We start from the raw sequence: 112,880 nt of genomic DNA on the forward strand, positions 1-112,880 counted from the left end.
CTAAAAATCAATTGAATAAAAATTATAAAAGTCCCAATCCCCAACAAATTACTAAGAACAAAATTGAAAGAAACTCCATGGAATAATATATAATTTTGTAGTTAAAAAGACCCGAACACACTAAATTAGAAAATGAATAAATTTTTTTAAAAAATGGCTTTACAATCACCTACAATCAAGGATCAAAGCATTGTAGTTCATCAAACAATAATTGTCGAATATTTTTAAAAACTATCTACTTGTTTTCATATCCAAATGTTCTATATAATTAACTTACCCGGCACAAAGCAAATGACCACAATACACCCCCAAAAAAAAACGTCAATCTGTGGATAAATACGTAAGCCGTTTTCAAGAATAGTTTCACCAAACAACAAAGAGTATAGAATCTGAGGGAAGATGGCTATTTTCAATGATAAAAATTGCACAGTAAACATTAACACTACTTGACGGAAACTAATCAAAATAAGCAGGAACTAACCTTAGCATAAATATTGTGTTTTCTCCTAAAATAAATAGATAGAAAATAATGCAAAGTAGAAAAAATATATATTTAAGGAATTGATTTAATTCAAAAAATAAACCAAGTGATTATAAACAATCACAATTCTATGTCAAAGGCTTAAAATTTTGCTAATCTAAATAAATTAGGAATTTTAAATTAAAGAAGTATATTAGAGAGAGAGATTTACCTATAAATCATTGTTTTTTGTTTATTAGATTATCACCAAAACCAAAACCATAAGAGAACACAATAACAGCCGATTGTAGTACGTCGAGATTGAGAACGGGGAAATAAAACCCTAGGGTTTTCGGTTTATAAGATTGAAGATAGATCAAGCAAAAGCAGAAGACGAAGAAGGAGAACTTGCATACACACGGAGAAAAGAATATTCGAGAATATAGAGATAATACTAAAAAGGCCAAAATACCCCCACAATAGAAAGAGAAAAATGAAATTGCCCCTGTGACATACGTGAAAAATATTGTTCATCAAACCCAGATTTTTCTAATATAGTAAGATATATATATATATATATATATATATATATATATATATATATATATATATATATATATATATATATATATATGGAAGTGTGAGTTGTTATGGTCTCCATTATTTACCACATGCAATCTATAGGGAGATGATCAACTTTACTGTATGTGCCACCATATCTGTACCCCCATAAACAATCAGCGTGGGTTGGGATCGTTATAGCAAAGACCCACTACTACTATGTTGCCCAAAATCATGGCGTGCAGCGCCACCACCCAAAATCGGGGCGTGCGGTAATATTATTATGGCATGCCTGCCTGCCCAATTTTATGGCGTGCCAGCCTGCCCAATTTTATGGCGTGCATGCCTGCCCAATTTTATGGCGTGCCTGTCTGCCCAAAATTATGGCATCATAAGCTAGATATAGCAGTTTCAGATTTATAAAATATATTTGGCAAGATAGCGCTTCCATATTAAGACTTTACATAATTACAGAAGATTATGTAGCAATAATGAAAATAATATTTATCATTATTATCCTATAAATACCCCATTCTTCTGAAACAAAGAACTACGTTCATTTGAGAGACTTGATTCCAGAGAACGATTTGGATACGTAGGCAGCCATTGAAGGTATAGTCTCAACAATTCATAGCAACAACCTCCCTTACGAAACTATTGGTGTGTTTGGACGAGTTTCTACCCAAACATAATTGGCGCCGTCTGTGGTTCTTACCAACGAACATTCGTCCACGTTCTTTCTTTCAAGATCCGGTAATGGCAAAAACAACAAGATCTCAAGTGAGCAAGAACGCAAGATTACAACAACAAGAAGAAAACAACTTACCCAATCCCGAAGTTCTGACTAATTAGACCTTGATGAATCAATCAGTCGCTCCAGATCAGCAAGCTCAGCCTTCAAACCTCCAGGTGCCACGACAACGCAGATCTAGACGTACACGACTTCAGGCTCCAATAACTCATTCTCAATATCTAGAGGCAAGCAAAGCGGATTCAGAGAATAATATGGGGATAGGAGATGAAGATGTGCCTTTAGAAGTGTTGCGTCAGAGGTTCAGAAGAGAGAAAGAACATAGCAACTACTTGCAGAAGCAACTGGACAAAGGGAAGCAAGTACAAAGGGATGACGCCGATGCTGCATCTTCCACACCGACAAAAGCCCCCAGATCTGGTGAACAACGGAATGTATTCAACCGACTACAATTTAAGTACGGTACATCCCATCCATTGGAGCCTGTCCCTGAGCATCATCAGAATCACTCAAGGTCAAGCAGACATTCATCCCATTCAAGAAGGCGATCTAGATCTCAAAATACCAACAACATTAGGCGTAGCAGTGGTCATAACATGACAAGATCATTGCGATGGTCATAACGCATCGAAAGGTGGACAACATCCACCATAAGACGCAATGTTGGATGCCAAGATCAGGACCTTAGAGACGAATTGCAACATGACCTTAGACATGGTTTGAATGCAGCAAACCAATACAGACATGTTAACAAAGGTCAGCCTAGAGTACGACCACACAAAAGAAGCGGCTCCCCAGTTCGACAGCTTAGCCCTTTTTATCGACATAGGTCTTGCAGGCTGCAGCCCAAGGAGCCAGCCAAATATAGAAGTAAGAAATAGTTGGGGGCGACAACACCGTGAGATGCAACGTGGTGAAATTATTCCTCAAATCGGAAATCTAGAAGTCACAGGCGCACCATTCACGGAACAACAAATCAAAGACATTGTCAAGAAAACCATAACCAATGTGGGTGTTGTTGATGCACGATGGAAAGACCTTGCAGTGAACAAAGATGTCGTCGGGAGATTTTCCCTAAAGATACAAAATGCAGAGCATCGGGAAGGATTCAAACAACCAGAACTTCCTACGTTCAAAAAAGCAGGAGGTGACCCGAACGATCATATTATGGAGTTTAAAAGTAGGCTAATTCTTTGGCGCAGAGATGACCCCTCTTATGAAAACTTTTTCCGTCTACGTTAAAAGGAGAAGCTCTACGTTGGCTTTCCAGCTTGCCAGCTCAATCTATCGCGTCATTCCAGAAATTAGCAAACCAGTTCACAGATCGGTTTAAGCATAATTGGACACGTCCTAAGGATGTTGACATCTTGCTTAACACCAAACAGCAAAAGGATGAAGCACTGGCAACGTTCGTAATTCATTTCTGCCAAGTACAAGCAGAGGTCATCGATGTCCCTGACGTAATGATCATTCATGCATTCAAGGAAGGAGTTCATTTTGATAAAAATGGAATCTAGAACTCTCTTGTACGGGACCCCCCACAATCAAAGTCCAATTTGTTTGCACGAACGCAACAGTTCATTAATGTGGAGGAAGATGTTAGATCAAAAGCTTCCAGAGATAAAGACTTTTGGAGTAAAGACTCAAACGAAGGTAAATGAAAACATAAGCAAAACATATCAGAAGGGCAACAACAGAAATCTGAAAAGGTTAACACAGTTCGTGAGGAAATGAAGTTCACTCAATTAAATGCCAAGTATGACGCGATAAATGAGAAGATCAAGGGACGCAACTTACTATTTTCTCCGATGCCCTTACCTGAACACACTAAGTCTAAACGTGACAAAAATCTTTGGTGTCACTTCCATAATGATTTCGGCCATGAAACAGAAGAGTGCAGATCCCTCAAGGGAAAAATATAGAGACTAGTCGACAAGGGACAATTAGACGAGTTTTTGCTTTCAAAAACTGTGAAGCAAAATTTAGCAATGACTAGCCACAATGTCATACTAGCCGGTCATGCCAAAATCAATGACATTTCACGAGCTAGGCAAAAGTGTGAACAACGAGCCAAGTTCGGTTTCTTACGTGAATTTTATCACGTCAATAACATTGATTTTGTTGAAGGAATTCGTTCAGAAACTACAGAGCCTGGTCCCCTATGTTTTAGTGATAGAGATCTAATTGGCGTCCATCATCCTCATTATGATGCTATCATTATCTCAAAATTTCATTGGATTATGGCGAAGTTCAACAAGATCATGATAGATACCGGAAGTTCTCGATTAATCGTTTTTGCAGGTTGCTACAAGAACATGTAGCTGTCAGAAAATTTAATTATTACAGAAAATAATCCAATCATTGGGTTTGGCGGAACAGCAACCCCAGTAGAAAGAGTCTCTTTACCAGTCACGCTAATGGACAAGTCAATTGACATTGAATTCCTTCTTATGAATTGCAAATCCCCTTACAATGCAATCCTAGGAAGGGACTGGCTCCACAGTATGGGCGCAGTAGTCTCTACATTTCACCAGGCAGTAAAGTTTCCATCTCTTGACAAAATTTGTAAGGTGCGCGGCGACCAGATGGCTTCCCACAGCTGTCACGAAAAGGTTTTGGAGGAATATCGTCAGTCGGATATGCGGAAAAATACAATTCTCAGTAATTCGCAAGAAGTATCTAAATCAGAATTAGACCCACACAGTATTTGCACTGCTAGTTCAAGAAAGGAAGGACCGCCGACCATAGACCGCCTCTTAGAAGTTCAGATTAGGAATTTAGGCGGAGAAACAACTTTCATATCGACAGAACTGATGGAAAATGAACAAAAGGAAATGGTAGCACTCCTCAGAAAGAACAAAAAGATCTTTGCTTGGTCAGTTGAGCAGATGCCAGGAATTAACTCAGAAGTTGCATGCCACACACTTGACATTGATCCTACCATCAAACAAGTTCGACAGAAGCCTAGGCGCATAGCCCCAGAAAGAAAACTCAAAATCAAAGAGGAAATTGATCGTTTAATCTCAACTAAGTTTACACGGCCAGTTTCATATCCGCAGTGGTTGTCTAATGTGGTTGCAGTACCCAAAAAAGAAGGTAAAATGAGAGTGTGCATTGATTTCACGTACCTTAACAAAGCTTGCCTGATTCATCCCTACCCTCTCCCATGAATATCGGAATTGGTGGATGCCACATCTGGCTACCCACGATTATCATTTATGGATGCGTATTCGGGTTACCACCAGATCCCACTAGCTGTGAAGGACTAAGAAGCAACTGCATTCATAACTGATTGTTTTATGTCTTTCGGTTTAAAAAACGCAGGGGCTACGTACCAGAGGATGATCGACACCATATTTGGAAATATGTTTGGTAAGACAATGGAGGCTTATATTTATGACATGGTTGTAAAATCCAAACACAGTGGAGATCACATCTCTGACTTACAATCAGTTTTTAACAGAATTGATGAATTCAACATGCGGCTAAATCCTTTGAAATATGCTTTCGGAGTTCGGATATTAGGAAAATTTCTAGGGTATTTGATGACTCTTCGAGGCATCGAAGCTAACCCAGAACAAATCCGATCCATTCAAGCCATGCCCTCTCCAAAAACAAAAAAGGAGGTTAAACATCTCACAGGGCGCTTAGCAGCACTAAATTGTTTCATCTCTAAGTACTCGGACCGGTGTCGTCCTTTCTTTCAGACGTTAAAAGACTCAGCAAGGTGGAATGATGATTGTGAAAATACCTTTCAATCAATCAAGGCCTACCTGGTCTCGCCACCAATCTTGGCCAGCCCAACTACAGGGCAACCTATTGGAGCTTACTTGGCTTCGCCATCTTGCGATAGTAAGTGCAAATCCGTTCATCGATGGAGAAGGCGGTCGTCCGATCTTCTTCATTAGTAAAACACTAATGGGGGCGGAAAGCAAATATTCGAGAATTGAAAAAATTGCTCTAGCGTTGGTTCATGCTGCCAGACGCTCAAGCCGTATTTCCAAGGAAGATTGGTCAAAGTATACACGGAATATCCTCTACGCAAAGTTTTCCGAAGTGCCCAAGAATCAAGTAGACTCGCAGAATGGGACATCTACTTAAGTGCTTATAGCATCAATTTTGAACCTCGCGTTTCAGAAAAGGGTCATGCACTTGCATCCCAAATGGCATATTTCCCTATCGACGATTTCGTCCCTGAAGTCAACCAAGACGAAGGCATCTCTAGTGAAGCGCCAGCAGTTGGGGGCAAGGAAGGCCTAACAAATCTTACGGCCCCATCACCCGATTCATGGATGGTTTACACGGACGGCTCACACAACAAATCCGGCTTTGGATTAGGATGTGTTTTTATCAAGCCAAACACTTAGTAGTTTGGGTCGACAGTTCCTTAGAACTGGTCCTTGAAGTAATCTTTTTTTGTTTTTCAGATTATCAATCATCAATAAAATGCATTATTTCATAGTTCTTTATTTTCATTTAGTTAGTTAGTCAAAAATAATATATATCAATTACTCAGTTACCATTCTTAAAGACAAACAGTTGATATGAAGGCTCAACTATACAAAACATATACAAATTCAAAAGTCATGGAGTTTGCGTTTGTAACACCTCTCTCCATGCACCAAAGAGTCATGGAGTTTGTGTTTTCAAGACCTCTCTCCATGCACCAAAAAGTCATGGAGTTTGCGTTTTCAACACCTCTCTCCATGCACCAAAAAGTTATGGAGTTTGCGTTTTCAACACCTCTCTCCGTACACCAAAAAGTCGTGGAGTTTGCATTTTCAACACCTTTCTCCATGCACCAAAAAGTCATGGAATTTGTGTTTTCAACACCTCTCTCCATGCACCAAAAAGTCATGGAGTTTGCGTTTGTAACACCTTACTCCGTGCATCACCAAACCATGGAGTTTGCATTTTCAACATCTCTCTCCATGCACCAAAAGGTTCATGCATCACAAAGTCGTGGAGTTTGCATTTGCAATCCATGCACCACAAAGCTCAAGTTTTACAACGAAGCTCAAGTTTCACCAATATTTTATACACAACTTAAAACTGGGGGTAAACATTGGTTGACATTGAATAGTTGGAATATCTATCCAACTGCCGTAGAACATGGTTGTTTCTCCAGTGAAATGCCAACAATTGGGGGCGACTGCAATACGTTTAATGCCCAAAAGTTTCTCCATCTCATTAGTATTGAGTGTTTTCATACCACTGGTGTTGCCTAAACTAAGCAGTGAACAAAAACAATGATCAATTTCATGGCCGTACAAACAGCCTTAGGCATTCATGCCAAGCAAAGAGCAAACAACCTTTGGTTGCTTTCTTTTCACAATATTCACCTCTGTCTATAACTTCCACTATCGTATCCTTTTCGAACTAGTGTTTTTATTATTTTTCACTACAAGGAACTAGTTCCATCCGGCAAAGAGGGGGCGGTGTATGTGCCACCATATTTGTACCTTCATAAACAATCAGTGTGGGTTGGGTACTGTTATAGCAACACCCACTACTATGTGCGCTGTCCAAAATCATGGCGTGCCAACGCTGCCCAATATTATGGTGTGCCTGCCTGCCCAATTTCATGGCGTGCCAGCCCGCCCAATTTTATGGGAGGCGTGCCTGCCTGCCCAATTTTATGGCGTGCCAGCCTGCCCAATTTTATGGCGTGCCAGCCTGCCCAAAATTATGGCATCATAAGCTAGATATAGCAGTTTCAGATTTAGAAAATATATTTGGCAAGATACGCTTCCATATTAAGACTTTACATAATTACAGAAGATTATGTACCAATAAATGAAATAATATTTATCATTATTATCCTATAAATACCCCATTCCTCTTAAACAAAAAACTACGTTCATTTGAGAGACTTGATTCCAGTGAACGATTTGGATATGTAGGCAGCCATTAAAGGTACAATCTCAACAATTTATAGCAACAACCTCCCTTACGAAACCGTTGGTGTGTTTGGACGAGTTTCTACCCAAACATAATTTACCCTGCTTCTTGAATTTATTCTAGAATGTATGTTTTTTGTTATGAGGGTTGTCTTTTGTTTAATTTTATTATGTGCACTTACTTTTTGAATTTCTATGCACCTTGTTATGAGGCCAAGTACTTTCATTTATCTCCTTTTGACGTCATAGAGGCATGACTATTTTCAATTTTATAAATGGGTAGTGCATTTTGGTTGTAGACATAAGTTTCATTAGGTTCCATGTTAGCAAGTGGCCGGTCTAAATTGTTCAAAGTTTGTGTATCCTATAGGACAAAGAACTGCAAACATTTTTCTTCATTTTTTCCCCAATTAAATTGGTGCAACATGGTGGGCCTTGCCACTTGACCTATATTTGAGAACAAGAATGACTTTGTTTCCTAGCAGTTAGAGGTTGGTCATTTAGGTACAACATGTATGGTTGCCAATAACTTGGGATTTGATTTTTATTTTTGATTTTTCAATTTTTCAATTTTTTTTGTGTGCATGATAGACTAATTTTATTTATTTACTTTCGAATTTGATTTTTGTTCGATAATTGAAAGTCAAACCATGTAAATTGTTCTTGTTGAGACATATTTTGTAGATATTTTTTGTAAATGTATGTAAATTTTTTAGATGATTAAATGTAATGGATTATCTTTTGTGAATAGATCACGAACTGACTAGTATGTTAGATTCACAAGTTTTTTTTGCAGTGCAGTTTGATTGTATACATTCTAAATGATTTATGCAATTTTTAGGGTATAAAATATATTTTTTTTCCAGAAAATGTATTTTTCTATGACGGCTTTGCTAAAAGCATCACAAACTAAATAGGTTTCTTGACAGTTTTTACTGAGCTTTATGACGGTTGTACTAATATTAATGATGGTTATCATGTAACAATCAATATTTTTCTGCCTATTATGACGGTTTTAGTCTTATTTTTGACATAAAATCTTTCAAGTATATAATGGTTTTACAAAAAATGTCATAAGTTTAATGATGGTTTTTGTTAACTTTTATGATGGACTCTATAATAACGGTTATTTCTTCAACGAAAAAAATGTCATTAACGCTGTTTTATGACGCCTTTTAGCTTTCATTCTAAGCCTTTTTTAGTAGTGTGGGCAAATTTCATTGTTTGCATACCCTTCCTTAGACAAATATTTACTAAGACGATTTTACCACAATCTTCCGGATTGTTTCAAACCATACAATGAACGTCTTAGTTTGATTGAATACGTATGTACTCTTTGATTTTGCCTCAGGCAAACCAAATCCTTATGGGATTTTTATGTAAATATCTATGTCTATGTCCCCATACAAGTAGGCAGTCACTACATCCATGAGTCTCATATCTACGTTTTCGAAAACTGCTAAACTTATTAGATATCTGAAAGTTGTAGCGTCCATAACAGGAGAGTATATTTCTTCATAATCAATCCCAAGTTTATGCAGAAAACCTTGTGCCACAAGATGTGCCTTATATTGAGAAATTTTATTTTTCTCATTTCGTTTCCAAACAAACACCCATTTGTAACCTACATGGTTAACACCTTCTGGGGTTTGTACTATATGTCCAAATACACCACGTTTATTGAGAGACTCTAATTCTGCCTTGATGGCAGCTTCCCATTTTAGCCAATCAGATCTTTGTCGACATTCTTTTATACTACGTGCTAGGTTCAGTTTCGTCGTTGCCCTTGGATATTTCAGTAGCTATCGTATATGCAAATTCGTCATCGATGGTCATATCAATTCTGTCCCACACTTCTCCCGAATACGCATGGAATATTGAGACATCATCATTTTCTGGTACTAGTTCCTCTTCAGGGGTTTCCATAGTTAATTCGTTCATAACCTCTACTGGGGTTTTAAAGGAAGTGGGTGTTTCGTGCATAACCTCTTCTGGAGTGTTTTGCACAACTTCTTCTAGAGTTTATTAGGGCATAATTTTTCAATGGACCTCCTCTTCGGGGAACCGAGTCTTTGGCCTGGAGCCAATAGGTTTGCCACGCTTCTAGCTTGCAACATATTCATTGCAGCTATATTCAAATTTTGTCTAACGTGGACATTAATCTTAGCAGGTGTGTATTTATACCTGGAACATGTGACCTAGTCACTTTTTCGGCATCATTGAATGCATCGGGTAATTTATTTGCAATTTCTTGTAGATGCAATATTCTCCTAACCTCATATTCACACTGAGGAGTTCTGGGATCTAGATGAGACAGAGTGGGAGTATTCCACTTCAATTCTCGTCGTTCTTCTAGAATGGGTTGTCCTGCTAGGACAAGGCATTCTTCAAGAACTTTCTTATCTCCCCCTAACGGCAGGAATATTGTCTCATCAAAATGGCAATCTGCAAAGCATGCAATAAACACATCTCCGGTCATTGGTTCTAGATACCGAATAATAGAGGGTGAGTCAAAACCAACATAAATCCCCAACCTTCGTTGGGGGCCCATCTTAGTGTGCAGAGGTGGTGAGATGGGGACTTAAACCGCACATCCAAACTTGCGCAAGTATGAGATATTCGGTGGATTACCTGTGACAAGTTGTGTAGGAGAAAATTTGTGATAGGTTGTAGGTCTAATCCTTACTAACATTGATGCATGCAAGATAACATGTCCCCAAGCACTAACTGGTAATATAGATTGCATAAGTAGGGGCCTTGCTATAAGTTGAATACACTTAATGAGAGATTAAGCCAGACCATTCTGTGTCTGCACATGTGGAATGGGATGCTCAACATTTATCCCTATGGATGAACAATAGTTATCAAAAACTTGAGATGTAAACTCAACAACATTATCAAGCTTTATATACTTAATAGATTGGTCAGGAAAATGAGCTCTAAGTTTAATGATTTGGGCCAATAGACGAGCAAAAACCATAAGAAAGTAGGCTAACATATGTCCAATGTGTGGAAGCATCAGTGAGGACCATGAAATACCGAAAAGGTTCACTGGGAGAATTTATAGGGTAACAAATGTCACCTTGTATCATTTAAAGGAAAGTTGGTGATTCTAAAATTATCTTAGTGAAAGAAGGTCTCGTAATGAGTTTCTTTGTGAACACGGGGTACATAAATATCTACTTGAAAAAATTAACTAATAGTTTGGTAAAGAATGCCCATTAGAGTTATCTATTATTTTCTTTAACATATTCATCCCAGGGTGCCCTAACCTATCATGCCAAAGAGTTAACGCTTTAGCATCACTAAGGTTCAGACTTAGCTTGAGTTTCTGACCAGATTTGAGCTTCTGGCTTATGACGGAGTTTGATTCCACATATAATATTTTGGTATAGTATAATCCCGAGGAGAAAGCACTTAGTTTTTCAAGTGTAAGTTTCTGGCTTCCCACACTAGTGATGATGTATAAATATTCATTGTTTTCTTCATTTATGGTTTCCATATGGTACCCATTCATTTTGATGTCTTTAAATCTAAGTAAGCTTCTTCTGGAACTACTTGAAAACAATAATGCTTCTTTGATGAATATATGAGTACCATTTGGTAACATGATATGGGCTCTTCCGGAGCCTTCAATGATTTGTACCGGTCCCGCTATGGTGGATACATTTCGTGGATTAAAAACCAACTTTAAGAAAAAAATTTGGTTTTTCAGTATAGTATGTGTTGTGGCACTATCAACTAGACATAAGTTATCATCGTAATCATGCATTCCACGATCCATACCTTTATAGAGAAAACCATAGGAAAATAATAATAATAATAATGTAATTAGACAATCACATAATAATGACTAATTCCTTCTAATTCCAAACTCAAAATAATATAGAAAAAAAAAAAAAAAATAGTTACTATCACCTAATGAGGAAAAATCAAATTTAAAAACAAAAAATAACTAAATTGCATTGTCTACCAATTAGACAAGTAATAGTAAAATTTAGATATTCTGGATCTAGTTTGGTAATGGTCCAAACTTAGCATCAAATGCTTCATTACTGAGAGTTTGGCCATCAGCATCCTTGAAGAAATCATTACAATTCAAGGGTGTAATGTCAAATGGTATTCCTGTATCAAATCCTTCCACCACATTTTTTGCCATCTCCATGGCATTAACAGAGGCCCTGTATTATTCTACCAGATGTGCTGGTGTATGACAAGTACGTGACCAATGCTAAGGTTCTCCACATCTGTAGCAATTGCTTTCTGAATTTTGATTTAGAACTTCAAATCCCTATTTATGTTAGAACTTCATGTTCTTAAAATTTAAATCTTGGAACTTCAGGTTCCTAAAAAAAATAGATCTTAGAACTTCATGTTCCTAAAAATTGAATCTTGAAACTTCAGGTTCCTAAAAAAATAGATTTTGGAACTCCAAGTTCCTAAAAATTCGACCTTAGAACTTCTGGTTCCTAAAAAAAATTAGATCTTGGAACTTCAGGTTCCTAAAAATAGTAGATCTTAGAACTTCAGGTTTTAAAAAATAGATTGTGGAACTTCGGGTTCCTAAAATTTGAATCCTGGAACTTCAGGTTCTTAAAAAAAATAGATCTTGGAACTTCATGTTCCTAAAAAGAAATATAGATCTTGGAACTCCAAGTTCCTAAAATTTGAATCTTGGAACTTCAGGTTCCAAAAAAAAATTGAAATAAGAAAGAAAGGAACAAAATAAAAGTATAGATTAAGTATGAACAGTAACGTTATATATTTTATAGCTGATGATCTAACCGTTGGTTTTTCCTACAATTTTGATATATGTTTATGTCATGTGTCGTGCATCTACAGTAAAAATTTCAGGTCAATCCAACAATGAAAAGACCTTCATCTAAGCGGAAAACGAAAAACTACTCTGGTGAAACAAATCAGTTAGTGTTCTCGTACCTTTGTTTTTTGTGTAGTAGATGATGAGTAGAAGAATATGGTACTGAGAAGTTGATAGCTCCTAGAGTCTTCGTGTTGATAACGTGTTAGAATTAAATAGCCTTAGAGAGAACAACACACTAAGTAGATTGAATAATGGAAAGAATGAGAGAGAGAAATCTTAATGATTGAAGTCCCCATGAATGGGAGGAGGTTACCTTTATATATAACTAGGTAACCTCCTTTCCTAGATACAAAGATTACCAGGATAAACACATATGTAGTGCCCCGATTTTTTTTTTCAGACAATTGAATATTTAGGTAAAAGAGCTCAATCTAAATATTCAACAATCTAATAAACCAAGACGTGAGTAGGTTTTACTCACACGAGTCCAAACTAGAACTAAAATATAAAACTCCCTCTGAACATCGCGTTCTAAAAAAAATCCGGCAGAATTTCCTCTGTATTTCTAACATTTCATAAATTTAAAACCTGTCCTAACCTAAAAATCAATTAATATACTTCCATTTATTATATTAAAACCTCAGCCGTAAACCCAACTACTAAAATATATTGATTCGTGACACCGGCTACTTAACCATTTCGACAAATGCCAGTTAAATCAAGTAGCTGCAGCGCCCGGAAACCAATCTCTTACTCTAGATCGATCTTCCACACTTGGAACGCTCCTCAACGTCATAATTTCTACCTAATGGATGCATTCTAATATGGATTCATTCTTAAAGACAAAAAAGAAATAATAATTTATTACAACACGCTTTTAGACGGAACAACTTTGGAATTTAAAATAAATAGGGAAAGAAACCGTTATATCACTCAGAGTGTGCTTCATTCACGTTAAATTGGTTTCGAAGTTGGGGTTTCGTCATGGCAGCTGTTGATGTATTTATATATGCTCACAACCCTGTGCATAGAGCAGTTAGTTATGGTTATCATGTACTATTAGTTCCTAATTCCGCTACTTCAGACTCATCACACTCCTCACTTAAGGAAGGTTGGTATCTAGCACACTTTCTTTTTTTCTCTAATGTCTCTCTCTATATATCTCTCTAACTATTTTTTTTAAAGAAGATTGTGTTTTAAGTTGTGCTTTTATTGGACTACAGGTTGTTTACCATATGCCAACAATAGTGAACAGTTAGTGATATGCAATCAAGAAGCCCCATTCTAGCTTTGCAGACTTTGTTCTATGAGCTCCAATACAGCGAGAAGCCGAGAATAGTGTTGCGACAGAAGAGCTGACCAAATCTTTTGGATGGGATACAGATGATTCTTCCATGCAGCATGACGTGCAAGAACTCAATAGGGTTCTTTGCGAAAAGCTTGAAGACAAAATAAAGGTATTGTATTGTGGTTTTATGCTGAGGGCATGTTTGAGCTTGTCCAAGTTGCTTTTAGGTGTTATTGTGGCCTTGTGTGTGTGTGTGTGTGTGTGTGTGTGTGTGTGTGTTGGGTTTGGGTTATTTGTTTATTGATACAGGGAACTATTGCAGAGGGTACCATATAACGGTTATTTGAAGGGGATCTCATAAGTTTTATTCAATTAATCATGAACGTGGATCACAGTTCTATGACGAAGGAGTCATTTATGGTATTTTTTCTAGGCTAAAGTCAAAACTTTATAAGTTTAGAAAATAAGGGTTTTGTTCTTACATAAATCTGAAAAATGTGTGTGGCAGACCTAAAAATGTGTGTGGCAGACCTTCAGCTAGGTGTTAAAGGTGCAATGGTCTGGATGTTTATGCTTCTCTTGACAAGTTTGTTGGCGTTGAAAATCTTGAAGGTGATAACAAGTACCATGCTGGACAACATGGTTTACAGGTTGGTTGCTATCCACATGTCATATATACTCTTTAGCATTTATATATTATGTGAAATATAGCAATGTTGGCCAGTTTCCTACTCTATACGTGGGGCGTAGATATGCATAACAACAAAATTTTGATGTTTACTACCATGGCTTCTATAACACCCCGTGTTTTTATACGTATTTTTCTATTTAATTAATTAATTTAATTGTTTATTTTAAAAATTGTTTGATTGGACTCGGGATACATGGGCCCGGTTTTGGACCCGAAGTTCAGTTTGAAAATGGGTTTCGACCCAAGTATATAAACATTTTTTCTAGAAAATAGGGTTCAAGATAATATAATATATTAAAAAAATGGAGGCAGAGAGAAGTCGGTTTTGTTTGGAGCATTGAGCCACAATCGGGCTAGAGGATTCGTCGAAATATCATTCAATACTGGTGAGTAGATTAGTTTCTATCTCACCGAAATAGGTTAATTATTCTGGTATTAATATTCGTTCGTCATTGGTAAACTGTCGTTAGTAACACCGATTAAAATCTGTTGAAACTCGAAAAATTTAGATTGAACCGCCCATGCTCTATGGGCTTAAAAGGGCGATTTAAGCCCAAATGAGAATTCGCCATTTTTTTCCTTGTTTCCTCTGTTGGCACTCTTATTGATTAACCGTGGATTTGGTTGTTAATGGGGATCAAAACCCAACGATTTGTGGATTGATGTCGGGGGTTCTGAGTTGATGTTGTACTATTGTTGTTTGGGTGAGGTTGTCAACACCGGAAGAGACGTTAATGGCGTCGGCAGTTGTGAGTTTGGAGGTTGTCATGGGTGCGGTCGGTTAGTATAAATTGGTTGTTGATGTATGATGGACGGTGGCTTGAGGGAGAGGGTCGTTCTAGTAGAATTTGAAGCCCTAAGAAAATCGTTAATGGCGATTTGCCATTATTTTGGAACTTATTTATCGCGCTTTTAAAAAATCGTTTGAACTGCTTTTGTTTGGATTTGATGTTTGTTTGATGTTGGAATGTTGTATGGGGGCTGTTGGAAGCTCCCAAAACTCATTAATGGCGGTAGCGAAAAATTTTAGATCTAGGTTGAGAAGAGTTTGGATTTACTAACATTGGGGATTTCGTTTTCATTAAAGTGGTAGGGTTTCTATGAGGAGCAAAACCGATGGGTTGAATTAAAAGTGGCCGATTGGAGGTTGTGGTGGCGAATTTTGGTGGTGGAGGAGAACCGCTGGGGAAGAAGGTGAACTGTTCACCGATTTGGGCTTGGGCCAAAGCCAATGGGTTTGGTTTTGGTTGGGCCCGATTTGTTTTAAGTTGTTGGGTCGGACCAGTTCCACTAAGTTTTGGACCGCTTTAGATTAGTTCTTTGGGCGAAATTTCATGGTGGTTGGCAAATTTCGATTTAGTTTTATGTGGGCGAAATCTAACTTAAGTGGTTGGGCCCTTTTCTATTTGTTTTGTAATCTTTGGACCAAAGTAATTAAGTTTAGTTTGGGCCCCGTTTAAGTAAGTTTTGGGACCGGTTCTAATATTAGTCCGTGGGCCCGCTTTCATTTGTATTTTTGACCGAACCACTTAAACTGCTTTTTGGCCCGCTTAATATTGCTGGGCCACCCATATAATTTAATATAGATCCAATTGGGTCGGGTAGAATAAATAAGTGGGCTTTTTAGACTCCGTTCTAAGGTTTGGGCTTGGCATTAGGTCCTAACCATTTCCTTAGTCACGAGCCCGTGAACCATGCACTTTTGACCTTAGCCATGAACCATGGCTATGACTTCAACCCGCCAAACACCTTTCAAACGCTTAGTTTGACTTTGACTAGGACAGGTTTTGACTTTGACCATCGACGACGGTTTTGACTTTGACCTTTGACATGGACGGTTGACTTTCACCTTTGACTTTGACTAGGGACTTTGACTTTGACCATCGACCGCCGACTTTGACCTTTGACCATGGACGGTTGACTTTCACCTTTGACTTTGACTTGGATTTTATGGTTTGTTGTCAATTTGACTTTGACTAGGACAATTTGACTTTGACCGTGACATGTTGAGTTTGACCTTGACCATGAGGTGTTGATATTTGACCGACTTTGATTTGACCGTTGACTGCGAATGTTGACTTTTCCAGCTTTTTCATATGTTTGCTTTATATGGATATATATATAGTAATAAAATATTGCCGGATATTGTATAACTTGGTTGGTAAATTATCTAATTTAGATTTGATGTTAAACAAGAGAAAGTAAGTTCTTCCGTCGCATCTTTGCAACACAAAAAGCTTCACGCGTTTGGATACACTTGGAAAGAGTTGTTCCATTCGAAGATATCCCGTCGAAATCCCATTTGCTAAAAATAGGATTTTGACCGCTTTCAACCTAAATTTTCTTTTAGATGGGCTAAGGTTGGGACTTCGAAGTTCTACATGAAAAAGTATATCTAAATACCTTAGTTTCTAAATAATTAAGTTACATGTCATTTGGATGAATGTAGGAAAACCCTTAGCATTGATTATGTGGGTGATAAGAACCACGGCGCTTGATTCCAATCTTGAAAGATTTGGATACGTGGTGACTTTGAGCAAAAGTGCGTGTACTACACTATATCTATAATATATATATTAGTTTGTGTGATAACTATGTGATTATGTTAGAAATTATCGTTGTTTTTGAGACTACATAAATATATATGTGGGAGATAGAAGTTGTATATGAATATAGACTTTAGTATATGTGGATATGTTTTAGACATTAGTGTGTGTGGACTTGAATTTGGGCTAATGAACTATTTGTTTACGATATTGTATATATGAGTATGGTTATAAAAATTGTATTTGTTTGATTATAAGTCCGTTTACATTTAATGATATTTAAGTGCTTGATTTGCCTTGGACGCCGAAAGTGACTCTTTGCATGTGTGGTCTATTTTGACATGAGTAATGCTAGTATAATTATAAGTGATAATAATGTTTTAATGTGTCGCCCACATCTTTAGAACTCTCCATGCTCAGATTTGGTAATGAGATATTATGACTTGTGATGTCATGTGATAGATGGGTATTCATTGAATGTGTCATGAATGACCCGCATTCATTGAATGTGCCATGAATGACCCAATCGCTTGGACTGCCCTAGAGAGGAACTAAGGTATTCGCCAATAAGGTCGATTCCTGAATGTACTTTATGTAGGTTTGGGTTTGACTCGGGGCATTCATTGAATGTGCCATGAATGGCCCGTTAGTGTTATGATGGGTATTCCTTGAATGTGGTGCGGGAATGACCCAAGGTATTCATTGAATGTGCCATGAATGACCGATATTTGTTATGCCCAAAGAGGCTTTGTGATTATGTGTATGGAAAGCCCGTGATGGTTCGGACTCACAAGTTACGAAGTTTACAAGATGAAAGTATGTTTCCGATATCCCGCTTTCGGGGCGATGTCTTGTAGTGGTACTCGGTGTGGAGTGAAGACGGATATGTGTGATTTGGCAAATGTGTGTAGTGCAAATCGCGGAGTAGGAACTAAAGGTTGGCTGTGTCTTTGAATAAATGAGTCAACGAGATAAGTAATAAGCAAAGTAAAATATTGATTTTACGCGTGATGGAGTTATTGCATATGATGTATATGATTTCTTATGATAAATGTTTACGTGGTTTGTATGAGTTGATACTCACAAGGGATGAATGTACTCTTGGTTGTGACTTTTCCTCGTTCTCATAAGTAGACGAAAGGATACTAAAGTAAAAGTATATGAATTGTGTGATGTTATGGATGTGAAGTGTGACTGTGAATAGTATTAGTAAATGGTTGTGATTTCTATGTGACTATGAATTGACTATAACTTGATATGTTATTACGAAAATATTAATGACTTGTGATAGTCTGAGATCTATGGTTATGTACGCAGAAACTTTATGACGTAATGATGTCATATGAATGACTACCCTTGATGAAGGTATTATGATAAGTGGTATTCCCTAATATGGATCGAACCAAAGTTATATCAATTAGACTTAAATGTCTTAAATGAGGTTGGGTCATGAATAGAATTTTGACTGGCTGAGATAAATCAATTTATTGTGATGACTAACTCGCTTTTCTATGGAGGGTAGGATCTATTAATCTTTTCTCAAGAGGGACGAAATATCCTACCCTAAGACGACGCGGTCGGCTTAAAGGTAAGGTATACCAAACTCATATTTAATTAGGTTATCATATGTGCAGTTAATAAATGAAATGTAAGTGGTATTGTATTGTGAGTTATTTTGGAAAGTGGGAATGACGAAAGTAATATTATATGAGATTCTTGGAATTTGTATGTTGGGGTGAAATCTTACTTGGGAAGAAACTACACCGCTTTTGGAAAACGGAACTATATTGTCTTCCAAGTTGAAATTGTTTGTAATGTTATATTATTCATTTGATAGATTATTATATATATATTTTGTTGTTAGTCTACTCATACCAAAGAAATTCAATTTGTCACCCATGTTTGCTTTGTTTTGCAACGTGGGTGTGTTTTGGGAACATAGATGGTGGAGTGCATCATGGATGAAGACACGGACTTGGATTTGCTCTTGAGTCTTCTGTTTAAGTTTTTCGAAAGTGTATGGTTTTGAATTGAAACAAAGGTAATAGAGTTGGTTAGTAAAATTTTATTTGTAAATGAAGCGTTGTTCTTTCAGTTATAATTTGATCTCAGTTTTTAAATAGTGTAGTTGATAATATGTTAGTGGGTTTTGTTTCACCCTGGGTTTCCAGATGATTGAATATCAGTTTTAATTTTTCTGGAAATTTGGGGTGTGACAGCTTCGATTAGTCCCAAGATTTAGTTTAAGTAGTTATTGGGGTTCGGTAGCATCTGTGACGGTGGGAGTAATTGAATGTATTACTGATTGAAGAAAAATGCGAATATAGACTATATATTCTATGTATTCAGAGGTATTACATAATCCTTGAGCATCTCTTGATACTTCTTCACCTAGATTAGTCAGTACATATTTTCTTTTCCGGAGTATTGGACATTGGAATGATTGCATGGGCTTTTCAGGATGCTAGGAAGTGTGCCCCGTTTCTTGATTTTCCACTCATACTTTAATAAAAATGAGGTGCCAATTTCAAAATCTGCAAAAATCGGATTTGAGTGTTTACAAAAAATTTACTAAAAGCAAAGAGAATGGGATGGGTCATTTTTTAATGACTGAGGTTGAATCGTAGGTTCATTGATTGAATCCAAGTTGAGAAGATATAGCTTGAAGCTATCATTTGGGTACAAACATTAATATTTCTGTATCTTTGTAACTTTTTTCTTTTACTCAATACAATTACCATTAAGGAAGAAGCTAAAAGGTGGGCTGAATTGTATGTTGTTATAAACTTTGACCTATTTTTTCAGATTTCTACTTGCTCTGGTGAGTTGATAATTGTCCGTCTTATTACACATGTGCATGCTATTGTTAGTTATGCCTGTTATATCCTTCAAAAATCCAAATAGATATCAATGATTTGCTTTAGGTATATATTTGTTGCATTTTCTATGGTATTTCATGGGCTTTAACATCAATTGTTCATCCCCTTGAAGCTGTAGTTTACAAAGATTTATCAAAAACGGAGAGAAAGGGAAATGTTTGCTTTTAATATATGAATGGGGTTGAATATAATTGTATGTAGTTATATGCTTTAGCCATTTATAAAGTTTTCTAGCTACTTGCATATGGGGAGTTGATAATTGTCTTTGATATGCATCATTGATGAGAAAGTTTTCATATTTTATTGAGTTTGGTATTGTTAGTTATGCATGATATATCTTCAGTAATCTGCTCTGATAATATTTATTCCATCAGCTATGGTATTTCATGGGTTTGAACTTGAAAAGTTCAACTCCCCACACCCCATCTCTTAACTGTACATACTTGAAAAGTTCAATTCCCCACACCCTATCTATTACCTGTACATATTTTGGTTGCTTCATTTTACTTAATTTTATCAAGGAATATTGGCGGGTTTGAACTTAAAAAGTTCAACTCCCCACCCCCTTTCTCTTAACTGCACATATTTTGGTTGCTTCATTTTACTTAATTTTGTTAAGAATTGGTAGGTTTCTTTATATTATCTCCTAGAGTTACAAGTGCTAAGGATGTATAAAGGTAAAGTACTCCTCTCATTTTCAAAGAGAGAAAGCCGTTTATCTCATCAATGATTCTCACATACCTTTTTTGCTTCCATTTTATGATTTCAACGCTTTAGACTACTCATATTTCCAACGTGGTTTATTATAATGGTTTTTACCTTTTTGCTTCCTTGATACCTCACACTTGCATATTTATTTGAGGCGTGATTTTAATCAAATAGTGGGTATCTATGATTTTTGAAGTTTTTGTGATATAGGTTTTTGGTTATCCCTTCTTATTATGAATTTTATGGTTTCAAATGAGAACGATTATACTAAGCTTCTACCCCATGAAGCAAATAAACTATAGCGCACTAAACCTCAAGTTTCAACATTCTAAGATTAAAAAAAATTATATGGGTTAGAATTTCTTGGTTTATTTTAGAATTGACAATCATCTCTGTGTGTCTATATTCGTTTTTACTATCTTGCGCTACTTTTGTTTCTCCATTCACTTAGTCCCTAAATCATATATTTACACATATTCATAATAATAATAATAATAAATGGTTGAATTCTTTGCAGGTTCCACACGCAACAAAACTTATACAAACATGATGTGCATCGGGTTCTTTGGTGCAAACCACATATAGCTTCAAAAGACAGTGCCCTGCCCCCACAATTTAGAGATTATTGAAGGGATGAAGTTGAACTTTGTATTGGATCGGATGGTGTGAAGTATAGAGATGTTTCTTGGAATTAATACTTTTGCCACCACGGATGAGGGTAGTAGGTATAGTTGTTAATTTAACAAAAAAAATAATGTGTAAGTAGGTAGGGCAGTTTTGGTTTAGTCCTCAGGTAGGTCTGTTGTGGTTTACTCCTCTTAGAGATTATGCATGTACCAAAAATTTCATACAATTTTTGTGGAATGTATTTGATGTCTAAACACTGAATCTAGCTTATGGTAACTGATACTCATGCTATTGCAATGTGGAAACAAATTTGACATTTTTTTAAAGGTTTGTGTCTATGACAAGTTTTTACTGAACGATTGTAGGAATTTTGTTTTTTTGCTCATGAATCTATATGAATAAGAAGTTTGCTTGGTGAAGGCAGGGGCAACTTAACTATGGGGATATTGAGCAACTCTGAGTTTCTGTGTTCAACTTTGTATCGACCTTTCAAATTTGTTCACTCAATAGTCTTATAACACATAATTGTGCTCCACTTTCCACCTCTAAAACCACGTGACATTTTCTAAGATTATCTCATATTGTCACTCTATGAACAACATAACAAGTGATCATATCCTAAAAAAATTGTATGCCAGTTTCAAAGGAAAATTTTGAAACCAAAATTATGTTCAGATACATCATACATGCATAGATACTCTACAATATGAACTCTTTGTCGTCAATGTGCAGAGCACGTGTATTTTTGCTAGTTGCAATAGATATCAATAGCCAATAGAATATCAAATTCCATGTATAACTTTATTAATTTTTAATATACACCATAAACCAATCATATCTTACATTGCTTTACAGATGTAAATAAATTGACCAACTGAGACGAATAGGCCCAGTGTGATCCCAAAGAATGAATAATAAAACTTAAGCAAACACAAATAATTAGCAGATACATATTTGAGCATTTGAGCTCATATTGCCTAAAAAAATACAACGATTGTTCGGACAAAGAATTTCAAAGCTCTAAAACGCATCTCAGGGATTTCCCTTCAATGAGGAGTTGAAATGCTTCGTTTATCTTTGAGAATGGAAGCTCATGAGTGATGAACTCATCTAAATTCACAACCTGAAACCACCAAATTAAATATTAAGAAAATTGTTAGATATCACTATATCAATATGAAAATTCCTATATTAGAGCTTGTAATTAATAAATTATTAGAATGGAGGGAATATAGGAGTAATTCACTCACTCCACCCATGCATTCTTCAGCAAACTGAGGCAACTGGGTCTTCCCTTTGAAGTCCCCAAAGACAGTTCCTGTGATCCTCCTACCATCGAAAAACTCCATTGGATGTAATGGCATCATTCTTGGCGTTGGATGAATTCCCAAAATAATTGTCATTCCCCATCCCTGTTACAGTACAAAGAATTCAGTTATATAACAGTACGCTAAATACTAATACTTGGGTCCGACATGTTCAAAATCAATTGAAATAAAATAATAAAAACATTATATTTGTCACTTAAGAAATGAAATACTGAAAACTGTGAATTATATAATATGTCGGCAATACATACATATAAATTGTCTGTCATTCAATATTGTTTTTCACGTTTGATTTTTCTAAAGTGGTCCTAGAAAACCATACTCAAACTATAATCACAATGATCCAAATGGTGATAAGGATGGACATAGCACCAAGTATTCTTACATCATGAGTTGACAAGAAAGCCTCACGAAGAACGTCCAAGTTCCCAGCACACTCAAAACTGTAGTCTACTCCCCCATCAGTCAATTCCCTTATTTCCTGCACAAAATACATCAGTACGTAAGACCAAGTATTGACGAAAGTTTGGAAATATTTAAGCATTAAGGGTATCAACAATGGAATCTGGCATGTCTCTCAACGAATTTTGGATTATAGAGAACATTTCAAGAGTGCTAAAGCAATTTGATATATCAAAATCTCCTTACCTCATGTACAGGTCTCTTCAGATCTTTTGGGTTGATAAAGTGTGTCATGCCCATGGTTTGACCTATTTTTAAAGTTCATTTGTTAAAACGATGTGTGATAAATGAGAAATGATAGTTAACTAAACAAAATGAGCAACAAGTAATGACTGAACATCACATAGCTGATAAATACCTTTGATGAATTTGTCTTTGTTGATGTCAATGCCTATGATGCGAGAAGCTCCTCTCGCTCGTGCACCTGAAGCAACCTGCATTATATGGATAAATCAAATTAATGTTCGTTAACAGAACCAAAAAAATAAAAATAAAATAGAGTAATGTTGAGACTGAAATCCTTGATTTATAACAAATAAAATTTTGCTTTGCTCAGTGCCAATTGGTTTTGACTTTAGATTCCATAAAGCAATAGAAATGAAAGAGAAAACTATTAGGTTGTACGTGCTTTACCGCAAGTCCTAGAGCACCAAGACCAAATATTGCCACAGTTGACCCAGATTGAACGTTTGCAGTGTTCCACGCGGCTCCAACTCCTACAGCGACAGCCATTAAAATTAAGTATTGGAATATTAGGGGAATGTAACACATAGATCAGGGTACTTGATCAATTATTATATATCTTTAGCGATTGAAGTGCGCTCCTAATAATAACAGTAGTAGGGATAGTTAGTATCATTTGTTATACCTGTAGAAATGCCACAGCTAAGAAGGCTCATCTTCTTTAGGGAAGCTTTTGGGTCTATCTTCACAACACATGCAGAGTCTAGAACAGTGAATTCACTGAACGTAGATGTGTTGAGGAAATGGTAGATAGGTTGCCCATCTCGAGTTGAAAATCTTGTTTTGCCATCCACAACCATGACGCTTTTCATCGGGTTAACTCGAAACTTGGCACAGAGATTAGTCTTCTCTGACTTGCAATACCCACAATCCCCACACTCCCCATTGAATATTGGAATCACATGGTCACCTTCTTTTATGTCTAAGACTCCTTCCCCAACACTTTCAACAATCCTACACAAGTACATTTACATGGTAACGATCAACAACACATGTTTTCGATGATTATGATTAGAAGCTAATTATTAAGAGGCAAGCAATCAAACTAGTATTCGAGGCATACCCAGCAGCTTCGTGGCCTAGAATTCGAGGAAATGCACGTTGACTTTCATTCTTTATGTCGTTGCAGAAGATGGACAATTATAAATTAGAACATTATCGTGGTATATGTTGAATGAGAGTGGAAATTTGTGTTCATATGTCAAAGGGAATTGAAATTCTTTCTTACCTCTCCTTTCCAAGCACCAAGATCAGTGTGACAAATTGAAGTGTAAAGAATCTTGATTCTAACCTCCATTTTTTGTGGAGGATCAACATTCACTTCTTCTATGACCAATGGTTCTTTAGGGGCCCATACAACAGCAGCTACATGTACGTACACCATAGACAAAAAACGTGAACAAGTTTATATTTCATAAAATGTAGGTGACGATGAATTGTTGATCTTGAAAATGAACATGCATGATATGAATTAGCATGCTTATGCTCATTGTTGTGCCAGAGAATTCAAATAAGATTAAGTTTGGATTACTCTAAAAATATAATTACCTTTACAGGTGATGACCTTTCCTCTTGTTTCATTATTGGATTGATCAATGTTACTCAAGCTACCCATCTTTTTTTATCTAGCTCCTTGTCTATGGTGATTGGTAATGAAATTGTAGTGTTTTAGGTTGCTAGACGTTCTGCAATATTTATACTGAAGCGTCAAGTGGATTAAAGGATATGCATGGTCAACTCCAATTTGTTATGAGCCAATCAACTATGATCAACACGTACTTTGAACTGAAAATACAGTTGGCACGCCGCACGTCCGCACACATGAAACTAATTACTTAAAAGTAGAAGTTAATTATAAGTTTTGCATCAATTAAGAGTAGTAATAATTTATCCAAGATTTCAAAGATAAACTAATGCTCCTATGTTCAGTAGTTGGATAGGGTGTCATGACTCATGAAACTGCGTGAAGAGGGTGGAAGTTACAATACATTTTCAACTTTTTACCAGATGCATTCTTAATATAAAAACCGACTAATTGATATTCTGTCTTTTTTTTGGTATCCCAATCAGCAAAAGTTGAACAAACTCATTGACATACGGTTGGTAGTTGTATGTATTAAATAAATAGTCTTCCCTTATGTTGACCAGTACTGTTAACCAATTATGACTAGCAAACTTTAGAAGACTTGTGATGGGCCTTAACTTTATTACGACTCAAGAATGCATTTTCTGCCTCCAAGCCCGTTGAAACCAGGCCCAGCCCAATTCTTAAACTTGGGTTAAAAAATGGCCCATATAAAGCCCAAAATTTTTAAGAAGAAGAAGAAGTTCAAACAGAAGACCCACGAGCCACGAGCGTTCTTGTACTCGTTGCCTGTGCAACTTTTTTCTCCTTACTCCATTTGCATGATAGATTGATTTAACTTTATATCTTTAATCTTTAATCTTTAATATATAGAAAAACTAGTTTTTGAGCCCGTGCATATTCATTGGGTTTTTTTTTAAAACGAATGTAAAATTTAATGGTCACTTAATAGTTTATTGAAATAAGCCCAACACAATGGAACTATAAATATATTTGACTTAATTGTTTGTCAAAACAATGTAATTAATAAATGAATTATTAAACAAACAAACAAACAAATAAAACTATGCTAATCTTCAAGAATCATCGCTAATATCGATGAATAATTTGTTTTCGTCGTTTATGCATATTGGATTTGCCGCACCACCCCTTGTCATTGGTAATTTAGCTTCTAAATCATTGTTTTCTTCAATAATACTGCATATTATTTTCTGGAGATCTTTATTTATCCCAATGTAGTGTTGGAGAATATCATAATTGGTGTCATATATCTGTAAGTTCTTGTAGACTTCTTGTAAGTGTTTTATTGCATTCTTTGCTGCTGATTGCTCTGAATCAATTCTTGTGGCTTTTCTATCTCCGAGAATCCTTTGTGTATATGTTTTGTATGTAGTGATCTCACTTTCTACCCATGCTTCAAATTGATGGTTTTCGTTTAGCTTGCTTCCATATACCGCTTGAGGCGTATTGATTTTCTTGAGTGTCCTTTTGAGTGCACTTTTGAATGAAACCGGTACAATTGTCATTGTCTGCATATAAAACAATATTATATAGTATATTAAAAAGATAAAAGAAATATTGAGTGTTTATATACTTGGGTCATAATGTCCATGCGTAAGGCTTTAATTTTATCATTGGCTTGACTGTTAGTTGATAAACCAATAAGCCATAATAATGGATCCATGGTAAAAATTAATGCATATAAAGTTGAACAAATTATCACTAAACATAGTTGTTAATCATATATGAAATTTAAACCAAAAATTAAAGACAGATTCAATAATGACAAACTTTCATAAATGAGAAGCATTGAATCTCGGTATTCAGATGCTTTCTTTTTCTTTATTCTTAAATTTTTTTTCTTGTCTTTGCTGCTAATATCTTTCCAACTATTTTTCTCCTTTTCCTACATCTCTTTAATTATTTCCTTGAGCTCAAAGATCTTGTTTTTGTTTTCTTTTTCTTCAATCATACAATCTAGCATAACGTTTTTTATGGTGTCAAGCTGAATTTTTTTTTTTTCAACTTTTTTTCTTTTTTTCAAGAGTTCTTTGAAATTGAAGTCTTCAATTTCTATTTCACATTCATCTTTTATAAATTCTATTGCATTAAAAGCAGCCAAATCTTGTGCTTTTTCTATAGAATATGCGGGGCCTCCAGAGAATTCTTTAACTATGACGTCTTCATTGTCAAAGAATATGTCTTTTGGTACCTGTACTGTTACACTGCCGATGAATCGTCCGTTCTCTATTTTTGTGTTGTACACCGGATCTTGTTGAACATCAAGTTCTGCTTCTAGAATTTCCTTTAGTAATTTTTTTTTACATAATTTGTAATTTTCGTACTCCATGACCCTGCAATATAATTTTGTATATAGGAAAACATAATTAAATATGTAAAACTCATACGAATAGATATTTGGATTAAATTGAATTCTTTACTATATATATATATGTAAACAATATTGACGAAGATACTAAGCAATACATACTTTAACTTACTTAAATATGTTTACTATGCTATGATCTTGATCCAATACACTTTAGTTTATGCAATGAGAAAGGCAGAATGATTGCAAATTTCTACATATATAGGTTTATTTATGTCAATTTATTAGACTTCCCTATGTGATTAGAAATTAAGTTCGTGTATGATTCTAATTTTGTATATATCTAAAATTGGAAATCAAAGTAGATCCCGTATTGTGTTTTGAATTTTCTAGTTGTACTATTGGGCTAATTAAGGTCCCAAATAGTTTGGGTCCTTAAGTTGGGCTTCAAGCCCAAAGTCCTAAAAATTCACATGGAGATAACTTAGGACTAACAGATGCAATTTATGCTGCATCTCGAACCGATAAAACACCAATCAAACTCTTTTCTTCTCTTTGCCACAACTCTTGCTCATCCAATTTCACACTACACCAAACATACATACATAAATAAACAAAATTTCAATTTCAACAACATAATAGACCCATCAATTAATTGAACAAAATTACTTGGTTGGGGGAACTGCAACGAATACGAATAATAGCATCAGGTAACAAAACTTTGTTCCTGAATGGTAAAATCGCTAAATGACTCGGTAACTCAACCGATTCCGCCATCTCTTATTTTATGTTTATTTTTTAAGATTTGATTTAATTATGTATCGTTGATTTGGAGATAATTTAATATTTTCATTCTAACTACACCAAAACATATGGAACTAACAATGATATAAAAGATGGTTGTGGATGCAATATATAGTCTAATTGTGTTGTAGGAAAAATGAGTTTATTAGTAAGTTTAATAACAGAAAAACTTGTATCTCGTTGACTTTTTTTATGATTTTTTTAATCAATATCGTAATAGATTAGAGAATAGTAGAGAGAAAACGTACCTTTTATCAGACAATCAATAATAGATAAGAATATGGCTGCTAGATATTGGAGATGAAATAAGTCGGAGGTCACAAAAGTTATAAGATACTACTTCTCCTTAATCCCTTTTATATAGGCGATTGTGTTTGTTCTCTAGATAAGGTTTTCTAATTTGATTTGTATTCTATTTCTAAATTGGCTTGGATTTATGTCCGGGAGTAATTTTATTATTAGTATGTATCTAATCTAAGTATGACTCTTATAATTCCTAAAAAATAGGAAAGTTCTCAGAGTTGGATCGGACACAACAGACATGTCTTTCTAATATGTGTACTGGTGCTACTTGCTAGTGTACTAATTCTTGTTTGTTTCACTATTGTTGATTATATGTAATGAAATTTGAGATGGTAAATCTGAAAAAGAGATCTACAAAAGACTTGAGAAGGATTATGGAGAGACAGTGCTCTACTGCTATTTGGCTATCCCCGGTAAGTTCATAAGTATTTCTCTCAATGGTCGAAAATAAGAATTCATATTTCATTTTGTACTAATCTCACTCTGGATATTGGATTAGGTTCTAGTTGCGGTGGCGGCAGCTGGGATTTGGGCTTAGTAGAAGCTTTTCTCAGCTGTTTTTGATGATTTTTTGGGGCTCCTAAGCAAGTTCACTATAAGACGGAAGGATTCTCAACCCATGTAAAATATGTATGCCCAAAGAGAACTAAAACTCACAAAGTAATTGCCTAACACCTATCTCATCTATACTCCAAATTATATAATGCCGGATGTTGATATAATTATTTGTATATTTTACCTAGGATTCCAATGGATGTTGTGCATATAGTGCCCACCACACTGCTCCATAATCTGGAAGGAATGGAAGGCTTGGATTGGGAAAAGCTTATAAAATTGCAGGGTGTAGGTAGATCATTCCTGTTTTCACCAGCATCAACGACATTTGCGTTTATGAACACTAAAGATGAAAACTGTTTGGAATATCCAAGAAAACTGTTGGAAGATTCAATGGTGGAGGTAAACACTCTTTTACTCATTCTAGTGTGTGTCTTGTAGGGAATATGTCACGAAATTCATATTTCTTATATACTTCACACCCTGTTTGGCTTAATTAGTGAATGATTTGATTTTTTTTTCAGTCCAAGGTACATGCCCAACGCCTTGGAGTGTCTAGATACTTGATTTATTCGAACATATTTGGGCTGTTGATCGCTTGGAACGTCTTGGAGTGTCTAGATACTTTCAGACATAAATTAAATAAATCATCAATTGCTTACTTATGTAATGTTATTTTATTGTAGATAGAGAGTAATATAATGACAATCTTCTTTCTACGTAACGACCGGATATTCATGAGTACAATTTCATATAAAAATGACCTTTGGATGTAATGCCAGATATTGGACCGAACATGGAATTGCTTGGGCTAGACATTCAAATGTCCGTGACATCGATGACACGGCCATGGGGTTCAAGCTGTTAAGACTATACGGCCACAATGTTTCGCCTAGTAAATTATAAGAAAAATAATGAAATTCTTGTTAATGGATTTTGATGTAGCGAGATATCTATTCTTAATGCTAAAAACATTTGTTGCACAGATGTATGTCAACATTTTTTTCAACTTGTTTCCAAAATAAGAACTGTGAGTTCCGAGCTATTGTGTGCAAACATGTAGGTCATGGGACTAACTTCATAGCTGAATGTCTAGCTATATCGAAAAGTGTGGAGTATACTCTGCATAGAAATTGGAAGAAGTTATGGGTGGGATCGGATTTTACCGTAGCAATTCATGCATTTGGTGGTTCAAATGTGCCAAGGTGAACGAAGCAAAGATGTCATAGATGCACAGAAGGACTAAAGAACTGCAGGTGGCAAAGCATTCATGCAGTCAATCTTCAAGGCAGTGAAGGAGTTTTTTTTTTTTTTTTTTTTTTTTTTTTTTAATGTAAAACCCTACATGGATCACCAAATGTGAGGTTTCCTTGGCATACTTATTTTAGTGCTACTATTGTGCAATGGACTGTAAGTACCTCCTGTACTGTGTAGTTTGTACAACTTTCTTTTTTCTTTAGTACAAATATTTGGTAACTTAAATAATTTTTAGTGATGTAAATGTGTTCTACATTTTTCTATATTGGAAATATAGCCCGAACTATCCAATATTTGGAGAATATTTGTGCTATATATGGAATTTCAAGTATATGATAATGATATTTTTTATATGTATTCACCAATTTTTACTATTTTTCCCTCGACTAAATATGAGACATATATTTTCTAGTGGAAGTTATGTGTTGAAAATTTAGGCTTCCAATATATCAAGTGTAATATTTTGGTCTTAATTTGTCTGCTACTCAGGCAGTTTTGTTTTGTGGAGGAAAATTTGGCAAATATGGCTGGTACTGCGTTAATATGACTTGATTATTTCTTTAAATTAGGGCCCGATCTTCTCAATTATTCTTTCGAAGGGCGCAAGAAGAATATTTGTTATCTCACCTGAACACACAGAGATAATGTATGCAAACTGTGACAACGATTTGGCAAGATAAGATCCTCTAAGTGACGGATCAACCATCCTTGACAAAGCATCAATATCATGAAGTCGAGGGACTTCCATCTCACCAAAATTTGCTCTCCTCGAGGCCGTGATCTTGCATAATTTATTCCACATAAAATAGTTTATTTAGTAAATTCTAAAAAATATTGCATGAACCATCACAACCCCGTCATCAAGTCGAGTCATTACCTATCATAGGACTTTCTCCCCAATGGGAGTTCTAACATGACTACTCCAAAGTTGTATGCATCACTGGTAAGTATATGTACCCATCTCAAATTCGAGCACCATAACCATAGGCGAGAGAAGGTTTCGACAACCTAACAAAAGAATAACATAGTATGAATGTCCAATATCCAATCCAAGAGTAACTAAAACTTCGGTTGAATCCCGACCATCAGATACCATGTTCTCTAGTAACTCACAGACATGAAAATGTCACAGAAGTTCCAGAAAAACAAAGGGGTGGATAGAAAACAATAAATTTGATATCCAATTTGAGCATCCATGGCTGAGATGCCAGACCTCCTATCGAGGACCCATGAGGTGAAGGGACTATTGCATAACTGCAGCAAGGAAAACCTTTTTATGTTATTTAGACCTGATGTAAATATTTCTCAACCTGCCATCTTATCTTCACCTTTCAGGTGTTTGTCAATTAATTCTTTCCAACTAACCATGTCCTAACCTAGAGCTGTCAGGATGAAGCCTCTTAGACTACTGAAACAAATGTCCTGTTGACATAGACGACTCCACCATATTAAACTCTCGTAAAAAGTTCAACTTCAATCCAATGAACTTGTAACAAAAATTTGAACAATGCTGTAACCACATTACACAAAAAAATTAGTACAAAAGCGTTGGATCATCAAACCACATTATCACAAATTTTACAATGAAGGAAAGTTAGAAAATCGGATGGGTGTGGGTGGCGGGTCATTTGCAAAGTTGTCCATCCATAATACACACGATGGGGAGCACTGGCAAGTAGGTCATTTATGCCTATTGAGTCCAACACCACACGGTATTTTGGACATTTATGATCCAGTCTAACAGTTTCTCTGGGATGTGGGGTTATGTGTAGTTGAGCTGATAATCTTCTGAGAAGGAAGGAAAAAGAGTGTGTACCTACCCTCCCAAGTAGAACTGCTCGCCTAAAGCGATGGAAGCCACGATGGCGACAACTAAGGTCTGAACAGGTTGATACACGACCACGAACACTGGGCCACCCCTGTCAATAACAACTAAGGTATGGATCTTGATGAAGTCTAGTTGAATGACTGTCAAGGCAAACCATTTTTTACCCTTGGAAATGTAGTATGCAAGTTTCTTCAAAATGAGTTTGGTACTAACGGTAGGAGCTCATTGTGCACTTTATCTATAGTAAGGATATTGATTAAACGATGAACACAATTTGCCACCAACAAATGATGATGACAATCATCTCATATTATTATAACTTGTTTTCCTCTTCCTATGTGTTCTTGTAAAAATGCCCACTCTATTTGCGTTCACTCTTTGATGTCCAACCACTACAAAAATCTAAACTTAAAAAAGAACACAGAATCACTATTAGAGACTCCTTATTTTCCCACCATACCCACCTCGAATCCACTACAATAACCTTTATGGCTTGGTAGCGGAGGAAACACAATGACCCTTATGGAGTTATGGCCCCAAAGTGGAGGAAACATTAGTATCTCTGGACATCAACTTAGAATAATGGATACTTGAAATAATTTGCATTCATCACGTAGTTCTTTGAAATAATTTGCCATATGGCATAACATCAATTAATTAGTGGTGTGAGGGAATGAAAAATAGCTATCAATATATTATAAGATTCATTGAAATATTTATATTGAAACTACCATAAAAGTTGCAATGCAAGTGAGTATCAATATCGCAAGTAAATCTACCAATTAATTAAATATCCACTAACAATAAAAGCAAATTCTTGTATTTCTAAATTATACTATTTTTAAAATTCCTTTTGATTATTCGTTGTGCAAAGTCTTTTTGTTGCGTGTTCATCTTCATGTTGCTCATTTGTCTCGTTCATTTGGATTGTGGTAACAGACCCATCCTCATGCACAGTAGAGCAGTGTGAAATTTGATGGTTTATATTCATGTTCCTATTCGTAGAACACTGGGCTTCAAAATCTTCCTGTAATTGCGAGAAGGAAAATTTAATATGGATTCAAGTTTCAATGTAATGTGAGTGTAGTTTAATATTTTTTGAGTGAGAGTAATACCTTTTCGGTGTGTTCGATCTTGTTTCTTGCTCCATTGTCTTCATTTTCAGTGGTCTTTGAAATATCAGAGATTGAAAAAGACTGGTACCTCTCTCCCATGCTGAATGGACTTAATTTAACTTTAAAGATGAATGTCTTGTTGAGATTCTTTTCTAGTTTATTTTGAATAGCTTCTTGGAGTATTAATTAATTATATTAGTATAAATATATTAGTTTATAAGATGTAAGTTTACTGAAAACAATTCCTTTGCTTGGCTGCGAAGATATATCTAGCAACTTTTCAATCGGTTGTTCTATAAGGAAATCAGCATGTTTTCCGAAAGCAACGAAAGTGGTTTCCCCAATTTCAATCGGTTGTTCTACTTAGTGCATATATTATTTTCATCTAACAGTCTAAAATGATGCATTTATTGCGTATGTTTATGAGTCGTCCGTTTTAATTTTGGTGGTCGCTAGTTCTGACTTCGGTACTTTGGCATACTATTATCAAATAGATTCACTGGACTGTTACACCTCTCACATTGCCATTGGCGATGGAGATATTGGAATTGGCATTGGAAGTAGTGTTGGTGTTGGGGCTGGTACTGCCGTTACTACCTGAAAATTTGCTTCCTATTTGAAATTGATTTATAAAGTAATCTATACAGATACTGCTAGCACAATCTTAATAGTAAAGCTGTGAGTTAGTAAGTGAGATCAAGTGTAATTTGTGCTCAACGCAATCTGTAATCTTTTTTTTTTTTTTTTTTTTTCCCCCGGTAAGATTTGAATATATATGTAACATAGAGATGTATGTATGTTAGTTGCACTGTATAAGTCATGTATTAGGGTTTCTGGGATGTTTGTATATTTATAGTTCTCTTCTTATTTGAGGATTGGTTACTTGACTTAAGTGGCATTGGTCGAGATGGTTAAGTAGCTAGTTCTATGAATTAGTATATCTTTTAGTAGTTGAATTTACAACTGAGGTATGAGGTTTTATATTTGGTTTGGATGCATTCTTATTAAATTTTCAGGTTATGAAATGTTTATATTTATGAAATGTCGAATATATAAAGGAGACTCTATCGAAATTTTACTAGAAAAGTCACGTATCTTAGGTATGTGATTGCATGAGATTTGGGGCGTTACAAAGTGGTATCATTATACTAATATTGCATATACATTCCTATTGAATTGAAATATTCTCCAACTACCTATGTCGATCACTTTGTTCTTTTTTAGATTTTGATATCTTCTCCTCCTAAAAAAGAAATTCGTAAATCCATGTTGTTCCCTGAACTCTGTAATAAACTTAATTTCTTATTGCATAATCGTGTGTGTTAAGATTTATACCAATTTGGTCAATATTTTTGTTTGGCTTTCAGTTATGTCATTGAGGTAGACATTGATTACACTTGAGGTATTATACCTTTCTGTAATCCCTTTAAAATTTATACGCACTTAACGGATTGTACCCTCATTTTAGGCCACTCAAGTGAATATGATTTCATTGCCAATTGCAGAACTTTGAAGTCACATCTCTTTCGTTTGGGTCAATTGCGCCAAGGTAATATCCTTTTCACACTATTAACGCTCCAGTGCCTTTCTTTTAACTTTCCACTTTGTTTATCTTAACCTTGCACTTTGTTTCTTCATCTCTGTTTTAAGTCTGTAATAGTTTTACATTATAGGTTTATTATCTATTTGTTTATTTTATTTAGTTACATCCGATTGTATAATTTCTTTAGTTATCATTCATTGTACCAGGCATTTACTAAGAGGTTCAAGAGGTTCAAGAGGTTCAGACGTTCAGTTGACATAAACAAAGCAAACATGTTTACAACATTCAGAGTTTTGCATTCAAAGGCTTTCGGAGGTAGGAGAGGGCACATTCAGATTTTAGCATTCAGAAGCTAGAAAAACCAAATTGGTCCCTAACTCTAAATTTCAGACACGTCCACGGATAAATGAGAAACACATTGCATTCAGAGGCTAAAAAACCAAACGGCCTCTAACTCTAATTTTCTGACACGCCTATAGATAAATGAGACGGTATTCACAACAACATACCCTTCCAAGTGACTAGAGAATAATATCACAACTACAATTACATTCAGATGACAAATATTTGTGTGGTGCAAATGTGACTTATCTTAGCCCAACCAGGTCTTGAAAATAACTGCCTCAAGGACAAGCTCTTAAAGTTGCATCTACTTCGAAAGACTATATAATTCAGCTGTCATGTATAACAATTTCATGAAGTAGTCCTAAGTACAAAGAATTGATGGAGCAAATGTCAATCTCCAAAGCAGGTAACCTAAATGATCAAATTGACTTGGGAATCTAAAGAAATTACATTTTTGTTGTGATAACTATTATTTGTCTCAATACTTCAATATTACAAATTGTGCAATATGGTGTACAAACAAACATTCATTGTCACATATATCATGATATTCATCTAGATTTGAAATTGACATCGATTTGTCTTTCTACTACTAATACATTAGCCATAAAAAATGTACACATTACACTTACTAGATCAAGGTTTGAGAGCTTGGAATCTCTTAAAAAAAAATAGAAAAACATAAACTCTTCAAACAAAGTATGCAATGAATCATTAGCTATCAATATACATATATTATTTATTCAAATGGACTTTAGGCTTTTGAGTCATTAGCTATCTATGTAGCAAGTCCGGCCATAGGCCGGGCCAAATGGCTAGTATATATATAGATAGATGAGCATGATGGCCGTCTTATAGAACGTTTGTGCTCAGATCGCTTTGGGCCCAAAAGAAAATAGTGAGTCTGGTGCAACTCTTTAAGAAGGCTGTTTATTTGCAATCCACTTGAACTCGCGCGCTGGGCTTAAACCCTAATTTATCTCTCGTCCCATTTTCGTTTTAAACTCTCTCTCTCGGTCTCCTCAGAAAAATTTCTGTCGTGAAAAAGGTATTATTACAACTTCTTCCACCGGCTCATTTTGTGCCGACCTTTTTAAATACTTCACTATCTCATTGTTCTACTTTATTCCTTGACTGAGCATATGATTATTGTGCATTACCTGCTCATTTTGTATTTTTGTTCACACCTTAATTCTAGTATTACCGAAGATACACACTCAAACTGTTACATGTTTAGAATTTTTAAATCAACTATGTTGGACTTTTGTTTGAGTCTAGTTTCAGTTTTCTCAATGCTACCTTATGTATTCCAATCACTTTGAGTTAATTTTTCGACGTCTGCATTTCTATATCAACTTCTTCAACCGTTTACAATATCATGTTTGTGAATCTTTTTATGTGCATGTTATAATGTTAGTCATAACGTAGGACTTTGTAGTTAACACAAACTTGTTGAATGGAGACCCCATGAACTGCCTATTTTTTTCTCACATGATCCGTTTTTCCCTTTCTTTTGTGGTTGAAGTTGATTAGCATGGTCATTTTAGTTTCCGAGTGATAAGGTATAGTACAAACTGTTGGGTAATTACTTTGCTTTGTTGGTTTGCTTACTATTGGTGAAGGATTTCATCCGTCCATGACTTTGGAAAGGGGGGCAAAATGTCACTTGGTTTTTGTCCATCTGACTCCTCATCCCCCTCCTCTCACAGACCTAAAGGTCCTCACTTCTGATACAGAAGGACCCTCTGATGTCGTGCTGCCACCACTGAGGACATCATCCTCAGTAGGAGGTATCACTGGGTCATTTTTGCCAAGGCAGTCATTAGGAATATAGGTTCAGATCCATGTACTTTAAATTTAGTTTTGCTCCTATCTTATTCTGCATCCCTTAGTGTCGGTAGCTCAGAGCTAATATTTTGTGTGGAGGTCTGCCATAACTCCATAAACTCTGAATGATTCAAAAAGTAAAAAATAAAAAGAATTAAATAAGAATTTTTAAAAAAAAAAAAAAAATGAAAAGGAACCCACAGTTGAGGTCTGCCATATCGGACTGTTTTGCACAAATTTTTCTTCTTCAAAGTTGACTTTGCCTTTTCTTTGCACATACCAAGAAATGTATTTTCGTTTTTTATGGCGAGACATGGTCATATGGGAGATCATATGTGACCAATGTAAATTTGATGTAAACCTGATTGAATTGATCTCTTTAATAGTCTTTCTCATTGTTTTCAGGAACCGAAAAGGAACAGAATAAACTCTCATTCTCATTTTTTTAGGAACAGAAAATCTATTGCTCCAGTGCTGCTCACACACACTGTTATGCAGTTATTCTAGTCTAAAACCTTTTCTGCTATAAAATTGAAACCCTAAACCTGCAATTAGAAGCTTGAATTGAACCGTGTGTTGGAGAGTTTCAATGGAGAATTTGGGAGGAGGGTATGACTTCATGTTCTGTCAAATATGTGGAACAATGCTTTCTTTCAAATCTCACAAGCATGCCGAGTGCTCTTTATGTGGATTCAAACGACCTGCCAAAGGTATTATTACCTTTTGTTCTCAAAAACTCCATTCTTAACTGTTGTTGCGTATATGCAGCTTAATCAACATGTCTTGTATGAGTGTGTATAAGTTAGAAATAGTATAGCGTGAAAATTTTGCATGGGTTATTGCATCAGACTTTATACTTTGATGGAGGAGTAGAGGAGCATTGTTCAATAGAACTAATTCATATTTTATTTATATTCGAATTTGCCCTTAACATATAAGTGTTCGAGGATTTGCCCTTAACCACATACTTATACTAATATAGTAGACTTGTTTTTTACATATCTAATACATCTGAGTGAGACATGTGAAGACAAAGTTTTCTGATAAGTTCACTTATGAATCAATGGCTATTGCAAGTAATTAAGTACCTAAAACATTTCCACCTTTCTTTAAGTCCTTAACCACGCTATGAATAAGAGTGGTGCGACAAGTTGACAACCTTTTATGCCTTCGACACAATAAAAGTGGAAATGTTTTACACTTTTGTATTCTTTCAGAACCTTAAGCAGGTTTTGTTATGTTGGCTGTTTTTTTATTTTCAAAATGGAGTTTGAAAGGTACATGTTATCCCGAGTTAGCATCTGTGCACCACTCTGAATAAGCCCAACTCACCAAGCTCTCTTTCCTTGAAATTTTACTATTTATTTCCGTTAGTCCTTGACGACATATATTCTTATGGCCAGTTTCATTTCATCTCTTCTGAGCTGCTCGTTTCATATAGTGATAACTTTGATACTTCCTAGCGCTAGACCTGACCTCACCAACCAAGTTTTCCTTTTGTGAATATGTTGTATACCAATAGCCAGTCTTTTCATTAATGGAATCATTATGTGTTGTATTTATAGTATAAAAAATACTTCCCCAATAATAAGACACGTCCTAGTATCATGTGAATGTCCCCCTACTGTTTGAACGTTTACATTGGAATTCATGTGTGGTTTATTTATTGCAAGCTGTTTACAATATATTGATTTGTTTGTTACTTTGTTTTCTTTGTTCTGTACATTGCTAAATACATTACTGATTTGCTCAGAATTTGCAAAGTGCGAGATAAGCTACACTGTGACTGAGGAGGTATGCTTTACTTGATTTTGCCATTTCTCCTTTATCCATAGTGGTTGTAAGTACGTTATGACACCTGCTTATGATGCCTCATATATCTTTGTTTTATGTTTAACATTTGTAATGTGTCATAGAGATACTATCCTATGCTGTACAGTAGAGGAGTTTTCTATTTAGTTGAGTTATGAGGTTTCATTTTGATAGTACGGACTGCTCATATCTATATTCCTATTAATTTTACCAGAAGCGTGGATATACCATTAATTGGATTCTCTTATCATCTATCACAATCGTTTAGCGAAGATGATGATATTTTTCCACTTGTTGATAACTCGGATGTGATGTTTGACTATTGCTCTCTGGTTTTACTTGGGCTTCTCACTCTTGCTCTGAACTCGTTATAAGTAATTTATTGTCGACCTTGTCTGCAAGTTTTTAACTTCTTATTACTAGGATTTCAGAAGGGATCTGAACAAATTAGAACCATTTATAAAAGTGAAAGGAAGTATGAATGTCAACTTTGAAGTAACAATGAAACAGGTAATGCAAATTACTTTAGTGCAGCATAATTGAAGTTCAATCTGAATGATTTGCTGATTGCTGCTTCTGTACTTATTTGGTGCAGTCAAATGAAATATGCGGGAAGTGCAATAAGGCTTACATGAATTTCACTGAAAGACAGGTAAGACATGTCAAGTTCTGTTCATATTCATCCCAATTTCTTTACTTACAACCAGGACGTTCTTTGTACATGGCCACCTTGTCCAGTTTTTTTTTTTTACTTCTTTTTCAGACGCGGTCAGCAGATGAAGGCATGACAGTTACCTACCATTGCCCAAACTGTCCACACACTGAAACTCGCAATACATGACTTCTTGCAGCCGTTTGGGTGATCATATGATGAAGCTAGACCAACTCTCTCTCTCTCTCTAGATCCACCTTAATGTGTTGGTTAGTGTTGTCCAACTGGGAGAGGTTATAATTGTTTTTCTGTTGTATTCTAGGACAGAAAGGAAAGTTGAGGGGTAAATTTATAGTGATCCCACTCTGCTGAAAAGAAGTCTGTAGTAGTAGGCCATGATAACAAACGGTATAATGTGTTATCTCAAAAATAAGCTTTTGATCTCTTTTCTTTTTATGCTCTTTGGCAGTATAAGCAAAAACTGCAGGTTGAATTTTTTTTCAAGGTATGGTGTTTCACTACTAGTAAAACTCACAACATTACTAGATATATTGATATGATAATGATCAGTTTATTGTAGTAAGGCGGATTGTAATTAGCATGAACAAACAAAGCTCACAAATTTTTATAAAGTAAAAACTTATTAATTATTAATTGCTTCGACTGTAAGCCCTTAATCAAAAACAAAGGCATCACACTCTTACAAAAACCCCCATCCAAAAAAAGAGAAGAGGAAGCTTCATCTTCACATAACTATTAGCTTCTATCAACCAAGCAAACTCTTACTTCATATCTGATTTATTTACACAATTTATAATTAAAACGACCTCTCCATAATAATATTAAAATCAGCAGAGATGAAGCAATTTCCTGAGATCATCAGTAGCACCAGCATCAATCACACCACTCGCGGTAGCTACTGCTTCAACATTGCAACTCACTTTCGGTTTCAAAGAAAATTTGGGCAAAGGCAAACTACTCGGTGGTGGAGCCAATGAGAAAATCGAACCACCCATCTCCTCAAAACCACCTTCTTCTACCTCAACAGAAGGTGGTATGGTAGATTTCAAAACTTTCGCATTCTCGCTAGATTTTGCCCCCAATTTATCAGACCCCTTTATATAAGAATCTTGTTTCTTTGGAGAAGAAGATTTGGTGTTCTTTTTGTTAGTTGAAAGATTTGTTGTGGTTCTTGGTCTTCCTCTGTTGTTGTTTCGAGGAGGGGATAAGGAAGAATAGGAAGAGAAGAATAAGTTTTAGGATTTGGAAGAGGAAGAAGAGGTGGTTGTTTTGAATAAGGAAGAGGAAGTGAAGAAAACGTTGTTGTTGGTGGGTGTGGGTATAAAACTCCCATACCTCCATGATTCATCATTCTAGAATTTCTATATGAACGATCTGATGGAGAAGATAATAAAAAACTATCCATATATGATCTTGTCTATAAGAAACTTACTAGAAAATTAAAAATAAACGGGCTTTTGATCTCAAAATCACGATCAAGTTGCCAAGCAAAAAAAAACTATACAGATCTAAAAAATTATAATTAGGAAAAGATACAATTGCATAGAACAGGAAGAAGAGTAATTAGAAAACCTATTATTATTATTATTATTATTTTAGAAACCCTTACTGAAGTTAGAAAGAAAATGGTTTTTCCTGCAAAAACTACGGATCTTATGGATCATGTTGGAAGTGTGTATTTATAGATTAAAGGCAACGGCTACTTTATTATTTTGTTAATTTCGCATTTCTACTAATTTACCGACAACCGCTACTTTGAATGTTCACATCACTGTAGGACGGCGAAAGAAACCGCCTATGCGATGTTGACCGTCGGATTGTGGATATTTTAGTAACTGTGTTAGCGTGTTTTTGCCTTTTTTTTTTATTGAGTTCCTCGAAAGTTGTTGTGATGGGTATGGAGACCTTATCAGTTTAATCTTAGCCATACACGTTTTCTGTTGGTGGGACCGTAAGTGAAAAGGAAAAGTCCACAACGGCTAGATAAACACGTGTAAATCAAACTTGAAAGAGGTGCGAAAAAGGTTTATCAAGATAATGGGCCAAAGAGAAATCGACACTTGTACACTTGAGCGATGCTATTAAAAATCATTATTTTTTTGACGTATTTGCATGCTTGCCTTAGTTTTAATTAGCTTGCATAATACAACCAAAAGTTTTGATGTCCATTGATTATTAGAACATCCGAAAACACCAAATTTTTAACCAAACCAAACCAAAAAAACACTAACCAACATAAACATCAAATATTCGACATCAAATCATATAGCCCATATAGCTTTCTCAAAACCACATCACTTAAGCCCATCTTAAAAGCTCTTGCCCACGCGGTTTATAGTAAACCGCGTGGGCAAATCAATTTTCTTCTATAAATCAATCGTCGCAAATCAATTTTTTTTTTTTTTTTACAAATCTCTCGCGCGGGTTTCGCAAAATCGCGTGATTGAGGGCCACATTCTAGCCCAAGCCCATGCGGTGTTAAAAAATTCGCGCGGTTTACTGCGAGAGAGATTTGATACAGTACCAAAACTGAACCAAATTTTGACCGATTTGGTGTTTGGTTAAGTGTTTTTTTTTATGTTTTTATTAACATGTGTCTCTCCTGAAGATGAAAAAAAAACTAAATTATTAGAAATTTAATGTTTGATGCTAGAATAGTATCTCACCTAAAGATGCTCTTAGAGTTGTGTGCCCGTGACATTATGATCATCAGGTCCATATTCATTTATTGATGCCTCTCCAGTCTCCACAAGTTACTAGTAACACACACAAGCATCCACAATTTTTTTGATTTGTGTACATTACTAAAATTTCCTCCACATTCTCACTGTGTATGTAGATTCTTAAGAAGAAAATATAAAATAAATAATCAAAATACTAAGTTTTTTTTTTGTGTTTTTTGTTTAAGTCACCACGACTTGATCAACCAAACTAGCCAATAGTCAACCACACTACCAACAGATCAATGAGGTTTGTACGAATCAAGCAACGATGAATCCTATTCAATCATGTTTGGCTGTAGTATGAAGCAATGATACTCTAATTCTGTACATAGGTTGTTTACTGTATTTGTGTCGTGATTCATGGAGACAAAGAGACTCGGCGGTTGATCCTAGAGTGAAATGCCGGCCAAAACAAACAATATAAAAGACCATTTACCGTAGGTGATAGTAATTGAATACTTAAATTGGAAGGTAAAGTGATTTTACGGTTTTATAATTTAACCTTAATTAATGTAATCAAACTTATTCACCCGTGCCAAAATGAGGATATGGAACAAATAGTTTTCAATTCAGATATAAGATTTTCATTAAAAAACAATATCAGATTTAAGATCGATGATATAACAAAACCATATCATTTCCACATAAATAGAATGCATTTTTTTTTTGCAAAAAAAATACCAAAACGTTGATTGTAGTCCACGATATGTAGTTTGTTCTCTAAAAGCGTTGTTTTCTTAGCAAACTAAGTTAGCATAGTCCAGATTTGAACGGTACCTTTAATAATGAAAATCACGAACACTTTTAGACAACTATCACTCTTAATTCACTTTTTATAATTATAGCCGTGCAATTTGAGCAAATATGAGCTCATGATGGTCTGAGCAAGGATTAATTAATGTCGTAATAATTATAAAATTTATTTTACTAACAAGTAAAAACTCGGGCTGACTGAGTGACGGGTAGGTTAATACCTAAAGTCCTAAACAACTACAGACTTTTTATTATTCCTGAGACTGAGTGACGGATAGATCAATATACCTCTAAACAAATAGAGAATTTATTTTTTTCCTTTTGCAACATTTGATTATTTCCTTTTATTTTCTTTTTCATCACAAGTTGATGTGGTCGAGCCTGGATTCTCTACCAACCTCAAAATATACAATGAAATAAAGAATAAAATAAAACCAAATAAGTTAAGACTGTTTGGAACTTGGGAGCTGAATTCTTAACTTGTTATTTCGTACATACGAGTTATGGAGTATGGCGTCAGATAATGTTGAACACCGACCATTGGATTTTAAAATCCCAAGTTAAGAGATACTATTATTTTATTTACAGGAAATTGATTTATTTAATTAGCTAGTTTATTTTACTCGTAATAGCCAATTAAGATATATTTTATTGGAAACAGTCAACATCTTATAAAGTGGGATTTGTTTTTGACATTAAAAATGAATGTCCTCACCCTAGCTAGCCAGAAAAATGTGCCATATACATGCCTTCGACTTACTTCCTGAGGACCAGTACGGTGTGCCTTCACTGCTTGATCATGTGTATTAGGAATATCTGAGTTTGTTATCATTTTTTTTTAAATCAATGCAAATAGAACTACATAAGTATGAAATTACTGTCAAAAGATACAGTAGGAGTTTATCACCGCCCTACCCCCGGAAATTTTGTATGAATAAAATCACAAGCAGGTCTGAGAGAATAACTTAAAGCAGTAGAGGCTTTATGAAGGAGACAAGGCCACAAGGGACAACGCAACTAATGAATAGGAATAACAAAAGACTTGTGTGTACCTCACTAATATCAAAGATAAAGGCACTGGTCTTTTAATTTCTTGATGGTTCAAAGTTCAAACAAAAACAAGAGGCCCCCTCCAACACTCAGATTTAAAGTGAATGAGATTCCAAAGTTTCTTTAACAAGGGCACTCAATCTTTAATCTCAATTAAAGCACCACTATGGTTCCACCAGACAAAAGCCAAGTTTTCAGAATGACCAAAGGAAGAAATTTACTGTTAGTGGTGCATAACATATTTTTGAACTTCATTGTTGAGATTATATCGAAAATAATATTACTGATGGATTGCCAATACGTACATTATAGCATTGGGTGATTTGGAGATAAACCGTAAGTTAGATTCTTATTATCTAGAGTTAATAAGTTGTTGAAAAGATGGTGGGTATGTGGTAGAGATGTGCACAGGAGACTTTTGGATCCTAAGCGCGTAGGAACAAACTTTTTATCCAGTTCTATACTTAACCTGACATTTCAAAATTCCCTTCAGCTTATTCATGGAGCACCTTAAAGAGCATAACCATGGTGCAAACTCAATTTTTGCTACATAAAAACGATAGAACTACTGCAAAAAGATTATTAATACATGAAAGACCTACTTCAAATTAATACCAGATTTTTTGAGGTGTCATTTTATCTTGATATGATTATATGTTGATATCTTATTCTCATCTGCAACAAAAAAATTTTTGGTAAAATCAGCTTAAAATGGTTTCGGCTCTAATCTGAGGCTATTCTACTTTGTTGTGCAAACGCATTTAAACCCAAAGTGATCGTCAAGTTCAACAGCCCAAGCTTGATAAAACCCAAATTGATTAACTGACCGCGCCTTCGAGTTCCCAAGCCTTGGCTGTTCAAAATCTGTTAGGAACCTGGGCCAACTGGCCAAAGTCGGCAAACTATTGGAATTGCAAAACACCGTGACACACTGACACCTTCGTATATTTGTGCCAGACTCCTAGGTTTCAAATTCCAGTTGCTCAGTTTCTAGAGTTACATTTTTGTGGAGCAAAATGCCACTATTGGGTCCTCCAAAAAAGAAAAACAATTTTTTTTAGAAATCAATTACGTATTGAATTTTCAAAACATATTTTTAAATTTGTGGTCTCCATAATTAACTTATTCGAAAATCGAAGACTAGAAGAGCCTCTTGTTAGAGTTGTCTCTTTTTGCTTCTCTATTTTCATCAACTTTAATTTGTGATCGAGTTGTCGCTTTGGGCTGGGCGTGGAGGGTAGCCAGATGGCAGCTGAGGAACAGTTCCCTTATAATACTGCTAGCCTGCTACTCGCGACAGTTATAACAGCCATCATTATAATGTTTGCGCTTGGGCCTCAGAAGGCACCTAATGATGTACACACTACTTGCACTCTCAGACACAAGTTTTTTTTTTTTTTTTTTTTTTTTCGATAATCCAGTCAGTCACAAGGTATCTGTGTTGCATTCGTGATTTTTCATTATGAAAAGTCCCGATAATGAAGTGTGGATCAAGTTGAAACTGCAGAGGATCAAAGGAACATGTAGATTAATTGAAAGGTCCTACAATCCATCAGTCACCTTTGTATTCAGGGCACTCTATATATATATGTTATGTTCGGCTTGGTGTTTTGTGTCACCCGCACCCCACCGTGCTTTCTATATCACCAACATATGAAAATGCCATTTTGTCACGGTAGGGTCTTTGTTTTCATCAAACATTCCAAATCCAAGCATAACTATTAACTACCAACACTACTAATACCATTTTATGAACTGGCCATAGAACCATATGAAAAAAAGAAAAAAAAAATCTAGATAGCATTTTTGATCAATGACTAGGTGACGCGACCACATGAATCAAGTCCAACTTCAAAGGGTCTCATCAATAAATGAAAAGAACACGAAAACACTGAAAGAATAAGACAAAAGAAAAGGGTGGAATTGTAATAAACAAACACTAGTCAAATATTATTCGTTACGGTAAAATCTGGCTGTTTCCATCGGTTGATTAAATTCAATACAAATCTTGTGATTGATAACGAGAACCCCACCACCATATCACACAAGCGTTACCGACACTTGAAATTCACACTCCATATATTTTTTATTATTACAAAATAGACAGGCATTTAAGTGAACACTTGATATGCAAAAGATTTGGATTGGGTAAATAATAATAATAAGACAGACAGATCCAGCAAGTAAGAGAAAGAGTCTCAGTATTTTTAATGCTCTTGTTAATAAGTGGAGATATTTTGATGTGTTTTGATTAATTATTTACTGTTTTGGCTTTGGTAGATGAGATCAGAGGTTGTTATATAGAAGAAGAAGAAAAACACAATTTGAAGAGATGGGTTTTTTTAGTACTGTATTTGGTTTATGTGGATTTGGAATGGGGATCTCAATTGGTCTTGTGATTGGCTATTTTTTCTTTGTATACTTTCAACCCAGTGATGTTAAGGTCAGTTTCTCTCTCTCTCTTTTCAACATAAACATGTTTTGTTGTTTATAACTTTATATTATATGAATGGGATTATGTTTTGGATTTGTTTACAAGTGCTGTTTCACTTTTAGGAGTTGAGAAGGCAGTCTCTAACTGTAAATAACTTGAAGTAAGATGTTAGTGATGTAAATGCACTTCTTTTACATAGTTGGAGATAATACACAGGTATTTCTCAGGGGAAAGGATATACTAACATAAACTTATCTGTACAGTAATTATTGCCGGTCTATATTTGCGTCAAAACTTTCTTCTACGGATACCTCTTGAGGGAAGCATCATCTAGTTATTCATTTTATAAAAGTTATTATAAGTGTGGTTTGTGTCGTAACTATTTTGTTTAAGCTGCATAGTATCAATGACAATGATGGTTGAATTGATCAGGATCCTGCAATTCGTCCACTGGTTGAGCAAGATTCTAAAACTTTGCAGCGGATTCTTCCAGAGATTCCTCTCTGGGTGAAGAATCCAGATTATGATCGTGTATGTCTCTAGTACTTGTTTCTACTTTCTATATTGAAACTTAGATTGATCCCTGATAATTATCTGCATATTGTTTTTTTTTTCATTAAAGGTTGATTGGCTCAACAGATTTATTGAACTCATGTGGCCTTATCTGGACAAGGTGTGTGCTAAAGCTTATATGTCTGAATTATTAATCATGCAAGTGTCTTCTAATACTCTTTTTGATGGGTTAATTGTTGACGTTCGTTGTTTAGGCTATCTGCAAGACTGCAAAGAATATTGCAAAGCCCATTATAGCTGAGCAAATTCCAAAATATAAAATTGATTCAGTGGAGTTTGAAGAACTTACTTTGGGCACCCTGCCTCCAACTTTTCAAGGTTAGTGATGCTACTCTTTAATTGGTAGTTTCTGCTGATAAATCATCTTATTTGTATTGGGTTTACAGTAGGTCATCGTGAATGCTAGTTTGGGCTCTCAAATTAGAGTGTGGGTTGAATTAGGAGTAAATACCATAAGAGCGTGCACTACCTTAAGATATGGGCTTGAGTAGGGTGTTTAGCAAAATTTGTGTAGGTGGTGAGTGGTGACAGGTACATAGGATAGAGCATGTAAAAAATGTGTGTACACATATGATGGTGTCTGACATGGACATTTATTGTAACTCTGGATTGCCACGTTTGCAATACTGCGGGTTGCAATACTGCATTACTGCCTGTCAAATTCAACTGCAAAAAAGTTCTGGACAAACCTGGGGCCTTGGATGCATACTGATAGCTTAAGTTGTTTTAAAGATGACATTTTCTTTTAAATCCCAAACTTCAACTTAAGTTTATTAAGTTTTTTTTTTTATTGTTGTTATTGTCAATGAGACTTGTAAGGGTGTACCACATATTTCTCATTTTATGGACATTCTTGCAACCATACATGTCCTGTTCACTATTATTACTATATTATTTATACAATTTATGTACTGAAGCGAGCCCTTGTGTTTGATTTGTGAGGCATGACATGTGCGCCCAACATTGTAATTTGTTTTCTTAGTTGGAAGAAATGTTTCGACATTTTAACCAAGTTGGCATATATCACCAGCCTGCATTCATGAAAGAAGTCACTTTGTCAACTGTGAGGCACATAATTTTAGAGTAACACTGTTACATAACTCTTGAATTTGATGGCAGTAGATGTATCTAGAGGCCATACTCCTCAGATGTGTTCATTAAAAGTGTCATACTAAACCCCCTGAACATTGTTTTCATCTTCCCGATCTGATTTTCGCAGGAATGAAAGTTTACGTTACAGATGAGAAGGAGCTGATTATGGAACCTTCTATAAAATGGGCAGGAAATCCTAATGTTATTATTGCTGTGAAAGCATTTGGGTTAAAAGCTAGCGTGCAGGTTATTGATTTTCTTGTTTGGATATACTGAAATAAGTCAAAAATTGTTGTCGAAACTAATACTGAAGTTCCCTAAATTGAAAGGTCAAATTAATAGTCATTTGTTTAAAAGGGAAGCGAGTGTTGTGTCTTAATTATGTCATTGCTTTTGTTGGAATTTGTCAGGTGGTGGACTTGCAAGTATTTGCCTCGCCTCGTATCACCCTGAAGCCACTGGTTCCAAGTTTTCCTTGTTTCGCTAAGATTCTTGTCTCCCTCATGGACAAGGTTTGAGATACGGCCTAATACTTTTTTAGTGGATTACTTCCTAGTTGAATACAAGTCTTCCTAGTCTTTGCTGTTGCATGTGTGTGCAATTGTATTTTGTGCTTGGGTGGTTGGTACACACCATGTGATTGTTTATCATGTGGGCTAATTACTCTTGTTTTGCTTGCAGCCTCACGTTGACTTTGGGTTAAAGCTTTTAGGAGCAGATGTTATGTCGATACCTGGTTTGTACAGATTCGTCCAGGTACACTGAACACTGAATGATGATTTTCCACTTTCTTTTAGAAACGGGATGAGATATATATATTATTTGTGTGTGTGTGGGTGGGTGGGTGGGGGATGGGGTATCCATTCGATGTTGGGGATCTCGGAAGATTCTTAAGGATCTTATCATTAAATGTTTAGGGAGTGGTTGAAGTAGTTTGTAACTCTGGCATTCTCTTCTGATGAAAGACAGTAATTGTTAGGACCCTTTTTTTTCCAATTTTATTATCATCTTTTAGTTCTTTAAAATATGGCAAAATGGAGGTTTGAGACCCAGGATCTAATAGTGAAGTGAATAGGAAGGATAACTCAATGTAATTTCTTGCTGTCATTCTATTTCTTTTGTGAACGTGTACCATAAGCTATGGTTTTTGTCAGCTGAAGATCCCCCCCAAAAAAAAAAAAAAAAAAAAAAAAAAAAAAACACTTTTCTGTCTTTAAACATTATTTTATACTTCCGTCCAGATGTATATGGTCATTTCTCCCTAGCGAAATTGGGGAGGTGTCAGTTACTTCTATCACATAGTCTCTATTGTGTATTTGAAGAACTTTATGAACAGTTTGGACTTCTCTCATTACGTCAACTTATGGACACCAATGCAGACTTTTTGGTGAAATTATATCTGTTGCTTTGGCCGCTTAGTAGGTTTTCTGTTATTTTTTTGTTAGAACATATGCACGTCTAATGGTTTATTTAATTTTATACTGCAGGAGTTTATCAAAGATCAAGTCGCAAATATGTACTTGTGGCCCAAAACCCTAGAAGTAGAAATCATGGACCCTGCAAAGTAATATCTGCATTCTTTGTAGATATCTTATTCTGTTCCTTTTTTTTTGTTTGAGTAGTCTTTTGACCAAGTGATCTCTTTTTTATGTTATTATAGAGCACAGAAGAGGCCCGTTGGAATTCTTCATGTTAAGGTTGTGCGAGCCATAAAGCTAAAAAAGAAAGATCTTATGGGGGCATCGGACCCTTATGTAAAGTTAAAGCTTACCGAGGATAAGCTTCCATCTAAGAAGACAACTGTCAAGCATAAAAACCTGAATCCTGAATGGAATGAGGAGTTCAACCTGGTTGTTAAAGACCCGTCATCTCAAGCTCTTGAATTTGTTGTTTACGATTGGGAACAGGTATGTCTCATAAGTGTCAACCTGGAAGTTATATTTTATTATTTATTGGTTTTCTTTAGGCTAAGTATTTCCATGTGCTTAGGTTGGCAAACATGACAAGATGGGTATGAATGTCATTCCTTTGAAAGATCTAACCCCAGATGAGACAAAAGTTCTTACTCATGATCTTTTAAAAAACATGGATCCCAATGACATCCAGAATGAGAAGTCTAGGGGACAGATTGTGTTGGAAGTGACATACAAGCCATTTAAGGAGGAGGACATCCCTAAAGATTTTGAAGATTCAAATGAGGTAGATAAGGCTCCTGAGGGGACACCTTCTGGTGGGGGTCTGCTTGTTGTTATAATTCACGAAGCTGAAGATGTTGAAGGCAAGCACCATACAAATCCATATGTACGGATTCTTTTTAAAGGGGAGGAGAAGAAAACTAAGGTATATTTCTATATTGTGAGCTATCTTTTCTTTTTAAATAAAAAATAAAATTCTATTATGAGATTATCTTCGGTTTTTCATGTGAGCACCGTAGCCATAACAAGGAAGTTCTCTTTTTGGTATTCTGAAGGTCCCTTAATTGCAAAGTTTCCCTGTTATAGTTTCCGTTTCTGGACAAAGTTGTTTGTACTGTAAAACCCCTGTTGAAAGGCCTTGATCAATACCTAACATCCAGGGTATGAAATATTTAGCGATTTGTTTCCACTTTGTACAGCTAAATAAATGTTTTTGTTTAAAATGATTGCCATCTTCAACCATTAATTCTGTCTTTTTGCTAGTTCTGAATGCACGTTCGTTTACCCATATCTTTGTTTTATGAATTTGAGTTACTGATACTTTTGTAACAGTATAATCTGCTAAAGAAACTTCTTCAGCCAGAGATGAATGTCTGTTCTAAAAGATTTTGTCTTCCATTTGTGCAGCACATAAAGAAAAATAGAGATCCAAGATGGGAGGAGGAGTTCACCTTTATGCTAGAGGAACCACCTGTAAATGAAAGGATGCATCTAGAGGTCATCAGTGCTTCATCAAGAATGGGCATACTACATCCTAAGGTATACATTACTTATCACAGTGGCTGTTCTCTCTTATGAAATACGGGATGTGGAATGAATTTTCACATTTTGCTTGCTAGTTTAGATCCTGTATTTTCTTTCTTGGCTGGTAAAGCATCTTTGTGTCAACTTGAATACAGTTTGTGGAAAATCTGATTTTAAGAGGCTGGTGTGGGGATGCAAATTGCTAGGCTTTAATATGTACCCCTGAATTTGTACTGTTCATGGGATCATGCTCACAGTCTCACACCTCATTGGAATAAGGCTTACTCCTTAGTATGCTGGTTTGTTTGTCACATAGCTACTTTGACATTATTTCCTTGAGATATCTTGAGGTTGTCCACAGCTTGAGCCTATTGTTGAGTCTAGATTGTGGCCGACTCATGTGGGTGTTCCAAAAAAGAATATATTGTTTCTCTATTTTAAATTTTCCTTGTTAATCACCTCCTTTAATGAGATTCATTTCAAATCAATATGATTTTATTTAAAAGAGAGGTACTTCAGAATGAGAGACTTGCAGCAATAGATCAAAACTGATGTTTAATCCAACTAACAATAAGGTCCACTAATCTAGTACTTGAGCTTTGTAGTACGACCCTACAAGTTGAGACGTCATATTTAAAGCTGTTTATGGTTTGTATAATAGTTTAGTAAGAAATCTATGGTTATGAATCTTATCATTGCTCGGTAACATTTTTTATGGTTTGTTGTCGTTTTGTGGTTAATAGTAATTAACTATATTCTGTTCTTGTTCAGGAAACTCTGGGTTATGTTGATATCAATCTGTCAGATGTTGTTAGCAACAAAAGGATCAATGAGAAGTACCATCTGATTGATTCCAAGAATGGAAGAATTCAAATTGAGTTGCAGTGGAGAACAGGGGCATAAGAGCAAAAAGAGATTTGTGGTCTTGGTACAGAGCCGTACATGACAATTTTTTGTTTTTGTTCATTTTTTCCTCCTCTTCTTAGAGAATATAAAATTGGTTGTTGTGCATGGTAACGCTGATAATGTTTTTACAAGAATCTATCCTATTGTATATGAGATTCTACCTCGTGTCCATGCAGTTTTACTTGATTTGGTCGCCCAGCGTTGATGGGAGTCAAGTCTGGGAGTCAAGTCTTCAGTGACTTTCGACGACAGGAAACACTAATCAACTTAGGCGCATGCCTTTGCCTCCGAAACCAAACCAAGTTATTGGTTCTGGATCCTGACTTGTACGGTCCAAATCCTAACGTTCGTGTATATGCAGTCTGTACGGAGAGACCTTATTGAAAAATTTACTGAAATTAGGAAGCTGCAAAATGTAACTGAATTTGCATCCTGTTTTGGCAAGAATTTTGGTGGTGGAAGCACCAGTAGTCCTTCGCTTGTCTAATATTCCACTGGGAAAACTCAGCTATGTTGGAAAACACGCACACCTGAATTGTCTCATAGGAGAGACAGATCCCTGCATTGAATCAGGATACAAGAAGTGGAATTTGTATCTTGACGATCAGGAATCATATTCTATGAGCCATGAATCGGGGTTGTTTTTATATGTATGGCACTATGGTGTCCTCAATTAAAAATGTAAAACCAAAATAATGTGTCCTCTGATATTTCAACTTTGAAATTCTTGCTGCTGAAAAACAACGTTCCATGCCCAGCCAAATAAAAGTCCTCTGACATCTGGGAATCTGGGATTGTAAACGCCAGTACCTCCAAAAAAAACAATCAGTCAATCAGTGAAGAAAAACAGTCGGGCCTCGCGTGAAAGCCCGTATAGGCCCAATCTTCAATGTTATTTTTCTGCAAAGGAAAACCAGTTTTTAAGAATTAGGGCGTTAACGATTATCTATTGGAGTGAAAATTATCATTCCATACGAGTATCAACATTTTGTTCGAGGAATTAAATTATCTACGTTTGGTCACAGGATTGTCGAATTAAGTGACAATTGACATGGAGCACAATATTGATATAGATGATGACTTGGCTAATCAGCTCTCCTTTCCCTCAAGCACAACACAGAAGGTGGGTTCTTTTCTCACTGTGTAAAATCATATCTTTTCATTGTATGTGTTTTAACTATTTTGTCCAGGTTCTATCGAGAATTGCCCAAATCAAACTTGTAAGTGGCCATCCGGAGGTTTATGAACCCTGTGATGATTCTTTTGCACTAGTTGATGCACTCCTAGCTGATAGAATAAACTTGTTGGAGCATCGACCAACGGTGTGTATGGAAGTGGGCTGTGGCAGCGGTTATGTAATTACATCACTAGCCATTATGCTCGGGCAGGAGGGTGACGGGCATCACTATTTTGCTACTGATATAAATCCACATGCTGTAAGAGTTACACATGAAACGTTGAAGGCTCATGGGGTCCATGCAGAGGTGATTTGTGATAATGTTGCATCAGGACTGGAGAGGCGATTAGAGGGGATGGTTGATGTGATGGTTGTAAACCCTCCTTACGTACCAACACCAGAAGATGAAGTGGGTATTCATGGGATTGCTGCTGCTTGGGCAGGAGGGGAGAATGGGCGTACTGTTATTGATAAGATCTTACCCATTGCTGACAAGCTCTTGTCAGAGAGGGGCTGGTTGTATATGGTGACACTAACTGCCAACAATCCTTTCCAGATATGTGGCATTATGAGAGACAAGGGATATGCGTCTCGGATTGTTGTTCAGAGATCTACAGAGGAAGAGAGCCTCCATGTTATCAAGTTCTGGCGGGATGCTGTTGTTCAAGGGGAAGGAAAGGAGCCTACGTCGACAAATAAAGCACCTTCTGCATCAGTCATGAATTCCCTACTTTCCCAACTTCCCTGGTTGCCTTTCTGGAATAGTGGCAGCTGAAAGCACAAGAATGGAACCATTCTTTTTTTCTTCTAATGTTTAGATTTATGGATGAACAACTTTATGTATGTTAGCAATTGTTTGTTCTCACCCATCATTTATGCTGGTCAGAAATAGTACTCTAGAGTTTAGGATATAGCTATTCCTCCTTTAACAGAGAGTGTACTTTGGAGTTTGGACCTCTTGAACGAGTTTATACAACTTTGCCATATCACTTAGCGATTCATGATTTCATTATTTCATTTGCTATTGGGATGCTAATGTGATTCTGCTATATATTTCACTTGCTATGATTGGCCTACCAGTTTACCTCATTTGGGGTGTAATATATTTTAATAGGAATAATTATATCATGATTAAGAAAAGGGGAGTGGGATCATATCTCAGCTTTGTGGAATATGTTGCTTTATGGCATGATCAGAATGAGTTCTTGTTTGTCTTTCTGAAAGTTTTTTATTCGATGTTCTGTTCACTCAATTTGTTTATGCATATTTTCATTTTCAATATGCCTACAACTATAAGAAAATTGTTTGTTTTTCAACTATGTTCTTTTGATTAAAGAATCGAAGTAAGATATGAGTTTCCGTATGTATGCAATTTACTTGTCTCTGAATCTTCTTGTGTACATTGTCAAAACATATGTTGTTGAAATTATCGTGTAAATTATCTTGGAAGTCCCAACTGAGAGGGATGCGCTCTGGCATCTTCTACAATCTGTTAGCTTCCTGAAACTAGATTCTTTTTTCTCTGTATTTCTTGTGATTATTTCAAGGGACCAATTGACCACATTCATTGTTAATAGCTTACCATAAAGAGAGAGTGTGTGTGTGTGTTTGTCCCCAGTTAATCTTGAAGAATGAAGAAGGGAGAGGTTAAATTGAAGAGGAGAATCTTGAGGAACGTGTGGGCTTTCAGAGTTATGATAAATTCTTAAATAGGCAATATTCTGAGGTAAACAAGCAAGGGTTCATCACAGTTTCTTCCAGGTACGTACTGACTGCCTTTACACTATATTCCATCAATATTTAGCTACAATGACAATTTCACTTATTTAAATCAGTCAGCGTCTACTCTGAGCGTATAACATAATCAAATTGATTGAGACTGGAAAACACAAATAAATGGAAAATATATATGCTAGACTTTTCGCTGGTTGTTTGTTGATTTATTCCTAAAGTAGGCTGTGAAGAGGGTTATAATTTTGAGAAATATAAACTAAATGAAGTTGTCCAAGCCTAATATGCTTTGATTTCTGAAAGTTTCCATGTTTCCAAATGTTCATTATTTGCCTAGCCCCTTGGATTTGCTATTTTGAGTCATTTGGAGTTATTCAGCCTGAGAATGTTCGAGCATCCTTGAGGAACCTTAAAATTATAGAGGTCTCGTTTGCACTTCTGTTCATATCATATGACATCAATTGGTCTAGACCATAGAAATCAACAAAGTCGAGTTGCACATAGAAACACTACAAGTGTTGTGCACTTCTACTGCACACCACTCTGTGACCTTTGTTAGGCCTAGTCATCTTCTTGCATACAAAGTCATTTGTGTCATTGTGCGGCCTCGGTGAGTCTTTTTCTTATTTTATTACTATAATGAAATTTTGCCCTAATTTTAATTTTTGATAATTTTTGTTAAGTTGAGAGATGGAGTGAAAAAGGACTTGTGAATTGTGATCCTTTTTTTTTTTCCGATAATTACTTTTTGAACTCACTGTTTTGTTTTCTTTTTGGGTAACCTGTCTATTTTTGCGGATTTGGACTCATTCTGCGGATTTGGGCCTTATTGCTCCGAGTGTGTAGGATAATGGGCTGGGCCTGCGTCGGACTCAAGCAAAGGTATAGGTTAGTATTTGTTCTGCTAATTTCGATATCTGGCCAATTTGTAGGATTTTTTTTTTTTTTTTTTTTGCAGATTTCTAAATTAGGGTTTTCTATGTTGGATTAAATGTACATGTTGGAATCTCAGTGTGATGATTTGTTTCTTCTGGAAGAACACTCAAGCGTCTTGGTGCATTGCCGTATTCTTTTGTAAGTCTTTTTATATTATGTTAATAACATTGCATGTCTTTGTAGGTTGTGTTCCTTTGTGTAGATTATGCTCAGTTTCATGTATGAAATTTCACTTAAACTTAGGTCTCATGTTCATTTTATTATTATTTTCAATAAATATTATTGTGTTTCCAGTTGCATTTTATTATTTTTTTTTTCTATAAGGTTTTTTTTTTTTTTTTTTTTTCATCATTAAATAATGTATGCAAACTTTCCTGTTCTTCTCCTTTTTCTTATTTTATTTACTTTTTTATTTTTATTTTTTTTTAGCTTGTTTTATGCACATCATACATAGATGGATGAAGCCAGAAGGATCATATACAACTGTTTTCCCCAGGAGATCATATGACTTCTTTGCTGATTGTGCATGTTCAAAAACTTTTATAGTTATTTCATTGAACATGTTAGTTGTTGTTTTCTTTGCGCGTTTTCTCATGCAGACTATACTTTGAGTTTGAAGCTTATTATGATGGTGCTGCTTAAGGGATCATCTCAATTCTCCTCAGGTTGTGCTTGAGATCCCATCTGACATCTCTTGAATTGTGCTTGGTGGTATGTTCCTAAAGAACAAAAAATGTCTTCTCTATATTTTGCATTGAATTTTTTAATTTGTGTTTTATTCCCCCTTTTCTGTTATCAAATTTTGTTTACTTTATTAACTCATTTTTACAAAATTTCTATATATATATATTTTTCTTTTGAGCATGTGTCATGGACATTGCACATAGATAAATGAAGCCATTCTTTTGAGTCGGGTCGGGGGTCATATACAACTGTGCTACCTAGGGAATTGTCTCACGTCTTTGTCGGTTTTGCTTGATTTCTTGTTCAAAAAATAAGTCTTGTGTCTCAATGGACATCAGACTTGGATGAATCTAACCTTTACTTTTGAGTCTGGCTTCATTTACAAATGTGCTACATGGGGGATCATCTCTCATCTTTGTCAATTGTGCACAAAGGCATGTAAAAAAAATAGTTTGTCTTTATTTTTAAAACTGAAAATGTGAGCTTTAATCTTGTTTTCATAGTTTGTTATTGCTAGTGTGTTTTCATGCGCTGGATACATTGATGCTGTAGCTCATCTCTGTACATTGTGCTTGATCGCGTGTTTCAAATTCTTTTTGTTCTTATATGTTTTTATTGTAACTTTATGTTGCACTACTCATTTCATTCTTCTACTTTTTCCATGCACAATATGCAATTATGCAAGAAGTCAAAACTATTCTTTTGAGTGTGTGGATCTGCTATTGGTGTGCTGCTTAAAGGATTATCTCACATCACACTAGCTTGTGAATTGTTATTGAGGTCTGACATCTCTGTATATATGGTATATTGGTATGTTCCAAAAAAAAAAAATTGGTATATTAGTTTGACTTTGATTTCTGTTCATACTTTATTTTTTTGATATGTAAAATCTAGTTTTTTTTTTAGCTTATACGATTTTTTTTATTAGATCATTTATGTTTTCTTTTTTATATGTTTGTTTTATTTTGTTCAAGTATGTTGCACATCTCATACATAGGTGAATGATGGGGTCTGTATAAAACTGTGCTACTGGAGGGGATCATCTCACATCATTGCCGTCTGTGCATGATTACACTTTTAAAAACAAGTTTTCAATATAATTAACACGTTCATTTTTTCCCGAGTGTTTTCATTCACATTTTTCCATTTTCTCTTTGTTGATGATGAAGCTTCTTATCATAAGGTAGTCTCAGGTATCATCTCACTCACATCTCACATCTTTGAACTTTGTGTTTGTTAACGTGTTTTATTTATGATTTATATGACTTGTAACATACTAAGACGCCGATAAATTATAATTGTGCATGCGGTGATCTTGTATCTTTGTGTTCGATGATGTAATAGTTGGTCCAAACAGTATGTTCTCTCTGTTTTTAACAATTTTATTTTTTATTTTCTATTCTTTTTATAAATTATTATAAAAGCGTATATACATATTTGGTTGTTTGTTTTGTGTTTTAACTTGCACATCATGCATATATGATAATATAGTGCCCGATGGACCATCTTGGAATGTGCTTAAGTTTTGTCCAAGCTTCATGTGGAGGTCAAAGAAACTTTCTTTTAGTCAACTTTTCCTGGGATTCACGATTTCCTTATTTCATGTGTTTTAGGAACACTAATGTGGTGGTGGTTGATTTGAATTCTGCTATATGTTTGCTTGTGGTAAATCATGCTTTTTTCAAGTTGCTACGATTGGTCTACCAGTCTACCACGTTTGGGGTGTAATCTATTTTAATAGGACCCAATTTATATTTATTGATTAGAAGAATATATATATAGAGAGAGAGAGGGGGGGAGAGGGCATCTCTCATCTTCGTAGATTATGATTCTTTATGGCATGTTCAGACATCCGAATTTCTTGTTGAATTTATTTATGCATGTTTTCATGTTCAATATGCCTACTATACAACCAGCAGAAAATTGTTTTTTTTTTCAATTATGTTCTTTTGATTATATAATCGAAGCAGCATAAGAGATTCCGTATGCACTTCATTTACATACCTCTGAATCTTCTTTTAACGATTACATATTTCAGAAGAAAAAGAGAGGATATCTTGCTACTTCAAGTGCATCTCTCAATTCTACTTTTTTCACCTTATTTCATCATTCACATTAATTTTTTTTAATAGTAGGAAGCTTGTTATGCTCTCCTTTTGGTTTATTTCTTGAAATGTTTATATTGTGCTTCACAACTGGAGACAGGGAAAGGCAGAGATTGAGAAGCTTGGCCAAACTGTTTGGGAATATGATGACATTGAAATCTTGCATAATCTCAATGTCAGGGGATACATAGTTATCATCTTTCTTTGCTCTTATATTTTTGGTTATTGTAGGATGAGAGATAATTCCTAATCAGCGAACAGGGAACTGGCTCGCGCGATGCCCACCTGCGAATCGAGTCACTCTTGTAGTCGTAGCAATAAAAGGAGAGATGCTAATAATAATGAGATATAAGGTGTGTTGAAGATATAAGGTGTTTGCCTGTAAGCAGGTTTAACTTTGTTTTATTTTTTTGTCTTTTCTTTGGATATCTCCTTTCTGATTGCTCACTTGTTCTTCCATTAGGTGGAAATTGTGTTTTTTAAGCTTCTCCTTGTATCTGTGTGCTTGTGTTATTTCTGTTTGTGCTGATTTAGGTGCTGCTATAGATATTGGGGTGTTTACATCGAATGGGGTCGTCGTGGTGTGTCAGTCAAGTCCTGCTCTTACTGATTCATATGCAAAATGTGGTGGTATGGCTTTAGCTAAAAACTTGTTTGATGAAATGGGAGAAAGAGCTACTTTTTGTTGCACATCGTGATCTGTACTTGCATGGGGATCAAAAGAAAGCGCTTAAGCTATCCAAGGGAATGTCAAAGCTGGTTTTAAGCCTTATTGATGTCACTTTTAATTCAGGCTTTACTGCTTGTTGCTATTCCAGTAGCGTTACTGGAATGGTATTCCACCAAAAATGTGAATATTATGAATGGATGGTGAACTTTCTTAGCTGAGCTGGGTCATTTGAAGAGGCGAAAGGTATGGAAAGAACACCAAATTAATGTAGCACTTCTGAACAAGCAACAGCTTGGAGAGAAATTCTAACTTCTTTTACTGTGATCACCAGGTTGGCCAATGCTGGTTGCACGTTATATATGCTTAAAGTGGCCCGGGCAGTTGACAGTAATGAAAGGAATGAATAGTCGTAAATAGTGAAGATAGAGTTGATGCATTCTTTGTCTTTTTTCTTTTTTGGGTAAAGATGCATTCTCAGTCTTATATGTCGTATTGGATTGTTTAATACTTTAATTACCTAATCATGAATGTTTTCAATCTTGAGTGCGTAGTTTATGCCCAAGATGATGCCAGTCATTACATGGAATCAAGGTGGAAGAATATCAAAATTTACAAGAAATGAATATTATTGAAATTAAAATACAGATGTATAGTTATTGAACTTGATTATATTGTTTTGGTAACTTTCGAAAATCTGGTGAGTGGTATCTAATTATTATTTTGGCTGGAGGAGTGGAACCTCACTATATGGTTGACATTGCATTACGGTATGGGAATAATTAATTATTCTGTGATTCAAAAAAATGGTACGGTCAAATATTCACAATATAGTAATTATGCAGTGTTTAATTAATATGTTTTACACGTTTGGTTGTAAAAATTCGAAAGTTAAAAATTTGTGATATTATGTTAGTAAATATTAATAATAGTTGTCACTATCTACAACATAACAAATATATCCAAACAATTTAAATACGAAAATATTGAAACCAATTGAATGGTCCACATATAACATGTTTATTTATTTGTTCTTTGATTGAAATTATATTTCAAATTTCAAAATACACACACCATGAAATGACAATTTAAATATTGTCCAAAAAGTATAAAAACAAAGTTTTTAGATTAATTTATTACTAAAAATATAAAAGTGAGGGATTTAAAGTATAAGTGAGGACATAAAAATAACAAAAGTACAACCGAATTTTCATTCATTTTTTTTACAACCAACGAATTTTTTAGCCAAATTTTTCAAAATTCGTCAAGGTAAAAAATTGCAAATTATTCTGAATCTTTCAAACATTTAGAAGTATTAAACGTATAACCCTTTAAATATTTGATTCACAAATAATTCAATTGCTAAGGTTTCTCACATAGTAAAATCAACTCAAGTAGACCTTCTCGTTTTAGATGCAAAGGAGCCCAGGTAGCATCATAGTTAGTAAATTCGTGGATGGCAAAAATTCGGTACGGAAATTATTCGTCAAAAATCCAAAATTTGGATTCTATTTAGTTTAAAAATTCGGCCCAAAAAAACGAAAAAAATGTCAAACATATAATTCGTGTTTTATACGGGTATAATACGAAAAAAAAAAAACGGTCATATTTTGTTGCATTATAAGTTTAGAAAGTAATATTTTGCCCAAATTATAGTGTGTTTTTTTCATTTAAAAAGTACGGACCTTATTATTCGGCAATTATAAGCCTGATCATAGAATTCGAGTATTAATTCTTAGGTTTGAAACATTCGCCTTATTATTTGTATTATATAGAAAAACGTGTATAAAACGGAGTATTACTATGTTGACACTACTCCTTTCTTCAACTACTTCCCATCTTGTTATATAGCAGTCAACAGATAAACGACAAATTGACTTTCCTAAGTTAATTTTGCATAAGCAGGAACTAGAGCCAGATTACAAGTTTGCTAAACGCACAACTTCACAACCCTTGTTTCCTCTTTGAAAAGCCTTGACAATAGGAAAAGCACTTGTAATATCTTAGTCCCTTGTAGATGTTAATCCTACATTACAGTTTAATCTTGTTTATTTGTTCGTTTGAGACTCCGAGAGTAGATAGATTTGATAATAAAAATAAGAATAAAATAGATATGATAGTTGAGAATGAACAATATCAAATTCATATTGGATTGAAATATATGAAGGATATTGAATTTGATATATTTGAATCGACCGATATCTATGCCCCGAAGTTTCGATATTGACCGATATATCAGACATCTAAGTTTTTATGAGATCCCGGAATTGATGCTATTTTTTATTTAGAAGAAGAAAAATGAATTAAGGTACCGTTTGGATGGTAGACCAAAAATCATCAACTGGAAATTAGGATTTATTAGTTAAGGTAATCTACTTTTTCCCATTCGCTAATTTATTAGTTATATATTTTTTAAGGTATTTGAAGCTTGTTCTAAGCACTGAAATATGGTGACAAATCGACCCCGTCGCTCAAATCGTGTTAGCCACCAACAACAAGATATCCAGGATCAGCCTAGAGCAAAGTGGACATTGTACCTTACAAAGATACTTGCAGATTTGATGGTTGAGCAAGTCCATCAAGGGAATAGGCAAAACAACTCTTTCGCCAAGAAAGCATGGCAGGATATGTGTGATGAATTCCAAATGAAAACTGGCCTGAATTGGGATAAGGAACAGTTAAAAAACAGGTTCAGTATCATGCGAAGGCAGTACACTACTGTGAAGTCACTCCTTGAAAGAAATGATTTCAGTTGGGACGAGTCCCTGCGCACGGTAAAGGCCAAAAGTGAACAAGTATGGGATGAATACATTAAGGTACCTTTCTCACATATCTCTAGCCTCTAATACAAATTTCATATTTTAATTCTGTCTCTCATTTTTAAAAGGCACATCCAGATGCTGAGGCAATTAGAACCAATGGATGTCCGTATTACAAACAATTATGCGTCATATTCGGCAATGAGATTTTTTATCAAGAGGGTTTGTTTTTTGAAGCTCCAAATATTGATTTCGGAACACCCTCACTGTTTGTTAAAGATGAGTTAGAGGATGAAAACATACCAAACGAACGTACTAAGTGTCAATCAGTAACACCACCTACTTCGGGTCCTCGGAAGAGGAACACCACAGGAATAGAAGATATCATGGCCAGAGCTATATCAGACATTGCAGCTGCTTCTAAGTTGAGGATATCTGCAGTAGCGCATAGTGTGGAAAGATTTTCTATAGCTAATTGTGTTGAAGCATTGGATGAGATTCAAGGTGTTGATGATCGCATCTATTATGCCGCTCTAGATCTGTTTGACAAACCTAATGCTAGAGAAACATTCATGTCTCTAAAAGCTGAGAAACGATTCGTGTGGTTGAAAAGGAAATGTAATGCTCCATCGAGGTCCATTGCTTGAAGATCCAGTGGACTTCAGTTTGTGTTTATATTGCACAGTTCTATGGTTTCTGGGGATGCTTTGTCTAGTGAGTTCTGTTATATCCTTCTGTTTTTTTTTTAGAACGCTTGTTTAGTTAGTCAGATTCTTAAAGGAATGTACATCCATTCAGATCCTAACTATCTATTGTGTCTTCATAACCAGGTCGTAGTGAGATAGAGGGGGATCCCCGTGTAGCCTCTAAGCGTGTGGTATACGATTTGTCTGAAGTAATTAACCATGCTAAGAGGCTTGGTCTAATAATGTGTAACTCATCACTGTGTTTCTTAATATCCTTTTTCCTACTCTGGTATACCCACCTGTCTGACGACAAGCGGGGAGGAAACTAGCCAGTCACTGCCTTCATCCCGGTTTGGTGCATGGGAAGCTCGGCCTAGTGACTGACTACTCCTAACATCAAATGGAGCAGTTATGGCCCGAAAAAAGAAAGTGTTAGTTTCCCGGTTTCCTTTGATAAAATAACCTAGGTTCTTCCCTCACGGTTGAATTGCCTCAGTCCATCCGATGTGTGCTAGCAGAGCGGAAGCCTTGCTGGGAACACAATGATCTTTCCTTGTGCCTATTTTGCATTCTCTCTTTAGGCGTTCGGTCCCCTTAGTCGCAAGGGTACCTCACTGTAGAAGCAACACACACAGATTATCCCTCTCATTTTAAGAATAGATTTTGACTAAAAGAGAAATGGCCATAGAAAGGGTATCTTGAGCTGCTGCTACTCTAAGAAATCACTCTTAAGAGCATTCCCAATGCAAGCAACAACTTGTAATCTCCACGTAGAACTATTATCTTCTTAGTGAAAAGCTACTAGGAGTTGTCCAGTGCAAATGTAATTTAAAAATTCGAACAGAATGTTTTATTCCGTCTGAATGTAAAAAATGAAAAAATATCGAAAAAAAACAAGTGGGATGGAATGAAACATCCTATCCGAAGGGGGAAAAAAAACAAAAAAAATCGAAAAATATTACGAGACGAAATGAAAACATCCCATCTAAGAAAAAAAAAAAAACACGCGAGATGGAATAAAAAGTTCTGTCCGAAGATCACAAATCGGCAACTACCTCAGTAACAAGTGCTATTCTCATTGTAACTTAGTGAAAAACTATCTTCATTGTCACCTTTGCATTGGGCCATTATTTTTGGCTCATAAGAGTGACAAGTTGCTATTTCCCTTAAAGTTGTTTGCATTGGGAATGCTCTTAAGAATATAAATACCATGCTTCCACTCCCTTACCAAAGATTGGCTTAGAAACTACTAGGGGTTGTCCAATGCAAATATGATTTTAAAATTTGGACGGAATATTTTATTCCATTTGAATGTAAAAAAAAAAGGACGGAATGAAATATCTTGTCTGGAAAAAAAAAAAAAATAAAAAATAAATATAAATATAAATAAAATAAAATCGAAAAATGTCACGAGACAGATTGAAAATATTCTGTTTGAAAAAAAATCGAAAAAACACGACGAGACGGAATAAAAGATTCCGTCCGAAATATTGTGTCATTGTTTTTGGCTCATAAGAGTGACAAGTTGCTATTTACAAAGCTACTTGCATTAGGAATGCTCTTAGGAATAGAAATACCATCCTTCCACTCCCTTACCAAAGATTGGCTTAGAAGTCGATTTCCCTAGGGCTACTAGTTGCTAGTCATGTTCCTATTTTGAGGGCTGGGCGAAGAGTCTATCCGAAAGCTGACATTAAACTCAGATTGTCAATTGGCATTTGCTTAACATTTGGATATTGACTTCTTATAGTTTTCTTGAGAGGATATTGACTCATCTCAGTGGTTCCGTTGCATGCAAATGCAGCTGTGGGATCGTTGGAGAAAAGAGAAGAAATGCACAGGCTGCAGATTTAAGAATAGCAAAAAAAATTCTTATACTGACGTACGAAATTTGTTAAAATCTCACGCACGATAATTATTGCAAGGTCTAGTTCATAGCCTATAATCTTGACCTAAGAGTATCAATAAACCTCAAAAAAACATAATTAAATAAATAAATAAACACGGTGAACTCTCTGGCTGAAAAAGGAACATAGATGATATATATAAAGAACTTTAGCTGAATAAAGAAGACAAAACAAAGATCATCCAAGGCATTTCTATCACACAAAGTTACTCATAAACTAAAAACAATAGAAACCTTTATATATCCTACACATCAGCACCACTACTTCTAAATGCTCAAACTTGATACAGTCCTCCCCATCAACTTCAGGTTAAAGCAGAAAACAAGCTAAAATGATAAGTTATTCATCCTCCCGGCTTCCTGCAGAAGGGTGCATCTCGATCAAATCCATGGTTGCAAAGGATTTGCAGTATTTCACCACCTACATTATTGACCTTAAAAGAGTTAAACCCCTAATGTATCAGACTGAGATGGACATCTTTACACAATTTCCCATATACTTGGATGGCAATTATAAGGGTATCACAGCTCCTCTCTTATGGTAGAAGCCTCTTCAGGTCATGGCACTGATCTGTGTCCTTGGTCTGGTTACACACAGACTCATATACACGCATACAAACACTAGAGAAACCAGTCAAAGCCTGGAACAGATTGGGAGACCCCATTTGCAGGTTGTTTAATGTCATAGCCCTTGTCACACATATCAGCTTCTCGTGCTTGGTCTTCTCCTCCTCTGCCTTCGCTCTCAAAATGTCAACTTTTGCCTGTTTCTCTGCAACCGGATTGCGGTTCCTCCTGGACCCATAACTTTCAGCCAGTACATAAGGTCCATATTTACATTCCAAAGATCGTAGCTCAACCACTTTCTTTTCTAGCTCCTTAAATGTTGCCTCTGATTTCTTCTTCTGCTTATGCTCATCCGCTTGTTGAACTACAATGGCATGGATTACGGTTAAAAAGCTCTTGATCCCCTCGGAGGCCACCTTGTCTGGAATCCTATCCAGTGCTTGCTGCCACTCTTCGCAGAGCGAGTAGATTGCAGAATTCTGTCTGGTTTTTGTGAGCTGCTCATTGTTAAATTGGAATAGACTGAGGCGTAGCCACCCAGTTAGAGAGTGCATGTAATCTCTTTGGGCCTTGACAAGGTCGCAGAATGCAAGGTGCCACTGTTGCACCTCAAGCTCGAGCTGAAGAGTTGACTGCCGGTGGATCTCGGAGGTGGGTTCAGTTGATGGGATGGTATTGAGAAATTTGAGCTGATCAACTATATGGGTTTGGACCTGGTGGCACTCATACACGCTTCTCCACATGCTCCTTAACCTGCAAAGGAGGGAGCATATATATAGTGATGATTGAAATTTAATAATATCAGTCACTTAAAGAAAAGAAAATTTGCAGCAGTCACTGATCTGCAACAATTGAGGAACAGAACTCTATGACTAAAATGCAAGACTAGGAGATATTACCAGCAACCCATTGCAATTTTAAATTTCAAAATCACAAGAGCAAACTGATGTGGTGTACATGCAGAGGATGTGATGCATTATAAGGATCAGATACATCTTCTTAAGCTAATTTTGACCCAAAAATACTGTAATCATCAATCTTTACACATAAATTTCCTTCTTAGGGCATCTCCAAACCGTATAGAGTGGAAATTTTACACCCCAAATGTCAAAAAACTCTTTCCAATTGGGGTGTTATACCGTAGGTAATTGAGTATTAGTTGATAGAGGGTGGAGAATTCCCCCTCTCGATCAGCTAATAAAAAGCCCGAGCGACACTCGAACAGACGTCTGAGTAAAAAAACATTCGGACGTCACTTAGAGTGTCGTCCCTATCTATTTCTAAAGTCACAATTTGAAAATTTTAAACTCGGACTACACTTGAAGTGACGTCCCACTTTAATTTAAAGAGGTACGTCACTTGAAGTGTCATCCGAGTTTAAAATTGAACTTTTTTACACTTCTCCATTGGGAACAATAAAGAGTGGATATTTATGGACTCTACAATAATTTACAATTGGAGTTGTAAAATCCTAATGGCACCTAGGTGGCGCCTATGTGGAGGTGTAATTTTACACACCCCCCCCCCCATTGGAGATGCCCTTAGATATTCAAACCTGCATAGGCAGAGTTAACAAGTGGAAGCGAAGGACTCCAAGACGGACAATCAACTCAGGAAATAAATTATTGGCTATTATCACCCTTCAATAGTGAGTCAAGTGTACGCTTTAAGTTGTATATATAGGCATATAGCCTTGGCTAAACCAACTCACTTATGCATCTTCCTTGTTCTTAGCATAGGATATGTCTGAACTAAGAAAATGGTCGTACTCCCCATTTTCTATCAACTAAATGTCCAAGTACAGTATATTCAACTAAAATTCTGCTCAAAACCTAGGAACGAGCTTAATAGAGCAATCCAACAGGTTTTAACACATCCCGGTTTCTGTCCGAACGTCCATGTTTAACATGAAACCAACCAGAGAACAAGAATTCATACCTTTTACCACTCATAGTAACAAATAACAATCAACATGGTTTCGCACTAACACATGAGTAAGAAGCTAGATATCATACATATCAGATTTCAACTACCTTCAACTGCATGCAAAAACCTAGCAAGTTTCGAGATTTAGCATCACCCCTTCTTTGGGTAGAAAATCAACAATTTCCTGCTTTACGCCACCAGCCTAATTGAGGTGAATTCCTAGTGAAAATTGTTAGGAGCTACCACAAAATATAGAGGTGATGCAAGTGTGCAGCACAAAGAGGTATAGTAATTGACTAATTGGGGTCTGGACTGAGGACATGAAAAGGAACACAATAACCAGTCAAATAGTCAATGAAAGTTCAATTTTGAGCTGGAATACATTTTGACCTAAAATACACATTCAACATTAATTGGCTGGTGTATCAGACATTCTATCCTTGTCATGTGGCTTTGTTTTTGAATTTAAAGTTTTATAAGTTTTAAAGACAAACAACTAAAAGTCAGCGTCATTCACACCCAAAAAGTTGGGGAAATAAAAGGTGAGAACAAGAAAACAAAACAAAGGGAGGAAATCAACATAAAATTGACTAACCCTCTGACTAGTTCAAGGAGTTGTGGATAGAGCTCTATTTCCCTCACTCTTATAATTTCAGTTGACGTGGTTTCTATTGCTTGTGTAGCCACAGTCATCATTGACTCTAACTTCTCAAGTTCTTTTTTGGTCTTCTCAGTCTTGATATAGTCAGCCCCCTTCAACTCCTGCTTCCTTAGTTGCGTCACTCTCTTCTCATGCTCCAATTTGATACTCTCAGCATTCTACAACACAGAACACCAATGGAAAAATCGTAAATAAGTAGTATGTTGCTTCATTCTATCCTGATTGAGAACTTTAATGCAAACATATATTTTCTCTTAATTAACATCAGATAAAAGAAATTTATGTCTATTACAAAGATGAACTGCGAAAACACAAATACCTTGACCTCCTCAAATAGTTTCTTTTCCCAAGCATAGAGTCTCTCTACAGTAGAACAATGACTAGAAGTAGCAACACCACCACTAACCACATCACTCAAACCCGTCTCCTCACACAACCTCCCAAAGCCACCCGAGCTTGTTTTCGAATTCGAACGCCATGTCCATGGCAATGGACTCAAGTTCTTACCACTATTATATATCTTACCTAAAAACATCACAAAACTCCCATTGAATTAAACAACATACAAACAGAATGCTACAATGCACTGAATTCATTGGTACAAAATTAAACACCAGACAGCAAAAAACCACAGAAATCCAATTACCTGTTGATCTTTGCTGACAAACTCTAGAACTTGAAGCTTCTAAGAGTAATGAAACATGGCCACCAGTGTCAGCAGCCCTAAGAAAATACTCATCAACTTCCGTAATAATCTCAACAAGATCCTTAGTATTTCTAGATACCACCATAGCAAGTTCACTTGTAGTGTCCTTGGAACATCCAGTAACAACAGAAGGCGGGGCAGCGACACTCGCAGCAATAGTAGTTGTGACGGGTTCCGAAGTGATTGTGGTGGATTCCCATTCTTCTTCAGTAACAGACCTAGAAGAGGCAGGAGCAAATGGGTCCCAAAAATCCCAACTTGAAGGGGGTGGTGGGGGTGGTGGGGGAAGAGTAGAAGAAGTTATAGTACTCGAGTTATCAGTGCTTGTACTCAAAGGTGGTGGTGGAGGTGGTGGAAGTGGAGGTGTTGGTGGAGGAAGAGGAGGAAGGTGGTGGTGGATGCTGATGCTGATGCTGATGCTGTTGAAGGTGATGGCGGTGATGAAGACTAGTTTCTGCGCTGGCAAATTGAAGCAAAGCAGAACCAGTACTTCTCAGAGACCTTAAATACAAAGTATGTGCTGCTGAGAAAGCATGCCTTGCTTTTACAAACTGTTTCATATACCTTCTTCTAGCCTTGCAACGTGTGACCATTTCTTCCTTCTCTACTCTTGAATAACAACAGCCCATCTTCTTATTCTACTTCTCACTTCCTTCTTTATTTGTCCAGAAAACAAAAAAAAACTTATCCTTTTATTCAAATTTCATGTTTCCTCTCTAAATAAAGGCAGCTCTTGGGTATGAATCTTTTCAACTTAGTTTGCTAAAAAAAAAATTCCATTTCCCCTTTCTTTGCCTCCAAAACCTCATAGGGTATATCTCTATCTTCTTATTACTTTGCTAGTAAAAGTTGCTTCTTTGCATCTACTAAACTCTAGCTTTACTTGAAGATTTGAGTGACTTGATTCTCCTTTAGATTTGAGTATCTCTAAGATCTCTTTTGAATCTCTTTCTTTCTATATCTTGAAAATTCTTCTCTTTTTAAACTACAAATACTGCCCAAACCTCAACTCTTCTTCTTCTTCTTCTTCCAAAACTAAACTTCCCTGTTTGTTTTTTTATTTCTACACACCTCTCTCTGAAAATGTAGTAAGATCTTATCAATGGAGGGAAGAGATTATCAAGAAAAAAAGCAGGTGTGCAGAATAACACTACTGCTTTTAGATATGAGTAATCAGACATAGGCATTGTTGGGCAGAGTGCATGGCATTGTTTATCTCTTTTACTGACCATAATACCCTTACCTCCTCAACTTATTTACTTAATAATGCATTGAATGATTTGGAATCTTTGTCTTAAATTTGTTCCGTAAATAGTGAATTACATTTCAACGTTTCAAAAGTTCAAAGTTTTAAACCTTAAACTCTACTCTTTTTGGATCCTGTACTTGGGGAGTGAAGTAGTTAAGTGACTATATTTCTCAGTTGCTTGACACGTTCCAACTATAATATTAGATCAGATGTGACCATTGATCGCTATAATTTGTTGACCAAAAAGAATTATATTAACTACTTACATTCTCCCATTGGTTAGTGCTTCTTAGTTGGCTGTCAGTTTTGTACTTGGTCCTGTGCTACATGCCTACATGATATATATACAGTAACTTTGGAAGGAGCTAAGAATCTACTTGATTACCAGGATGAGAAATGTACAGTTGCCCACGTTTGAGGCAATTTGTTGTCAATCTCTTTGTCGTGGTGCACTAGTGCTCACCGAGAACCAAAGTTGAGATCTTGTACCACAATCTAAAAGTTTTTTCAGAGGATAATTTTCAGGATTGAAATAAATAAAATAAAAAATACGAAAACTGCTATATTGTCGTTGAGAAATGCAAAAATGACAACAAAAAATAGGTCCAACTGTTCGGGCAATACTACATGGTACATATTTAAGTGGGTGTTTGGTTATCATTTTTTCGAAAAATTATTTTTTCTTAAAAAATATTTTTATGAAAAAGTATTTATTTTAAAAATAATTTTTCAATAAACATGTTTAGTTGTGATTTTTTTAAAAAGCTATTTTATCAAAATAGATTTCACACTATGTTGTTCAATATATTTTGACATATTATGACATAAATCACTAAAGTCTAAAATATTTGGAGAATTCATTTGCCTTAACACATTAAATTTTTGGAACAAAAAAATACTTTTTAGATGATTTTTTTTTTTTCAAATAGAGACTAAACACATTTATTTAAAAAAAAATCACTAATAAACACTTTTTTATAATAAATAAATAGGATCCAAATATTTTTAAAACTTGCCACTCGTGAAAAGTGTGTAATTTAATGTGCTTAATTCAATTGAAAAGCGGTTTAGATCATCATTTCTAATTTCTGACCTTGCGCGATCTAGAATTGCAATTTTCATCAGTAACTTTCACTCGGTGACATTTTGCTATTTTCTATACATTTTTTCTGTGCATTCTAGCATAGTGACAAGATACAAATGTCACGTTCCAAACACAATCGCGTTATCAATGCAATAGGACGTTTGGTATTGAACATGGCCACCACATAAATTTACTCTTTGCCGTACAGGTCTTATAATGTCAAATCGAGACATTTATAGTTGCTGTTTGCCAAAAATGCCACCATACGCAGTCAGAGTTTGATCATTTTTTTTTTTTTTTTTTTTGTTCTATATATTTCTCTACCCACACTTTTTTGAATAACCAGTTATACAATCTGCTGGTAGTATGTGTATTTTGATGTACCAGCTATACAATTTGCTGGTGGTCTATGTATTATGTGGAAAGATGATATAACTATTCATGTAAATTCTCATTCTCAAAACTATATCACTGCTTTTATTTTTATGGGACCAAATTCTAAACCTTAGACAGGTTGTTTCTTTTATGGAAGTCTTTATCCTCATACTAGAAACATTAGTTGGAATCCTATTAGAGCTCTTGTTAATAATCCTCTACCTCTTCTTATTATTAGAGATTTCAATGTAATTTTGTCGCATGATGAAGCTATTGGAGGAGTCTTTCAATGATGGACAACCTGCCCATGATATTATAAGAGATCATGCTCTTATTGATTTAGGTTTCAAAAGTTACCCCTTCACCTGGAATAACAAAAGATTATCCCCTGACAACATCCAAAAGAGGTTAGATAGAGCTCTAACTAATATTGATTGGAACATTTTCTTTCCTGATTCTATCATTTATCATCTCCAAGCCATTCAATCTGACCATTGTCCCCTTTTACTGAATACACAACCTTCTACTCATTCACATCCTAAACCTTTCAAATTCCATTCCATGTGGTTAGAACACCCTACTTACTTTCATACTATCGACCATGCTTGGTCAAGAGTTATTTGCCCACCTCATATTGCAAAATCACATTTTTACACTTACATCTCTCATCTGTAAAAAAAGGCTCTTAGGTGCTGGAATAAAATTACTTTTGGTAACATTCATGTACAGATGGACATTATGCATCAAAGAATTGATTATCTAAATAGTTTGATACCTAATAAATACAATTCTTCTCTTCATAAACAAGCTCTAAATCACCTTGATCATCTCTTAACTTGTGAAGAACTTTTGTGGAAACAGAAATCTAGGGACAAGGATATCCCTGAAGATGATAGGAATACTAAGTACTTTCACATTAAAACTTTGAGACATAGAAGATACAATAAAATTGAATGGTTGAAAACTTCTAATGATACTTGAATTTCTAATCCTAATGATATAGGTCAAACTCTTGTAAATCATTTTTCTAACCTTCTAAATGTAAACAAATTTGTTAATACTAGCCCTATTACCTCTCTCTTTCCTGCACATATTTCTATTGAGCAAAATATTGACTTCTTTAGACCTGTCACACCTGAAGAAGTAAAAAAAGTTATGTTCAGCATTGGTGGTCTGAAATCTCCTGGACCTGATGGGTTTCCTGCCATTTTTTTCCAATCATCTTGGGACTTGCTTGGACAGGAAGTAATAAAGATGGTTGCTTTATTCTTCTCTCAAGGTCATTCTCTAAAGCATCTTAATCAAACAAACATTGTTCTCATCCCTAATTAAATGTTCTAATCCATCTTCTTGTAGTGATTTTAGACCAATCAGTTTTTGTAACATCTCTTACAAGGTGATATCCAAACTCCTAACTAATAGACTAAAGACTATTATTGGCCCTTGTATATCTCCTTATCAATGTGCCTTTGTACCTAATAGACAAATCACAAATAACATCATCCTTGCTCATGAGATTATGCACACTATCAAACATAAAAAAGGGAAATAGTCTAGCCTTATGGCTATAAAGCTTGACATGTCAAAAGCTTTTGAGAAGGTTAATTGGAACACCCTCTCTTCTATCCTCACATCCCTTGGGCTTAATCAGAAGTCAGGCAATCTTGTCACCCAATGCTTTTCATCACCTCAGTTCTCGGTTATGATCAATGGTACACCTCATGGCTTCTTTAACTCTTGCAAAGGGCTCAGACAGGGTGACCCACTGTCACCCCTTCTTTTTATTTTATGTATGGAAGTGTTAACCAGAATTCTTAATGTAAAAACCCAAAATAACAAGCTTCATGGAATAAAAATCTCAAGAAATAGTAGTTATATTTCTAACTTGTTGTTTGCAGATGATGCTTTTATTTTTTGTCGAGCAAATCTTGATGATGCAACAGAACTTCTGGATGCTCTAAACCTCTTTTGTGAGATCACAGGTCAAGAAATAGATTTTGAAAAATTAGGTATCCACTTCAGTCCAAACATGCCTTCTTCTGATACAACTAACATCATGCATTTGCTTCACATGCGGAAAATAACTATTGATGAAAAGTATCTTGGATCAACACTCTTTCTTGGCCAACCAAAAACTAGGATTTTTAATCATCTTATTGATAAGGTAAACATTAGAATTGCTGGGTGGAAAAGCAAACTGCTTTCACAAGCAACTAGAACTGTACTTATTAAATCTATATCATCTGCTATCCCTGTTTTTCATATGCGTACCTTTTTGCTGCCTAACACTGTGACCTCTACTTTGAATGCTATTTAGAGAGATTTTTGGTGGGGGAAAAGTACTGGTAAAAAACATCCTTTGTATTTGAAGAGTTGGAGCTTTATTTGTCAATCAAAAAAAGGTGGTGGCCTAGGTATTAGAGATATGAACTCTAATAACCTTGCTCATCTTAGTAAAATTCTTTGGAATATCATCACTAAACTAGACTCACTTCTTTCCACACAACTGAAAGGTAAATATCATCCTAGTGTGAATATTTTAACTACTGTACACAAATCTGGTTCATCTTGGTTTTGGCAGGGAATGCAAACAGTTTACAATACTATTGTCAAGAAAAATGCTATGTGGCAGGTAGGCTCAGGTAAGGATATAAATATCTGGACAGACTCATGGATTCCAGAACTTTTGAATGGTACAGTACCAATTACCACAGTTCATAATCCTCTGTACAGTAAAGTTGCTAATCTTATAGATGTAAATACTATAACTTGGAAAATAGTTATCTTAAATTCTCTTTTTGATATTAATACTTCTCTCAATATTCAGAATATATACATTCCTAGGAATAATCATGTTGATAATTAAACTACATTGGACCTTAACAAAAAATGGACAACACTCTGTAAAATCTGCCTACCATTAGTTAAGCTTAAGATATGTCACCAATGTGAATCACAATACTAGTCTAGATTTATGGAGAAATAACCTCAAACCTAGAGAGAGTTTGTTTGCTTGGAAATGTTACCACTCTATTGTCCCAACACGAGACCATCTTAGTACTCTTTTCTATGTAGCTGATAAAACTTGTTTACTATGTAACTCTTCTATAGAATCTGTACATCACTTACTCTTGGTTTGTCCTTTCACAAGAACTCTTTGGTTTTCAACACCTTGGAATTTCAGACTAATAGATTATGAGAATTTGCAGGTGACAGAATGGATATACATGTGGTACAAACCCCAAGTGGAATGGCCGATTGACAAAAAGAATTGGACAGGTTTTTGTATATATATAAATTGGATCATATGGCTAGAGCGATGTAGAGTGTTGCATGATAAGTCTAAACCTAACTAGACACATGTATATAGACTAGCACAAGGTTTTGTAAATGCCATGGAAGTTGGATTAGACCTTAATCTTGTACACTTTCAACCTGTTCCTTTAGAAAGATGGAAACCCCCACGTATAGATAGGGTGGGTAAAATTGAACATTGATGCCAGTTTTAAGATAAATATACCCCATCCCATTGGAATTGGTTATGTACTTAGAGATTCTAATGGATGCTTCATTGCAGCATGAACAGACAGAGGAGGGGCAGAACTGCGGAAGAAGCAGAATGTAAAGGGGCACGTATAGAAATTCAATGGTGTCAGAAATTCAGCTCATCAGTGGAAGTAGAGCTGGATGTGCAACTTTTTGGACAAACAAGCATCAAGCATTTCCTGGTCTTCAAAGATTATACTTGAAGATGTACTATAAGCTTTTGTAAATTTTGATAATATCAGTATTAAGTGGATCAATAGATCAACAAACTTTGTAGCTCACAAGTTAGCATCATATGGGCAAAATCTATCTCCTAGTTCAGAGTGGCTTACACTGCTACCTAGTTGGTTGATGAACTATTTGGAGGATGATAGACTATCTGTAATCTCTTCAGTTTCATTTTCTTCATATATATGGAAAATATATATTAAATTTTCACAATGGACCAACGAGAAATGAAACTGAAATTGAAATAATTGTCATCTCTTACAATTTCACATCTAGGATTTGCTCTCTCTCCCACCCCTCAAGTCAGTTCTATGAGATTTATGTTAAAGTTATTTTTTCTTCATCTTAACTCGTAAAATTTTCATGTCTGAGATTTCAATTGCGTAATTTGGTTTGGACGTTTTGCATAGTTTTCAATCATTTAGGCATACTCATAAATTGATTTCGTTTTTTTCCCCCAAAAAATATGTGCTTTCCTCGAAAGAGTAGGAAGGACATTTAAATGGAGAGGCTTGCGCCGTGTCAGGAACATTGTTTGTCCAAAAAAGTACTATGCGAATTGTAATTTCTTTGTCCATCTCTGTTAAAAAATTTGGGGCTTTTGTAGAATAGTAATTGTTGAATAAACTAGATTGCTAAAATGATGTAATAAAAGGGTACAAGAGTATATATTTTTCTGATTTCATGGATTTGATGATAATAGCTGATTTTGAAGTATTTATTTTCTGTTTGTGTATGCTACATTTCTATTTTTCTAGTTTGTATAAATGAAATTAATTGTCTTACTTCCTATCAAGAATTACTAGGGAGCTTTTCGTTTCTAGGATCACCCAGAGACATAAAAAATAATTTCTCGTTCATGTTAAGAGCGACAGTCTGTTTCAACGGAGTGGTTAACTCAGGGCCAGCCTCTGTCACTATATCGGGAACTCCAAAACAACCAAGATCTGATCAATTACCAGCTAGGAAAAGGGGCTCTCCGGTAAGAGGTCTTTGGGCTGGGACAGGCTTGATGTCCACCCCGGACAAAACAATGTCGGTCGGAAAAGTGTCTAATGGCAGGACTTGGGGTACGGAAGAAAGAGAAGCCTCTGAGTCAGAAGTTAGAACGGCTAATAAAGGACAGGGAATGGGCGTGTCAGTGACCGTTGAAGGTTCAAATTGGGATGGGGCCTTGGTCCCAGGAAAAGTACAGGATTGGGCTGAAAAGGAAAAGGGTCAAGATATGGTTTCACAAAGCCTTTGTATGGATACAAGGGGTGGACTCGAGGCCCATGTAAATTCTCTAGTGGTCTGGACCCCAGTATGGGGGGCTGCAAGTATGGATCTAGATGGGGACCCAAGGGATACTGAAAAAGGACCCGCACAAATACTAGATGTGGTTTCGATATTGGAAACAGTGGAGTGCAAAGCTGGCAAGCTAGAGACTATAGCTGTTGGAGGTGGGTTTTTGGGAACTAGGGAAGATCTGATAAAGGATCACGCCTCGCCGTTTTTTGGCACACTCTCTTCCCAGACTATCATTCCTTTTCTTGAAAAGAACGAGACTGATGGGAGCTTCAAAGCAAATTTACAAGGTGGGGAAGGAAATCCCAATTTTCGATTCCTGGGGCTGCCAACATGTGGTAGGAGATATAAATCTCTGGCCTCTCGAGGTACCAAAAGAAGTAGAGCTAAGAACAGGTCACTAATAGAGAAAGTTTTAAGTGTGGGAAACAAGAGAAAACAGCGGAGCTTAGGAGGAGAATTGGCTAAGATGGATGATGATGGCTGGCGAAGACACAGTTTGAGGGTGGCTGAAAGAATGTCAAAGAGAGCTAAGAGAGAGGCGGATGACTTAAGGGCAAAAGGTCTGGGACACTTGCTGATTCCAGAGGAAGCTCAGGTCATCCCCATATCCAGTGACTCTGGGAGCTCAGTGGAACCGACGATATCAAGTCACTCAAGAAACTCGAGTGATCACTCAGATCAATGGGGACCAGAGATACCAGAGGAGGATATCCCATCAAATGCCTTCACTGATGAGGAAGAGGATGAACCTTCCGAAGAAGATGACTTGGACATGGTGGTTTTTAATGCAGACTCCCAGGAGGAAGTATCAGTGGGTAATGCGCCTTTGGATCTCAGCAAGGAAGTCATGAGGGGGGTGAGTATGATTTTGATTTTGAAGAAAGTAGCTCGCAACTGATACAACCCCAACCCCTGGCAGTTGATGATTCAATGGTAATGAAACAACAGCAAACAAAAAAAGGAAAGTATCTGGGTTCTGAGGTAAGCTTGAGGAAGAAGAGTGTCTCTCCAAGTGGGAACGGTGGAGATAGAAGTTCTGATGATGAAAGTGGGAAGTCGACAAGTAGTGGAGGTCTGTGGGGTCCTCCTCCAGGGTTCGCGGTAGCTGTCCCCAAACAGCTGCCTCATCAGAAATGATACACGCCTGGAATTGCCGGGGAATGGGTTCCTCCACGGCAGTTGTAACGCCGTATTTTTAAAATACGTTTTTATCCATTTAATTAATTAATTTAATTATTTATTTTCAAAATTCGTTGGATTGGACTCGGGATACGTGGGCCTGATTTCTGGGCCCGAGTCTGTGTTGGGCTTGGGTTTCAGACCCAAGTATATAAACACATTGTTCTAGAAAATAGGGTTCATGGAGAATAAAATATATTAAAAATGGAGGCAGAGCTAGAAGCTCGTTTGCTGGAGGGTGGAGCGCGACGATTCGGGCTAGGAGGATTCGTCGAGCTGTTAATAAAGGTGAGTAGCTATTTTGCTATTTCACCGGATTTATAGTTTTCGTATATCGGTGTATACTGTCTAATATTTCTGTTTTTTTATACTGCTCCTTATATTGTTTTTATTCGACGTCATGTTGTCGAGTTGTTATAACTCTAGTGAAATTCGGATTGTAATTAAATTGTCGAAGCTTGGAGGCGTCAATGGCGTCTCGAGCCAAGATAAAGAAAACGTATTTTCTGTTTTGTTTGAACTGTCGGGGTATTGGTGATGGTTGAAATCGTTGGATTTAATGCCGATTTGGGTGGGGCTGTGGAAGCTCTGTTCAAGCTTTGAACAGGCCAATGGCATCGCCAAGCCACGAGGACAAATCGTCCCGAGGATTTGTTTAAACCTTTTTTATCTTGTGATGTTAAACTAAATTGGTTGTTGATGTATGATGGACGTCCGGGCTTGAGGAGTGGGGCTGTTCTTAGTTAGGTCAAGCTCAAAAAAAAAACGAAAATCGTTAATGGCAGCTCCAACTCGAAATTCGCTTTCATTAGGTTGATTGGTTTGTTGGTTGGTGGGTTTGGGGTATGTCTTTGGAAAGGGATTGTTGGGGTAATGGTGGAGTGATGAGGGCTGTCGAGTGGAGCTCGGAGAAGCCATTAATGGCAGCCCAAAATGTACGATCTAGGTTGATGAAGAGGTTGATTTAAATGCTTATAGGATTTTGGCTTTTGTAAAAGTGGTAGGGGTTGTCGCGGGGGTTCAAAACCGAGGGGTCAAAATGGGTGGTCGAGTGGAGATGGTGGTGGTGGTCGATTTTGGTGGTGGTGGAGGTCACTTGAGGAAGGAGATGACCCGGCCGGGCTTGGGCATGGGTCGGTTTCTCTTGGGTTTGGGTTGTTTGGTTTGGCCCAAAAATCTATTTTAGTTTGGGCCGGTTTTTATGTTAAGTTTTGGGCGGTTCTTTTTTGGTTTTGTTTGGGCCCTTTTCTATTTGTTTTGTTTAATTTATGGACCGGTTTAATTCAAAGTTTTTGAGCGGTTTCAGTTCAATTTTTGGACCGAACCACTTAACCGCTTTTGGGCGGTTTCTAATATTGCTTGGGGCGGTTTAATTGCTTTTCTTTGGACCCGGTTTCAAGTTAGTTTTGGGGCGGTCCATATAACTTAAAATAGATCCAATTGGGTCAGGTAGAATAAATAAGTTGGTTTTAAACTTTCGGGTTCTAAGGTTTGGGCTTGGCGAGTTGGGTCCGAACCATTACCTTAGTCGTGAGCCCACGAGCCATGCGATTGACCTTAGCCATGAATCATGGCTATGACCCTGAACCTGTCGAACATGGAAACGACAGTTTGGCTTTGACCATGACATGTTGACTTTGACTTTGACCCTGATATGTTGACTTTGACCATGCCAATTTGACTTTGACCATGACGTGTTGACTTTGACAGTTGACCATTGACTTTGATAGTTGACTTTGACCGTTGACTGTGGAATGTTGACTATTTTCCAGTTTTTCACATATTTGATTATATGGACTAATATAGTAATAAAATATTGTCGAACATTATATAACGTTGTTTGTCATTATCTAATTATGATTTGACGTGAGTAGTGTGTAAAGCATATATATATTGAGCTTTGATTGTGGATTGTAGACTGTATAATTGTGCTACATTTTATGTTGTAAATTGTATGGACAAATTAAATGTTGAAATACTGTGGAAGCTGATATAAATTTAGTTGTCATTATCTAATTAAGATTTGACGTGAGTAGTGTGTAAAGCATATATATGTTGGGATATATATATTAAATGCAATAGTTTTGGAGACATAAATGTATAAACACTCCATTATTTTATATGTGAGATAGTATAGTATGTGGGGATATTTGCCCACGGGAGTGTGGCGTAGTGCAATAATATATTGACACGTGAAATAATAAAAGTGGTTACGAGATATAATTGAGATATTTCTAAATAGTGTGGCTTAGTGTAATAAGGTAATTGACCTGCACGTGATATAGTGGAATTATTATGAGTCATAGATGGATGACACTTGAATAAATTACGTAACGAAAATCCTAGAACCTGACTACCACAACTCATGTGATTGGCCCTTCTGGCGTTTCAGTTAATCTGAATGGCCTTCGGACGTAAGTAATGTGATTGGCCCTTCTGGCGTTTGCTTAATCCGAATGGCCTTCGGCGTAAGTAATGTGATTGGCCCTCCGGCGTTTGATAAAAGCTGAATGGCCCTCTCCGGCGTAAGCGAATAGTGGCTTGATTATTCCGTTCGCAAAATAGAACGATGACGCCAGATATTTTTTATGCCGAATAGTGGCATTACTTACATAATGGCTTCCGCGGTGAGGATTCACGGTGTCGCGGCATCCCGCCGGGTAGTTACGCACGGAGTGGTACATTATGTAAGGGGAGGCATGTGGATGTACATGTTCGGCGTTGGGTAGCGATTGTGGTAGCCAGGGAAACTAGGTAAGACATAGATACGACGTGATTTTAGGGACACGCAAAGAAAGCCTTAATTAATATAATTATGGTAATGTATTGGTTAATGATGTATCTTTAGATAGATGATTGTATATGCTTGGCTGGTTATAGTTTAGTTAGAACCTAAGGCGCCTCGTGGAGGAACTAAATGCCTTTTTATTATGCGTATGATTTGTTGTGTGGTTAGTGGGAAGTTAAGGCGCCTCAGTGGAGGAACTACCTGCCTTACTTATTATACTTAAGGATGTTGTATTAGTCGTTGAAAGTTAAGGCGCCTCGGTGGAGGAACTAACTGCCTTATAGATTGTGTAAATATATGTATAAGTATATATTGTGTTTTAGAGCTACTCACACCAACATTTTTATAATGCTGACCCGATTTGCATGTTTGCTTATCGGGTGTGTTCATTAAATGAACACAGTTGATAAGTCTTTACAGGTTTAGTATTGAAGAAGATTGGTTGCTGCTCGTGGTTTGCGTTAGCGTCGCATTTCAAGATAGGTTTTGTTTTCCTTTGAGGTGATATAGATTTTCAGTCTAGACAATGTTTTTGTATTTTCATTTGTAAATTTTTATAATGAAGAGGACACTTGTTTAAGTTTAAAAGTTTTTATTGGTTTTTAATTATCCGCATATTTAAACTGTTTATGGGTTTTTGGAAGTTGAGAGTGCGTCACACCTCGGAGATCGAAGAGTCGGGAACAAATAATGTTTTTCCGAATTCTGTCGAAATTCGGGGTGTGACAGCAGTTCAAAATCTAAAGGATCTAGTAAGGCAACATCAACCAGACATCATCTGTTTATCTGAAACCAAAGTGGGAGAGAGTAAGATTAGCATGTTAAGCAAAGTGTTAAAGTTTGATAATTTTTTTTGTGTTCCTGCTGCTGGTCATAGTAGTGGGTTAGCTATGTTCTGGAAAGCAGGAGTTGAACTGGAGGTGCTGGGAGCCACGACAAATCAAATCACTGGTAAACTTTCAAAATATCTTAGTAACAATCCTTGGTTTTTCAGTTTCATATATGGTGAACCCAATGCTAACAGTAGACATAGGTTCTGGAATGAGTTAAGAGAAACTGCTCCTTATATTCCAGGGCCTTGGCTGCTGTTTGGGGATTTTAATGTAATTAGATCCCTGGATGAGAAAATTGGGGGCCGCTCTATTTTCAATAAATGCATGATAGATTTTAACAATCTGATAGATGAGCTTGGCCTGGTTGATCTGGGGTATAGGGGACCAAAATTTACATGGAATAATAATAGGAAAGTTAAAGATAATATTCTCGAGCGCCTTGATCGGGCTATGGCTACAGCTGATTGGCTAAGTCTCTTTCCCAATATGCTAGTTAAACATGTGGTCAATGCTACCTCGGATCATCTGTCCCTTATGATAAATCTTAAGCCCAATGTGGATATTACTGAAAGGCCTTTTAGATTTTTCGATATGTGGCTGAAGGATAAGTCCTGCAAGCCTGTTATTGATCAGGCTTGGAAGGAGGTCACCCATGACCTTCCTGATTGGAGAGTGGTGCATAAGCTCAAGAATGTTGAACATTGTCTGAAAACCTGGAATAAGAAAACTTTTGGTAATATTTTTTACAATATAAAAAAAACTCAAAAAGATCTTGATAGAGTGCTCCAGAAACCTTTCTCTTATCAGAACCATGAAAAAGCAAAGCTCCTCAAGACAAGGCTGTTTGATTGGTATGACAAAGAGGAAGTTTTCTGGAAACAGAAATCAAGTCAACATTGGATTAAGGAGGGGGGAAGAAATACCAAGTTCTTTCACCTGTCCACTGTGTACAGGAGAAGAAAGAATAACATTGATAAGATTTAAGATAATGTGGGGGTGTGGCAAGAAGGGAGACAAGGGGTGGGGCTTGCTGTTAAAGAATACTTTGGTGATATCTATGCCTCTGATAATCCTACTAGCAATGATAATATTTTTAACTTGTTTTCCCCCTGCATCACTGATAGAGAAAATGAGATTCTTACTGCCTGCCCCTCTGAGGAGGACATCTGGCAAGTGGTTAAGAAGATGGGGGCCCTGAAATCCCCTGGTCCTGATGGTTTTCAAGGAACTTTCTATCAGAATTGCTGGGATGTGGTTGGCCCTGCTATTATAGATGGTGTTAAAGATTTCTTTGTAAATAATTGTATGAACCCTAGATTTAATGAAACTTTTCTAGCTTTAATTCCCAAAGTTTCTAATCCTGATCATATGTCTAAGTTTAGACCTATTAGTCTGTGTAACTTCTGTTATAAGATTATTGCTAAGATCCTAGCTAATAGACTTAAGACTCATATTAATAAGATTGTCTCCCCTTTTCAAGGAGCTTTCATAAAGGGGAGAAGCATAGGGGATAATATTGGGCTTGCCAGTGAAATCTTTCATAATATGAAGAGCATGAAAACTAAACATGGCTTTGTTCCTTTAAAGATGGATATGGCAAAAGCCTATGATAGGGTAGAATGGTCTTTTATAGACAATATTTTCAATAAGTTGGGGTTTAGTGCTAAGTGGAGACAACTCATCTCCCAATGCATATCTACTATCTCTTATAAAGTGATGTTGAATGGCTCCCCCCTAGAAAGTTTCAGCCCTGGTAGAGGACTTAGGCAGGGAGACCCTCTCTCCCCTTACCTATTCATCATAGTCTCATAAGCTCTATCAAGAATGATAGCTAAGGTTGAAAATAATGGGGAGATATCAAGATAAGGAGGAATGCCCCTCCCATCTCTCATCTTCTTTATGCATATGACCTTATCTTGTTCAGTAAAGCCAGTTTGGCTGAGTCTGGCAAGATAAAGCACATTCTGGAGGAGTATTGTGCTGCCTCTGGCCAGAGGTTTAACTTTGAAAAGTCTAGCATCCATTGTAGCAAAAATGTGCATAGAATGCATAAAATGATGCTAAAAAGATTCTGGAAAATGAGAATCTTTAATAAAAAAGATAAATACTTGGGGGTTCCTATTGTCTTATCTCAAAGCAAAAAAGAAGACTTTGACTACCTTGTAGAAAAAGTCCATGGCAAAATAAAAGGCTGGAGAGCAAAAGTTTTGAGCCAAGCTGGGAGGAACACTCTTATCCAAGCTGTGGCTCAAGCTACCCCTCTCTATGCTATGGCAACTTACAAAGTACCTAAATCCACATGCAATAAGTTGGATAGAGCATACAGGCAATTCTGGTGGCATGGTACTGGTAATAGTAAAAGCCTCCACACCATGGGGTGGGATGGCATATGTAAGCCTAAAGCCTTGGGAGGCTTAGGATTGAGGAAAGCTGGGGACATGAACAAAGCTATGCTTGCTAAGCTGGCTTGGAAAGCTGTCAAGGACAATACATCTATCTGGGCTAAGACCTTTATAGCTGTGTATGGAAAACAGTGGTTTGATAGTAAAGAGGAACCCCCACCCTGGGCCTCGTGGTTCTGGAAAGGGGTGCACAAGACAGCACGTGACATTCTCCCAGGGTTGATATGGAGTATTGGAAAAGGAGACAAGGTGTTAGCTCTGAAACAACCTTGGCTCCTCCAAAACAATGCCCTAATAACTCTGAAAGAGATGGTGTATACCAGACCTGAGTTGGAGGATCTAAGAGTTAGTGATCTGATGCTAAGGGATGGGTCTAGTTGGAACTATCCTAAGGTGGAATCTTTATTCCCACCTGAGATAGCAACTATGATCAAACAAGTAGTGATCAGACCTAATAGAAGGGCTACTGATGAGATCAGATGGGTGCACACCCATAATGGTCTCCTAACATTTAAATCAGGCTACAATTTTGTCACTAGTACCAAGTGGCAAGGAGGTACCTCCTCTTTCAATACTAAGAGTATCAAAACTCTGTGGGGTTTGCAGATGCCAGCTAACACACAGATGTTACTTTGGAAGTTGTATATGAACATGCTTCCCACTGGGGATGTGATGGAAAGAAAAAATATCCAAGGGGATCACACTTGCCCCTTATGTTGGTTGGAGCCTGAAGAACCCATCCACCTTTTCTTCCAATGTGAGTGGACCAAAATGGTTTGGTATGCCTCTGAGTTGGGGGCTAGAGTTGAAGTACATGCAGAACATACCATAAGAGACTGGCTGGATGTCTTCCTAGGGTGGACACAAACAGCTGACCAAGGACTTGTAGAAAAAGGGCTGCTAGTAGCTCATATTCTACAGGATATTTGGGAGGTTAGAAATAAGGCTAAGTTTGAGGGCAAATTACCCAATAGAGATAGCCTGCTGAGAAGAGCTTATGCACAGTGGAATAAAAGCATGGAAGCATATAAAGAACCTCAGGGAGAAGTCCTTCAAAACTCTTACCTTTTTCAGACTTGGCTAGATGAGAAAAACAATCCTATTTTTCCTATAGTAGAAGTAGATACTATACTAATCCGTTTTGATGCGGCCTTCTGTAGGGAAACAAGAGTGGCAGCAGCTAGAACATTGGCTTGGGATAGGGAAGGAACAGTGGTGGGCGCAGCTACAAGACACTTTGAAGCTGGGTTTGCAGAAGAGGCAGAAATGGTGGCTCTAGAAGTGGTTGTTAAACTAGCTAGGACTACAGGAAGCACATCTATCTTGATTGAAGGAGACTGCCGACAAGTTATTTTGGCTGCACAGAACTTGAATGAGCAGCAGTTGATAAACTGGAAATTTGATGCTATTAGATGTAATATTCAGGAGTTATGTCAGACTTTTAACTTTTGTAGGTTTAGTTGGATTAGTAGACAAGTAAATGTTGAAGCTCATGATCTGGCCAAGTGGGCATCTAGAAGTCAGGATCTGAACTCTCTTCCTACTTTTTTGTTAGAAAGTAGTACTGTACCTCTTTTGCTTTGAATGAATATAGACAAGTTTTTAATGAAAAAAAAAAAAAAAAAAAATACCTGTGAAGTATAAAATGTGGAACTGGGTATGTCCTGCAAATGTGAGACTTGATTGTTAGAATTTGGGAATATGTGTAGGAGTTGATTGCTATGCTTTTATGCACTAATGCATGGATATGATATTTAGTTTTCATTTGTTGTTAAATGTTATGTAGGTTCACTTTCGATCTCGTCGTTATGATGTTCGATCAGTAGAGAAAGCTTGATGATTGTCTAAGCGTCTAAAGTCATTATGTAATCTTGGGATCGGATCTATGCATTGATATCTAAAAAACTATTAATTGTTGGTGAATGCACTGATTTTGGTCCTAGTTAAGGAGATGATGATAGACTCTTTCTGGTAACTCGTTCTTTTTAATTTTTATCCATTATGAAGATACAAAGACTCAGTATCTTTTGCCTTCGTCTTTTTTCTACTTTCAATAGTTGTATATGCATTTGGTATGACCAATCACAATATATTATTACTTGGTTTCTTTATTATTTTTCATTGTAATTGTATTTTGTAACGAAATTTATGTAGTTCTGCATTTCTTCTAGTGTTTAAGGACCTGCATGAGATGAAATCATACTAGAACTAGTGCACTATTTGTTATGTGTTGTTTGTATCCATTAGAGTATTTTATTAGTGTCCTGATTACTAGTATTTTATTGCTGATGGTAAGACTTATTACATGTCAGTTTGAACAAGCTCATAGAAGTTTGTTGATTAAACACCTCACGCGACAGGTAGGCCCAAGGATCAGTTGGGTAGCCGAAACTGGTAAGTTATAGGGCAATTATTTATATGAATCTTTGAATATTAATGCATGGACTCGTGTATTTTTATTTGTAGTTCGGTATAGTAATGCATATACTTTGTGTGCATATACTGAAATTGTTTATAGGGTATCATCATATGGTACTAGTGATATATATTTAAGTTAAGATGGTATTGAACTCTTTTTTGTATTTTCAGGATTTTGGTAATAAAAAATATGAAACGTGCTATATCTTACTATATTAGAAAAATATAGGGTCGATGAACATTAATTTTCACATACGTCATAGGGGTATTTGCATCTTTTCACTTTCTATTGTGGGGGCACAATCATAAATTCACAAGGATAGAAAAAAAATCTAGAGAGAAAGAGAGTGTGAAGGAAAGGAAATCAACTCACTCTCTCTTCTGGCCTGCCCTAATTTCGATTTTGGGGAGGACGTTTACTCTCTGGCAAAAACTGTGTGAGTTCGATCACTTGACAAAACTTCTCAATAGTTCTCGATTTTTCTCTCTCTCCATTTCGCTCTCTTCTCAAGCTTACCGTATAACAGTAAGAAGAAGAAGAAATAAAGTTAGTTCAAAATGGTGAAATCATCATTAAATTTTTGACTTTGTTCTTGAGGATTTTTATTTGTTATAGTTGCAGGTGATTTAATTTAGGAAAGCAATGAGAACACAATTTCACACGTTTAAATTTGGTTTAATTTTGAAACCATTATTGTCTTGATTTACGATTTAATAAGTGCACAATATACTCTTTCATTCTATTTTTGGCTGATTGCTTCTCAGTTTTTTAAATGTAATAAGTGCACAAGGAATTGGTTCTTAACTCAGTGAACTAAGGAAACCTGTAAAATGTTAATGGAGTAATCTGTACGTAAAAACACACATTGTATTTTGTCATGTATGCGTATATATGCTATAATGTGGAGATTTAAAATCATGTTCCATTGCTATCGAGTAAGCTTTGCGAAACCATGAGTTTTAGGATTTTGTAATGTACATATATAATTCTTAAATGGTCTGCATTAATTTACCTTAGAATTAAATAATTTCTATTACTTTGATGTCATTCGTTTAGTACAAGATTAATCTTCAGATGGGAGTGTATCAATGTATTTGGTTCCTCCAGTTTTTCTTTTTAACCCCTTTTAGTTCAGAAGTGAAATCTAAAACCATTTGACACTATTTTATTGAAATTTATAAGCAAGTGACCTTTGCATACAGTTTAATACTATATCATTTTGTTTTTTTTTTTTCTTCATGGCTATATGTCATGAAGAAATTTATGAATAGTGGAAAATTTAATACTATTTTGTTTTAGCACGTGGTTTGAATAGTGGAAAATTTATGAAGTATATGTCAATGGGACTTCTAGTGCCAAACATGCAAGTTGAAGTTGTGAATTGGAACGTTGGTTCATATATGGCTCCAGGCAATAGTGGTGAGCTATGGTTAAAAGGACCTGATGTTATGAAAGGTAAGCGGGAATAGTTAGGAATCTAATACACTGAACTAGATATGGCGAGCTTTGGTTTTGAATTCTGATGAATTGGCCAAATGGGTTCTTATTTTCCGGTTTTTCATTTATAATACTACAACATCTGATGGTATGTATCTTAGTTTGGTATGCACATTTAGTATGAGGGCTTTTCAATCTCTTTGTAGGAATGATGTTATTTGTCGATATTGTAAGAAACTCAAACTTTGAAGTTTTATGCATGGGATTTTACATATAAAGAATATGAATCTTCCATTGCTAATCTATCTAATAAAAAACAAGATATGATCCAATGGTTGTCATTGTCTTAGATGGTAAAGCATGTGGGAGTTGTTATAGAGACTTAGGTTCATAAATCTCAAAGAAGATTCATAATGGAGGGAAGATAGGGTTTTTTTTTTGTCCCGCTAAACTAAGAAAGATTCTCATACCATGACAAGATATATCTTAGAATTAGCATATGTGATAGTGACATTGCTAATATATAAATGCAATAGAAGCTAACTTTTATTTTGGATAATATGATTTTGGGCACCACTAATTACAAACTTTTGGTGCAGATGAAACTCTAATTTTGGATAATATGAACGGAATCCACTTGTATAGTTGTTTCTAATGCTCAAAGAAAATAGTTGTTTCTCAAGGTTCCGTTTCGTCTTTTTTTATTTTACTTATACTTGCTCAATGATTGATTTAAGTATGTGACTTTTTGCTTAATTATTTAAACATTTATTGCTTAATTATTATTTTTAACTAATCAAATTGGATGCATTCTCTTGCCCAACATAGACAACTCTTAATAAAAGTTGTAGTTTTGAAATGAAATCTTGAATATAATTGAACTTAATTATACTTGAGCATTGATATTGCGTTTGTTTCACTATCACCCCGAACTCTGGCGAACAACATAGTGATTTTCTTAGTTATTGTGCGCTTCTATTAAGTCGATGTCCTATAGCTTAGTCAGTTTCCTGACATTTCCCCATTGCATTTTTAGGATTAAATAGTATTGAACTGTCAAGAAGTTTAAGAAAATTAATTTTTAGTTTTTATTTCTGTGGATGTTAGTGAACTTCCAATATTTTTCGCTTCATTCATTGACAATCAGTGCCCAGATCCCATTTATGACACATTTTTTTAATTTGGGATGGCCGGGAAAGAAGCTTATGAAGATGGACTTTTGGGGAAGAATGCATATGGATGTTCATGTCCATGATGGTGCTGGTGCTTACATTGGTGATTGGTGTTAAGGAGACTATGTTGTTGGTGATCCTCGGAGGGAAACATTGGAAACCAAGGCTGAAGCCTCTTTTCCCAACTAATGCACGGCTATATGGCTATCCCAAGACAATTACAAATGTTTAGAATGTTGTTGTTTAGCCTCACACGACAGTTACAAATGTTCTTAGACTCCATATCTCCGGGTGGTTTAGCCCCACACAAATTGACACTGAAACTAGGAGCCCCACTTATACTTCTCAGAATTATCAACCCAACCAATGGTCTATGAAACGACACCAGACTTCTTTGTCGGGGGTTTCGAAGAAATGTCATTTATGCTTAAATTCTAACTGGAAGTCATGCTGGCAAACCTGCTTTTCTTCATCGAATTACAACGAAGTTGTCAGAAGATCTCAAGCTTCCATTTGACTTCACTATAAAATAGTACCCAATACGCTTGAGATTTGCTTTAACTGTGCACAAGTCTCAAGGACATACTGCCTCATGTGGGGACTTATTTGTCAGATCATGTGTTTGAGCATGGTTAACTCTGTACACATAACATATGGCGGGATCAACTGGCCGGTCTCTGTTTATTATATACCGCTTTGTTGATAGAAGATGAAATACCAACTTGATTTCTCATAGTTTTTTTTAGGTAATCGAGGTTTTTATCCAACATGTATTTGTATTATTTGTGCTTGCAGTTGTTAATACTGTTCTCTTTGTTGTGATGAAAAGGTTGAGTGTTTTGCTTCTATTTGTGACCTCTTCGAGAACTCAGCATACTAAAGATTAGGTTTGTAACCTATCTTTTAATTTTATGTTTAGAAGATATTGATCAAGATGATTATACTACTTTCGGATTATATTATCTTGCAATTCTTTTCTTTCTTTTATTATTTTTAATTATAATTAAACTAATCATAGTACCTAAGCCAATATGTTGTGAAAAAAAGATGCTCTGTAGCTTATATTATATAGTCTACTTGCTAATGGAACCAGGTACAATACTTACAAATTGGATGAGGACCTCATTTCTACTGGCTCTCTTCAGAAGCTCTCTTCGGAAGATTCAATTTTTATAGACTTGATGGTAATTCTTTCTAAACTTCAAAACCTTATATGAAGCCATGTGTTCCATTATTTTCATCACATTGTTTTCTCTATTCATTCTCTTAGTTGCCAAACATACTTCAAATAGAATATAAGAAGTTTTTGTGTTAAATCACCTTTTTGCTCACCTTCAGTTTTCTCTTCATAGTTTGAGTGTGATGTCAGGTTAATTCTACTTGCAGCTTAATACTCATAGGCTCATAGCTATCACTCTTAGAGAATCTAAAATCTATTTCCATGTTCTCCGAATTGTTTAATTTAGCTTTTACTTGATATCGCAGTGAGTTTCAAGGCATTTTTTGTGTGAACCATTTTATTACACCCTTGAAAGGTGAGGTTTGAATTTTGAAGAAGCTACCTCCAAGTTTTATGTCACATCTGTATCCAATATTTTATATGAAGTCATGTCTTCCATTATTTCCATGTTCTCTTCTTCTGTATACATTCTTTGGACTTCATTCAAAAGGAGGATGCTATGTTTTTGTACTATTTCTGTAGGTTATATTTATTTCAATTCAGATTGTTAAAACAAGGTTTTATTATTTTTACAGGTGTTGTAGATGCAATTGTAGGTCTTTCGTATTTTTACAAGCATGAGAGTTGTGAGTAGTGCACACCTTGCATAGAGGGGATAGGATGACTATGGATGATCATTGAAAGATTGACTAAGCAAATTGAGAGGCACGCCATCTGTGCATTAGGCGATGTTGCTGCTTGGTTGATGCAGTGTATTGTCAGACGTTTAAAACCCGAGTTTGAGAGGGGGATCAAAGAGCATGCATTGAATTTTTCTAGAACCTGAATGATAAAATAAATAAATAAGTGTTGAATTTTTTGGGTTTTAAACAGTTTTTTATCCTGTTGCGTACGTTTACTTCCCAATTATAACTTTGTAAGTATTGTTAAGACATGCATAGCACGTGCATGATACTAGTTGTCGTTGAGAAATGCAAAAATGACAACAAAAAATATGCCCAACTGTTCGGGCAATACTACATGGTTACTTAAAGCTTGGCACTCCTAGGAAGTGTGTAATTTAATGTGCTTAATTCAATTGAAAAGCGTTTAGGTTTTAGAGGCATGGAATTAGGCCTTGATTTTGCCTGGAGATCATCATTTATAATTTCTGACCTTGCACGATCTAGAATTGCAATTTTCATCAGCAACTTTCACTCGGTGACATTTTGCTATTTTCTATACATTTCTTCTGTGCATTCTAGCATAATGACATGCCTCCTTGTCCTGATGGGTTTCAGGTAGGGTTGTTAATGGGTCGAGCCAGCCTCGATGTCCGATTGAATCTGAACCGATAAGATAACTTAAATGTTGTCCGATAAGACTATTGGACCAATTATGGACATACCCCCATCTGACCCGATAACGGCCCGGCCCGAAAACTAAGGTTATTTTTTTAGTTTTTCAAATAAATACTATTAAATTTGCAACTACTAGTATACATAAAATGTGAACAGGCTTGATGGATTAGTGTTGTAGTGCCACATATAAGGCTTGGGTTTGAGTCTTACTACACTCTATTTCAGTTTTTTTTAGAGAAATAATAAAAAAATACACTATTTTCATGTTTTTTTAGAGAAATAATAAAAAAAAAAAATACACAATTTCTATGTAATTTTATTGGACCTAGGCCAAGTCTGAATCTGATCATGTCCAACGGGACCTAGACCGGGACTTGGACCTTCTAAATGTAAATATAATTTGGACAGAACTTTGACATAAGTGAGTCTTGTTCAAATCCGCCCGTTGACAGCCCTAGTTTCCGGATATTTTCTACAAGCAATGTTGGGATGTGGTTGGAGAAAGTATCGCTGAATGTGTTAAAGATTTTTTTTAATAATGGTAGGATGAATGCTAGTATTAATGAGACTTTTATTTATCTGATTCCGAAGATTTCTAACCCTGATAATATCTCCAAATTTAGACCTATTAGTCTCTGTAATTTCTGTTATAAAATCATATATAAACTTCTAGCTATTAGATTAAAAGCACATATAAATAAAATAGTTTTTCTTTTTCAATGAGCTTTCATAAAAGATAGGAATATAGGGGATAATATAGGCTTGGCTAGTAAGATTTTCCTTAACACGAGGCATATGAAAACAAAAAATGGTTTTGTAGCTTTAAAAATGAATATGTCTAAAGCTTATGATATAGTAGAATAATGGTCATTTATAGATAAGATTTTCCATAGACTGGGTTTCAATGAAAAGTGCAAACTCTTTATCTCCCAGTATTTGTCTACTGTTTCTTTTAAAGTGTTTATGAATGGGGCTCCTCTTGAGAATGTTATCCCTAGCAGAGGTCTGAGACAGGAAGATTTTTTTTTTTTTTTTTTTTTTTTTTTTGGCAAGCCTGTTTTAAATGAGATCAGTAACTCTTTGATGTTGGTGGGGTTCGATCCCCAAACCTTTGGTATCATCACCCAAAGGTTTTACCGACAGGGAGATTCTCTCTCCCCTTATCTGTTTATTCTGGTCTCAGAAGCTCTGTCTATGATGATAGCTTCAGCATAACACAAAGGGGAGTTACATGGCATTAAGATAAAAAGAGATGCTCCTCCTATCACTCACTTACTTTATGTTGATGACCTTATTTTGTTTACAAAAGCTAATCTTAAAAGAGAGTGGGAATTTGAAAAAGATTTTGGAAGATTTTTCTTTTGTGTGTGGGCAAGCCTATTTTTAAAGAGATCAGTAACTCAATTGTGTGTAGCGGGGTTCGAACTGTACCCCAGACCTTTGGTATCATCACCCAAAGGTTTTACCAACTAATTTGGAAGATTTTGGAAGATTATTGTATGGTTTATGGTCAAAAGATTAATTATGAAAAGCCCAACATCTATAGCAGTACGTAGGAATGTAAATAATAGACATAAATTTTTTTTGAAAAGATTTTGGAAAATGAGGTTTTTTGATAAAAAAAAAAGATAAGTACCTAGGGGTTCCTATAGAACACTCTAGGAAAAAAAGGGAGGATTTTGATTACTTAGTAGATAAGGTACATGGAAAGGTTAAGAGGTGGAGGGTTAAAGTTCTTTCTCTGGCTGGAAGAACTACTTTCATCCAGGTTGTGGTCCAAGCCACACCAATTTTTGCAATGACTACTTATCTTATTCAAACATCAACTTGTGAGAAGATAGATAAGGCTTGTAGAAATTTCTGGTGGCATGACACAGAGGAGAGTAAAAGCATCCACACCATTGGGTAGGATATCATTTGTAAACCTAAGGCTCAAGGTGGCTTAGGCTTCAAGAAAACTCAAGATATGAATAGAGCTATGATAGATAAGCTGGCTTAGAGGGCTTACACTGATAAGACTTCTCCATGGGCAAAAACTTTCATGGCTGTATATAGAAGGAACTGGTTTGATGTGAAAGAGAACCCACCCCCTAATGCTTTTTGGTTCTGGAAAGGGATACATAGGGTGGTTATAAAGCTCAATGATGGGTGTATATGGAGCATAGGAAAAGGGGATGAGGTATCCCTGATGAATAAACCCTTGCTGAACATAAGTAATAAGCCTTTTGCCATTAATGAATTGGTTCCTATGAGGCCTGAGTTATAATATCTCAAAGTTAAAGATATTATGATGGAGGATGGTAGTGGATGGGATACAAATAGGATTGATCACCTATTCCCATAAACTATAAACAATCTTATTAAGCAAGTTCTTATCAGACCAAGTTTTGGTGGTAAGGATAAGCTAAGATGGATGAGTACTAGGTGATAAGCACCCAAAACTGTAATATGAAACCCCATTGAGACATATAAATTTGGTTAATTATGTGTTTAATAATCATGAAATAAATATATTTTTATACTTTTGCAAGTATTCGTAGTAAACATGAAAATATTGGTTAAACCTGCGTTAAAGCACGGGGAACGACATATATATGAATTCTTCCAAATCAGCCATGTAAAGCCCAACAAATCCGCACAGAAGCATCAAACTTCAGAAGCTCTTACCTCTTGAACCAGATTCGAATCGACACAAGTGAGCTGCTTTCATAAATCGGGCGATGAACTCTACGCATAGGTGGGAAGTTGTAAAATTACCAAAAGACCGGACCGCCACTGGACTGCACGTAGACCCACTATACGGGCCCACAAGATTTGAGGAGTCGTCAATCATGGAGCATGTCAAGACAAAAATGCCAAATTATTAGTGCAAAGTTGACACCTTGCATGTAATTAATTAGATTAGGTATTAATAGTGAAAAAAAAATGCAAGGTGTCACTTTGTTTTAATGTGGTAGATAAAAAGGAAGTAAATGTGGTTTGATGTTTCACGTGGGAGGAAATGAGATTTCTCTCAAATGGAGAAGAAAACAAAACAAGGGGGGGACACTCCATTTACTCCCTTGACTTATTTTCCTTTACCATGTATTATTTTAGTTCCTTAGTTTTTAGATAGTTTTACTTTTTGGTTTTGAAAAAAAAAACTTGTAATAGTTTTAATAGAGGAAACCTTGAGTTCCTCTTGAAAAATTCTCACTTCTTCATGCAAGTGAGTTTATAAATAAATAGTTTCTTCTTTTTGTTCTTTCTCTCTCTTTTTACATTCCTCACTTGATTTAGTTTTATCCCAAGGATCATGAGCTAAACATTCCCTTTGTGGGGAGTTAATAACACTCATGTGAGGGAAAAGTCTTGTTATTTGGTTTAGTAAGTGTTTAGGAAGAACAACTAGGCCTACATCCTATCCCAAAATGATAGTTGGTGTAGAGTCTAGTTAGAGATCAAGTGATGAGCTTAGAGATAAGTCATTGCTTGGTTCCACATGCTAGCATGTATGAGCTTAGAGATTAGTCATATTTGTTAGGGATCAAGTTTCTTTTAGTAGAACTTGTCTATGAGTTCTAGGAAGATTTTAATGCACTTATAAAAATCAAATAACAAAAGTAATCTTCACATGAGGAGAATTAACTCTCCACTTTTGTTTTAGTAAAATTTTATTGTGTCTTAGTTGCATGATTTCGTAACTTAATGTTTTTCATTTTTGTGTAGTAAGAAACCAAATATTTAGTATTAATATAATCATATTTAAACTTACTCACTAGTTCCCTAAAAGAGTAAAAACCAAGTTGTAAGTGGTCCTAGAATTTAGGTTGGTTCGAATCCTTACTCCAAACTATATGAACACGAAGATCATGAGTAAGGAAAATCTTTGAATTCGCACTTTCGCATAAGAAGAGATTCAAATCTCCAACGTAAAAAAGGTGAATATCACTAGGAAGGGTATCATTACTGTAAAGTCTGCATATCATAAGCTTCTGGAAAGCCAAGAGATAACACAGTCCTCTTCTTTTAACACAAGGACTGTTAAAGCTATCTGGAAGATCCCAATTACAGCTAGCATACAAATTTTTATTTGGAAAACGAAGCTATATATGGGTAGTCTTCCAACTGGGAATTTACTCAGTAGAAGAGAGATGAAGGGAGATTTCTCTTGCCCTTTATGTTGGGCAGAACCGGAGGATCCATTACACTTGTTTTTTAAGTATGAATGGGTTAAATCGATTTGGTTTGCCTCTAATATTGGGGGCAAAGTAGAAGAGTTGGCTGGAAATACTATTATGCAGTGGCTGGACATGTTCATACATTAGACTAAGGAATAAGATGCTGGAGTTGCAGAGAAAGGGATACTAGCAATGATCATTATGCATGAGATATGGGAGACAAGAAATAAAGTGAAGTTTGAAGGCAGGACCAAGAACAGAGAAAGCTTGATACGGAGAACTATTAGAAGTTGTTCTTCACGTCATAGTTAAGAACAACTTCTGATAAATTAGAGAGAAAGAGAGATTGATTTGAGAGAATATTTACTTGATTAATTTCTAAGAAGATTACAAGATGTGTATATAGAGATTACAAGGATCTAAAATAGGAACGAAACTAAAACAGTCGGTGTGGATTTCTAAATAATACACGAGGCATGGGGTGCACTCGGGCTAAGCCTTGGACGAGTGTAGGTCGCGCTCTGCATGCGCTGTATCTACTGGACTCTCATCAAGGCACAGGCGCAGGTCGCGCTCTCCACTATGATGTGAAGAACAACTTCTAATACTCCTCCTCAAGTTGGAGAGTGAATATCAAGAACTCCCAACTTGCGAATTAATCTCAGAAAGGTGTACTTGCCGAGAGGTTTAGTGAAGGCGTCAGCCACCTGATCTGAGGATGGAACGAACGTAGGAGATATTATATAACTTGGCATGTGTCTTGTCGCATAAGAAATGACAGTCCAATTCGATGTGCTTCGTTCGTTCATGAAAAACTGGATTTTGAGAGAGATGAAGGGCGACTTGATTATCATAGAACATGTTCATCGGAGAAGTATGAGAGATGCCTAAGTCAGAGAGAAGATACTTCAACCATTAAAGCTCACATGCCAGGGTAGCCATGTAACGATATTCGGCTTCAGCAGAAGAACGGGATACAGTGCTCTGTTTCTTTGTTTTTCAAGATATAGGGCTAGAACCAAGAAAAGTGTAATAACCATTAGTAGAACGACGAGTGACAGGACATCCAGCCCAATCAGAGTCACAGAAACTAGAGATATGTAAAGAACTATTAGCGGATAAGAAAATTCCTTTGTTGATCGAACTTTTAAGGTAGCGGAGTATACGATGAGCAGTATCTAGATGTGGAGTCCGTGGGGACTGCATGAAACAGCTGAGATAGTTAACAGAATAAGTGATATCTGGACGTGTAACTGTGAGATATAAGAGACGCCCAATCAAGCGGCAATAGACAGTAGGATCCTGAAGTAATGTGCCATCATCGGTATGGAGGTTGATGTTTTGTTCTATAGGGAACTCAGAAATACGACCACCAGTGGTATCACAATCAGACAGAATGTCCAAAAGGCATTTGCACTGTGTAAGAAATAATTCTTCTTTGGAACGAGCAACCTCGATACCCAAGAAATATTTTAGACGTCCCAAGTCCTTGATATAGAACTTTGCTTTTAAAAATTACTTCAAGTTATGAATGAGAGATGGATTGTTGCCTGTGATCAGAATGTCATCCACATACACAAGGACAAATGTATAGTCAGAACCACAAATATTAATGAATAGAGAATAATCAGACTTAGACTGAGTGAAACCGGTAGTGATAAAAGTGATAGATAGTTTGGCAAACTATTGCCGAGAAGCTTGCTTGAGTCCATATAAGGACTTATTGAGGCGACATATCTTGTTCTCCTCCTGTTTGGCGAATTCAGGAGGTAATGTCATATAAACAATTTCATCCAAATCGCCTTGGAGAAAGGCATTGTGGACATCCAGCTGATGAAGAGTCTAATGTCTGATAGCAGCAATGGAGAGAAGTAATCGAACAGTGACTAATTTAGCAACGGGTGCAAAAATGTCATGATAGTCTTGGCCTTCAATGTGATTGTAACCCTTTGCAACAAGATGAGCTTTGTAACATTCAATAGAACCATCTGAATGATATTTAATATGAGTGGTGTACAAAGAAAGGATCATCAAAACCTGGAAGAGAATCATTATTGGTGTTTGAGGCGTCGGCCATTGAGAATCGAGAGGAGGCAGAAACTTATAGCGGTTAGGGTTAGGGTTTTGATCGAAATTAGTCTGATACCATGATAAATTAGAGAGAGAGAGAGATTGATTTGAGAGAATATTTACTTGATTAATTTCTAAGAAGATTACAATATATTTATATAGAGATTATAAGAATACAAGAATCTAAAATAGGAACTAAACTAAAACAGTCGGTGTGGATTTCTAAATAATACGCGAGGCGCGGGGTGCGCTCGGGTTAAGCCTTGGACGAGCACAGGTCGCGCTCTGCATGCGCTGTATCTACTGGACTCTCATTAAGACACAAGCGCAGGTCGCGCTCTATCATGTTTTGGCAGAGCGCAGGTCACGCTCTCCACTATGACGTGAAGAACAACTTCTAATAAGGACCTCTGCAATGTGGACTAGGATCATCAAAGCCTTTGAAGGCAAACAGGGAGTTGGGATTCAAAAGTCCCAAAACAGGGAACTTATATCTAATAATAAATGGATTAGTGGTGAATTATTTCCTAAAGTCGAATTGGGAACTATTGTAATAAGATTTGATGCTTCTTTTTTCAAGGAAACTGGAGTTGCGGCGGCAGCTAGAGCAATTGCGTGGGACAATGAAGGATGTCTTAAAGGGACAGCCACTAGAAGATTCACAGCAGTAGAAGTAGGGAAAGCAGATATGGTAGCTGATATATGCTTAGAGAACACTACTTAGAGATTTGAACTCTCTAAGTTTGATGTAAAAGCACTCAAAGTACCTTACTCACGATCTTCGTTGAGTAGAGTTAGAATAAGGATTCGAACTACCTAAAGTATAGAACAACTACAAATTGGATGTTACAATAAGGGAACTAAGGAGTAAGGTTATAATACTAGGTTTCTTCCTAACAAACATTAAAGCAAAACATTTAAGTTTGAAATCATGCACTTAAACAAAATACAAATTACTAAAAAAAAAGGTGGAGAGTTAATCCTCCTCATGTGAAACTATCATTAGTTGTTTATTTGAAAAAGGTTTTGATTCTTCCTAGACTCATAGACAAGTCCCTAATGGAAAAATAGAATTGATCCCTAGCATGCATGGCTCACTTAAGAGCTCATACATGCTAGCAAGTGAAACCAAACAATGACTTATCTCTAAGCTCATTGTTTGATTCCTAACTAGACACTACACCAACTATCATTTTGGGATAGGATGTAGTGTTAGTTGTTCATCCTAAAAACCTACCAAACTCACAACCAATGTTTTTCCCTCACATGAGTTGGATTAACTCCCCAAAAGGGAAGTTAGCTCATGATCCTTGGGACAAGAACTTATGAACTAATAAAAACTCAAAAGAGAAAGAGAGATAGAGATAGAGAGAGAAGAAAATCCACAACCAAACTCACTTCTATTATTTCTTAGAAGAACAAGTGTTCCTCCATTAAAACTATTACAAGCTTTTCAATAAAATCAAAAACTTTTTAAAACTCCTTTTCACTAAGGAACTAAAATAATGTCATGTGAGGAAAATAAGTCAAGGGAGTAATTGGAGTGTCCCCACATTTGTCTAATTTTTTCTCCATTTGAGAGAAATCTCATTTCCTCCCACGTGAATTATCAAACCACATTGATTCATTTTTATCTACCACATTAAAACAAAGTGACACCTTGCATTTTTTTTCACTATTAACACCTAATCTAATTTATTACATGCAAGGTGTCAACTTTGCACCAATAATTTGTTATCTTTGTCTTGACATGCTCCATGATTGATGACTCATCCAATCTTGTGGCCCCGCATAGTGGGTCCATGTATGCCAGTCGATGTATTCCGGTATTTTGGGCGCTTTAACTTCCCCTATCGTAGAGTTCATCGCCCTGATTGTCTGAGCAGCTCTCTTGTCGCATTCGGAGTCCTGGTTCGAGAGGTAGGAGCTTTGGAAGTTTGATGCTTCTACGTGGATTTAAAAGAATTTATATATACGCCGTTCCTCGTGCTTTATTGCAGGTTTAACCAATATTTCCATGTTTACTGCAAATACCTGCAAAAGTGTGAAAACATATTTATTTCATGATTATTAAACACATAATGAACCAAATTTATAGGTTTCATTGGGGTTTCATAATACACTTTTGGGTGCTTGTCACACTACCCCCAAACAGCACTTTGCTTGTCCTCAAGCAAAGAAGAGACACTAAAATAGATAAGTGGCCAAAAATGTGTAGTCCTAAACTAATTCTCGTTTCGCAGAGTGCGATTGCATTGACCATATGCAACAAGGCCTTAAACCACTAGGAATTCCCTAGTGGACGAGTTATAGCCTCGTGAGAGTTTTCCAGAAAAGATACTCACAAACTTTATTTATACTACAACGACTTCGATGTAAAACTTGTTTCCTAAATTAATTAATCTTAGATATCCATACATCTCCTTAGCAGGGAACGAGGATTTATTTCTTTGAAACTCAAGTTAATATGTATTCAATAATTAAAACATCTACATATGATTATTCATGCAGTGAACTTTTCATTGAAATATACTAGCGGGGTTGTTTCGGATCCTTGGAGAGCATACCTAAATGGGTTCTCCGCGGTATGTGTTGAAACACATATTCACTCAAAAATTTTCCACTCGGGTTTTGTTAACTCCGATTAATGCGGTGGGCACACGCGTTTCCTTACATCTCAATGACAGTCGAGGGAGCCGATGTCGATCAATCACGCCTACTACTTATTATCACACCACCCTACTCCTAATTGAGCTAGAGGTCTTTATTAGGTATTGTGGGGCTTAGGTGATAGTGTACAAGAAAACGGAAATGGATAATCAAAATTTACGAGTATGAGAGAATAGGGTCTTCATATATTTATACTAGAAAAATCCTTTTTTCCTTTCCTTCTTCTAACTGAGTTTTTCCAACCTTGTTCTTAAGCCTCTGGATACTAAAGATTTTTTTTTTTTTTTTTTTTTTTTTTTTTTTTTTTTTTTTTTAAGAACATGATTCTATTTTCCTTTCTTGAAGCAAGTAACTGACTTATATTTAAGACAAGTCTTTCTCTTTATTCTTCCACATTTCATCCTATTTCTCATACTCATCACTTAGGTAGGTTCTTTTATTTGGTTTAATAGATGGGTAAGGAATTTTTGTGGTGAAAGTGAAAGGTTTGATGAAAGGTTCAGTGGAGTGACTAGCGGTAATATTTGTAATAGGTAAGAATTTTTAGCTATGTCGATCCAAAGAAGGCCTAAATTCTCTTTAGGGTTGGTGGTGATCAAGTAAGTAGATGCATAATTTCCTCTAATCGAAAAAACTACTCCTCTCTGTGTCATCACACACAAATCACTCATATCAAGGCTTTTGGTTAGATTCTCACAGGATTTATAGTTTAAGTAACTAACCGTTGGTTCCGAAACTTCTTTATATGTACAATCAATGATACTCGATTACATGAATATTCATGAAAAGATGTATAAACTATTGCGTGCATTATTATCTAAAGTTTCTTAAAACAAATCCTAATTCGGATACTAATGTGAGATTTCTAGACAATTTTCATCATTGAAAAGGAAACAAGACTTTGTCACTAAGTACAATTATTAATATGAAAATAAAAACTATATATAGGCTACAAGATGCCTAATTTTTGCTATAGGTTTAAAGTACCCCAAACGTAATGATGCTTAGTCCTCGAAGGATCAATAATTAAAGAGAGAAAGTACCTGAGAACCGTGAGCAAAATTAGGGCTAGATTGCTGGAACAGAGAGGTTGGAGATCATAATATATTATTTAGAAAGAACAAGAAAATGTTCAATAGCACACTAAACATAGCACACGATATAATAAACCACAGCATACGAAACATGAAAAACAATAGCACACCAAATAGAAGGTTTAGCTAGATATATGTACAATGGCAAACTCAAGTTTACCATCCAGCAGGACGTGAAGGTCTGGCGTCCTCTTTAAGGAAATGCATTTCCTTAGCATCACGCCAATAGATAATAGTCTGCCAAATTTCTGCCCATTCTTTGTCTCCGATTCCCTCAAATTGGTATTCATCTTTTCGTCCTTTGGGTAACATCGAACATGCCTCAGGTATCGAGCGGGACGCTTCCATTGACGAAACCTTAATGAGCGAATGATTCTGTTTGCTGGGCACATGGAATCCACCTTGACCCAGTCATGAAAAGTAGCTGCAAACTGTGGGAAATGTGTCTTCATGATTCGGCAAGCGGTGGTGGTAAAAGTATATACTTATCCCGAAAAGTCTGCGAGCTCGTTTCAGTTGAGACAACACAACCTAAAATGTTAAATAATGCATGACCCGAGCTAGTGCATCAATACAACGCAGCGACCTCATTGGCGCGAGAGAAAAATGCCAATCTCCCATAATGTTTTGGAGTACAAATAACATGGCAGTCCCCATGTTCATGGTCATGCTTGCTAATGGAATGGTGATGTTAGCCATGGCACATGGCCATCTCCTTCTCGTTTGATCTCAAGACCATCACCATAAGAGTCGCCAAACGCTTGCCACCGAAAGGAACGGTAAGAATTATGAAAGATGTACTTTGCCAAGATCAAAGCAGGTTAAGTGATATGGAAGGTCCAAAGTTAGAGCAAGTTGTTGTTCGAAAAATATATGGTGGTGTGTGTCACCAACTTCGGATTGTGAATCCGTCTAAGTAGAAACCATGCGATGGTTGAATCTTTGGTGTGTCATCCATATTAGCATAAAAGTATGCAGCCAAACTAGGAGAATAAGTTTGGTCGTTGAAGAATTAGGGAAGACCACCCAATGTTTGTGATGTAATCATGGAAGAGATGGCCATAGGCATTGGAATCCATCATAGATTGAAAGGATTGCTTTCGGGAATGATTTTGGGAGGGACCATGGATGATGAAGATGCTTTGTGTTTGATGAAGATGCCATAGTGGATGAAGTAATAAACTAGGTAACGGCAACCGGATGGAAAAATGAGTATGTAAGAAAATAGACCCTCCTCAGAAGCACATGTTAAAATTATATTAGTCACAATGGAAATGATGACAATCCTACTAAGCACAAAATAAAAAAAAAGATAAGATAAAATACATAGTACGACGGAAAAACGTAATAACATATATGATTATATACTTATTGACTTAGTAATATCATGGATTCTCGATATTGATCTAGGAGATGCATATTTTGCACCGCATTTGTTTAGGTCATCTATTTGTTGGCCTAGCTGCATCCGAATGTCCCCTTGGCTGGCAGAGAGTACAGTTTGATTTTCCATTAGAGAGCATGATTTTGCAAGAATTGAGAATGATTTTCCAAGATCTCCTCCTGCTTCAACATCATCGTTGTTTGACGATCTTGGAAATCCCAAGAGTTGTGATGATGATATTATTCGACGAAGCGTGTAGTTCCCTCAAACCCCGATGAAGAAGTTTAATGCCTTCCATGGGATTAATAATATTCAAAGATGGCATTTTCATCAAATAAACTGTCAGAATTTGAGCTTGAGGTGTTCTGCTCATCTATCAGAGCATCAGGGGTCCAAAAACCAACGGAGTAGTCTGTTTGAAGTACCTTTATATATGCTCTTTGAAGGGGTGTCTCTGGAGATATTATTGGATAACCCCAACGAATCATAATCTGCGTAACCAAAGTGGGTAGAACTGCTGACCGTCTTGTTTTCTTGGTGATTACGTGCCAGAGGTGTTGGATCAGACAAAAGTCATCTCTTTGAGTTTGCAAAATCCAAAGTAGGTGAAGTTGAGGCTTTGTGACTTCAGATTGGTGTGATGTACCTACCACATTATGTCCTAACCAGTGGAGGACAACACGTTGATTCTGTTTCAAAGAGCGTTGAAGAACCATGTGATGTGTATGTTCGACGTCGCCATGAGATACGGTAGCTCGCAGTAAAGTTTTTGCGGAATCGAATGATGACTCTTGAACAAGGGACTCTTGGGTTTTTAGTGGGATTTGAAGTATGTCGGAGATCATTTCCTTATTCAATTCCAATCGTTGTCCATAGGCATTGAAGTAGAATTTTCCATCTTCATAACCGCTAAATTGGTAGAACATCAAAACCAATTCTCGGGAATAACTAGTGGCGAATGATATAGAAGAGGCGTCCATCCTCGACGATGATTTTAGTGTCAAAATAAGGAGAAAAACCGCCTTCTTCGAAAGTTTTTAGGTAGTCTTTCTCTGCCGTTATTTTTCTTGGTTGAGCCATTCTTTGAGGAAGGATAGTGAAAAGTGTATGAATAAGAATGGCTTAAAAAGAAGAGATTTATAGGCAATCTATGAGGCTATACCAATCTGAGTCCAAGTGTATTTAATGACCCATGTGATTATGAACAAAGATCATAGGGGATCCACAGTAAGTCTTTTGTCATGTCGATATCCAAAAAACATTAATGAAATGGGTTAATGTTTAGAAAATACGGAGGAAAGTTTTCCAGGGTAGTTAGACTTACACGTAATTTCAGAAATGATGATCATAACTCAGTAATAGAATATGGATAGAATAATCGAGCTGCATGTGTGACAAGTGTTATGTGTACCTTGTAGCGTGCGCGATTTTCTCTTAACACTATGTGTATCCATTAATTATTTCGGTGAGTTCTGGATGGCCTTTCTTTGTTATGGTTTGTTTATTTATTTACTTATTATCATTTTTTTTTTTTTTTATTGTTATATATATATATATATATTATATATATTAGAGAAAAGACAACTAATATACACAACTAATTAATACGGAACTTCTCCATTTAATACGTAACCCGTACAAATGTGTGAGAATTATTTAACACACCATACTAATATACAAAATGAAAAAAAAAGAAAAAAAGGGACGGTTACATAGATCTAGATGTTCTGGATCAAGTTATGCATGAGTGACAAGAAAATAATGATAAACACTGTTATCACGATTAATGTGATAGCCCATTCTCGTTGCTCCTTTTCCCATCGCTCTAGTTTATTCATTATTGTCAAGAAATTGAAAATTTGTGAAGAAGAAGTTGTGAAGATTGAGAGAAGGGAATGAGTGAAAGAGGAAAGGAGAGTTGTATTTATAACTTGGTTTCTGACCGTTGGGCATGTGACCGTTTGGATCGATCCGTTGGGTTCGACCGTTGGGCTTTGAGAATAGGCCCAATGAATCAAGGAGCAAACTCATATTTTTGAAAGTACTATATTAAGCATAACATAAATAATTTCTCATTTAAACCGTGCGGAGATACAAAATTATGATAAATCAACCGATATATAATAATTTAGCACTAAAAATAAAAATGCAATGCATTAGGGAAATAAATGACATAGTCATTTCTAAACCAAAGAAAATAAACAGCGACTCTTGGGAATCCTCGGGTTAGCGGAAGATGAACCCGGTTTTCTACGTTTTCGCCCTACTTTAACTTCAGCCGAAATGACCGGGCAGAATGTGGCCTATAGATCAGAAAGAAACCGATCTTGAATTGCCGATTAGCCATCATCATTCTCTGGAATTGGCCTTGGCGATTTCTCATTTCTTCTGCTGGAATTCATTCGGAAGTAATCATCTCTTCTGGCGAAGAAACATCCCGCTCATACTAGAATTCATGTTCCTCAAGGCATCCATAGGAGTATTGATTCGGCGCATGGTATCTTCATTAAAAAACAAATCACGGTGGTGAAGGAGGAGGAGGAGGTACGTTATCATGCTCAATGTCATCTCTAGCTACCGGTCCCAATGGTCTAAAACACAAGTCTCAAAATTCCAAAATTCTCGAAAGACCTTGTTTCAATGAAAGGAGTAGCGACCGGAACCCTAAGTTAAGCATAAGCCGAAAGTAACAAGTACAAGAAGAGGAGGAGTCGACCTATTTGACGCTGGTCGTAAGAATATGGCCCGGGAAGTGGACCATACAGAAAAGTGTGCTTCCTCTCTGTAGGATCCACAGCAGGTGCAAGAAAGTCTTGTTCACGTCGACGCGTCTTTGAAGTTCCAATGGCGTTGTCGCCAACCATTAGTGGCGGCTAATTGGTTACGTCGGCGAATCTTTGGTACACGCAGATTCGAGCCGATGTTGTACTCCCCTCGAGAAGCGTGTCAAACATCAAATCCCTCGTGGTCGGATACTCGACAATAACGAGGTCGGGCTATCGAGTTAATCGGATCTCGCTACGGTATTCGAAATCAACTCCAGCGTGAGTTCACGTTCCATCCCATCCGCCGTAATCCAAAATTCGTCACCCCGGAAACCTCCATTATTATAAAATTTCAACACCAATTCTTCGGAATATTGAGCTGGGATTCGATGCAATAGATATTCCCACTCTCTACTTTCAATTTCCTCATCAAAAAATGGGTGAAACATCCCGGAATTATAGAGATTTGTGAAATTTCTCTCGACCGTAATTAATCTTCGTGCTTTGCCATAGCCATGGTATAATTTAAATTTTGATGGTGCAAATAGCAAGAGGAGGTGGAGGAGGTGGTCTTTGGAGGAAGGGGTTGAGGTTGGTGGAGTTTGGCCAGCGTCTTGTGGGTCGAATTCTCTATTTGGTATGCAGCCCTTGAATGGATGGTGAGGGGACCAAGATCCGTTTTTTGTGGAAGAAGAAATGAGGGGGGTGGACGCGTGGGTGCCCCGCGCGTGGGCTTTGTACCCGGATCTTGGGTTTTTGGGTCGGGTCAAAATTTTGGCCCAAGTACAAATGAATTACAGAAATTCCTCTTATGTCCCGAAAAGTTCCGAAATTTCAAACGTGGAAATTTGATTCGTTTCAACTCCGAATTTAACGGATGAGATATCAAAACGATCAGTATTAAAAATGCCATCCACTAGAATATGAAAAATCACATTCAAACATCAATTTTTTTTTTTTTTTTTTTTTTTTTTTTATTTTTAACAATCTTTGGTTTTTATTTATTTATCCTTTATATACAAATGTACAAGTCGAGAAGAACGTGTCAACAACACCGGAAATCCAAATAAAACAACATATCACAAACAGCTTTTACTCAGGGCAACTTTCATGTTGGCTCGGGTGAACCCAATCCAAATGGTGGGCTTTATCCTTTATGTTTTGGGGGCCTAGGGTTTAGGGCGGTACCATCATCCTTGACCAATGTGCAATGGTCTAATAATAATATTACCCTTAGTACATATGGTATAGCCTCAAACCGCCCGAAACAATCATAGAAAACTGAATGGGGTTGGCACAGGGAATCCATTGCCCGTCTGAACTATGAAATATCCAATGGTGCATATCACGACTCTCTTTGGGCACCATGCTGGGTGCTAATAAAACAAAATGTGTATATACATGTTGAGTCTTTTAACGTCAGATCCTCAAGACGAATGTGAGTCTTTTAACGTCAGATCCTCAAGACGAATGTGAGTCTTTTAACGTCGAGATCCTCAAGACGAATGTGAGTCTTTTTAACGCCGATCCTCAAGAAATCCCAACCTGGGGAGCAACGGACGACGACGAAGTTTATCCCGTTGAGTGGTGTCGACAATAATATACCTTATACCGCTCATCTCGGATAAAAGATCAAGACACAGACGAGAAAGGAGTTTGACAGTTCATACACCACCCCCCATCCTTTTTAAACGCCACCGCTTCGAGCAAAAACTACTACGACCATTACCAATTCGAGATGGGTGAGATTTGGACCAAATGATTAGTTGGAGTTAGCGAGGAAGAGAATAGAAAAGGGAGGAGAAAGAAGGAGTTGAAATTTTTGGTACCCATTGTTTTCCGGAGGCACGCGTTTGCTTTCGATTATCGAAGACATTTATACTCGGTTCAAGTAGAGTTTTCATGGACTAAGGTTCCGCTTGCAACCACCACTCTAAGGAATTTTAGAAAAGAAAATAGAAGAGGGCCGGCTACCCTAATGGCATACTTTTCCTGTTAAATACATGGAAAGAAGTACACCAACGAATCTATTAGTCTATGTAGACTGGATCATTGAGAAGAGTCTCTTTCGACATCCGGAGAGCGCAACTCATGATAATGTTTAAAGCCGGCCATTTACTTGGAATTCGCTACCATCATTTTCGTTTTCCACGAGAGATAGCCCCATAAGGGGTGACAAACAGAGACGATGAAAGGACCGGACCATCGAAGTTTTAATTTTCCGGAAAATGTGTAATCTTGAGTTGTACATCAAAACTTTTTGACCGACTTTGAACTCTTTTCGCAATATGTGCTTGTCATGCACTCTTTTCATGTTGGTTTTATAGGATTTCGAGATCATAGGCATCACTCGAATTTCCTCAAGCTCATTTAACCTGCAATTTTCTTTTTAACCTGCCATGTTAGTGTTATAATTGAGGCTTTTGATGGCCCATAGAGCACGGTGCTCAAGTTCAACCGCGATGACAAGGTTTTCCAAAAGCGAGGCGATCACGGAGACATCCCTATAGGTGTCTTAAAAGTCGCTCAGTATGCCCACAAGGCATCGATAATCGTAGAACCGATCTTTCCTAGATGGATTGACAGTTTTTCCAAAATGGATTTTATTTCTCGATTAGAGACTTCTACTTGACCACCGGTTTGAGGATGATACGGAGTTGCCACTTTGTGCGTGACTCCATATTTCTTTACTAATGATTCAAAATTTTATTGCGAAAATGTTTTCCCCGTCACTAATTATAGCTTTTGGAACACCAAATCGAGAAAAATATTTTCTTTTACAAACAAAACCACCGTTTATGATCGTTAGCCGCGACATGCCAATGCCTCAATCCATTTTGACACATAGTCAACTGCTACAAGTATGTGTATAGGAAGCCATGAGAATTTGGGAATGGACCCATGAAGTCGATGCCCCATACATCAAAGATTTCCACAATTAGAATGGGATTTAAGGGCATCATATTACGTTGAGTAATGCGACCCTAACTGCGGCAGCGATTGCATGCTTTGCAATGCTCATGTGCATCTCTAAACAGTGTTGGCCAATAAAACCACATTGTAGAACCTTGGCCGCAGTTTTCTTACCACTAAAATGACCACCACAAGATTGTTCATGGCGGAAGGATAACACATCGTTGTGTTCCCGGTCGGGAAATGCAACGGCGGATTAGTTGGTCCGAACAATACTTGAAGAAGGTAGGGATCATCCCGAAATAGAATTTCCGCGGTGGATAAAAACTTTTTCCGGTCATTCTGAGACCAAGATAAAGGAACTTCCTCGGTAACTAAGTAATTTACTATGTCAGCGTACCAAGGGGACGAAAAAATAGAGTACAAGTGTTCATCTGGAAAGGAATCACAGATAGGTTCAGTATCAGTATCAACATCACTGACAAGTCTTGATAAATGGTCTGCAACCACATTTTCGCTACCTTTTTTATCTCTAATTTCGAGAGTAAACTCTTGCAAAAGGAGAATCCATCGGATCAACCTTTGTTTTGCATCTTTTTTTGCTAATAGATAACGAAGTGCGCATGGTCAGTGTAGACAATAGTTGGAGAACCCACTAGGTAAGGACGAAACTTATCTAACGCATATACAACGGCGAGAAACTCTTTCTCAGTGGTGGTATAGTTTCGTTGAGCTTCATTAAGGGTTTTACTCGCATAGTAAATGACAACTGGCTTATCTTCTCGGCGTTGCCCTAGTACAGCTCCAATAGCATAGTCGCTCGCGTCACACATTAATTCAAAAGGTTTAGACCAATCAGGTGGTTGAATTATGGGAGCGGTAGTTAATGCGGTTTTTAATACCTCAAAGGCTTGTTTGCAACTGAAACTGAAATCAAAAGCGGCATCTTTAAGCAGGAGATTGGTTAAAGGTCTAGCAACCTTTGAGAAATCTTGAATAAATCTCCTATAGAAACCTGCGTGTCCTAAGAATGTGCGAATGTCTCGAACTGTTTTTGGTATAGGAAGTGAAGCAATTTTTTCTATCTTAGCTTTGTCGACTTCGATTCCGTCCTTTGAAACGATATGTCCTAAAACTATTCCTTTAGTAACCATGAAATGGCATTTTTCCCAATTCGAACAAGGTTTTCTCTTCCACAACGTGTAAATACTTTTTCAAGATTTGATAAACAGCTATCGAAAGAATCTCCATAAATTGAGAAGTCGTCCATGAATACCTCCATAAACCGTTCAACCATATCACTGAAAATATGAAGCATGCAGCGTTGGAAAGTACCAGGTGCATTGCAAAGGCCAAAAGGCATTCGCCTATATGCAAATGTACCAAATGGACCAATTGAGCGTTGTCTTTTCTTGATCGCCAGGTCTATGACTATCTGAAAAATAACCGGAATAACCATCAAGAAAGCGTTAATAGGCATGACCGGGCTAAACGCGTTCGAAAGCATCGATCGATGAATGGAAGTGGAAAGTGATCCTTACGAGTGGCGGCATTAAGTTTGCGATAGTCAATGCATATTCGCCATTTCTTGGGGATCTGGCGAAATGCATTCATCTTTATCATTTCGCATGGCCGTAATGCCGATTTCTTTGGAACTACGTGTACGCGGGACTCACCCAAACACTATCAAAGATAGGGTAAATAATAATACCGCATCTAGTAATTTTAACACTTCCTCTCGGACCACATCTTTCATGGTAGGGTTTAGCGCGTATTTGTGGTTCACGCGACGTCTTTGCATTTTCTTCCAGGTGTATGCGATGGGTGCACACATTAGGTTCAATGCCTTTAATGTCATCGAGGGACCATCCAATAGCAGAACGATGTTGTTGAATGACATTAATTAAACGAGCTTCTTGATCGTCAGTTAATTGTGAAGAAATAATAACTGGGTGACGACCATCAGCATCAAGTTGTACGTATTTTAATTCCGAAGGAAGTGGTTTTAATTCAGGGGTGGGCGGAGTGGGTATTAAAGATTCTTGAGGAAGATCATCATCCATGTAGTAAACAGATTGATGATCATCCAAGTTACTTGACATCACTTTGTTATAGGGTCAAATAATGGTAATGCGACTCTAATAACTCATTTACTTCTTGTGTATAATCATCGCCCTCAAACTTCGAATTCGCTAAAGGAAAGAAATCGGTACACTTCATCTTCGGGAAAAGAGTTTGTAAAATACTCTTGAATGGAATCTTTGTCAACCCTGTTAACCTCACCATCAATGTCAGGCTCTGGAAGTTGTTTCATCAACTTGAACACATTCACCTCGACCGAAAGATTTCCGAAGGACATGGTCATGGAACCATCTCGACAATTAATAAGAGCATTAGCAGTGGCGAGGAACGGACGTCCTAAGATGATTGGAATGGAATCACATGCAACTTCTGTATCCAAAATAACAAAGTCTACAGGATAGAAGAAATCTTGGACTTTTACAAGGACGTTTTCCACAATTCCTTTTGGATACTTTATGGAACGATCTGCTAATTGTAGAGTCATGGTGGTAGGTTTAAGTTCATGAAGACCTAGTTGTTTAAATAAATAATATGGAAGTAAGTTCACACTAGCTCCTAGGTCTAGTAGAGCAGTAGCCGTGTATTTGTCACCTAAGGTGCATGGAACCGTTGGTCTACCAGGGTCCTTGTATTTTACTATACCATTGTGTTCGGTGATGGAGGGAAACTGTTCAGTGAGGAACGCTTGTTGAGGAACATTAGTTCTCCTTTTTGTGGTGCACATATCTTTCAGAAATTTTGCATGTTTTGGTAATAATTTTAAGGCATCGAGAAAAGGTAAGTTTATTGTTAAATTTTGAAAAGTCTCTCGAATTTCAGCAAAATTGTCATCAGGTTTATTCTTTGCTAAGCGTGCTGGAAACGGTGCCTTAGGGCGGAATTTGGCAAAAGGGTCTACTTGCTTGGTTCCTACATTCGGAGGTGTTGACTCTGTTGAATCTGGGGAATCTTCCGTAGGTTCATTATTAGAAATAGATTCCTTGGAACCCTCCTGTTCTTTTGGTTGATTATCTGGCATACGTATCTGATTGTCGACAGTTTTTCCAGATCGTAAAGTAGTGATTGCATGCACCTCACCTTGGTTGGGGTGCTTGTACCGAGGGCATTGGTGAGTTCAAAGGTCGTGTTTGCTTGGTTTAGGGTTTGGAACCGCTTGTGCGGAAACACGCCTTCGACTCTTTTCTTGCGCCCAATTCTTTGAAGTGATTGTTGGATAGACGCGTTAAAATTTGAGACCGTTGGTTCATGTAAGCCCGAGGAAAGTCTCATTTGTCCTATCCGTAATGGTTGGCGCAGTTGTCTGCAAATGGTAGTAGTTCTCGATTATTGCTTAGAAGTTGTTGATTATAGTTGGGATTTGGATTAAATTTGGAACAAGGCTGCGGTTGGTCCGATAATTAGCATTAAATTATTTTGAAATTGACCTTGTTGGTATTGTTGATTATTTCCTTGGCGGTATGGAATAAAATTATTGGTAGGTCGAACAGGTTGATTAAGCGAAACCCGGGAGGAGCCCCCATTTGTTGGTTATTTTGGCCTTGCGAAATTTGGATGTTGTCTCCATGGTGCATTAGGGAATGTTGAATGCACACATGCCTCCTCCGCTTGTTGAGTAGGGAAGCATATAACAAAGGACAATATGCATCGGGATGATCGGGACTAAGACAAAGGACACAAGGAGCGGTGTCAACGCGTTCATGACCGGTTTTGGTAGTTGATCATTTACTTGAACTGCAAAGGGCATCTACTTTTTAGTTAGGGATTCTATCAAATTTTTATTTCGGGATCGGGTTTTACCTCAAAAATAGATGTGGCTTTTGTAACGGTATCCTTTGATGATCTAGGCGGCTCGGTGTTACCCGGTGTGTACCTTTTTTTTTCGCTTGTTTTTCAAGAAAAGTATAAGCTTCAGTAGCTCCTTTGTCCATGAAGCAACCTCCGTTCATTATATCAAGAGTTTCTTTTTGATGATCGATTGAGACCATTAAAGAATGAACGAACAAGGACGGACTTTTCTAGTTGGTGGTGAGGACATTCTAACGAAGATCGATAAAAAGCGACTCCATGCTTCCGTAAAAGGATTCATGAGGATTTTGACGGAAGAATTGAATTTTTTGAAGCATTTCAGTTGTTTTCTTCTAAGTGTAAAACTGAAGCATAAAAGCTTGAACTAGTTTATTCCATGTGTCTATGGATTGTGATTGTTGTCCTGCTAGCCAGATTGATGTTTTCTCCGCTAAAGTGAATGGAAACAGCCGAAGCAATAGTTGTTCCTTAGAGACTGCTGGATGATGAAATGTTGTTGCCACTTGTTGAAGTCTACGAAGATGATTGTACGGTTTTTCGTGCTCCAAACCATGATATATTGGTAACAAACTGAAGGCGTTTGGTGGGATCTGAAAATCACCGACAATGTCCTCAAGTTTAATCTTGGGAAGAAGGTCCTTTTGTAATGCAAAGATATATAAGTCCGAGAGGGGCTTCTCTGGCAGTGGAGGATCGTCGGCCATAATGACGAAGTTGATGGCGGCGAAGGATTGTGATGAAGGTAATTAGCGAGAAGAAGAACAATTTTTATGTGAGAACTTACGCAATTGCTTATCGTATTTTTTTTTAACGATAGGTTTGTTCAATTTCTTTAGTAGAACCGGACCTTAATCTCATGCAAGCATAAAATTAGATCTAACTTACGAAGGAATTATGAGGACTCGAATTTTATTATTATCTTAAGCATTAGGGTTGAACAACATATGCCTAAGCTGCCGCTAACGAAGCGATGAAGCTAGGAATACGTGTGCATAAACCAACAGCCCAGTCACAAGATAGATATGAGGGAGGATTTCCGTGCAAACCGCGGTTCTAATTAAGTAACCTCAATCTTTCAAGTTTCCTAGACACCATTAGAATATGATTAAGATTTATAGAATTAAAATTTATGCAAAGGTGGTATTAAATTAATTTTAATTTAATTTTTTTTTTTTTTTTTTTTTTTTTTTT

The 112,880-nt window shown here is 36.5% G+C and overlaps 7 protein-coding genes and 2 long non-coding RNA genes across 15 annotated transcripts; 7 read left to right on the top strand and 2 right to left on the bottom strand.

The window, feature by feature from the left end:
- Positions 1–14,310: 14,310 nt before the first annotated feature.
- Positions 14,311–21,559, top strand: LOC147519930 (uncharacterized). The gene is made up of 2 exons (XR_015214329.1): positions 14,311–14,432; positions 21,124–21,559. It is a non-coding gene; the product is annotated as an uncharacterized LOC147519930 (long non-coding RNA).
- Positions 21,560–22,016: 457 nt separating this feature from the next.
- Positions 22,017–24,927, bottom strand: LOC147519931 (GroES-like zinc-binding dehydrogenase family protein). The gene is made up of 10 exons (XM_086594899.1): positions 24,815–24,927; positions 24,495–24,631; positions 24,330–24,379; positions 23,892–24,220; positions 23,657–23,739; positions 23,382–23,457; positions 23,210–23,271; positions 22,947–23,042; positions 22,484–22,645; positions 22,017–22,356 (listed from the first exon to the last, which is right to left on the bottom strand). Exons 1-10 carry the CDS (start codon positions 24,879–24,881, stop codon positions 22,246–22,248), a joined length of 1,173 nt encoding a protein of 390 aa, XP_086451025.1. The 5' UTR covers positions 24,882–24,927; the 3' UTR covers positions 22,017–22,245.
- A 1,154-nt stretch (positions 24,928–26,081) lies between these two features.
- Positions 26,082–29,236, top strand: LOC147519932 (uncharacterized). 2 transcript variants are annotated; one of them, XR_015214331.1, is made up of 4 exons: positions 26,082–26,124; positions 28,617–28,700; positions 28,787–28,947; positions 29,031–29,236. It is a non-coding gene; the product is annotated as an uncharacterized LOC147519932 (long non-coding RNA). The 2 variants fall into 2 exon arrangements; XR_015214330.1 differs by lacking the exon at positions 26,082–26,124 and having other exon boundaries at positions 26,150–28,700.
- A 6,603-nt stretch (positions 29,237–35,839) lies between these two features.
- Positions 35,840–39,664, top strand: LOC147519933 (DNA-directed RNA polymerase I subunit RPA12-like). Its single transcript, XM_086591446.1, has 6 exons — positions 35,840–35,978; positions 37,163–37,467; positions 38,511–38,551; positions 38,993–39,079; positions 39,165–39,221; positions 39,333–39,664. The coding sequence occupies exons 2-6, from the start codon at positions 37,347–37,349 to the stop codon at positions 39,408–39,410; spliced, it is 384 nt and encodes a 127-aa protein (XP_086447572.1). The 5' UTR covers positions 35,840–35,978; positions 37,163–37,346; the 3' UTR covers positions 39,411–39,664.
- A 5,878-nt stretch (positions 39,665–45,542) lies between these two features.
- LOC147519934 (synaptotagmin-2-like) lies at positions 45,543–52,453 on the top strand. Of its 4 annotated transcripts, none has more exons than XM_086591448.1 (14): positions 45,680–45,951; positions 46,049–46,211; positions 46,635–46,733; positions 46,825–46,875; positions 46,970–47,093; positions 47,995–48,113; positions 48,278–48,379; positions 48,549–48,623; positions 49,355–49,431; positions 49,528–49,774; positions 49,857–50,207; positions 50,690–50,821; positions 51,578–51,734; positions 51,889–52,453. In XM_086591448.1, the coding sequence occupies exons 2-13, from the start codon at positions 46,101–46,103 to the stop codon at positions 51,707–51,709; spliced, it is 1,620 nt and encodes a 539-aa protein (XP_086447574.1). In that variant the 5' UTR covers positions 45,680–45,951; positions 46,049–46,100; the 3' UTR covers positions 51,710–51,734; positions 51,889–52,453. The 4 variants fall into 4 exon arrangements, with proteins under 4 accessions (XP_086447575.1, XP_086447574.1, XP_086447573.1 ...); XM_086591450.1 differs by having other exon boundaries at positions 45,730–45,951; positions 46,466–46,733; XM_086591449.1 differs by lacking the exon at positions 51,889–52,453 and having other exon boundaries at positions 45,543–45,951; positions 46,466–46,733; positions 51,578–51,881.
- On the top strand, positions 51,594–53,888 carry LOC147519935 (uncharacterized). 2 transcript variants are annotated; one of them, XM_086591452.1, is made up of 3 exons: positions 51,594–51,734; positions 52,738–52,835; positions 52,903–53,888. In XM_086591452.1, the coding sequence occupies exons 2-3, from the start codon at positions 52,764–52,766 to the stop codon at positions 53,662–53,664; spliced, it is 834 nt and encodes a 277-aa protein (XP_086447578.1). In that variant the 5' UTR covers positions 51,594–51,734; positions 52,738–52,763; the 3' UTR covers positions 53,665–53,888. The 2 variants fall into 2 exon arrangements, with proteins under 2 accessions (XP_086447578.1, XP_086447577.1); XM_086591451.1 differs by having other exon boundaries at positions 52,738–53,888.
- A 7,391-nt stretch (positions 53,889–61,279) lies between these two features.
- On the top strand, positions 61,280–62,727 carry LOC147519936 (L10-interacting MYB domain-containing protein-like). Of its 2 annotated transcripts, XR_015212382.1 has the most exons (3): positions 61,280–61,828; positions 61,900–62,485; positions 62,602–62,727. XR_015212382.1 is itself a non-coding variant. In XM_086591453.1 (2 exons), the coding sequence occupies exons 1-2, from the start codon at positions 61,460–61,462 to the stop codon at positions 62,416–62,418; spliced, it is 888 nt and encodes a 295-aa protein (XP_086447579.1). In that variant the 5' UTR covers positions 61,280–61,459; the 3' UTR covers positions 62,419–62,576. The 2 variants fall into 2 exon arrangements, 1 of the variants encoding a protein (XP_086447579.1); XM_086591453.1 differs by lacking the exon at positions 62,602–62,727 and having other exon boundaries at positions 61,900–62,576.
- Positions 62,728–64,473: 1,746 nt separating this feature from the next.
- LOC147519937 (pyridoxal-phosphate-dependent serine hydroxymethyltransferase, putative (DUF632)) lies at positions 64,474–69,371 on the bottom strand. The gene is made up of 4 exons (XM_086591454.1): positions 68,164–69,371; positions 67,837–68,042; positions 67,452–67,675; positions 64,474–65,683 (listed from the first exon to the last, which is right to left on the bottom strand). The coding sequence occupies exons 1-4, from the start codon at positions 68,306–68,308 to the stop codon at positions 64,900–64,902; spliced, it is 1,359 nt and encodes a 452-aa protein (XP_086447580.1). The 5' UTR covers positions 68,309–69,371; the 3' UTR covers positions 64,474–64,899.
- Positions 69,372–80,780: 11,409 nt separating this feature from the next.
- LOC147519938 (uncharacterized) lies at positions 80,781–84,781 on the top strand. The gene is made up of 3 exons (XM_086594213.1): positions 80,781–81,528; positions 81,805–82,417; positions 82,720–84,781. The coding sequence occupies exons 1-3, from the start codon at positions 80,781–80,783 to the stop codon at positions 84,779–84,781; spliced, it is 3,423 nt and encodes a 1,140-aa protein (XP_086450339.1).
- Positions 84,782–112,880: the final 28,099 nt, after the last annotated feature.

The sequence above is a fragment of the Coptis chinensis genome, chromosome 2 (genome assembly GCF_015680905.1).
Source record: "Coptis chinensis isolate HL-2020 chromosome 2, ASM1568090v1, whole genome shotgun sequence".
Lineage (NCBI taxonomy): Eukaryota > Viridiplantae > Streptophyta > Magnoliopsida > Ranunculales > Ranunculaceae > Coptis > Coptis chinensis.

Bases quoted from the DNA above. Each gene is read 5' to 3' on its own strand.
- LOC147519934 (XM_086591448.1), top strand. From the start codon at position 46,101: ATGGGTTTTTTTAGTACTGTATTTGGTTTATGTGGATTTGGAATGGGG. The intron at 46,734-46,824 runs GTATGTCTCTAG...TTTTCATTAAAG, and splicing joins AGAATCCAGATTATGATCGT to GTTGATTGGCTCAACAGATT. The intron at 47,094-47,994 runs GTTAGTGATGCT...TGATTTTCGCAG, and splicing joins CCTGCCTCCAACTTTTCAAG to GAATGAAAGTTTACGTTACA.
- LOC147519936 (XM_086591453.1), top strand. From the start codon at position 61,460: ATGGTGACAAATCGACCCCGTCGCTCAAATCGTGTTAGCCACCAACAA. The intron at 61,829-61,899 runs GTACCTTTCTCA...CATTTTTAAAAG, and splicing joins TATGGGATGAATACATTAAG to GCACATCCAGATGCTGAGGC.
- LOC147519935 (XM_086591451.1), top strand. From the start codon at position 52,786: ATGATGACTTGGCTAATCAGCTCTCCTTTCCCTCAAGCACAACACAGA.
- LOC147519938 (XM_086594213.1), top strand. From the start codon at position 80,781: ATGTTAAGCAAAGTGTTAAAGTTTGATAATTTTTTTTGTGTTCCTGCT. The intron at 81,529-81,804 runs GTAATATTTTTT...TGTGGCAAGAAG, and splicing joins CTGGAATAAGAAAACTTTTG to GGAGACAAGGGGTGGGGCTT. The intron at 82,418-82,719 runs GTCTTTTATAGA...TATCTTGTTCAG, and splicing joins GCCTATGATAGGGTAGAATG to TAAAGCCAGTTTGGCTGAGT.
- LOC147519933 (XM_086591446.1), top strand. From the start codon at position 37,347: ATGGAGAATTTGGGAGGAGGGTATGACTTCATGTTCTGTCAAATATGT. The intron at 39,080-39,164 runs GTAATGCAAATT...TATTTGGTGCAG, and splicing joins TTGAAGTAACAATGAAACAG to TCAAATGAAATATGCGGGAA. The intron at 39,222-39,332 runs GTAAGACATGTC...CTTCTTTTTCAG, and splicing joins TGAATTTCACTGAAAGACAG to ACGCGGTCAGCAGATGAAGG.
- LOC147519931 (XM_086594899.1), bottom strand. From the start codon at position 24,881: ATGGGTAGCTTGAGTAACATTGATCAATCCAATAATGAAACAAGAGGA. The intron at 24,380-24,494 runs GTAAGAAAGAAT...AACGACATAAAG, and splicing joins TTGGTGCTTGGAAAGGAGAG to AATGAAAGTCAACGTGCATT. The intron at 24,221-24,329 runs GTATGCCTCGAA...GTACTTGTGTAG, and splicing joins CTAGGCCACGAAGCTGCTGG to GATTGTTGAAAGTGTTGGGG.
- LOC147519937 (XM_086591454.1), bottom strand. From the start codon at position 68,308: ATGGTGGTATCTAGAAATACTAAGGATCTTGTTGAGATTATTACGGAA. The intron at 68,043-68,163 runs GTAATTGGATTT...TGATGTTTTTAG, and splicing joins TTGTCAGCAAAGATCAACAG to GTAAGATATATAATAGTGGT. The intron at 65,684-67,451 runs GTTAGTCAATTT...CCTCCTTTGCAG, and splicing joins CTCCTTGAACTAGTCAGAGG to GTTAAGGAGCATGTGGAGAA.